General features: G+C 48.1%; 4 protein-coding genes across 4 annotated transcripts in view; 1 reads left to right on the top strand and 3 right to left on the bottom strand.

The window, feature by feature from the left end:
- The window catches only part of PTGER2 (prostaglandin E receptor 2), a 10,438-nt gene extending 5,811 nt beyond the window's left edge, over positions 1-4,627 (bottom strand). The window contains exon 1 of the mRNA XM_067555129.1: positions 3,767-4,627. Within this exon, the coding sequence (XP_067411230.1) occupies positions 3,767-4,627 (861 nt within the window). The remainder of the gene's footprint in view (positions 1-3,766) is intronic.
- A 10,458-nt stretch (positions 4,628-15,085) lies between these two features.
- On the bottom strand, positions 15,086-26,099 carry PTGDR (prostaglandin D2 receptor). Its single transcript, XM_067555127.1, has 2 exons — positions 24,444-26,099; positions 15,086-17,085 (listed from the first exon to the last, which is right to left on the bottom strand). Exons 1-2 carry the CDS (start codon positions 25,260-25,262, stop codon positions 16,888-16,890), a joined length of 1,017 nt encoding a protein of 338 aa, XP_067411228.1. The 5' UTR covers positions 25,263-26,099; the 3' UTR covers positions 15,086-16,887.
- A 38,265-nt stretch (positions 26,100-64,364) lies between these two features.
- NID2 (nidogen 2) lies at positions 64,365-108,538 on the top strand. The gene is made up of 20 exons (XM_067555179.1): positions 64,365-64,580; positions 65,304-65,609; positions 78,317-78,549; positions 80,505-81,241; positions 83,689-83,838; positions 83,946-84,191; positions 85,530-85,730; positions 86,476-86,706; positions 90,717-90,860; positions 92,763-92,891; positions 94,664-94,807; positions 97,760-97,879; positions 98,659-98,901; positions 100,598-100,819; positions 101,393-101,562; positions 103,297-103,426; positions 103,795-103,966; positions 104,925-105,082; positions 106,223-106,346; positions 107,562-108,538. Exons 1-20 carry the CDS (start codon positions 64,365-64,367, stop codon positions 107,734-107,736), a joined length of 4,251 nt encoding a protein of 1,416 aa, XP_067411280.1. The 3' UTR covers positions 107,737-108,538.
- Positions 108,539-108,733: 195 nt separating this feature from the next.
- On the bottom strand, positions 108,734-129,439 carry RTRAF (RNA transcription, translation and transport factor). The gene is made up of 8 exons (XM_067554768.1): positions 129,260-129,439; positions 125,832-125,956; positions 124,345-124,444; positions 123,193-123,279; positions 120,338-120,426; positions 117,639-117,707; positions 109,914-109,962; positions 108,734-109,058 (listed from the first exon to the last, which is right to left on the bottom strand). The coding sequence occupies exons 1-8, from the start codon at positions 129,318-129,320 to the stop codon at positions 108,904-108,906; spliced, it is 735 nt and encodes a 244-aa protein (XP_067410869.1). The 5' UTR covers positions 129,321-129,439; the 3' UTR covers positions 108,734-108,903.
- Between the last annotated feature and the right edge of the window lie 13,194 nt (positions 129,440-142,633).

The raw sequence follows: 142,633 nt of genomic DNA, 5'->3' as shown, positions 1-142,633 counted from the left end.
TTTTCACCATTACTCTTTCCTTTTTTTAATAAATGTCAGTTTAGTTAATAAGAATTGGCTTTAAGCGTGTATTTGGGTAAGATCTGAACTGTTCATTGACTTGTTTGGTAACGTGTCCAATCCTTTGGGATTGGTAGAACTTTTTTACATATGCTGGATAAAGATTTTCAGTAATCCCCATCATATTTGACTTGGTGGTCCGGGTGCTAGCCAAAGGGCTGGATAGTTTTAAGGCAGGGGTGGGGAACCTTTTTGTTGCCAAGGGCCTGATGGTGGCCCTGGCGGCGTGCGGGGATTCGGCGGCAGGAGGGGGATTCGGCGGCGGCACAGTTCCGTGTGGGGCGGTGCCCGCCACCGAAATGCCGCCGCCGTTTCCGCCTTTTCGGCGGCGCACTTTTACAGTGGCCGCGGGGTTCTGTGGGGCAGTAACTGCCTCCAGACTCCCCCTGCCGCCGAAAATGGGCAGACGGCAGCAGGGTTTCGGCGGCGCGCACTTCCCGCCCACACGGAACGCCGCCGCCAATGCCAGAGCGAATGTTTTCGCGGGCCGGATCAAATTCTTTCGCGGGCCGGATCCGGCCCAGAGGCCGGAGGTTCCCCACCCCTGTTTTAAGGGAACGGTGTTTTTGTCTACTGAATGACCAGTGAGGTCATCAGAAGCTGTTTGTTGCTGGCTTGGTAGAATTTATGGAAGAAAAAACACCAGTACTTAGGATTTTGCCTGCCTTGCTCTTTGCAATTTGCCCCATTTAAGGTATCTCAGCATGGCTCCCCTGGAAGCCAAGTCACAGAGATGATGATGAGTCTGTGAAAGAAAATTCATGCCTTAGCCATTCATTTCTAGTGACCTGGGTTCAGGTATGTGCTGCAGCTGAAAGTGAGTTTAGTCATCTCATATTAGTCACCAAAAGCACCAGATGTTCTGACAACTCTTGTGGGGAAAAAAAGGCTATTTCATGACTCAGGACTTAATTGGCCTTTGGGAAAGTTTGTCCTACAACTGCTTATGCAGGGTGGGCATTATAGTTGGTGGTCTTAGTATCTCACCTTCATGGGCATTACATTCAAACATCACACGTGTGTATAAGTGGAAAAAAAAGATGAGGCATGGCAAGGAATATGAGTAGTGTCTACAATTATGTTACCTGGATAAATTTACCACTTTCCATTCTCATGCTTCAAGGCAGAAAGTGGTAGGGTCAGGAAGAAATCCCCATGTGGTATGGTATTGTACAACTGGGTGCATTTATAAGGGTCTATATGCTTTTCTCTGAAGGATTCACCATTGGCCACTGACCTGTTCTACTAACCTGTGACTACAGCTAGTCGGTCTGTTCTATGGCTATTTCTATGTTCTTCTATGGAAAATGTAGACCAGAAAGAGACTCCCCTATAGCTAAAGGAGGGTAACTGATTGTGAGTCAGTTCTCAAAGCAGTAGGAACTAGGCACTTACACTTGGACACAGTGTCCTACAGTGAAAGTTTCAGTGTCCTCTTTCTCCATGCTCATGATACTTGTTCACCTGATAATATCAAATGTTTTAATTTCTCCTTTGCGGCACGCAGTGGGATTTCTAGATATCCAATTGAATGAAATGATCCTACCTGCTAATGCTTGACTGCCAAAATACGTGTCTACGATCAAAGACTTTTAACTAACTGATCACTTTATGCTGCTCCCCAGACAGCAAAAACCTTCCTCTCCAAAACACTCATTGCTAATGTATACTTCCAATAATTCCGGTCATGAGCACACCAGCAGGCATCTCATGTCTGCACATGACTCAACCAGATGGGGAAAAGTGCATTTAGGAGCGGAGCTAATGACCCTTAAACAAATTTAAGACCCATCAATTGGTGGTGGAGCAGCTCTGATGAATACAAGTTCAAGACCACAGGATGCACACGAGACTGTTAGAAGTTATTACATTTCCTTTTTTACTCTCTTGCAATCCAAACGTAATGGTGAAGCATGTCTAATGGTTAATTTGTCCCTCGGGACTTTCAGCTCTCTAAGTGCTAATGAAAGATAATGTCAATCTAACTCTGGGAATATAAAATTAGCTTTGGCTGTATTCCCAACCTTGGCTGGTTTTTCTTTTTACAGGAAAAAAACCCTGAAAAGCAGAACAAAAAATCCCCTAAACCCTCTGTTCCCTAAAAAGTAGTTTGATTCTTCCTATCTGAATGTTGTAAACAGGTAAACTGGGTTGAATAATGTGGGAGCTCCAATGGGGTCCTATTTAATTTGAACGACAAAAGAAAGGTAAACTGAGTTAGTGTTCTTTATGTGTGTCACATGGGTTATATTTATGAGGGGCAGCATTCTAGGAGTTAGAACACAGGAGTCAGAAGACTTGGCTTATATTTGCAAACCTGCTACTGATTCACTAATGTTGTCCAAAACACTTAATCTCAGTGTGCCTCAGTTTTCTCCCTCGCCAATAGGGAAAATATACACCTTTATCGAACGTTTTCATGTCCTCACTTCAAAAGTATTGTATATTTTCAAAGTTATTACGAATTGTTGGCATAGTCTCTCGTTTTGAAACATATCTTTGTTTACAAGTCAGGGGCCCAGTCTTCAGCACCAGGCCCAGGGACACTCATGGCTGAACATACAAGCTCACACTGTCACATAGCTATTATCATTTGTGTACAAGGGGGAGGTGGTGTGCACATTGGCAGTTGGAAGTCTGCATTGGCTCCGTGGGCAAAACTGCATCCTCCTTTACACTGGTACACGTGCATGGGTGCATGTGTGCACTCACTGATACCACAGTAACCTCTCTCCATCCGCCCCCAATGATTTTGTGCAGCCATCTAACCGCATTTATCTACCCAACTTCAGTTCCATGGTGGCAATGTAACTGCCCCGTGTTACAGCGCGGGAGCCCTACTCCTTTATGTGCCCCCACGATGACACACGCAAATCAACTGATCTATGTCGCCTCATCTCCTTCCCTGCAATGACACCTTCCACCTTGCTGCCATCCTTAGTCACAGCCATCTAATCTCAGCCTACTCTTGATCCATGCCACCTCCATTAAGCACCTGCAACCCTGGTGACCTGTGGAAACCACCTGGATCCCTGTGAAGTATCTCAGCTCCCAAAGCCAGGATTTATCCTCACCAGTCCCCTGAGCGCTCGGAAAGTGTTCTCCTCCTTTAACAGAGGAGGAAACAGAAGCCCAGAGACATTCAGGCTACTTCTACACTGCCATAAGAAGCCCAGGGCTCTGAGGCTCAGAGCCGGGGTCAGCTGCCCCCTCTGAGGCACGGGTGGGGTTGCAGAGTGTGCGGAATGTCTACACGCTGGGATAGTCCCGCAGCCTGAGTCAGCTGGCCCAGGCCAACCCTGGGTCTTTTATACAGTGTGTGTTTCAGTCTCTGCTAGTGACTTCCCCCAGAACTCAGTGGGGCTGCCTGGGGCACTCAGCTGCAGGGATCTCTCTCGCTCGCTCTGTCTGTCTCTCTTTGAAATTTGGACACTAACAACAAGGTTGTTGGAGAGTCAGCATTTAAACCCACAAAGGAACCGCCACCCCCTCTCTCTCCCCCCCCCCCCCCCCCCCCATTTAGTCCGCCCTCCTGTGTCCCACCGACCCCTTGGCACCCGCACACCGAACCCGGCCCCCCCCCCCAAATCAGCCCAAAGTAGCCCAGCCCCCGGGGGGGGGGACTGGGCTATTCTGTGCCCCAGGCAGAGAACCGGAGGGGCAGGTGCATGCGCCCCCAGAGGGGGGCCGCGCCCGAGGGGCTCACCGTGAAGGGCAGGAAGCAGACCATGAAGGTGATGGTCATGACGGAGAGGAGGATGAGGTAGTCCATCTCCTCCGACAGGGAGAGCCGGCGGCGCCCGGCGGCGGCGGTCCCGGGCTGCTGCTGCTGCACCAGCGAGGAGGCCAGGCGGCGGGAGGTCTGGGCGCGGCGGTGCATGGCCAGCAGGCTGCCGATGACGCTCAGGTTGCAGAGCAGCACGGCCAGGACCAGCAGCAGCAGGAGCGAGGCGTAGAGCAGCGAGTAGGTGGCGTCCCCGTCCCCGTCCCCGTCTCCAGCCGCCGTGCGCCCTAGGCGCATCTGGATGAAGCACCAGGTGCCCGGGCAGTACTGCGCGTAGCGGCCGAAGCCCAGCAGCGGCAGGGCGCAGAAGGCGGCGGCGAAGGCGTAGAGGGCGGCCAGCGCCAGCAGCGCCGAGCGCCGGCGGACCAGGCGCTCGTAGAGGTAGGGGCGGGCCAGGGCCAGGCAGCGCTCCAGCGCCATGGCGAAGAGCACCAGCAGCGTGGCCAGGCCGAAGAAGCTCATGGCGAAGGCGAAGTAGAGGCAGAGGCGGCGGCCCTCGGCCAGCGCCACCAGCGTGCGGCGGCGCCCGTAGGCGGCCAGCACCACCGGGCTGACCAGGCAGGTGCCCAGCAGGTCGGTGAGCACCAGGGCGGTGACCAGCAGGTAGAAGAGGGAGAGCGGCCGCCCGCCCCGCCGCCGCCGCCGCCGCCGGGCCAGGAGCAGCGCCAGCGCCGTCAGGTTGCCCAGCAGGCCGGCCGAGAACATGACGGCGCTGATGGCCGGGTTCTCCGCCGGCTCCAGCTCCAGCTGCACCTCGCAGCCCTCGCCGCCGGCCCGGCTCATGCTGGCGGGATGTGGCGGGGCCAGGCGCGGCGGCGGCGGCAGGGAGCGCAGGGACCCGCCCGGCGCGCTCAGCCCCGCCTCGGTCTCCACGCACCCGGGGCAGCCAGCTCGGGTCCCGCCCGGCGCAGGGGGAGGCTCGCTCCGCCCTCCCCGGCAGCCGCAGCGCCGGGTCCCAGCCGGGGAGTCTCGGCGCTGCACCCCGGCTGGGGCTCTGCTGCGCGCCGGGCTCCGTTCTCCAGCCCCAGGGGACGCCCCCGACGCCGCTAAGCCGGCCCCGCTCGGGACCGGACAGGCAGCCGCCCCCCCATCCCGTCCCATCCCCTCCCCTCCGCTGGTTGTCACCGTCGGGCCCGAGCCCTGGAGAAAGGGCAGAGAGAGAAATGGAGAGTGGGAGCAAACACCCCCCCCCCCGCGCCCCAATACACCCCCCCCCCCAAGGCAACACAGACAGACAGAAGCACGGACACACAAAGACACGTGGAGGGGCGCACAGCAGAGCACACAGCAGCCTGACAAGAGGACTGGCTCGTTCCGGGGCTCCTAGCCGGGGACCAGCCTGTCTTTGGAAGATCCCCTTCATTATCCTCCCGTCTACACCAGCACGTGAACCGTTTTCAATACGGTTCTCCCGCTTTGCTGAGCACCAGCAGCTGATTGGCTGCCCAGGGAGTGCCGGCCTACAGAGAGCGCCCTCATCCCCGGCATCTTACAGCCTGAACACCCTGCAAGTGCTACCCCAGTGTGTGGGTGAGGCTGGCCAGACCTGAGGGGGCCTCTGGATCTGCACAGATGTGGATCCACAGCCCCGCCCCTAGACCACATCTGGCCCATCCCAAAATGACCTTCTGCACCTGCCCCGTGTCCTCTTCATCAGTAACCAAACTGTGGGCAAGACACAAGGGCTAGAGAAGGTATTTAGTGGGTTCAAAAAGCAATTCAAATGTAGTCAGATGCTGATCTTTTCCCATTGTGAGTTCATACTCAAAGGGAAGCAGATCAACATTCTCACAGGAAACAGATCAACTGTCTTAATTTACTGTGGAAGTACAAAGACACTAAACAGGCAGAATGGATTCTTAGCAATAATCATCTATAAAAAAACAACAACCCCGTTCTATTCCCTAGGAAGAAAACAAGAAGTAAAAGAACTACTGCCAGTGCATCTGTCAGACATAGGGCCTGGGTCTGCTCTCATATGGGAGTAGGTCAGGAGCTCATTGAGATCAGTGGCATTACACCAGTATAAGTAATATCAGAATTGGACCCCGGGGTTTTTATTGGTGACCCACACTTTCATCTATCTGTATAATTGGTATTTCACACCGTTAAGCCTCTGTGTAGCCTGATTCTGATCCCCCCCCTCCCCCCCCAACTCATTCCTTTGACTTCCCTTGGCGTGGTTTCTGAATTACAGTGGAAGACATGATCAGTGGCTCAGGTCCTGTGACTGTGACAATAGTCATGTTGTTGCCTTCCTGGGGGGGAAAAAGTAGGATCCGGCACGGCTGTGTTTTGCAGCCTAAATTCTGGAATGCTAAAGAAAGGATGGCATCCACTGCATTTCAAGACACCCCCCCCCCACCCCCCACGGGCTAAAGTTTTTGGTAAAGTGGCTGTTTGGTACGTAGAGGTCACTGACACCACTTTCCGCCAGCAGCAGGAAGCATGTCTACTTGATCACTTAAAACACTGCTAACTCATAGCAATTCCACCGGGCCTTTCTTTAAAAAAAAACTGACCCCCCCTCCCGACTCACTGGGAACTCTTCCGTTCACAGAGTGATGTTTGTTTGAAATGCCCCCAAAGATTCACTTAGCTGAGCTCCACATATAAACTGTTATCAGGCTATTTACATTCCCAAGTCCGAATTTTGACTCTCTTCCACACGGGCTCTCAAGAGACAAAAACGTATGTTATGTGGTTCCTGCTTTGGGCTGATGGTGCTTCAAAAAACAGTCCACAAACAGCATATAAAAAGTGCCAAGAGCGCGTCTCCACGTCAAACCCTGCAGCTGTAGCGCTCCAGTGAAGATGCTACCTCTGCCGTCGGGGAGGGGTTCTCCTGTTGGCATAGGTTATCCACTTTCCCGAGAGGCGGTATAGGTTGACAGAAGAATTCTTAGCATTGTTTAAACTGGGGATTAGGTTGGTTTAACTGTGTCACTCAGGCGTGTGGATTTTTCACACCCCTGAGGAACTAAACCCACCTAATTTCCTAGTGTAGACTAGATCTGGGTGCTTCTATTGCTTGGCACAGCGTATCAATGGGACGTTCAAAGGGAGAGAGAGCTTGATTCTGATCTCATTTTACACTGGTGTAAATCAAGAATAACTCAGGTGAAGAGAGGGATACACTGTGCAAGGGCTGGTCGAGGCTAGGAATTTACATGGACATGGCTATGTCTGACAGGGCAGTGAAAAACCCACAACCATGAGAGATGTAACTCTACCAACCCCCCAGTGTAGACAGTGCTAGTTCAATTGAAAAATTCTTCTGTTGAGTTTGCTATCACCTCTTAGAGCAAAAAGGTGTAAACCCTTATGTCCGGGGGATCTCCCCAAATCATACACTTCTGGTCCTCCTCACTTGAACAGAACTCCTACTTCTGGGCACCTCCACAGGTGATGCTTCCCACAGGTCAGAGAGAGCCACGGGCACCCAAGCAGCGGTGGGGGCAGAGCATGGACGTGCCCAAAACTTAGCAGTGGTGGCTGGGTCTGAGGTTGGGCACGGGAGGCGGTTATGCATTGGCTATCTGGGAGGTAGGCCGGGAGTGTCTAAGAGCTGGAGGCTGGGTAGGAGGTAGATTGACACCAGTAGTGTAGTCACGGATAAACACGGGTAAACCGAGATTACCCACTTCTCATGCAGGGAATATGGAGCTTCGTTTCGGTTAGTTTACACTGTTCTTTTTTTTAGCACTACCCCATGGATTGAGGCCACTATGGTTGCCCCACTCCCTGGCCTGGCTGATGGCTGCTGTCTTCTGCTCCCAGATGTTCCTTCCCCAGCTTGGTTCCAGCGGTGGGAGCAGTGAGAGGAGAAGCAGAGAGACTTGTGTGCAGAGCAGGTGCCACTGGCTCCTGATGGACAGGAGGAGCAATTGCAAGCCCTTTCTGTAGCGCAGGCTAGCGGGCGAGGATCCCCCCAGGGGCTGTGGGAATACCTGTACGGGGCTGCCAGCTGCATAAGTGTCACGTGAGATGACAGACAATCGGTGACCTGACAGGTAACCCTGATATTGTTGCTTTGTTCTGCTGAACAAATAGCATCGTTACCTTTTTGACCTGAGCAGTTAGCCAAAAATTCAGAGTTTTTTTTCCATTCAGAGGAGAAATTGGTGATCGTCGGGTGTTTCTTGGATGTAATCCTGTTTATTTACAATATGTGTATAATAAAGTTCTGTTTCCTTGAACACAGCAGTTTTCCAGCCAGCACTTAGTCCAAAGGCTCTCTCTCTTGGCTTTTCTCAGGGCCACACTCTCCCAGGCGTCGTTCAGATGGTGCCCTGGTGCTTCCGTGCTGCCCGGTTTCTTGTGTTCCTGCTTGCTTTCCCAGAAACACAAACCTTCACAAAACAACCCCTCTGCCCACATATGCCTTGCATGTGCTGATATTTTGGGTGGTGACATTTGCCTGTGTGTGGGCTGAAGGCTGCTATGGCTTCAGCTTTCTGGTTCCGTAAAGGAGCTTCACTGTTTCTTACAACTATCTTAACTGAATGGGGATTACACCCAACCCGTAATATTATTGCATGATTCTCATTTATTTGCTATGTGCGGTCCCATGGGCCTGATCCTGAAATTCTTTCTTAGGCAAGTTGAGATCAACTGGAATTTTTCCAGAATAAGAACTGTGGGGTTGGCCCTTAAGTCACCGTCTTTTACTTTACTTATATTTCCAGCTAGTGCAGTAATGAACACACAGCCATTTCACACTCTATGCATAGTGCAGGCTAAGTAGATCTATATGGCTGGTGCTGAGATGCGATTTTTAGCATACCGAGTTACCTCCATTACTTGCACTACATAGAAAAGATGAGTCTGTGCAAAGAGTTTTAATTGTTTACTGCCACAAAACCTGATTAAAACACGTAACATTTATTTACTGTCCAAGCGAGAGATCAACTAGCTGCACTGGGACAAATGCAACAAAACATTACAACAAACTATTAAAATGCTGTGGTGCGCTATGACTTGTCTTTAAACATTTACTTTTACAGAAGCTTTACACAGGAAACAAGATAGAGGGTGAACTACAGCAGTGGTTCTCAACCAGGGGTACATGTAGCCGTGGGGGTACACAGAGGTCTTCTAGGGGGTACATCAGCACATCTAGATATTTGCCTAGCTTTGCGACAGGCTAACCTAGTGAAGTTAATACAAATGACAATTTCATACAGACAAAATGAGAATGTAAACAATTTTTCTGGAACAGTGTGCTGTAACACTTCTGTATCCTTGGATTTAGTTTTGTAAGCAAATAGTTTTTAAGTGAGTCGAAACTTGGGGTACCCAAGACAAATTAGACTCCTGAAAGGGGTACAGTAGTTGGGAACGGTTGAGAAGCACTGAACTACAGGACTGGATCAAGCTGAGATTTAAGGGAGCAGCACCTATGTGTGGTGTAATGTTCATGTGTCTCACCATGGTTTCATTATATTTTAATTTTTTTTTAACATTTTAAATGGCTTTGTGGATTAACCCACTCCTGTGCAGAAATGGGGGGACCAGCCAACTCCGCACTGCCGTTCTTTCCCCTTCCCCTAGTTCAGACCCCATAGAACTCTGTCTGCTGGTTCAGGCTTCCACACATGGGAAGGAGGGGGCTGGAGGCAAACACAGCTCCACAACTCCAGGCAAAACATGGCGATTTGCAAATGGTATAAATTCATGTAAATTGGCATGAAATTAACCTGGTCTGGCCCAGAGTGGGGATTTGCACCTGTCACAGCTGTCCATGTCCTACCAGTGCAAACCTTCGTGTGGACAGACAAACTGCGATTTCCAGGCAGGGGCAAACAGGGCCTCTCTGTGCGTGGCTGGCCCTGGTTTCTCACTCACCCTGTGGCCAGCCCTCGCAGGAGTTTTTCAAGTAAGTGTCCAGTCCTGATGGCAGCAGAGAAGAGCTTGAAAACCGTGAGCTGAGTGCATGACACAGAAACCAAGAGCCCACCATTGCTCACTTTCCAAATCTCATGGTTTTTCCGGGCCCGACTCGTGATTTCTGGGTGCTTTGCCTTGTCCGCCCCTGTTCTGACACCAGGGAGCTGCAGGGCTCGAAGGCAGCTCCTGGTGCTGGGGGGAGGCTGCTGGCAGGGCCGTGTCCAAACCGTTCTCTCCCCTCCATGGAATGATTGAGGAGAAACTCCACAATGGGGGGTGGGAGCTTTTGCTCCCTCCTGGGGGCTTCCCTGTGAGAGGGCAGCCAAATGTCCAGCCCCGTGGGGGACACCTGTGCCTTGCCACGCCTGCCCACGTCCAGGGTGGACTCTCATGCTGCAGACTAACAGTGGGCATTTCCTTCCGGCTACCAGGTGCCGCCGTGGCACCTGCTTTGCCGGCAGCTAGCTGGCCTCTCTGCCGGATCCCAAGGGAGACGGAGGCTGCAGCAAGCAGAGGCTGGCGGACAGACTCCAGGCCACCCCTTCCACTGCACCCACCTACCCCCAACCTCTCACCCCCCCGTTAAACCGTACCCAGCCACAGCCGGCAAGCCCCAACCCCGCCCACTGCTCTCACCTGTGGGACTCACCAAACTTGGCTGTTCTATAGCTAACGTGTGTGGCTTGTGACCATTAAAAGTGACGGAGCTCGATATTCTGGCTCTGCTCCTGCTGGCACTTACCGTGGGTTTACCCCGGCGCCCTTCCACTGAGCTCAGTGTGGTCCCTCCTCATTTACACCCGCGTAGGAACAGAATCGGGCGCTTTGTGTGGACGTTACTGATTTAGGACTAGATGGACCCGTTGCTCAAAGCTCTGGTGGTGCCCCGAAGCAGCCTTGTTCACGGTTTCTTCCCTGACTGCAGCGACTGGATGGATTCAGCCTGTTTCCCACCTTGTGAATTGGGGAGGTGACGCTCAGGCTGTGTGTGCTTCCCCACTCCTCTCTGATCCCCCCCCCCCTTGTTTGCTTGCAAGGAAGAATAGCAGCTGGTAGAGGCTGGTGTTTTCTTTGCACCCAGACTCCTGTCTGAGCAGCCCACGCAAGGAGCAGAGTTTACACCCCTCTTGTGCTTGCACAGAGATGAGTCACAAAAAAGACTGCTGGATTGCATTTTGCAGAGTGGTTATTCTGTGATTTTTTTTCCCCCGCTGCTGCTTCTTAATATTTACATCTTGGATCCGTCTCACAGCAAGCTGTGGGGATCTTTTGTTTGGTTTTGTTGTTGTTTTGGCATGTAGTGAAGATTATTTTCCTGGAAGCTAATGGACCTCTTAAATACCCACATGAGGCTTCAGAATTTTCAGTTGATCATTGCCACAGAGTAGCTGTTTCTACCGTAATGGCAAAGTTGTTGATTTCTGCCTGCACTTGAAGACAGGAAAATACCAGATGGCATGATTTGTTCATTTCTTATTTAGTGTTTCTCTTCCCCCTGCAAATTCCTTGTTTACCTCTGGTTGTCTTGTCTCTCTAACAAATACCATGTGTTCTTTTCAAAGAAGAGATGATTCCAAACAATTGTACCACTTCCAGTGATAATCTGAGGTTTTGTCTACACAGGAAAATTGCATCCGTTTAACACAAGATGTGAATGGAAACCATTTTCGTTGCACGGGCACAAACCCTTGTGTGGACTCTGATTTCCATTTATGAGAGTGGCTTGTTTTGGTTTTGCTTTTGAAATCAAAAGAAGCCAGCCTTAAGGTGGAAATAACCCCTGTGTAAGCACTCTTTGCACGGGTTTAACTAAACTGGTGCAAGTCTGGGTGTAGACAAGGTCTGAATCTCAAACTTACATCCCTTAAGAAAATCAGGAGAAACACTGGGTTAAACTCAGTGGTGCAAACGTCTGGCCCTCTGTGTTTGTCATGATCCTGCAGATCCTGAACCTGGGGCCGCGGGGTTCCCAGGACGCCGGCGCCACCCTGCTCTCACCCAGTGACTCGCTACCGACTGACTGAGCGGAAATGCCATGAAACCTCAAGTTATATCCGCGAGGCCTCCCTTGGGCTCTGATTGGAGGAACACCGGGACCTCTGATTGGTCAGGGCCTCCCATTTAAACCCAAAGAGAGGCGCAGGGAGTTGTCTGCACAAACTGGGCTCTAGCTAACTGCAACTTGGCTCCCTCACCCAGCCCTACAGACTCCTACCTGCCTGCTTACTGGTGACCCTAGCAGCATCTGGCCCGGTCTGGATTAGTTTGACTGGCTCCTCTCTGATTCCCAGTGACTTAACGTGATACTTCTCAACCAGCTTGCTAACCACTAGCCCCGGTCACCTACGTCCCAGCCCTGATGGTAAGTTATACCTACCAAGTCATTTACCAGCGATATTTCTAGCCCTCCTGAAACTGGCCCATTCATCTTTTCTATAAAATGAAAAAGCCAGTGTAATTGGTCAATATTTTCTCTCTCATGGCCACTACAATCCCGACACTGAAACAACGCGATGCATGTTGGCACTGTTACTTTACAGCTGGATGCTGAGTATGGAAACAGATGCAGTGATTGCTCTTGACTGGTCACTATTTCTGTTCAAAAGGAGGGCCTGATCCAAAGCCCACTGAAATCAACGCGTTTCTTCCCATTGACTTCAGCAAGCTTTCGTTCAGACCCTTCATGTGCTGATAGCCTCTGTTCAGCCCTTGAATCATCTTGCACTGGTACTAAATACAACCTAGGCTGTGCACGGTTTAATAGACCAGTGCAGAAACCCAGCTGGGCCTTATACTATGATTTGGGATTTGCTGCCCTCAAGTGTAATCTTGGTGGCTGTTCCACCAGCCAGCATCCAGGACAGCTTTTGCCCTAGGCACGGGTGCCTAGTTCATTGTTTACCGTCTGTGTCATTTAAAAATTGCCCAACTGATTTTTTTCAAGTTTTGGGTAATAAAAAAGTGCTCTGACCTGAAGCTGTATATCCCAAGATTGGGGGAAAGCCATAGACTGGATTTCTGTGGCTGATAACCTCTGATAGTAGGCATTTATAAATAAAAGGCTGACAGCTGTTCCGGAACTTCATTCACACAAATACAATCTGCATATTGATAGCATCTTTGTAGCAGGAAGGACTGCATACCCAGGTGTTCTACAGACAATGAGGCCCAGCTTTGAAAACTCTTCCTACTGAGCTGCGTGTTTATTACTGTGTATAGCCCACAGATTTCAATGGATCTGTACACACTACACACTGGAGTGGTTTGCGGGATAGAGCCCTGTTTCACCCACAGGTGAAATGCTGCCACCTCTAGGATGGAATGAGATACGACATTCAGAAAGAGGATGAGTGATTTTAGGAGATACAACATTCAGAAAGTCAACACACCAGAGTAACTTGTCCAATTAAAACGCTCCTCTCACTTGAATGCACTAAGAAACTCTTGCTGACTTCCGTAGGAGTTTTGTCTGTGGTAGGACTGCAGCTTCTGGCCCACCAAAACTAAGTATCCTGGGTGCTTTTACAATAAAACAAACTCATTGTGAATAACCCCACACATATATCTGAACAAATCAGTAACAATTTACATATAGGGATAAAACGACACGTTAAGCATGCAATTCCAAAGCTATTCGGAAATCAAGAGGGGTTTGAAACCTGCCTGAAAAACTAAACATTTTAAGGCAGAAGAATACAGTTGCCAAAATTGGAAATTGTTCAGACATGGTTCCTGAAGAGCTGCCTTGGAGCATGTCTGTTGTATCAGATACTCCAGGCAAGATAGGCAAGGGAATGCCTCGTTTGTGAATCCCAACAGGCGTGGGGATCAGCACGTAGGGAGCGGTGTGTGTGCCCACCAGCAGATTTTTAGGGGACTTTATCGGGGGAAATGTAGGCGCTCAGGGAGGTGGGGGGTTTTGATGATCAAAATTTTGGACTTAGGTGGCTACAGTGGCAGTTAGGTGCCTAAATCCCTTTGTAAATTTAGCCCTGCCTCTTTTTGTGTCTCAGTTCCCTCTCTGTAAAAAGGGGATCAGAGCATGGCCTTACCTCACAAGGGTGTTGTAAGGGTGAATCCATTAAAGATTGCGAAGCGCAAAGATACTATAGTAAAGGGGGGCATCTAAATACCTGAGACAGAGGTCCATAAATCCATACTTATGCACTTAAATAAACAGCTAGATTTTTTTTCAAATGGGCTGAGCGTTCCCAGGTCCCAGTGAAGTCAGCGACATCGGTGGGTGCCCAGCACCTCTGAAAACCAGCCAATTTATTTCAGCTGATGTAGGGACCTAGCCTCACTTTAGGTCCTACGTTTGAAAACGCTAGTCTAAGTTTGCACTCCTGCTTTTAAAGAAGTCCCATAGGTCTTTGAGTTACCTTTGCTTAGTTTCTGGTGTGAACGTGGGTACGTCTAACACCACGCAAGCACAGGAAGGAAAATGCCAGCTCGCCCGAGTGACCCATCTACTCCAGTATCCTGATTCTTCATCAGATACGTCAGAGGAAAATAAGAAACGCAGTCTACAATTAACAGATGATTGACCCGGTGGAGAAGCTTGTTCTTAATCCCAGGCAGTTTAGTAGTTGGCAGATCCCCTGAAACAAAATGGATTCTATCCCTTATCTAATGTCACTGTGGATGTATTTCCTTTAATCATTTCTAGAGCTCACCATCCCTGTACCTGGGTATTGGTTCAGCATGTCCTCAGAGGGAAAAGTGCCACCTACAGACAGCTTGTCTACAACTGTGTTTGCCAAACAGTGAGTCCTGACCCACCAGTGGGGTGCAGGCAGGGCCCCCACATGGGGAGGAAAAAGGGTACCCTTTACCAGGGCCCTGAGACCCTGAGGGGCCCGGCCCAGGCTGCAACCCCCATTACCATGAGGGAAAAAATTTCATGGCTCATGAGATTGTATGGAGAGGAAGAGGAACTGTGGTATGTGTGTGGGTGGGAGTCCGTGTTACGAGTTTGTACAGGGCCTGAAAAAATAATGCTTGGGCCCTGGGTGAAGAGAGGTTCTAGATGGGTCACCACCAAGGCTGGATTATCCCATCGACAAACATGCACTTTTTTGGGGGCCCGGTGTGGAGGTGAGGCTCTGGAAGTCTTCTATTGAAATGCGTGCCAAGAACAACCTTTCATTGACTATGGGAATCTGACCAGTCCCCAGCCTGAGGTGAAATGGCCACATCGTGTCTTCCCTTAAGGTACAAAGGTTCACAATAGATATTTGCATAGGTTTCTTCCTTGGCAAAACTCTCACTACAGCCAAGTTATAGCAGAATAAATATCTCGTGACATGACAGCAAAGATGACTGCACCTGTGCATAGACTAGCCAAGTAAACACGGAAAGAAACACTCCTTTTATCAGAGAGACACTACAGTAATACTCCTGTAAGGTTATTTCTTTCTTTGATACATGTATCAAACTCACATCAACATTAATGGTAGTTATACAAGTGATGCAGGAAATTAATTCTCAGTTAAAATGATCTTTGGCCATTTCCTGTACTGTGCTTTTTCTCATAAAACCTTATATTTCCATGCAGCTAGTATTAAAATAATTGCAGTGAGCCAACTAGCTGTTTGATTGACATAAGCCTAACTTGTCAACATTGTATTATACCTTGGAGATGGCCATCTCAAAAGCATCAGGTAAGCACAGTAATTCCCAGCCAGCTCGCATAAACTCCCATCTTTAAAGCAAAAGATCCGTGATGTTTGTTTACCAGACAAAGGAAATCATGAACTTGGTATAAAACTCAATGCTAGCTAAATAATAATGTATTTAACAAACCATACAGTGTAAAATGATGTTGCTTTCTAATGGAGATTTTTCAGCCCTTGTTTTTTCCAAATGAATAAAGCACTCGAACTTTTATTGTATATAAATGTAAATACATTACTACACTGCATGATTGTTTACTGTCTTAAGACCCAACCCAGCAAAGATTTACCCACCTGCGTAACTTTATTCACGTAAATAGTTCCACAGGGGTGCTACTCAGAAGGGGAAATTTCCACACATGGGTAGATCTCTGCAGGTTCCCGCCGGGCCATGTACGGCAGTAGTTCTGCTGTCTCTCTAACACCAAAAAGAGTTCTCTGTGCAAATCCATGGCAGGATAGAGGGCTTTGTCTTCACTGCAGAGCATTATCTACTCTCAAGTTAGTTAGCCTAGCTCATAAAACAACCCTCCAACAGCACAGAGTATGTGTATTAGCAGCATAGACTAGCTTAATCCCCACTGTATTACTGCCTTGAATGTCAGTAGCACTGGAGGTTCAACCCACTCCCTGCCTCCTGGAGTCTGGTCAGCTAGCTCGCATGTAAGCACTCAGGCTAGAGGTTTTTGTGTGTGTGTGAATCGAGTTTGGAGCCACCCTCGAGTTATACCTAGAGCTGACACTACAGTGAAGACAAGCCCGTAGACTCATTGCTGCCGGATCTGATGCTGTATGTACCATGAATTTAGTATTATTTGGCTAATGGATGACAAGCTATTTATCCGGGAGAGTACAACATGAAAAGGACTGTACATCGCTTTTATTTATTTTAAAAATGAAGAGCTTTATTTTTCCCCATCAGACTTTAGTTGTTCCTGATGTAGGCGTTGATCCTCTCAGCTGATCCATGTGGGCAAACATGTCAGCCTGCCGGCAGCCTACGTAAATCTATGGGAAACCCTAAAGACATGCAGGATCAGGCCCTTACTCTGACGGGAGTGGCGAATCAGGCCTGAAGATCAGACAGCAGCGCTTTATACCACAAATGCATTATTCTTACTGTAATCAGCGTTTCCCAACGCTCTGGCAAGCAGAGTCACTTCACAAGATTCCCTGTTACTCACATGACCACAAACTTTCAGCTCCAGTCTGTGACAGGAAAGGCAAAAAGCCAACCATGCAGGAATGCTTCATCTCTGTAGCGCATGCACACAGCGGAACGGCAATGACACTTAACCTTCCTCGGAATTCATTTCTCTGTTTTTTACAGTGTTTAGAGAAGATCCATGAATCCCGACATCTAGCACAATTACTGAGATCAGTTTGGTCATGTAAACAATTACTGGCACGATGTTCCTCCAATTCAAGTTATCGAGGAAAGCAAAATGCTGTTTGCTGCTGTAGTTTTAGGTGCCCGGTTCAGAGACGCTGGGGCGTGGTGGCTTTTGTAGAATTCAGTCTTCTGCAAACCCTATGAAGGAACATGCGAAAAACCGATGTCCTGAAAATGATGAAAACCCAGGGGTCCACAATGGAGTTCACAGATAGAAACCGCAGGGCTCTGAGGTCTTCCTTTTCATCAAAGCCAGCAGCAAATGCTCCCATATAAGCACGGATCTGTTTTAAACACAAAGATCGTATTATAAAACCTAAAAGCTGAGCTCCAGCAATAATACAGCGCTTCGTAACTGATTTGAGTAAACAACACTTCCTAAATGACCTCATTAACATCAAGCTTAACTAAAACCCACTGAGCATGCAGATGAATCAATCAGCAAGCAAACTCAGATCAGGCAACAAAATAATAGTTTCTATGCATATAATTACACTTCCTGGGTCAGACCTTCAGCTGTTTGAGAATCCGGCCCAGTACATTTTAATTCTTTAACAACTTACAAACTCAGTAACTGGTACGCGACTGAACACAGCACTTCGTCACATGATGTACAACGGAATAGTAACGCACGCTGGGCTAGCCTGCCGCCTGCTTTTGATCCATTAAACCCATCGCGAGGAAAACGGAGCCTGATTTTGAAATCCGTTGCGCAGGCGAAGACCCTGACCGGCGCCACTGACACTGATGGCATTGCACTGGCGTCAGATCAGAAAGGGGCCCGGTATTTTTGGCGGGGCGTTGGCTGTTAATCAATGCCCTCATTCATGCTCCGTTACAGGGCCTTGTGTCACAGAGCTTGGATGTTGTTAGCAGACACGCAGATCTGCGAGGACAGTTTTGCCCTTACTATGCGAACGCACTTTTGGATGCATAGAGGTAGGGGGACCAGACAGCCAGTGTGAAAAATTGGGACGGGGTGCGGGTCATAGGCGCCTATATAAGAAAACCCCCCCCGAACATCAGGACTGTCCCTATAAAATCGGGACATCTGGTCACCCTATGGAAAGACTACTTCGTAAGATGTAAATCAACTGGTTTCTCCAAACGATCTGTGCCTCAGTGTTCCCGGTCTAGATCCTCAGCTGTGCTGTGCTGGGGAGGAAAAGGTAACTTCTCTATTCCCTCGATGCCTGGTTTTCCTGGTGCCACCAGCATAACTAAAGGCAGCTTTAAGGATGGATCCCAGTAAGACCCGCTGGAATAGTCCCCTAAGAATAGCTCCTCTGCCCAAGGATCCAGCCGGAGTGCTCTGCACTCTGGCGGGCGCCCCACATAGGGTGAGGGGAACAGGGGGCAGGCAGGCAGCTACACTCATTTGTTACCACCCTGGAATTTCTTGTGTCAGGGATCCCCAGTGCAAAGCGGCTGGGGACAGGGTGTCTGGCAACAGGGATGCTCAGAGCCAGCCTCTGGGCAACCTAACAAGCGCAGATGGCCGGCAGTCTGGAGCCTGACTGGCTATACTGCCTGACTGGTGCGAAGAGGCAGCCGGCTCTTCGCCCAGCAGAGGCAGCGACTCACCGGCTGCTCAAAGCATTCGATTTGCTCGTGGTTGTGACCGCACCTCTCCGGCCTCGATTCACTCCAGGTAAGCTGGGTCTGACTCCTGCTCTGACCACTAGGAGCAACTCCTGCCCCAACACCTGGGTCTGACTGCCACCGCCCAGTCCAGTGAAACAGGCTGAGGATGTGAACTAGGCTTCACCTGTCCCTCCCGTGGGGGATAACAAGACTTGCCCAAATGTGTGAAGATTTAAATGCTTGCATGAAAAGGCAGCATGGCCTGATTCTCCTTTCACTTTACACTCACGGTCTTTTAACTTCAACTGAGTTCATCTTGATTTTCTCCCTCCTCCCCACCCAGTGGGAGAGGAAGATCAGGCCCTATCTCCGTGAAACATGCTTACTGGAGAAGGGGATATATAAGGAACAAGTGAGTGTTAGCAAACATGGCAAAGACGTTGCAGCTGGGAAGTGAATACCCTTTCTGATGCAGCACAAAGAAAAGTCTGTGCAGTGGCAAAACCTGAGCTCAGGAATAAGACCTCCTGGTGCATCCTTGGACAAATGGGATTTCTAAGGGATCAGGAAATCCCATTTCTGGTTGCATTAAACAGCAAGGCCAGGTCCCAATCCTGCAAACACGTAGGCAATGGAAATATCATCACGTGTCTAGACAGGTCTCTGCAGACCACTACTGGCCCGTAGGTGAACCATTTGAGAACATTTTTTGAGGGAAGAGAGTGAAACATTGGAGAGGGGCCTTAAACTTCGCATTTGGGCCTTACTCCGCATTCATCCTTTCTAGACTACACGACAGTGCTCTTAGAACCATTTTGTGCAAAAGTTCAGTGAATTCTTTCAGCATATCCATCGTTAAGGTACATTTATCATATGCTGTGGGGTTTTTTTAACAATCCAGTGATGTATATGTTGTAAGAATTCACATTCTTGGGTCACAGTTAAGGCTGGATTCATTTCTTCCCCTTGGATGTATAAAATGTTATGTCATCTTCGATCTGCTTCTGTGGCGTACCACAGCTTTTTGGGCAGGTAACAGCTAAAATAGCTTTTTGAATTTTGATCATTACAAAACACCTTTGTGGGAGATTGTTGCAGAATTGATGCTGTGCAAAAAGTCCAAATGTTGTAATTCCTCCAAGCTATGAATTGAAAAAAAAAAGTTAGGGAAACATTCTCAGAAAGCTGATGAGTGGGGGTTAGATTATATTTAATTCCTCCATAAATGAACATATTGGATCTGATTCTCCTCTCACTGACATGGGTGTAAATCAGGAGTAACTACTGAAGTCAGTGGAACAACATGGGTGGAAAATTGGTGTGAAAGAAAAACAAAGCCTATTATTTTGAGACTTTCTTTTAATACACCGATGCCGTTACTGTAAATGTTCTTGTTTTTATATGTAGTGTTCTGTAGCTGTGTCTGTCCCAGGATATTAGAGAGACAAGGTGGGTGAGGTAACATCTTTTATTGAACCATCTTCTGTTGGTGAGAAAGACGAAAGACAAACTTTCGAGCTACACAGACGTCTTTCTCGCCAACAGAAGATGGTTCAATAAAAGATGTTACCTCACCATCCTTGTCTCTGTTGTTTTTATAGTAACTAAAGATGTAAATCTTTAAATGGCTTGAAACTTAAATATTGCTGTAAAAAAATACACACAATTTTAACTAGGAAGGCATCTCCATAAAATACTTTTGTTTTCTCACAATGTTTCAGTATGGCAATCATTACTGTATGGTAAGAGTGCCCCCTTGTGGACACAATGAATCACCTTTGAGTTCCATTAGGTTCTTAGGTCTTGTCTACACATGGAGTGATGCTGGAATAGCCATTCCTAAATTACTCCCTGTGTAGACAAACCCTCAGAGTAAATCCTGGATAACTCTATTGACCTTGTTGGAGTTAGGCAGGGTTTTCTGTGGCATAAATGAGATCAGAATCGGGTAGAACTGAACTGGAGGCTGGCATCATAGTTGCCTGGGCCCAGATTTTTAAAGATCTGTAGATGCAGAGAGACATCTGGTCAGATTTTTTTTTTCAAAGGTGCCTAATTCCCATTGAGAGTTAAGTGCCTAACGGTGCAGAGAGGTGCCTAAATATCTTTAAAGCCCGATGTCATTTTGTTTTACTTTTCAGAGCATGTGGTATCATGGTGATACACAGATGCGTAGCATAGAAGTGATACACAGCAGGGGGATTAGACAGATCCTTGCGGTCCCTTCTAACCCTGTGGTTCTATGATTCTAAGCACTTAGACTGTACGTTCTTTGGGGCAGGGACTGCCTTTTTGTTCTGTGTTTGAGCAGCATCCAGCACAGACCTGACCCGTGACTAGGGGCCTCTGTGTGCAACCACCATACAAACCAGTAATAACAATGGAAACTGGGTGGGGGAAAAAACTGAAACGTGTGTAAACATATGAGCATACGTACTCCCAAAAGTGCCTCTTTGACTTAGCTTTGGTTTGTGGTGTTGGCTTTGCCTTGTAAGTTTAATAATCACTATTCATGTGAAACATACAATGCCCACTTTTTACTTCAACTGGATCCAGACATGCTCTGTTTCTTTATTTACTGTTCCTGTTGAAGGCGAAATTGTGGTACTTTTGTGCAGCTAATGGGCTTTTTCTTCTTTACCCAAAGACTGCTAAATCTTCTTTGCCAACCTTGGGTCATCATAATACTTTGGAAAAGAACATTTTCCCCCCCTTTGGAATGCACCAAGTGCAGGTATTTTAAAAACAAAACTCTCTTACAAGACCATTATCCCACCTGTCAGTATTCTTCAGCTGGCACACTAATGTGTGCAACATCACATTTTATATTTGTCTCCTTTTCTAAAAAAGGATAGGAAAGTCCATATACAAATACAGCACTTAACCGATTTTTATTGTCTCGGAGAACCACTATAAATTTACCTATTAAAAACTCCACTAAAAGGGTTTCTCATTAACGGGCTAACACAAGACCACAAAAAATATGACATTTATAATTAAGGGTCTAACTACACACAGGCACACTGATAAGGAGATAGGACGTTATGCATAGGCTTTGGAAGATCCTCAACTGTGAGTTTTCTTCCTTTTGTGGTTTTATCAGACCTTGAACATTCTTTTGTGTTGAGTCCATTTCAATTTTTATAGATTAAAAACATTCTGGTACAATACTCTCCATGAACTTGCACAGAAGTATATGGGATGGGGCAAGTTTCCAAATTAGAGTTTGGGTGCTAAAGCATGTCTCCGCACATTCGAAACTTTAGACCGACTTATGTAGCAAAATCTAATTGACTAACTAAATTGGACCATAGCTCCGACCAAAAAAAAAAAATCCATGAACTTTTTGGCTGATCAAAAAAATTGTTATGCCTGATCTGTCATAACCTAGTCTCCAACGCACAATGCTCCTTTTGTTTTTAAAAGAATGATTTTCTTCTGAGTCAGCAGTGTGAAACAAAAATGATTACCTGGAAAATTGCTTTTTTTAAAAAAAGTAAACATTTCTGAGCTAAAGAGGGGTGACTGGGGTGGTGTGAGTGAAGCATATTAAAGGTATCATATCTACTAGATTTTATTTCCAGCCACACACAACCTTCTAAAATTGTATATGGGTTTTTGGTTTCTTTCTCCCAAATTCTGCCCCTAAGTCCCTTCTTGTGGTAAGATCTCACATTTAATTCATTTTTATTTTGTAGCTGTAAATCACTGACAAAGGAATTTTGACTAGTGAGTTGTCCTTAACTGCAGTAATGGGCACCAGTAAAGTAATTGCATTTTGATTTAATGAGTTTTTCCCTCCAAGCCATACTTCTGTGTATAAAGCAGTGGGCGGATACATGCCTGATCTGGATGAGATAGGTAACTGAATTAAGACAGTTTTCATGGTACTTTCACATTGACACAAGTGACGCTACGGATAGAAAATAAGTGCTTGATCATTTAAACCCACGGGGCCCTGAGCACTAACCCTACTCATAAGTAACGCTGTAAGAACAGTCATAGTGGGTCAGAGCAATGGTCCACCTAGCCCAGGGTCCTGTCTTCCAACAGTGGCTTGTGCAGGTGTGTTAGAGGGAATGAACAGAACAGGGCAATTATCGAGTGATCCATCCTCTGTTATCTAGTCCCAGCTTCTGGTAGTCAGAGGTTTAGGGACATCCTAGACCCCATTGCAGTATATGGGAGCGCTCACAGGGGAACCTTATTTAAATGCATAAGTGTTTGCAGGAGTAGTTCCTAAATTAGCAGAGCCAACTTTCTTCTGTGAAATGCTATCTGTTAACATGAAGTTCAGAGTGTTATCCAGTACTGGAGACAGGTGTCAATAAAATGGTGGATAATTGTAGAGGAAAAATGACATGAAAAACCTCCCTCAGCATAAGAAATGAGGTGTATCTGAGGAGAAGGTGGGTAAAATTAGAGTGAGTTGTGTAAGGCAAATGACGCTTCATTTAAGGTTTAGGATTTTTCACAATGGTGGTATATCAGACACGTGCCAGAACAGACTCAAGTCTCCTTTAAACTGTGGCTCTGAGTGGAAAAGCGACTCTGAAATACAGAATCATTGGTGTTCCCTGTTGGCCAGTAACTCTGTACTAAACGTCTCACTTTACGTGTCAAAACAGACTCTCTCGGGAGCTTCGCACAAGATCTTCCTGATTCCCGTAGGTCGCCCTTGTTTGTATTTCACATCTTCATTTCATTCTGGAATCAAGGCTTTTGCTGTCAGCTTTGTTGACAGTGCCTGGATACAAATGCAGCTTGCGAGAGCTACTGCCTGAGTGCGGTAACGCTGACCACAATAAACAGGCGGTTGTTTTTAATAACTTTCTCTGCAGCGTAAGCAAACTGTTATATTACAGTCTGCATCCTAAGAACCATGATACAGCTGTAATCTGTCAGCGGCTTGCTTCCTCCTTACTCGTCACCTTTTCTTTTTTTTTTTGAGTAACCGTAGGGTTTCTTTGTTGGTTCAAGGAGGCGAGACGGGGCTCGCAGAGTAAATGCGGCAAGGCAGTGTCCTTTTTAATGTCACTGTGAGGCCATCCCCAGAGTTTAAGAGGAGACGCCTTACCCAGGCACCTCGTGGTGCCCAGATCACTTGCCTCCCTTCTTCGTCTGCTCTTCAAAAGATTTTAGTGCTGGTGGAAAGGGGCCAGGTTGCTATCCTCCAACCCCAGGACAGGCTCCGTGTCGACGGCAGCCGTGCACACTTACACTCCCTGTCCTTCTAACAAGACTAAGCCTTAATCAGAGCTCAGCGTTAGGGAAGTCAGTCTCTGGGCCCATTCCGTCCTGGCTGTCTCTGCTGCGGGTGCTAACAGACGAAGTCTTGGTCCACCCTCACACTTCAGGTTGCAGGGCACTAAACAACTAACCCTCCTCGTTACCGCTGAGCTAGTCAGCTCTCAAAGCCGCGAAAGGCCCCGTGTGCCATCATCAGCCCCTGTGCCTCTGTCCTTCCTCCTCACCCGAGAACCATGGCCCCAAAGTTACCAGTTCCATAAAACTGGTGGTGTCCACACGTTGCCCACATCCTCCTCACCTGTTACCCGCACGCGCTACAGGGGGTTAGCCACGCTCAGCCCGACCACCACTCGCCCCAGGGCAGTGCTTTAGAGCTGACGTGCCAGGGCAGAGGAGATTGTTGTTATTATGATGATTTTTTTTTTAAACCAATGGATGCGCCAGTGGAGTTCTCTGGCAAACCCTGGGCAGTGGGCACAGCCTCCCTCCCCTAGCCCCTGGAGCCGCCAGCCTCCCCGCCAGCGGAGGGAGCCGTGGGACGGCCCCCAGCTCCAGGTGTCCAGGCATTCCAGGCTAGGGCAAGGGTAAGGCCGCCCAGGGGCCAAGCCAGCTGCTTCCAAGGAGGGTTGAGGTCTGTACTGAGGCCAGAGGGGTGTGTTACTCCTCGCCCCCAAGCCGGTGGGGAGATGACTCTTTTAGATCAGAACCAACCCATTGTCCCGGTTGGCGACCGTCCCCTCCAGGATGGGGGCCTTACACACTTAATTACTCCCCCCCCCGGCTTCCCCTGCCGCCGCACGGTACTTACGATGAGGGGCAGGGAGCAGACGGTGAAGAGGACGGTCATGAGGGCCAGCAGGACGAGGTGATCCAGCTCCTCCATGCGGGCCGCGGCCGGCCCTTGGCGGCCGGCCCGGCGGTGAGGCCGGCAGGCCATGCGGTAGAGGCTCCGCATGCTGGCCAGGTTGCAGAGCCCGATGGCCAGCACCAGGGCCCCCAGCAGGCTGGCGTAGAGGACGGCGTAGCAGTCCTGGCCGCCGGCCATGCGGATGAAGCACCAGCTGCCCGGGCAGTACTGCAGGGCGGCCCCGAAGAGGCCCAGCAAGGGCAGGGCGCAGAAGAAGGCGCACAGGGCGGCCGCCAACCCCAGCAGCAGGGTGGCCGCCCCCCGCCGGCGGCGCACATGGCGCTGGTAGAAATAGGGGTGCCCCAGGGAGAGCCAGCACTCCAGCGCCATGGCCAGCAGCAAGAGGCTGGGGGCCAGGCCGAAGAAGGCCATGAGGAAGGCGAAGAGTTGGCAGAGGCGGCCCGGCTGCTCCTGGCCACCCGGCTCCTCCAGGCCATTGGGCCACAGCCCGCTCAGGCTCTGGTTGCGGGCGTAGGCCATCAGCACGGTGGGGCTGAGCAGGCACTTGCCCAGCAGGTCGGTGACCGCCAGGCCGCTGACCAGCAGGTAGAAGGCGGAGGCCCGGGCCCCTCGGCGCCGCTGCAGCCGCTGGCGGGCCAGCAGAAACAGGGCCAGCAGGTTGCCCAGCAGCCCGGCGGCGAAGAGCAGCGAGCCGGGCAGCGCCGACGAGCCTTCCTCCAGCCTGCGGTAGTTCAGGCAGCGGTAGCCGGCCGCGGCCATGCGGGGCGGGCTGCGGGACGGGACGGGGGGCGGCTAGGGACGGGGACGGGCCCCCCCGGGAGGGGTGGGGAGAAGGGGGGGGCTGGAGAACTGGCAGCCCCTGGAGGAGGGGGGACGGACGGACGGACAGCGAGGGGAGGTGCGGGGAACGGACGGTCTCCGCTGGGTCCCCCCGGCCAGGGGGAGGTTTAGAGGCGCCCCGGCCCCCCCCGAGAGACGGCGTCTCCTCTGCTCGGCTCCGCCGGGTTCTTGGCTCCTCTCTCGGCTCCGCTCCTGGCTACACCCGCAGCTCCGAGCCGAGCCACGCCTGGCCCAGCTCCGCGCCCCGAGCCCGGCCGGCTCTAGCCCGACGCCGCCATGTGGACGCAGGCGGGGCTCGCTCCTGCCCCGGCCGGGGTTGAAACCCGCCTAGCCCCGGTTCCCAGCCGCTGCTCCTCTGCCGCTCGCTCTGCACGGTCTCCAGCGGCGCCCGGCCGCGGCGGGTAATAAGGAGGCTGGGCCGGGAGCCATCCATCCAATCCGCCTGGTCCTGGCCCCCCACCCGGAGCGGGGGGGTTGATCTCTCGACAAGACACCAGACACTTCCCCCGCAGCTGCTCCCGGCGCTGGCCCGGGCGGGTTTGCTCCTGGGGCGGGGGGAGGCACCCTGCAGAGCTTCGCTGCCCGCCCCCCCGGGGAGAAAACGGTCCCGAGCAAGAGAAGAGCGGGGCGGGGTTGACTCCGGAGTGGGACGCGATGCACCCGGGTCTCCCCAGGCTGTGCACAGACAGCCGCGCCCCTTGGCGGGGTACAGTTGAGCAGGCGGGGCGGTTCGCTGTGGGAAGCCTTGGAGAACATCCCCAAATGTTTTCATTTTTTTTTCTTCCATGCCGGTTTCTGGACCGATCTCTCCAAAACCAGGCTCTCTCTGCGTCTGCCTGGGCGATCTGTCAGTCTGTCGCAGAAAACCACTTCTTGTACATGTCACTGCACGCTCCGGTCAAGGCTCAAAATGGGAAATAAGTTGTCCGGCAAATCTGTCTCAAACTGTGTGCGGGGCTCGAGAAAATACATTTTCCTTTTCAAGGTAAAAAAACCAACCACCCAGTTTCACAGCGCAAGCCTGCGAGAGCCCGGTAGGCGGCCGAACCAAGGGGTAAGATTTGTGTGTCGACCGCTGCGGCAGGCAAGGGGGAGAGAGGCAGGCCTGGGAAGCGACCCACGAGGGAGGACTCAAAAGCATCAGGAGGCTGGAAGAGCCCCCTCCCCACCTTTGCTGCAAACAGAGCTGTGGAAGGACCAGAGCAGATGTCCCCTCTTCCAGCAGCCAAGGGGGGGTCGGGTTTGGGCTGGGGAGGAGAGGAGACAGCTCCTTCTTCCAGCTAATGGTAAACAATCAAACTTACCACACAGCTACAAGGCAGAGGCTGATAAAATAGTGGGTGCTTTCCAACAGGATTCAGGGATAGCAGCCAGAGACCAGTCCCAGCAGCTGGGGGCTCTTTTCACTGTTCCTTTGCCCTCAACCCCCCTCTTGCTGATGACTCCCATATCTCAATCTTTTCTACTGGCATCTGGTTAATACGTTTCTGGTATATTGGTTTTTTCATGTGCTCTCTTTGGGATCCCCAAAATGTATTAGTACTCTTATTAGAAAGACTCTTCTCAAAAAAACAAAACAAAAACCCAACCACTCCCCTTGTCCTCCAAAAGTCACAGAGCTTTGTACAAGAGAAATCCTAGCAGCCATGTGTTAGTTGATTTTGCTTTTTTAGTCTATTCACGTCAGTCCCAGACACACCAAGGTGCGGTTACTATAGTTTATGGATTGCTCACTCACGGTTTTGAATTGAACAAGTATGAAGAAATGATTTCTGCTTTCACTCACTTTTTTTGCACAGCTAAATAAATGCACCACCCAAAAAAGAAAAGGTATAAAGGGGACAGATGCCTTAGGCCAGGTCTACACTTACCTGAAAATTCGGCGGCAGTTGACGGGAGTTACGCAAGCTACCCCTCATAGCTTGCGTAACTCCCATCGATTTAACTTCCGTTATGTGCAGCATCTTCACTGCGCTGCGGAGACGGGAAATGTGTTCCCATCGAGGCAGCACTACGCCACTTGAGGGGGTGGTTTTAGTGCATCGGCTTCCAGATTGATTGAGTGGATCTTCACTGACCGCTGAATTGATCCAGAAAGATCAATCTGACGGCGGCAAATTTGCCGCCATCAGTGTGTACGTAGCCTCAGAAATATATAAGCTAGAGCAGCTGTTCCCAGCCTGTGGTCCACGGACCATCCGTGAGGCTACCACAGAGGGTCTGCGGAAAAGAAAAATAACAACATCCTCACCAAGGAAATGTACAATTTCAAATAAAAAATAATTTCACATAGTTTCTAAAAACCTACTACTGTAATTTATTTTACAACTAGTAGCACGTGGTGGTCCGCAAAATGTTTGGAGGGGTCTGCACACTCCAAAAGTTGGGAACTGCTGAGCTAAACTGAAAAGTCGGGTGTTCGTTTTAGTAAATTTTAGACTGTGTGAGTATAATGGGTTCGCCTTACATTTCAAATGTTGCAGGAAAATAACTACTAATTTTCAAATCTTCTATAAAATACACCAGTAGATTTCATAGTAGGCACTATATCGGCACTGGTGAGGCTTCAGCTGCAGTACTGTGTGCGGTGTTGGGACACTGCACTTTAAGAAAGATGTGAACAAATTGGAGAAAGTCCAGAGGAGAGCAACAAAAATAAAAGCAAGCGAAATGCTGAAAGAATTGGGCATGTGTAATCTAGAAAAGAGAAGACAGGTGAGGGAGGGAGAACGTAATTGTCTTCACATACGTAAAAAGTTGTTATAAAGAGGACCCTGATCAGTTGTTTTCCAGGTCTGCTGGAGGTAGGACAAGTAATTGGCTTAGTCTGTAGCAAGGGAGATTCAGGTTAGATATTAGGAAAACTTTTAACTCTAAGGATAGTTAACATTGGAACAGGTTAGGAAGGGAGGTTGTGGAATCCCTGTCGGTGGAGGGTTTTAATAACAGGTTAGACAAACATGTCAGAGATGGTCTGGATATACTTGGTCCTGCCTCACTGTGAGAGATGTCCAGGTCCCTTCCTGCCCTGTATTTCTATGATGGATACAAGATAAGGCCCCAGTTAAGGAAAGTCTCTTTCTTAATGCTTATCTTTAAGTTTAAGTGCTGTCCTGAATAGTGATGGATGCATGCGTGTACTTGCATGCTTTCCTGAATTTGGGACTAACGGAGGAAAAAACCTCTTTCTCAGTGTGAAAATAATGCAAATGACTCTTCCAAACAAGAACACAGTATCTAACTCTTAAAAAGGAAACATATTATGTTCTTTAGTGCAGCCAAGGGACCTGAATAGTGATACATTATGTCAGCATCTTTTAGATGAAGAACAGAAAATGCTTTTCATAAGAACACATTTTTCACTTCCTCTCTGTTTGCTAATGTCCTGACTAGATGATATATTTTAGGATTATGCGAAGATTGGCTATAATAAATATTTTGCATATTTGGGACCTGATCCTGTGTTCCTGGCACTCTGAGAACTCAGCAACTTCCAGCTGTATAAAGAATGCAGAATTGAGCTCCTCGTAAAATCACTTAGCTGGTTGTTTGGGTATTGAGTTTAGGAAAAAGAAAGTGGTTTGGAAAACAAAGAATGCCTTTATTACTCATCTTTGCAGTTCTGCAGAATAGCTGTAATGACTGGTGACAGTGTAGGCACATCTGCTACAGTTTATTTACTCCGGTTTAGGATTTACATGAACAATTTACTCCAGCTGAGAATCTGTTGCAGAATCTGCAGGGCCTGATCAGCTATTCAAGCCGTGTGGATCAGAGAGACAAAAATGTTATGTTGTTTCTCTTTTTGGTTGGAGCAAGCTCAAATTGTTATGAAGATCTGAATAACCTTAGCCCTTGGGAAACAGAGGGGGAAACTGAGAACCAGAGGCATAGCTATGGGTGGGCTTTGAAAGCTGGCCCACCCAATCAGATTTTAAACAATTCATCCTGCGTTTTCATCAGCCTCTGTTTCGCTGGTGACACAAGGGCTTCTGCCCACCCATGTCAACCACAGGCCCTGCCAAAAAAATCAGTTCTGGCTACTCCTCTGCTGAGAACCTGGTTTGTTCCAGATCCCGGGTGCCTTCCAGGGTTGCCGCATCTGTACAAACCCCTGCCAGTATAGGCACAACCACTACAGCTGTGACTATCACCAACGTAGCCGTACCCCTCCTTGAAACCAGGCTTACGGTGACCCCTAACAGCGTTGCCTGTCTACATTATGAGTTGCACTGGTGCAGGGTAGATGAGCATCTGTGGCTCACTGAAGGTAAGGTCTGAGGGCATGTTGTAGATGCAGCCTACACCAATGGAAGGGGTTTTCCTGCTAGGTCGGAACGCCACTTCCCTGTGCTGTGGTCGCTAGATAGCCCAAAGCAGTCCTCCATTGACCTAGCTGTGTCTTCTCTGGGAATAGGCTGACCTAGCTATGGCGCTCAGAGGTATGGATTTTTCATACCTGTGAGCAACGTAGCCATGTCAACTTAAATGTTAAGTGTAGACCAGGCTTATGACTGGATGCCTTTCTGGAAAATATCCATTAGTCAGAGCAGGTTATTAAGCTCAATACTTGGGAAATCAGGAAGGCCAAAGCACAATTGGAGTTGCAGCTAGCAAGGGACATGAAAGGGAACACGAAGGGTTTCTACAGGTATGTTACCAACAGGAGGAAGATTAGGGAAAGTGTGGGCCCCTTACAGAATGGGGGAGGCAACCTAGTGACAGAGGATGTGGAGAAAGCTGAGGTACTCAATGCCTTTTTTGCCTCTGTCTTCACAGACGAGGTCAGCTCCCAGACTACTGCACTGGGCGGCACAGAATGGGGAGGAGGTGAACATCCCGCAGTGCTGAAGGAACAGGTTCAGGTCTATTTAGAAGGATTGGACATACACAAGTCCATGGGGCCGGATGCAATGCATCTGAGGGTGCTGAGGGAGTTGGCTGATGTGACTTCAGAGCCATTGGCTATTATCTTTGAAAGCTCGTGGCAATTGGGGGAGATCCCTGATGATTGGAAAAAGGCAAATATAGTGCCCATCTTCAAGAAAGGGAGGAAAGAGGATCCAGGGAACTACAGACTGGTCAGCCTCACCTCAATCCCTGGAAAAATCATGGAGCAAGGAATCCATTTTAAGGCACTTGGAAGAGAGGAAGGTGATCAGGAACAGTCAACACGGATTCACCAAGGGCAAGTCATGCCTGACCAACCTGATTGCCTTCTACGAAGAGGTGACTGGCTCTGTGGATGTGGGGAAAGCGGTGGATGTGATATACCTTGACTTTAGCAAAGCTTTTGATACTGTCTCTCACAGTATTCTTATCAGCAAGTTAAAGAAGTATGGGTTGGATGAATGGACTACAAAATGGATAGAGAACTGGTTAGAGCATAGGGCTCAACAAGTAGTGATCAATGGCTCCATGTCTAGCTGGCAGCCGGTCACAAGCGGAGTGCCGCAGGGATCAGTCCTGGGGCCAGTTTTGTTCAACATCTTCATTAATGATCTAGAGGATGGGGTAGATTGCACCCTCAGCAAGTCTGCAGATGACACTAAGCTAGGGGGAGTGGTAGATACCCTGAAAGATAGGGATAGGATACAGTGACCTAGACAAATTGGAGGATTGGGTCAAAAGAAATCTGATGATGTTCAACAAGGACAAGTGCAGAGTCCTGCACTTAGGACGGAAGAATCCCATACACAGCTACAGACTGGGGACCGATGAGCTAGGCAGCAGTTCTGCAGAAAAGGACCTGGGGGTTACAATGAATAAGAAGCTGGATATGAGTTAGCAGTGTGTCCTGGTTGCCAAGGAGGCTAACAGTATATTGGGCTGCATTAGTAGGAACTTTGCCAGCAGATCGCGGGAAGTGATTATTCCCCTCGATTCGGCATTGGTGAGGCCGCATTTGGAGTATTGTGTCCAGTTTTGGGCCCCCCACTACAAAAAGGATGTGGACAAATTGGAGAGAGTCCAGCGGAGGGCAACAAAAATGAGGAGGGGGCTGGAGCACAAGGCTTACGAGGAGAGGCTGAAGGAACTAGGTTTGTTTAGTCTGCAGAAGAGAAGAATGAGGGGGAATTTGACAGCAGCCTTTAACTACCTGAAAGGGGGTTCCAGGGAGGATGGAGCTAGGCTGTTCTCAGTGGTGGCAGATGACAGAACTAGGAGCAATGGTCTCAAGTTGCAGTGGGGGAGGTCTAGGTTGGATATTAGGAAAAAGCTTTTCACTGGGAGGCTGGTGAAGCACTGGAATGGGTTATCTAGGCAGGTGGTGGAATCTCCATCTTTAGAGGTTTTTAAGCTGCAGCTTGACAAAGCCCTGGCTGGGTTGATTTAGCTGAGGTTGGTCCTGCTTTGAGCAGGGGGTTGGACTAAATGACCTCCTGAGGTCCCTTCCAACTCTAATCTTCTATGATTCTATGATTGGGTGAAATCTCCTGGCCCCTCCTGGCCTTAAAAGCTATGAATCTGTGTTCAGAGTGGCCTGATACGACAATGAGAAGTGCAGTATAAATAACTGGGTGAATAAATTGTTGAGGGACCATTATCTGCCTTCTAATGGACCCTTTAATTTCTCCTTTTTCCTCTGCTCCTCCCCGCTGTATAAATGTATTAAAGCCAACACCCGTGGACCCTGATCCTGCACCATTAAAGACCAGTAGGAGTTTTGCCATTTACTTCCATGAGCATAGCCTCTGCAGAACATAGCAGGCAGAACCAATGTTCTTGGAAGCACTGAGTTCTGTGCTAAAGGCTATGAAAAGCACAAGAGGTCAAAGTGGTTGCTTTTTTTATTACCCTCTTTTTAAATGTATGTGTATTTTGTGCTGTCTTTAAAAAGAACCTTAGCAATTTAAGGTGACCTAGCATTTAAACCAAAATAAAATGGATTGATTTAATTACCCGCTTTACTTTTCATTATGCTGCTCCAAACAAGCAGATGGTATGTTTTGAGGTATCATGTTATCCATTAATCAAGAACCACGGGTCCTCAGAAGAACACTTTCTGGCTGTGTTATGATACTGCATGTTCCAAATTACTCTGGAGACGCAAGCAGCCTCACATTAAATGTTTACGGTAATGGAAAACTAGTTCAAAAATATATTTCAACTGTAGATGGTGGGAGACAGAAGGAGATGTTCCTTCTCTCCAGGAGCTGCTCCTGCATTCCTTCTGCGTCTAATGTTCCCTTTCTCCTCAGTGGAATTTTACGCACAGGAGGAGTGGAAGGTTGCGGCGATAAATGCGTCGCTGTTACCAGTCAGTAACACCAGGAATTTTTTAAAAAAATCCATACATTTCTGTTAGAGTAAAATGTTAGCCCCCAGTCCTGCAAGCTGCTTTACTCCTATTGATTTCGAGGAGGCTCTGCATGGTTCTGAGGGGTCCGTCCACATGGAACAGCTTGCAGGATTGGGACCTTATTGACGGATGGCAAATAGCAATGACAAAATTCAATAGGAATCAATAGTTCTGAGGGGAAAAAACTCACAATCTGTCACATGTGAGTCCCCAAGCTCCTTGGGATCCTGTATTAGAAAAATCCACAGTTAGCAGGCATTCCTAAATGTAGTGAAATATACAGTACTGTAGGCGGTGGGTATATGGGGCGCTCATGTTACTATACAATGGCATGCCACTATATGTCAAAATATAGTCAGAAAGTCAGAAATGATAGACTCTACCACCAGCTTGTCCTCTGAGCTCCTGTTCTCACTGCCTTTCACTCATTCACTTCATTCATTCACATTATTTGGACGTGACCTAAGAAAAACTGTTCCTTAGTTAAAATTAAGAGAGGCTGCATGGCCTAGTGGTTAGGCACGGGCCTGGACTCCTGGGTTCTATTCCTGTCTCTACTAGAGACCAGCTGTGCTATCTTGGATGTTCCCCTTCCTGTTCTTCAACTGTCATGTCTATTTAGACGAAGATCTTTGGGCAGGGATCTTCTCTGACTACGTGTATGTACAGCACCCAGCACAATGGACCCTGATCTTGACTGAGGCACTACATTAACAAATAATAACCCTAACAAAGATAAGCTTCTTCTCATCTACTGCCAATCTAAACTTTGCAGGAAGAAAAGACAGAGTTGTTTCCTTCTACTGTCCTGTCTGTATCCATCTCTCATCTTATACTTGGACTGTCATCTCTTCGGGGCAAGGACTGTCTTTTTGTTTTGTTTTGTGCTGGTACAGTACCTAGCCCACTGGGGTACTGATCTGTGGCTGGGGCTACAAGGCACTATAATATATTTTTACAGACTGATTTAGAACTCAGGGTTAGGATCAACAATTCTTTCTGTGTATCTGTGAAGTTGTAGCTGGCTGGATCAGGAAAAATATAGTTTTTTGTTACTGAACTATGGTCAATTTCCCATATTTCTCCTTACTTCAGACATGATCCTGTATTTGTCAGTTATGGAAGGAAAAGGATTTATTGCTGTTTAGCGCAAAGAGGCAGAAATGGAAATGGAATAGGGAAAGCTTTCATCATCCTCAAAGAGACTCAAATACTCTTCTAAAAATGATTTCAAACAATCACAGAGTTATCACAGAGATCTGGGCCATTGTAATGCGTACAGCACCCATATTCTGACGTTACATGATTTAATATCGTTGTCACTGACCTCATATTTTCTGTGAAGGATTGCCTCCTTCTTCATCACAATGTTTGCCATGGTGTTACAGTTGCCGTCTGTCTGCGCATTGTCAATTGCAGGGTGAGAGCCCCTATTTTGTAATTCATCACACAGCTCCAGATTTTTACCATTTGCTTTTAAAGAGGTCAGATCAGTCAAACGGAAGGAAAGGTGACTGAGATCAAATGATTGTATTGGAAGAGGAGGGAATAGATTGGACAAGGAACAACTTCTTGGCAGCTCACATTTTCTCCTATATTTACACTGTTGGCTTCTTTAGGGCAAGATAATCTTTCATACAGCCCCTAGCACCATGGCACCTCGATCCCTGATTAGACCCTGTTGTATATTAAGTTAGAACAGCATCTAACATTGCTGTGGCCAAAAAGGCGGTGGTGGTGGTGATGATGATAGAAACAAGGGAACCCCTTTATCTTTCTTTTTCATTAATTTGTAGCATAAAATCTGCAGGCCTCCAATTTCTCTCCCCCCTTCCTGCCCCGCCGCCCCCACCTGCATCTTTTGTTAATTAGGTCTTCTTGGAGGGAATTGTGCTAGAATCTAAAGAGAAACGGAGGTGTGGGGAATCTCTTTTAGGGCCCTCCTTTAAACAATATGGGGCTACGCAAGAAATACATCAGATAAAATACCGCCTTTGAGTTCACTTGGCATCTAGATCCTCTACAATAGATTTATTAGATAATAGAACCACTGTAACTCAGGAAAGCAAACAACATGAGCCTTAAACAAACTCAAGGTCCCTGGACTGTATCTTGGCTCACACAGCACAAAGCAGTTGGAAAACTGCCCTAGAATGGTAGTGGGGATTTCCCCCCAGTGCGAATACAGTAAAGCAAGTGCTGGGTGATGTAAAACCAGCAGAGTCAGCTCTACTCAGCAGATGGCATGTCGGGGCGGGCTGTGCTGGGAAGGAGCTGGGTGGGATCAGAACAGACTGCACTCCAGTAAATCCTCTCTGGCATAGTTTTAAATAATATAAGTTGCAGCCCAGTTAGAAATCTTGAGGTAGAAGGTGGTCTCCTAATGGGCAGAGCGAGCATCTTCTGTCCCTGACATTGGTGGGGGCAGAGGGCACAGGACACTGGGTGGTCCAACAGCAAACAGCAGCCAATGCATGGTGGCAGTGCCTTGTTTATGGTAAAGGACTTTCATGCAACCTGTGCTACAGTGAAAGCTTTCTAGATTAGAGCATGAAAGCAGCTGACTTCAATGGCCAGCAGGATTGCGCCATCCATGAGTCAACATGCTGTGCAGACGTGACTTCATTTGCTTAGGAATAGAAAAGGCATCTGAATGCAAAGATTAAGACAAGCCGGATGATTCCTGTAGCACTTTCTGCAAACTTTGCTCGGACGCCGCTTTGCAAGCGATCGCTCTCTTGAATCATTCATAGTTTTCATCCGATCCTGTTGCATTTGTTTCGAGAAACGTACAAAATAAATAAAAAAGCCTCTACTGCATGTTAAAACAAAAAGTATTCACTGCTGTAGTAGGTGTCTGGAAAAGCCAGTGTTTGGTAGCCAGAAGGTATGAAAAGGGCACCCTGTGTTGGCTCCACATTAACTGTTTGTTCCCTTCAAAGTCATTTAATGGTTCATTGTTTTGCCACTGTGCAGAACCATGTGCTGAAAAACACTCCCGGCTCAGTCACACCATTATGGTGCAGACAGTGGTGGGTGGTAAAGAGCCAAACTGCCCTTGGGGTAGCTCTGGGATGAATTGTGCTTCAGGCACAGTCCCTCTTGCAACTCTGCAGGGCACAAGCTCTAAGCCAGTTAGAGCCATGGATGGATGCCTGTACCAGTGCAATATAGAAAGGGAACAAACATAGGGCTAGAAAATTCGAGCTAGGGAGCTAAACTCCTTCTCCTGGAGCTGGAACTATATCACACCGGTGAAGTCAGTGGGACCCAATTAGGTGCTTAAAGTTAAGAACCTAGGCGTGTCAGCATAGTCATGGGTGGCCAGACCGAGTAGTCTGAGCCGGAGGCCATAGTCACAAGACAGGAGTCAGGATACCGGAAGGTCCGAGGCAGGAGATCAGAACCAGGAGTCAGATGCCAGGAAATCAAGCGGGAGTAGCAGGCAGCACAAGGCATGCCATCCAGAGCAGGGCAGAGCCCAGCCGGTCAGACAGCTTCCTCTTCCCGCTGCTGGCTTAAGTAGAGCCAACCGGCCAATCAGCCACGCTGGGACTCTGCCAATCGGACCTCAGGGGCGGAGCCTCATACTGGGGCTGGGCTTTGTGGGACCCAGGTCAACTAGTGCCTGCAGGCTGCAGGGTGAAGGCTTGGAGTGTGGCTGCTCCCATGAAGCATGCGGGCCTGGGTTTGAGAGCGGTGGGTCATGCCACTAGGTTTGAGAGGTGGGGTTGCCTTTCCCACTCTCTTGCTCCCCACCACCAGAGGGGCAGGATTTGTCCCTTCAGCCTTTGCTCCCGTGGATCGTTCAAGACCCTTTTGCCTCCACGCTGCTTCCTGAGTGAAGAGATAAGATCGTTGGACAAAGACTTTGTCTCGTCATTTAAAATCCTCACTTGTAGACGCTTTCGGGGAAACGGTTATTTAAGAAACCGTTGCGATTTTATTTTTAAATTGTGGGCCCCACCCCTGGAATTGACTCCTTACGGAAAGAACTCCCACAGTTCGGAAAGGAACGCATTAGCAATGCTTAGGGAAATATCCTGGAATATCCATTCCTGGAAACAGGCTTTTTCATACCATCATTCATCTTGAATTTCATGGGAATTGCATTCATTTCTAAACAAAAGACAAGTGACAGTGATTCCTGACCAAAAAGATTTCCTGTTATAATGCTTGTCTACGCAGTACTTCGCTGTTAGAGTTCTATCTAACCGGACGAGATTGTTAGCGATTTGCAGTCTGTATCCACTTACATTAAAGTTTCATTCCAAAGCAGTTTGGTGACATCATGATTAAATTTTCCAGCGACGTAGAACTCTCCAGAGAGCAATTTTGTCTTGTCAGTTACTAGAACACTAAATACAGATTTACACAGAATTCTGCTGTATCCCAGAAAACAGGTGGAATTAGAACAACCTGTTAAAAATATAGTCATATCCCACTTTCCCTCTATCCACCAGACATCTTGGAATGTCCGCAGGAGCCGTGCTCTCTCTTGAGATTCCAACTGAACACCGAGCAAAGGTTTAAATAAGCAGAATGTTTTTAATGGATTTTAAAATGTGTCAAGTAAATGAGATGGTCATTGATTTCGGCAAGCAACATTCATGCCAATGCCATGTAGTGAGGGAACTGGTACAGGTCTAGGATAATGGTTGTGGAGCAATCCTGTTTCGAATTATTTCCCTAGAAGAATAAAGTTTATGGCAGTGGTTTCTAACCTGTGGTCCGCAGAAGACTTACATGGAGCTGGTTGGTCACATGGTGCTGGCTTCTCCTTTCCAGGTGCTATATGGCATTGAGAGACAACTAAAACTACATTACCAATATCCATTGGCCATGTCACAAACCATAGTTGCCACAAGGATATTATTTGATCGCCTATGCGAAGGAATGGATGGATACATCCACAGACAATTTCTCTATCAAGATGTAGTCCATGCTATGAAAAAGTTTGGGAATCCCCTGGTTTATGGAATTTGGTGCACGTTTTTTTCCCTATGCAAACAAATACAGAAAAAGCTCTGTTGATGGCTTAAGTACCCTATCTGAATATTAAATAAGCGCTGTAGTGCCGGTGCAGCATCCTTGCAAGGGTTTCCCCACCCAGATCAGTGTCCTAAAGAGGAATAGGCAGCAGACACCATCTTTGCAACATTTACCATTCCCATTTGTATAGGTCTTGCAGTATATTAGAAACAATTCTGCCCCAATTCCCATTTCTCAATACGTACATTTCTAATACATTGGATGAGATCCTCAGCTGGCATAAATTGGCGTCATTCCATTGAAGTCAATGGAGGGTCTGGCCTGTTATTCCTTTGGTAACCATCTGAAGTTCCAGGATTTCACAAAGTGTAGGGGACATGCCATGTGGCTTGTGTTGGTTTATATTAGAGACTGAAATCATCCCCAATTCCTATACTGACAGCAGCACAGGAGAGCTCCGTTTACTTTCTCTGGTCATTACAATAGGATGCCCAAAATTTGCCATGGGTTCCCGGTTTTTGTGCAATGAGGGAAACGTTTCAGTGTTTCCAGCTACCCGTAGCCTAATATTTTCCAATTCATAGTCATCAAGGAACATAGGAGGGTTGGTTCACTCAGCTACTTTTCTGCTCTTGGCACATGACTTTTGGGATATGAAGAAATGGTACAGGGCCAAACCGTATTTGCTACAAGAGGTAAGTAACACAGTCTGTGCTAAAGTGTGGCAATTGAACATATCAGTGGCATGCAAATTCTGTGCCCATTAGTGTAATTTGCCAATCCGTTTGTCTGATGCCTATGCCAAGGATTTGCTTCCAGGCTTGGAGATGTTGCTTTGCCCAGATCTCACATACTGTAGCATGTCATAAACATTGTCTTTGCTGGCTCAGGGCAAGCGGTTTTGGAATTTTACAGCTCTAGATAATTACAACGGGTTTTTTTTAATGTTTATCTGATTACTCAGAAAAGGCTTACATTTAGCGCTGTAAACTTGTTCATGCACTGGGGATCCAGTAGTGCAATCTCTCCATTCACACAGCTCCCACCGGTTTACACCTGAAGGCGAGACGTGGGCTGTTGAAATCGCAGACGGTGCTAGGGTTAGAATTTAAGAGGTGGAGAGCGTTTTAAGTCCTAACTCTCTCTCCAGTTTCACTGTAATGTAACACAGTCAAATCATAACTTCTGTGGGAGCTACCGGTGCTCAGCACTTCTGAAAACCAGCCCATTTAGGTGCCGAAATTACATGATGTAGATTTACCTGCAAACTTTAGATCCCCACATTTGAAAACGTTGGCCTTGACGAGGCCGCCACGTCAGGAAACCATTCCTCTTCAGGAAAGCTTCACTTAAGCATCTGCTTCAGAATGACGACGTGAACCATCTGCGGCAGAGGGGTGGAGATCGGGAGCTCTTCCTCGACCGCCGTGAATAGTCATCCATCAGCAGTCAGGCAGCTGCTTGCGCGTGTCTTTAGTTATCGGCCTTGTCTCTGGCCCTTCAAGAGGAAGCAGGGGCAGTGCACCTGTAACTGGCTAGCGGCGCCCCGCTGAGCTTTCAAAGAAAGGGAGCGAGCGAGGGGCCTGGGGGAGCCAGGCAGGCGAGGCTCTCCCTGCCTGCTCCCTGGGAACAGGAAACCCTGGAGACGCAAGGGGAAGCAGGAGCTGCCGGACTGCCAGAAGCTGAGAACAAAAGCGGGGAGAAGCCTCTGGGAGCTGTCGCCCAGGCTGAGCTGAGGAACAGTTTGTGTTGACTGGACTTACGTTTGGGGCCTAAAACTGCATACAAGAGCCTATGGGCAAGGCAGTGAGCCCTTAGCGAGCTGGGGAGAAGCTGCCTTCCTCCAGGCCTGACCTCGCTTCTCTGGAAGCTGCCCACACTGAGTTCCGTGGCAGTCAAGTCTGGCCCCAGGGCCCCCGCGGCCTCTGAAGCAGAAGTGACTGATCGTGTCATGAGCTTTCTGGCATGACCAGGTTCAGATTCCAAAAAAAAAAAAAAAAGGAAGCGAGGCAGCTGAGCGGCAGGAAAGACAAGGCAGGGTGGAGATCGGTGGTGCACATCCAGAGACAACAGGCTGCTCCCAGAGATCTAAGCTGGCATTGTGCAAACCGGTTACCTTGGTTACCTTCCTCCACTACCACTGCCAGTGTCAATTCGCACACATCCTCAGTCTGGCCCACCTGTGCTCTGTCTTGCCGATCGGTGCGCCAAGGTACCATGTTAATTGTTTTAAAGGAGAAACGCATTTGAGCGAAATAACTCAGCACACAGCCAAAGGACTGAACAGAAAGATATCATTCCAGCCAGGAGCCCTTCTTCTCCAATCTAGCTCTCAGCTTGTATTCGTGGCCTGGAGTGAAAAAAAGCAGTTTCTGGTGTGACGCTGGCTGGATTAGGGGGACTATTTATGATATCATTTAACATCAATATGTGAAACTTACAATCATTCATATGAGATAGGCCATGTCAGGTACCGTTTGAAAGGTTATAATGTGCTAAGGAGGATGATATTGTTTATGTGCATGTGTCATATTTGGATTGGAAGTTAGGGATATGTTTGATGTATCTGTAGTTCAACTTGCGCCGTGTTTCCGGGCCACTCCCCAGACAGGATGGCAGCAGCAATAAGCTGCTTAATGACCCATTAAGGAAACTCACAGGTAAAAGGGGCCCAGGGAGAGAAGCCAGGGATACACCTGATGAGTCACCAGGACTTACTCATGTGACCCTGGACTCCATTTTATTTTTGTAAATTTCCACAAGCAGCATAGCCAAGGGCAAGGGACATAAAAGGCAGCTGCGCCACATCCATATTGTCTTTAGTCTTCACCTACCTCTGGATCAGCTCATCCAACTGAAGCTGTGAAACAAAGGACTGAGCCCCATCCAGGTACTGGATGTAGACCAGAGGGACTATACAAACCTGCAAACTCCACACTTCTACTGAAAACCTGATATATATGGACTTTCAAATCATTTGTATGTATCTGATTGCTTTAATCCTTTAACATTTCTCTTATTGTTTGTTCCTTTCTTTTTATAATAAACCTTTAGTTTTAGTTACTAAAGGATTGGCTGGCAGTGTGGTATTTTGGGTAAGATTTAAACTTATATTGATCTGGTACTGTGGCTGACCCTTTGGGGTCAGGAGAAACCTTTTTGGTAAAGAGCACAGAGTTTAAATAACTGGACTCTTTACTAGACCTAGTGGCTAATTGGGAGCCAGAGACTGAAATGCAGTAAAGGGGGCTGTGTATATTTTGTTGTAGCTTCTTGATGACCAGTGTGGGGGAATCAGGAGCACTGTTTGTGGCTGTTTGGGGAGTCTGACTTCAGTGTCACCCACCAGTGCTGGGAGATTCTGTTCTCCTTTTGCAGCCTGCCCTGACCTACTCATTTTCAGGTGGCTGCCCTGGGCACAGACGGGTCACATCTGGTTTTGAGCTGGATCCAAAACTTGTCGCAGACGGTGGGTGCCTTTCCATGGGGCTCTGGACTGAGCCCTTCAAGAAAATGCATTTCCCCCCTGCAGTGCCCTGGGAAGATGCTTTCCAGATTCCTGACCCAGTCTCTGGGGCTGCTGTGTGAATCCTTGGGCAGCACAGACGTGGTCTGTAAAGCTGGCAAGCTCAGAGCAGAGCGTCAGTGCGGTCCTTCCAGGGGATCCTGCCACCTTGACATCTGAACCCGTTTTGTTTGCTTACCAGCCTGAGCCTGGTCTCCGTGCACCCGCCGTTGTAAAATCCTAGGTCTGCCGCTGTTTGATGTAGGGACTTGGCTCCAGATCTGCCAAGACAATGGGAGTTAGGCACCTACAGCCCTTTGAGGATCTGGGCAGTAGCTCCTACTACTGCAGCCTGCATATGCTGAGCGGAGACTGGACCAGTGGGAGTTTGCCCATTCCCACTTCTTATTCCCTGCTTGAAATCCTCAGGCCTGATTCTCTGTTCTACAATAGCATCTTTGTCCGAAATGCCCACCAAACTGGCAGATCTGGCCAGCTGGGAATTCCCTCAGCTCTGGGGCTGCTCTAACTTATGCCAGGCACCAAGCCAGCCTCTGGCAGGCCCCCAAATCAGGCAGCCACAAAAGGGGGCTAAATGCCCTTTTGCTTTCCTGAGGTCCTTTGCTGAGCACAGCTTGGCTCGTCGCAAGGGTGTTGGAGGCATTGTAGAGGGTTGCCGTGGAAACTGTGGTGATGATGAAACAGCCCGTGCTGCTACGATGTAATTGGGCGAGTTAGCTGAACAAGTAGATTTACTTGAAAGACGAAAAGTTCCTCATTCCCGGGAAGTCCCCATGGACCCAATCCCACAAGCAGGGGCCTGTGAATCACTCCAGCAGAGTCCTTTAGATTTCAGTGCAGTGATTCAGTGCAGGAATTCAGGGCCCAGCTGTTTAAAGGATTGGGCTCTCTGCTAATCAGATGGGGTGTAAAATAAATGCAGAGAACATCTGCTGGAGAAGAAGCCTCGTTTCTGATTGCAGTGGTTGTCAGAAGTTCCTAGAAGATGCCAGCTGGTTTCTTACATCAGAAACCTCAGTGCTGGAGAGGCAGAGAATGTACGAACTATGGTTTCCTGATTACACTTTTGTCTCAGCGAACTGTTTCCTGATAAGCAGCAGTGACAAAGAAAGCGAGGCCAATAGCAAAGGGCTCCTATTTCTAGTAACCCTCAAGCACCGTGTGCACCAGATTTTCAAAAGAGCTCTGCTCTGACAAACACACCTAAGTAAGGAGGCAGATTTTAAAAAGCCATCAGCATCTATCATGCACCCAATGTGCTGGGCACATTTGAAAAGAAAGCCTCAGCTGCCGGGGCTGAGTGTTTCATCACTTCATAGAAGCAGATTTTCATAGAGATCTGGCCTTTCTGCCCCACTTCGGCCAGGCCCTCTCCTTTTGCACCTGTATTTTTCTGGGGTGCAAAAAAAAAAACCCCAAGCCTTCCAGGAACAGTTCAGTGTGTGGAATTATTTCCATTTGCAGCTGATGCCATGGAGGTGTCTGATTGATTGTCAACCCAAATCTAGTACCTGGATGCGTCAGTGACAGTCATTTCTCCCACAGAGAACGCTGCCGCGAAAATGGACCCGTTCCCCTTTCTGTGCTGCGTGGGCTATTTTGCTTCTTCGGATTTAACAAACCACAATGTGGAGTAAGCAAAATGAAAACCAGCCTGAGAGACAATTATCTATTAACCCAAGTCATAAATCACTAGGGACGTCTGCAGTCACACCCATCCGTGGGGAGTAGCTCATTGGAATTCTTTCCTTGCCATTCTGTTCAGCAGATTTTCTGCAGCGGCTCTTTTTCTTTTTTCTCTGTTGCATTTAAGAATCCAAATAAAAGTTTAAGGCCAAATGTACAAAAGACTCCAGCACCCGCCAGCGTCCACTGAGAACAAATAGGCTCGCTGGGTAATGTTTTCAGCCTCCGTATATGGCTACATGGCAGACTGCCCCTGCAGCAGCTTGAGTCTGCAGATGGGGGTCCCATGCCACCTATGCAGAGCTGAGGGGAAATTCTCAGCCTAGCCCAGGGTGGGCAAGGCATGGTATGGAGTCAGGACTGGGAGGTTGGGGGCAAGGGCTGATGAGGGTTTTAATGTCTTAAGAAGTGCTGTGCAATGGGAAACAGCTTGAGCGCCACGCAGTGAAAGAATCAGATTCTCAAATATTTTGCTTTGCTTTATACCAATAAGTATTCTCCCAGCAATCGAAAGGAGGCAAAATGATATTACAAGAACCCAGAGCTGTTAGATATTCATGGTGATACTCTGCCATCTACTGTGTAACAATTATGGTGCAAACCTTGTGAATCCTACAGCATAAAATACTAGGACAAAAAACGTAGCTGGAATATTACAGCTATGGTCGGAGATTGACTGTGATTTTGTTAAAACAGCAAGAGGAACAAATGCTTTCTGCTCCTTGGTCAGCAGCAACACTCTTCCTTTCATATGCAAATGCCAAATTTGTGCAGGCACCCACAATTAAATACACAAATAGGCACGCAGTTGTGCTCATATCTTTGCATGCACAATTGCACCTGTGAAACTCGGGCTCTAAATAACTGGGAAATCCAATGTCTGATGCTACTAGGAAGACAAAATGAAAAGTTCATAGAATCAGAGATGATTAGGATTGGAAGGGACCCCAGGAAGTCCTCTAATCCAACCCCCTGCTCAAAGCAGAACCAACCCTAACTAAATCAGCCCAGCCAGGGCTTTGTCAAGCTGCACCTTAAAAACCACTAAGGATGGAGATTCCACCACCTCCCTAGGTAACCCATTCCAGTGCTTCACCAGCCTCCCAGTGAAATTTTTTTCCCTAATATCCAACCTAGACCTCCCACATTGCAACTTGAGACCACTGCTCCTAGTTCTGTCATCTACCACCACTGAGAACAGCCTAGCTCATTCCTCCCTGGAACCTCCCCTTTCAGGTAGTTAAAGGCTGCTATCAAATCCCCCCTCATTCTTTTCTTCTGCAGACTAAATAAGCCCAGTTCCCTCATCCTCTCCTCACAAGTCTTGTGCTCCAGCCCCCTCATCATTTTTGTTGCCCTCCACTGGACTCTCTCCAACATGTCCACATCCTTTTTGTAGTGGGGGGCCCAAAGGACACAATACTCCAGATGCGGCCTCACCAGTGCTGAATAGAGGGGAATAATCACTTCGCGTGATCTGCTGGCAATGCTCCTACTAATGCAGCCCAATATGCTGTTAGCCTTCTTGGCAACAAATTATCTTGCGGTTTGTACACTGTATTTTTGGGAGGTCAAATTCCAGAGTCAGGGCCTGTTGTTTGCAGAACCTTGTTTCCAGCTTGCATTAGGTCTATGGAGGGATAGGGCAAAAAGCAGGGACTGGCCTCTGAGATAGCTGAAGATGATGACCTGCCCTTTGAAGTTTACCTGGAAGAGAATTAGCAGCATGGGCAGAGTGTGGAGCACATGTTCTCTCAATCTGCCCCACCTAAAAGGCGAGCAGCCCCATATTGCACCAGTGGGAGGTCCAGAGCCGCTGCCAGGTTAGGCCCAGGTATGGAGCACAGCGAGGTGACACCGGCATGGATTAGTGAACGGGAATATGCATCTTGCAATCCTGTGGCCAGCCGAGCTGAAAAAAGGGAGGGGTCTAAAGTCCCTGAGATGGCGAACTACTTGGATGACACCAGGCTCTGGGCTCCAGAAGAAGAGATGATCTTTGCCAGCTCCTAACAGCATCGTCACTAGCTGGCATTGTGTCCTGTATATCTTCTGTTGCTGGTGAGCAGCTGGATTGTCCGACTGACTAGCTTCTTGTCTGTTGATTGAATTGAATTAAAGCGCGATAGATGTCGGGACGTCCCTTTGCCATTAGCAGGGCTATAAAAAAGATTCTTGTTATCCATGTAAATAGCCAGAGTTGTCATCGTTAATGAGAACGAATTTTTGGATTGGATATTAACCCTTGTGTTTCAGGGTTTGTGCCGTTTTCAGTGTTGCAGAGGCTCCAAGAGTAATACACACATCACAGCCGGCCACGCCTGTGTTTCTTTACCATGTGGCTCCTGGAGATTCTCTTTTTTCAAAGGCGTTTACAGTGCTCTAAATATGCTGCCGTATCAGCTCATTTTTAAGTCCTTTTTTATCAGCTTCCTTGTCAACCGAAACATTCCATCAGCCGGTTCAGAGCCCTGGGTGGGCTAAATTCCCTGCGGCTCTCTTGCTGTATCCGTGCTGGTTTTGCTTGTGTGTACGTACCAGGCTGTTCGAAGTTCCCAAAGACCCTCCTCTTCTTGGGCAGAGGTGTCCACTCCACCAGGGATATGCTCCAGAGACAATATTCACCCTCTAATAATAACAAAGCCCTGGGGCTTTGTGATTCAGCTCGACCTTTTCTCCAGTCTTGCTGCGTAAAAACTGGGTCTGTGGGCCATGCTGTGGGGTACGCTGCAGGGCTAAAACAAAGGGTGGGGGCAGGACCGGAGGCAGTAGGGAGCTGGGGATGACAGCGGGGGGCTAAGGAAGCTGGAGGGAGAACCTCAGCCTGAGGAAAGAGCAAGGCCAGGGGATTTTCCCCCAAGGAGAAGCAAAACAGGGGCCCCAGAAGGGAGGGGCAGTGACTGGGGAACGGCAGGAGAGGATAACCGGGCGGACGACAAGTGGGAAAGGAAGGGTCCCTTTTTCCCAGTTAGCACAATCAAGCGCGTGGTGGTGAAAGTGCCCCCCTCCCCCGCCTGCAGCCAGAGCGAGGTGGGAAACCGGGCTGCGCCCATCCAAGCTGGGGCACAGTTGCCTTGTACTCGCATCGTCTGGATGAGGCAAGTGGCTGAGTATAAAACTCCCTCCCCTTCTCCCCCCCCGCAGCTCCCGTGGGGACACTCAGTTTGTAGGGGTGGTGCAGGAGGCAGAGCCGTCACTGAGCGGCAACAGGCTCTGGTGGGGGCGAGCTCTTATAGGAGCAATGGCTATGGTGAGGCATCTCCCATCAGGCCTGGCCCAGCTACCTCCTACACTGGCATCACTCACATTGGCCAGCTCTGTGGGGTTGCAGGTGCCTTGCACCATTGTGTCTGCAGGCCAGGTGACACGGAGCCCGTGTTCTGCTAGTGCCAGTTGCGCAGCGACATTGGGACAAACACTGCAGTTCTTCCGTGCACTGTAGTAGCCTTCACACGGATGGGTGAGTGAGGTGGGCATGATCCGGCCCCCTGTCCGCTTCAGTGGGGACAGGAGGGGTGGCCGCATGGCCAGGGCTAGACCACCACGGACACGGTCTTTCCGTTCCAGCTGGAGAGCCAGAAGGGATGAGAAGGACTCTGGGTTGAGGACCGTGCTCTGAAGATGTGCCTGGGGAAGCTGTCCCAAGCCGGTGCTTGTGTGTTTTTCTCAAGCATGTGAAGGGCCAGATGGAGCCAGGGGCTCAGCCCTGAGCATTGGGTAGCCTGTAGTTCTGCCTTCAGAGAAGCAGCACAGACATCTCCCTGAGGCACAGTCCCTCCAGAGCTCCCCTTTCATAGCGGGGCAAAAATATGCTGCCCCGGCCCTTTACAAGCCCTTTACCCTCCGCTAGCTGGTACCTCTGGGGTGAAGGTATAGCTGTATCTTCTCCCCATCACATCCCCCTTCCTACCCACTTCCTTGCATGGCAAGAGTATGAGGTACACAGCCCAGGTGACCTGGCCCAAGATCTGGGTACTTCCTAGGTAGGCCTGTGGAGGCTGGAGTGGGGTGCTTGGCTGCATAGGAGCAGGGCGCCATCTAGGACAAAGTAAATAACTGAGTCATATTGTCGCCCCTTTGCCGAGCGGTAACAGATGTTGAGGCTCTGTAGGTCGGCTTCTTGTTGGAGGTGAAAGCAGTGATGAGGCGTCTGGGTATGTTCTTAATGTAGCTTGTTTTATTTACACATTTACCAGTCCTGGAACAGAGGTGGTCACAAACAGCACAGAGGATCCCTGCCCAGACCCCAATGCCTGGTTCCCAGGGAGCATCTGCGCCCCCAAAACTGGCTCTAGATAAAGAGATGAAGGTAAACTCCCCTGCTGCTTGCAACACCTCCCCCCTAAAAGACGGAGCATCAAGAAACTAACAGAAATGCAGTGCTTCTTCCAAGATTGTACTCTGCTCTCACACAAAGAAAGAATATATGTAACTGCACCAACTGGTGACACCTACTGTAACAAGTTAGATGGCTGCAGTCCTGAAACTTAGTGTCTGGGGTGAAGTTTGTCCTTTTTAGTCTGAAATTACCTAGCTGAGGCTCACAGACAGCCACTCCTCCTGCTTCAGAGGAGAAGGAAATGAAATAAAGCATTTAGTGGAAGATAATTAGCTATTTCACCCTCTCCTGCAAGCTATATTGATTATATCCCCAGGCAGTTCTTTCTGCCTCCGTATTCATTAACAGTGCAGGAGCTGCTGCCTTCCAGTTTGTTTTTTAAGATGTTCTGAAGAGTTCATCGATTCTCCAAAGAGCCATTCATTTTCTCAGTTTTCTTCATTCCCTTCCCCTCGAGTCTATTACTTGGGACTTGCTGTTAGTGGAGATGCTTTCTGCAACAGCAGCCAACCTCCAGAACCCTTCCACAAACGGACGACTGATTTTTCTGCTGTCTTTGACCTAGAAACCTAAGAAATGCAGGATTTTCTGTTGTAGTGGCTGTATTAAAAAAAGAAAAACCAGGGAGGAGAGAACTCAGAAAGTGTCCGGCCCTGACCTCCATTGTCGTGCTGAGGTCTAGTTGGCTTAAGGAGAATAAGGACATTGTCTGATGTAGCTAGAAACAGCGGGATGGACATTTGGCTGCGGTTAATCGGGATAATCCCATGCAGTGACTTCAATAGATCCACACCAACGTACGCTATATGAGAATCTGGCCTATATATTTAATTGTCCCCCGTGTGTGTGTGTGTGTGTGTGTGTGTGTGTGTGTGTGTGTGTGTGTGTGTGTGTGTGTGTGTGTGTGTGTGTGTGTAACTATTTCCTGTTAGTTTAATGAGGCATTAAAATAAATTGCAAAGCCTCATTCTTCCTCTCGCTCACTGGTGTGAATCAGGAGTAACTCCACTGACTTAACAGGGCCGATCTGAGATTGATGGAAATCAGCGTAGCTCCATTGACTTGCTTTCAGTCCTGTTCCTCAGAGCACAAACTCCAGGGCTTGAGAAGTGGCACTGGTGTTTTGCGTGGACGCCACTGAAATGCCTGGTCACCGCAGACTTCCAGACACGTGTCACGGTCAGAACACCCCGCCGCCTGCACACAGGGAGCTGGTTGTTGAGGCTGGCAGTTCCCGAAGAGCTGAGCTGTCCTAAGAGATCATTATTGCGCAAAGAGAAGCAGCTCCCCTCCGGTAACGCGGGCCAGCCACATGGAGGGCTGGGTGAAGCTCGGGGCTGAAGCCTTGAATGTGACTGATCTTTAACAGGGACCCAGAACAGAGAAAGGAGCGCTGGTCTGCTGTGCTCCACTGCATTCTGGAGCTCTTTAAAGGTCCGTGATTTCTTTCTTGGGTTCAGAGGATTGCAGGGACTAAGTCGGGAGGGCCCAAATGCATGGATCATAGCGGCCACGTCTGACAGAAGGGTGGTGCTCTCGACTGGCCAGCTGTAGATGAGGAGGGGGTGTTTTCTGACTGTGCCTGCCTGGAGAATCAGTGGAGAGCCTAGGGCAACAAACACACTGTCTCGGCAATCGGGGGTGAGGCTGTGCGTGAACTGCTGTAAAAATAAGCCTTGTCCATAGCAGTGACGTTGCAGACACCATGTTGCAGCAACCCTAGCACAAGGAGGAATCAGTCCAGGGGCCACAAACCAGCACGCTCCAGGCCTGCTGGCATCTGCAAACAGGCTGCAGACGCGGTAAAGCCAGGCATGCTGTTTAAATGGGCTTGTTGCAAACAGGTGAGCTGTACATGAAGTCTTTGCCATTGACGTCGCTGATCGCATCCCTGGTCCACGTCCCAGCTGAGCAGCTGCCTCGCCGCTCGGACTCCAGTCACTGTAAGTGGATTTTACTGCGCCATCGGCAGGGCAATGAGATGGGAGAGAAGATAGTCGGCCGACTGCGTCCTCTCCTGGGGCTAGATGTGGAGTCAGCCCCGGAACTTGCTTATCTTATGGCCACAGTCCAGAGAAATCGGTTCATTTCTACTGTGTTATACGTAATGGGCTGTAGCCTGCAGCCTGTGGTCTGGCCACGCTCTCTGGAAGTCAAAGGAACAGGACCCACCGATTAACTCATTCAGTCTGATGGGCATCTAATCTAATCTCTTCTATCTATAGTACTCGTATGGTCCCCATCATCATGCTGTCTGAGTGATCTTTAATGGATTCCTCCTCACAGCCCCCCTGTGGGGCGTGGGGGGAGGTTCTTATCTCCATTGTACAGAGGGGGACTCAGGAACAGAGGTTAAGTGTCTTGCCCAAGTCCACATGTGATGGGGTGTTCACCCCCACGCTAGCCGGGAAAGGGTTAATGAGGCTGAGAAAGGGACAGGTACGCCACAGCTGAGGGAAATCAGGTGGTCTAAGCAACCCCTGACTGATGAGGGAGCCCAGCTGGGAAGGAACAGGTGGGTCTGGTATAAAGCCAGGAAGTCATCAGTGAGAAAGGGGCTGCCGGACAGAGCTGCCTTCACGCTCTGGGCTTAGTGAGGGGAAGGAAGGAGCCAGGAGGAGAATAGAAGCCCCAGGATCCAGGCCCTGAGGGCAGGGTGCACCCAGAGAGGTGTCGGAGAAGAAGCCCGAGAGAGGCAAAGTAGGAAGTAGTCCAGGGAAAGAGCAGCAAGGTTTGGGACAGTGGAGACCTTGGCTGCGGGTTGTAAAGTCCCTGGGTTGGAACCCAGAGTAGTGGGCGGGCCTGGGTCCCCCTACCAGCCAATGGCGAAGTGGCAGCAGGCCGGAGGGCTGGCTGAGACAGGCGTCCGATGGGACTTTGATAACCGTGGAGAGGAAGGACGAAAGTGACTTGGTGGGAGGGCCAACCCACGAAGAGCAAGTCGCGAAGTGGGAGCGTGCTGGGTCCCGGAGAGGAGTCCAGCCAGAGGAGCTATGGGGAGAACAAGCGAGAGGATGGAAGGAGGCGTTGGACCTGGATGGAACTGATCCCCAAAGCCGCCAGGAGGAGGCACTGCCCTAGCAGTGTGTGAGCCCCGTGACACCCCACAAGAAGCCTGTGGTGGAACATGAAACTTAAGAAGCTCAGCTTATTCAGCTGATCCAAGAGAAGGTGACTTGATCCTGGTGTATAGGTCCTTGCACATGGAAAAGAGATCTGAGAAGAGGGGCTCTTCAACCTTGCTGGCAAAGGCCTAATTGCCGATGGCTGGAAATTGAAGTTAGGTAAATTCAGCCTTGAAATAAGAAGAAGTTTCTGAGCAGAGAGGGTGACTGAAGATAGAACAGCTTACCGGGGAGGTGGTGGATTCACTGTCTCTTGGAATCTTTGATATGATGTGATGAGATATGCTTTAATTCAGCTTCTGGAAGAAATTCTGTGGCCTGTGTATATGGGGGACGGGTGGGTTTGGTAGTCCCTTTAAGCCTTGGAATCTGTGAATCTTTGAGACCTCCTGTCCATCCCCTACCTTCGTGGGCCATTGGGAGAAGAGGATTTCCTGCATTGCCCTCAACAGGCTCCGAACACTTGCAGGTCTGCCTGAAGATCATGACCATATTCAAACCTTATGCTCCAGGACTCCAGCCAGTCGCCTGTGGGGAGCTTGCTTCTGTTGATGAATTTCCAAGGTCCTCCAGGGAAAGTGGGAGCGAGGAGGAGGTCTTTTTCACTTTGCCCAATAGAGGGCGCAATTGTCATTACAAATTCTCACCTTCAAAGCCCTGCATGGAAAAAGCCCCAAAGCTTCATCAAGTTTTCTACCCTGTCTTTTGGGTTTTTTTTTTCCCCAATTATTATTTTTTTTTAAATCTGCCTAACACACAGAATGTGGAACACACAAGGGAGCAAAGCAGCGAGAGGCAGAGAAGATCTTCCCATTGGCAATGCATTACTGACCATGCATGGTCAAATCTCAGTAACCCCGCCTTTATTTACCGAATACCAAGGAGGCCGACCCTGACACACGCGCCCGCCTACTCGGGCCCTGCTGTGCGAGGCTCTGAGCAGAGCAAAGCTGTGATGTGCTAGGTAGGCATTACTGTAGCGAGAGCTCAGCCCTCAGCTTAATTACTCCAGCCCCCACGAGAGGCGGTAGCTGGGTGGTGGGAGAAGCTCTCCCGCTGACACAGCGCTTTCCACACCCGTGCTTAGGTTGGTGCAACTTACGTTGCTCAAGGGTGGCTTATTCACCCCCCTGAGCGACCGAACTTAGACTGACTTCAGCTGTAGTGTGTCCACAGCCTCAGAAAGGGGGCAGAATTCAGAGCGCGCCCGCCATGCAAAGCGTGCTCGTGGGGTTAGAGACAGACTGGTGAAGGGGCAGGAGCAGAGCTGGGCCAGTTACTGCCCTGCAGAGGTGGGGAACACGCAGCAGTTAGTCAGGACACAGTTGAGGGGGGAAAGTCCTTTGCTGCCCCCTTGAACACGAGTCTATCCTAGTCAGGTTCTTCTTCTGCCCTCATTACTCTGGTACGTGCACGCCTTCCAGTGGTGCATCAAGATCTGTGACTAACGTCTGTCGTGTCTGCTTTGTTTCTCCCTCTCCTCTTCTTCCCCGGGATGTATTTATTCAGTCTGTGCTCGGGGGTGATGATTTGTAACCATCATTAGTTAGATTACAGCTGTATTCACTTTAATATGGCTCCACAGTGGAGTTTAATGTTATCTGACAAATCTTCAGGCTCATCTCATCCTTATTGCAACATGATGTTCAAGCCACACCTTTCATTTTAACAGGAGTTGCCTGGGGTCCATCTAGTCCAGGATTCTTTCTCTGGCTATGGCCAGCATCAGCTGCTTCAGAGAAAGAAACGCTGCAGAAGGGAGTTATGGGAGACCCTGCCCTCAGGGAGAGTTTCTTTCCAACCCCCCATTGGGCCATATCTACATGAGGAAGGTGTGAATTTCTAGCAATTTAAATAGGTTCAAACCCCCACCTGGATGCCCTTATTTAGAGTTCAGACTGGTTTCTTTTGGTTAGTTTAAATCGAATAGGAATTGTTTAAGCTAAATTGGAATAAACTTGGCACCGTTTTAAAAACTGATTTAAATTAAACCAGTGCAATTTTCTTGTGTAAACAAGGGCTTAATTAGAAGCTGGTTTAAGCAGTCAAGCATGAGGGATTAGATCCTTTTCAAACTCTTGGGGATTTTCCCCTTTTACTATCAGGCTATTTTGACTGATGGAGTTGGTTGAAAGGTGGAGAAAGTTTTGGTGTATTGCTGCCAATATGTTTTGTGATTTCTCATTGACATTTAGAATTTTTCAAACATTTTCCAACCTGCTCTACATTTTAACAAGATCATTCCTCCCTAAAACACTCTTCCCATGAAACATCCATAAATTAGCATTGTTTATCCCACAGTGCTGGGGGAAAACATCCTAAATTTAAAGATCTAGTTCAACAAAGCCAATTTGCTGTCTGTTCAGTAGATTTGCTGGTTTCCACCTGAATTGTTGTGCCTGATCAACACACGTAAATGGATGGCAAATGGATGCTAATGTCTGTGCTGCTGAATGATAGAGAGCATATTTTGTTTGCCTTTTAGCTCAAGTGAACCTGTTTGTGCATCCCCGTCTGGGCACTCCACCGTTAAAGACCTGATCCTGTTAAGTGCATGTTGATGGTAATGGAGAGATGACGAATCTTGGTGAAAAACCAGAGCTGTGGATATGTGGGTGAATGTTTATCTTGCAATAAATAGGCAAAGACAGATGAATGCCACTCTCCTGAATGGCTGAAGAAGGCTGACTGAGTACGGATACGCTCCAGTGAAGTATTTAGGGTCTGGAAAAGTCACCCCTTGGGGTGGGATGAGCAGAGCTGGAGCCAAACTCTGGGGAGGATCTCAGAATTGCTCTCAGAGCCACTGCTATTTGGCTCAGAGATGGAGACGTGCTACCTGCAACTGGACATTTTTATCGGAATCCTTAAGACTAGATCAAACACCGCAACCTTCCAACAGTCACCTGACCTCACTCTTCAGCATGGACTCAGCCCTGGCTCGGCTCTGTCTACGGCTGAGGGTAACTCAGGGCTAGTTTACATTCTCCCTGGGGAGCAAGGGCAGCCTTGTCAATTTCACAGCTGAGCCCTGAAATTGACAAGTCTGTCCAGCTCCTGGCAGGGAGCCAGCGGGAGGGGTGGGGCAAGAAGCTGGGGCAGCTGGACCCCGCTCCCTGGGGGTGAGAAGCCCTGGGCGGCTTTCCCTGGCTCCCATTGGGGAACAGGGAGGGGAGACGCCCCAAACTCTCGGCGGGGAACAGGAAGTGGAGGGCGCAGCCCGCCAGGAGCCCGGGAGCCTGTGGGGCAGCCTGGTTCCCGTCAGAGAGCTGCCAGTGGAGTGCAGAGCCCGGGTGGAAAGCTCTCATCTCCCCACGCTGCCCCTCGTAAGTCAGGGGACTCGCTCCTGGTGAGAACACGCACCACCAACCCAAGGAGAGCCACGTACACATCAGTCACTGCAGCAATGTATGCAGTGACTGTGGGTTGATCTAACATAGGCCTTAATGTTACTGTCTCTCTGGGTGATTGATTTAAACGCTCTGCAGTCTGCAGATAAACTAGAGAAGTTTCTCACAGGAGCATGAACTGAGCCGGCTCCACAGCCTGTGTAGACAGAGAGGGCCGGGTTACGCTGAGTAGCGCCTTACTCTTTGCTTTCAATCAGACGACTCCTGGAGCCAGGCACTAGTCAGCAGGAGTAAGAGAATCAGGCTCCAGCCCCGAGATACTAAAGCACAGTGGGGAGAGGAAACCAGGAATAGAGATGGTCACAGGAGCCAGATTGTCAGTTGGTGCAGATCATTGGCTTCAACGACCTCACAGCACCAGGGCCTGATGCAAAGCCCACGGGAATCACTGTGGAAAGGACGCAGAAGAGATAAAAATAGAAATCGATTCCCTGTTGGAAAAGTCCGGCCCTTTCCAGCCAAAGAGTTCCTGCTGGAGCGTATTCATAGGTCCCCACACCTGTCTGCACTGCCTAACAAGGATGGAGCCAGCAAACGTCTGGCTTGTGTTACTATAGTAACGGGAGGTGGGCTTCCGGCAGTCCAAAGCATCCAAGAATCTCCCGCTGGTGTCTGCTTCCCGCAGCATTGGTTGAAGACATTTCCGTCGGAGCAGTCGTGAGGGGTTTCCTCAGACGCTTCTGCTGCAGCACCCACCGTGTGCAACATCATCTGCGTACGAATTCAAAGAATGCCGCTGCTCGTTTGCTGCCCGGCCAAAGCGGCCTTGTCAAGTATGAGACCACGGGGCACACTCCACAACCAGATTTCAAGCTGCACATGCTCCAAACGCTCAGGCCTGGTCTACACTAGCATTTATGCCAGCAAATGTTTTGTCACTCAGGGGTGTGTAAAAAACCCCCTCCTGAGCAACGTAAGTTTTGCCGGCATAAGCGTTTGTGAGGACGGTCTCCCGCCGCTCGTTTAGGTGGTTTTCTTATGTCGGCTACACAAGTGCTCTTACAGAGGTGCAGCTGTGCTGCTATTGCCGTGCGGCTGTAAGTTTTCAGTGCAGACTAGCCCGAAGTGTCGCCTGCATTGGAGAAGAGGGGACCTACGCACAGCACCATCTGCAGTGTCACTTGTGGCTGCTTTGCAAACACTCCCTTTTGTTTAAATTACCCTCTTTTCGGATGACCACGGGTGGGTCTCTCTGAGCCCTGTCATGTGTTTGGGCAGGTTTGGGAATTTCTGATTGTCCTGACAAAAGACACAAAATGCCACTCGCCCCATTCACAGGTTGTTACCTTGCCAGGAGATACATTTGTGTCTCACAATAAACACTGTGATATTTATCACTACCACTATAACAAGGATTGTCCCCCACTTGCGACTGGCTTTCACAGCAGCTCTCCACTTAATCACCTTTTGCTGGTACTCAATTACCTAAGGCATTTCATTTTTGCCTTTGAGTAAATAAACTGTAGCAGAAGGAACTCCTACACAGTGAAAAACCAGGGAGCACCGGCTATGCAAGTCTGAAACAGCACTGCAGAAAACTGAGAGTTGTTTGGGGAAATACACAACAAAAGGTTCCTTCTGTAAAGGTCAGCACTTTAAAAAGTGTGACAATATTTCTATATGGCAGGAAGAAGAAAGCACTGTTCCAGCGCAGGGGGAAATGACGGCACTATATTGGGAATGTAAAATGCTCATGCAGTATGAGCTAATAGCAAACAAGAATGTCTTGTCCTAACATCTATTGATTTCAGTGGAAATTAGGAGCCTAACTATCATTGAGGATCTGGGCCAAAGTGAACCAATCTCTTTGCCTGTAGCGATTTGTGTGAGAGGATGTTGTTTTGTGATGAATCTTTTAATATTCATGGTTCAGCAGCTTGGATCAATTAAGTAAAGAACTGTGAGCTTCCAGCAAATGTCCCTATTTTACTATAATTAGATACATCTGTTGCAGACACAGAAAACGGCTAATAGCTACAGATTGCATCTATCATTTCTCCAAATCGGTTCCCACACTTCCACTCGCTCTGACCTGTGGGAGTTACAGCAGCGAGAATCACTAATTTTTGGAGGCACATCAGCCGTGCTCACTGCAGCTGCCACAATCACATGGAAAATGAGGGGGATGGAGAAAAAACTCATTTTCCTTTCCAAAGACTATGGGCCGTGTTTATTTGCTACTCGATAATTGCACTTTGGTTGAGAGGCCGGCATTGGCCTTCCGCACGACTCAGGGATATGTGGGGAGAAGGTGCCGGTGCATCACCCTCCGTTTGGTTAGCAAAGAACCACGATCAAGGAATTTCCTGGGACCTTTCTTGGAGTTTTCAACGTCAGGCAAATCCCGTTACGGAACTCGGCAGCACACGATTCTGCAACAGAATGACTCCAGTTGACTGAAGGCTGCAGAAGCAGACCATAATTGCAATGGGTGATGAGGAGCAGAGAGTAGAGTGTACAGGTTTAAGAGAAACATTTCCCATTGCTGCACTTCATTTGCCCTGGTGAAAGGCCTGAACTGGCAGTGGGCTTTTGAACACGTACTGTATCTTTCTTTTGGGGATATCTCTGGTCCCCTCACAGAAGCCATTCAACCAAACAAAGCTAAGGGCCACATTATCATTCATTTCGGGCACCCCTGTTTTTGACACCTTGGAGCTGGTTTTTCAGAAATGTTTAGCACCTTCCAGAGATGGAAGGATGGTCTAGTGGTTAAAGCGCCAGCCTTGGCTGTAGGAGACCCAGGTTCAATGCTACCCCCGAATTCCTGTGTGACCTTGAACAACTCACTTGTTTTTTCTCTGTGCCTCAGTTCCGCAAGCGATCGCCCTTCCCTACCTCCCAGGAGGGGTCGTGAGAATAAATCCATGAAAGACAGGGTGGTGCTCAGATACTACAGCGATGGGCACCAGCTAAGTCCCCAAGATGGACAGAATTGCAGTCAGTGGGGTACTGAAGCTGCAGGTGCTCGGCAACTCCTACAGTCAAAGCTCAGGAGTCAGAAGTTGGGCACGAAGGCATCCAGAAAATAGAGACCATTTGTGAAGGCCTCAGTCAATTATCTCCTTGTGCAGAAACACTGAACCAAATCCTGATTGTAGTTATCACTGTGTAACCCGCACCCACTGCCATGGGGCTGTCTGGGTGTCACTGAGACTTCTTCTCCATTACCCCAGTGTTTGGGGTGTGTTACTGTGTAAATCAGTGAGAATCTGTCTCTCTGTGTCCACCTGTTGTCTCTTTTCTAATACTTAGATTGTAAGCTTTTTGGGGCAGGGACTTCTCTTTTTGGTCTGTGTTTGTACAGCACCTAGCACAATGGGGTCTTGCTCCATGACTGAGGCTCGTAGGCGCTATGATATAATAAATAACAATGGTTGCAGAATCCAGGGGGCACTGCCAGCTTTTGGAAATGCTGAGGAAGGACTAGCTGAGCAGTTAACATTTCTCCGAGCGAAGAAAATATATTTCTCTCGGGAACGTTGCATCGCACAGGCTATAAATCCTGCAGATCTGTGTCCTTGTTTAGTATCTTTGTAGCATAGGATCGGCTACTTCTCACTGAAAAGAACAACAACAAAAAGAAGGCAAGAACATTCACTGAAAAAGAAGCAATCAGCTGCCATCATTATGAAAGCTAAATCAGCCACCGCTGCCCTGGTTTGTAGAGGATATTGTGTTCTGGATTTTCTCGACAAGAAAAATTCGGTGCTGTGAAGTGGGCCAAATAAACTCACTATAGGATCTCTAATAGCAAAGTTGTTGCCATCTGACAGCTATTTAGTGGGCTACCCAGCATGAAAGGAGTTACTGGTCCTGTTAAGTTATTGTTCTTTTATTATTGCCAGCTTTGCACGGTCCGACATAGAGCCAATCCTTGCCCTGCCCCAAAGCATTTCTCCAAGAAATGGGTCTGTGATGTGCATCACAAAAGCTCCATCACGCTACAAATCCACCAACACCCTCCTCCCCCCTCCCCAGGCATGAACCTGGTTAACAAAGAGCAGACGTCTTCCCTAGAAATGAGGGACATTGAAACCTCTCTGCTTTTGATCCCAGTTGCTTCCCACAGCTCCAAACATGATCTCCACCTTCTTAAGAGTGAGCCTGACTCGGCTAGCTGCCACCCCTCTTGGCTGTACATTATGGGCGATTTATAGTGTGGTATCCCCCCACTGGTCCTGACTCCGGGATCAGGGCCCCTTGTGCCGGGTGCTGTACATGCTAACAACAAAAAACAGACCATGCCCCACGTATCTTACAAACTAATGCCCTCCTTCAGGCCAGCACTCCAGAATGTGCTAAATGTGTTATTGTAGCCAGAGGAATGTAAGCGTGTGCGTAAATGCTTTCCTGGGTTGGCATGCTTTTCTGAATCAGAGCCTACGTGTATGATGCTAGAGCGAGGCATTGGGGAAGTCACTTAGCTGCATCGTTCGTCTCTGTGTGCTGTGACACAGCTGCCATTTTTACATACCCGGGCGACTGGCGCCGTTTTGGAAACCTAGGATGAGAGCTTGGCTTCGGTGACAAAAGTCCCACTGAGTTCGAGAGAGCCAGGATTTCACCCCCCAGCCGTCCACGTGTCGGAAACAGACCCCTCTGTGTTTCACTTGCCGCAAAGGAATCCTGCGGCGATGCAGAAGAATCAGCAGCTCTGGGCTGCTCAAGCGTGGTAGCGAGAGTGTACATTGCTCACAGAGCTGCTGAGCAGACTGAGTGTGTGTACGAAAGACTTACGTGGGTGACGACAGGAGGAACAAAAGGGCCCTTGGCCAAGAGCGAGCAACTGTAAGAGATTCACTCGAAAGCCAAAAGATTAGTCATCTGAAGAGGGGAAAGGGAGGAAATACCCCCCATACGTCTCGTACATTTCCTCTCTTCCCTCCTGATTGCCTCTGTGTGGTGTGGTTTCCTGCTGTTTAAGCATCTCAATGCTTTTTTAAAATGCTCCCGGCCTCTCTCCTTATCCCAATGAAGCCAGAGCTGTGCGTGAGAGCAAAGGTCTCACGTGATGTCACCGCGGGCACATCTGCTACATCTTGGAATTTGCATGCTCCAGACAAGCATTCTTTCTCCTTCCCTCCTTCACGGATGACATCAGCGCAGATTGCGAACCGACACTGTGCTGAATGTTGTCTACAGTGTTTGCCGTGTTAACAGAAGTAACCGTTGCCTGCATTCTGTCAAACCACGGATAAGAACCACGGCAGGTATCTTCTTCATGCCAGGCTTAACTCCTGTGCATATTAGAGGTGATATCCTCTGGTCCCACTGAAGTCAATGGCAAAACTCCCACTGATTTCGTTGGGGGCAATGTCACCCTCTGTGTTTAATATGGCGTCAGGCTCAGTTTTACTGTAGCGTAGAAGTATTGAATTAATTTCTGCTTTCCCATCCATAAATTCAATCCAGCTGTTTCAGGAGCAGTGTGTTCCCCCGTGGGTAGTGCGCTGGATAGGGATTCATAAAATTAGGCCCTGTTCTTGTCTCTGCCACTGGCCTGCTGGGTGCCCTTGGGCAAGTTATTTTACCACCCTGTGCCTCAGTTTCCCCAACTCTTCTTTGTAGAGTGCTTTGTGATCTGCTGTTTCTTCCTACCTCCATCGCTTGATTTGTGACTTGAAGCCAAAGAAGGTTTATATGCCTGTAAACTTTTGCAAAGAACCCCCTGCTAATGTGAAGCTGGATGGCCTTGTTCACTGTCTCTGTCTTGTGCTCAAAAATGAGCATCGTGTGGTGGTGTTTAAATCCACACCCTTTAAAAACCTATACTGACCGCAGGCACAGATAAAAGCGGTGAAACTAACCCCGCTCCAGAGTCCAGCCACTTAACGGCATGCAGAAAGCCCTTCCTCTTGGAGAAAGCTTTACTGCCAGGACCAAAAGAATGCATAAAGCAGCAACCACAGCCCTCCCCTTTGAGGAAATCAACCCCAAGCAGGGCTTCCTGTAGCCAGGGAAAGAGACAAGGGGAAATACACTAGCAACCTCATTCTGCTGAACTCCAGCACCCACTTGAATCATTCTCAAACAAGCACCTTTCTGCTTTCTCCTATGCTGATCTTCCTGCTTGGGAATGTCCACAAAGCTCCCTCGAGATTTGCCTTCAAATCCCTGCTCCAAACTCTCCTTTGCCATGATGCCTGCAAAAAAATTGAGAACGGTCAGATTGCTGGTCTGCTGAGATCGCAGCTGATCCGGCTGACCTATATCATCTTCTTGTTTCCTTGTGCTCTCCCTTTGGTCTGTATTCATCTGTGTCTCTTGTCTCACACCTAGTTTGGAAGCTCTGAGAGGCAGGGACTGTCTTTTGTTCTGTGTTTGCACAGCACCTAGCACAATGGGGCCCTGGTCCATAAGTGGTAAATTAATAATAATAATAATTAATGTGCACCAGTACATACCCTAAGGCAGACAGATGAAGAAGATTAGGCTTTGATGTTAGGTTTAAGAACTCAACATTGTTTCTGTTCTGATTCTTGTACCATCAAAATGTAACCCAAACCAGCCTGTTCTCAGCACAGTCCTTACTCTGTAACATGCAGAACCTCAAAGAGAAGCACAATTACACAGTCATTCAGAATCTGTTTTTGTCTTCAAAACGTCCCAGGAGAAATTAACAGTTCCTGTTTCTTTGCTTACCTTCCCATGGTGCAATTTCTAGTCAACTCTCAAAGGGCTGCAGGGATTTCCTGTCCATGCTGCAGCCCCCATAATATTCCTTGCTTCCAGTATGCCTGGTTAACCTTTGTGGTCTATCAGGCCTCATAGGTGCAGATGGCACTTTGTGAACAGATACAAAGAGAGGCCCCCACCCAGAGTAGCTTACAATATAAAGACTTGATTGTGTCTGCTCTTGTATGGGTGCAAAAGGTTTGGGGGAGGAACATAAGAATGGCCATACTGGATCAGACCAATGGTCCGTCAAACCCAATATCCTGTCTTCCGACAGTGGCCAATGTCAGGTGCTTCAGAGGGAATGAACAGAACAGGTCATCACCCAGTGATACATCCCCCATCACCCATTCCAAGCTTCTGGCAAACAGAGGCTGGGGACAGTTCAGAGCATGGTTTTGGATCCCTGCCCATCCTGGCTAATAGCCGTTGATGGACCTATCCTCCATGAACTTATCTAGTTTTTTTTTAACCCTGTTATAGTCTTGGTCTTCACAACATCCTCTGGCAAGGAGTTCCACAGGTTGACTGTCCATTGTGTAAAGAAATACTTCCTTTTGTTCATTTTAAATCTGCTGCCTATTAATTTCATGTGGTGACCCCTAGTTCTTGTGTTATGAAAAGGAGTAAATAACACTTCCTTATTTACTTTCTCCACATCAATCATGATTTCATAGACCTCTATCATATCTCCCTTGGTCGTCTCTATTCCAGGCTGAAAAGTCCCAGTCTTATTAATTTCTCTTTTTATGGAAGCTGTTCCATATCCCTAATCATTTTAGTTGGCCTGTTCTGTATCTTTTCTAATTCCCATATATCATTTTTGAGATGGGATGACCAGATTTGCACACAGTGTTCAAGATGTGGGCATACTATGGATTTATAAAGAGGCTATATATTTTCTGTCTTATTTTCTATCCCTTTTCTAGTGATTCCCAACATTGTTAGCTTTTTTGACTGCCGCTGCACATTGAGTGAATGCTTTCAGAGAACTATCCACAATGACACCAAATCTCTTTCTTGAGTGGTAACAGCTAATCTAGACCCCATCATTTTGCAGGTGAACTTGGGATTGTTTTCCAATGTACATTACTTTGCATTTATCGACATTGAAGTTTATCTGCCATTTTGTCACCCAGTCACCCAGTTTTGTGAGATCCCTTTGTAACTCTTCGCAGTCTGCTTTGGACTTACCTATCTTGAGTAGTTTAGTATCATCTGCAAATTTTGCCACCTCACTATTTACCCCTTTTTCAGATCATTTATGAATACGTCGAACAGCACTGGTCCCAGTACAGACCCCTGGGGGACACCACTATTTACCTCTCCCCATCCTGAAAACTGACCATTTGTTCCTACCCTTTGTTTCTTATCTTTTAACTGGTTACTGATCCAGGAGAGTATCTTCCCTTTTATCCCATGGTACCCCTGCTTACTTTGCTTCAGAGTCTTTGGTGAGGGACCTTCTCAAAGGCTTTCTGAAAATCTAAGTATGCTATATCCACTGGATCACCCTTGTCCGCACGCTTGTTGACCCTTTCAAAGAATTCTAGTAGATTAGTGAGGCATGATTTCCCTTTACAAAAACCATGTTGACTCTTCCCCAACAAATCGTATTCATCTATGTGTCTGATCATTCTGTTCTTTACTATAGTTTCAACCAGTTTGCCTGGTACTGAAGTTGGGCTTGCCAACCCACTGATGAGATAAACCAGCCCCTCCCTCTCAAACTGTATGTAGTGATGCTTGTAGAATGGCATGACATTGGGGCCAATCATTTGTGGGAAAGTGTCGCTCGCAGCTCAAGGTGTCAGAGAGACACAAAGCAGCAAATGACGAGGTGAATGGAGACAGTCCACATGAAGGCTTGACGCAGCAGTGATGAATTAGCACAGTGCTCTATTAACACTGTCGGCGTTTGTCATGTTTTTTCACAGTGTACAAGCTTGGGAAGGCGGAGGAAGTTAGACTTGAGAACTGCCCTGAATGCTTTCATGGCTGGCAAAAGTAGTTGGAAATCCTTGTGTTAAAAATTGTATTTGTACACAAATGGAGTCCACAATATTCCCTTGGGGGAAAAAAAAAAGGTAGCCAGATCTGTTTCTGCCATTCGGGACCAAACAAAAGGAATACACATGGTTGATAATAAGCATGTCTCTTTTCTAAGACAGAACTTTTATTAAAGCAATTAAAGCTCATCAGACAAAACTGCTGTGTTTTTTTTACAAAAAAACCCCCACAAAATCCACACCGCAGAGTACATTGGGTAGTGTCTTTGCCTCGGGTTCTTAAAGTCCAACAACTAAAAGTTGCTTTAACGTGCCCCTCTCTTCTCCCTCCATTGCACCCCCCTCACAGCTGGTCAGAGAAGACCCAGAGTTCAGAGGTGCATTTGTGGGAGTTCACCTCCCACTAGAGGGGATGGGGGAGAGAAGGCACCTTGCTTACTCCTCCGGCTGCTCTGCCAGCCTCTGGTCGTTCGACCCGCTGTGCTCAATCCTAAGTGATGTTTAGATAAATTCATGCAGGATAGGTCCATCAATGGCTATTAGCCACAATCAGCGGGAATTCAAAACCATGCCCTAGCTTTTGTTTCACTTGATGAGTACCTGTTCTGTTCATTTTCCTCTGAAGCACCGGGCATTGGCCGCTGTCGGAAGACAGGATACTGGGCTCGATGGACCATGGACTTATGTCTGTATGTGCTTGTCAAGCATAGATCATGCAAATGTTCCAGACCAAAGAGCCGTGTGTAGGGAATGAGAAATCTCCCTATAGTGAGATTATCAGGCAGAGACGATCAAGCAGGTTTGCAACATGCCTGGTAAAGAATCAGGCCAAGATCTTCAGAAGTGGCGAGTGATAAAGGCTGCCTCCATGTGTGGGTGCCCAAGTTGCGATACCCTGAAAGGGGCTTGTGTCTCAGAGAGTGGGGAGCACCCCTCCTTTGACAAATGAGGCTCCTTTTTGGAGGGGCTCAACTTGGGCACCCAAAAATGGAGGTCCCTCCCTGGTGACGCTCTTGGCCGTCCAACGTTTGAGCGTGTGACTGATGTGTGGCTTCCCGGGCTTTCTGCATCTCGGTTGGAATGGGCCGGAAGGGGAGGGAGGTCTAAGCTGCAAACTGGGAGTTTGCCAAGCCCCAGCCTAAAAATCTCCTCACGCTCCTAAACCCCCATCGTGTGGGCGTTTCCTTGTGGACAGCCGGCCAAGAGGCAGTCGTGCCTTCCTCCCAGACTTGCCCCTGGCTCCGTCCACATCACCGCCGGATGGCCAAACAGGAGCAGAGGGTGGGCGCCTGGTCCTTAACCCCCCCTTATCGCCTGAGGGCGGGCTCTGCTCCACCGGGGCCACCTCTGCATCCTAGCTGACCTCTTCGCACGGCTGGCCAGGCGGGGGTGTGACCAGGACTGGCAGCTGCGTGGCAGGGGGCTGAGTCAACACCCCCTCCAGCCAGATCGCAGAAAGTTTCCATACAAAGACAGGCTTTATAACCCCGACCTTTCCCCCATATAACCCCCGGCCCAGGAGTTGGGTGACCCGATGGCCTGATTTTATAGGGACGGTCCCGCTATGTGGGGCTTTTGATGACATAGGCGCCTCTTGCCCCTTCCCCCGGTCCTGGCTTTGCCACTCGGGACAGGCGGGGGTGGCCAGGCCCTTGGCCCCCTCTGCGGGCGGGGAGCACGGGAGGGGGGGCCGAGCAGCGGGACCCCCCCAGCCCCAGCCCGGGGCTAACCAGGTCCAGCTGCGGCGCCTCTCCAGCGGCTGGGAGCGAAGCGATTGGCCGCGGGCCGGGCTGCGGGCACCAATCGCCGGGCCGGGCCCAGACCCCGCCCCGGGCCAGGAGCAGCGGGCGGCGGCAGCAGCAGCAGCGCTCGGGCCGGCCGCGGTTCGCACCCACCCCCCGGCTGGAAGGATTTGCCGCTGCCGCTGCCGCCTCGCCCAGCCCCGGGCCCAGCATGCCGGGCCGGGCCCCCCCCGCGCCGCTGCTGCCGGGCGCGCTCTGCCTGCTGCTGCTGCTCGGCTGGGCGGCGGCGCTGGCCCGCCCGGAGCTGGCCCCTTACGGGGAGCCCCGCGGGGACCGGCTGCTGCCGGCCGGCGACGACGAGAGCTCGGCCGCCCTGCGGCTCCGCCGGCCGCTGCTCTTCTACGAGGCGCGCTTCGGGCAGCTCTATGTAAGTGGCCGGGCGCCTGGTCCTTATCCCCCCCCGCCCCTTAGCGCCCCCGGGCGGGCTCGAACCCGCGGACTGGGCGGCGGGGATCCCACCGTCGGGGGGGAGCAGGTTCCCCGCCGCCCCCGTGCGGTGCCCAGATGTGTGGGTCGTTCGGGGCTCTGCCTTCGGTAGGACCGGCTCCCCCCCCTCTCCCGGATTGGCCCCCTTTAGCCCCCCTTCATGCCTGGTCACCCCCCCTGCCCGCCGACGGCTGGAGGCTCAAACTAGTCCTGAGACGGGCCCAGAGCGGCGCCACAGAACTTGGGGTGCCCGTGGGCACCCCTGCATGCTCCCCTCCCTGTCCCTTTCCCGGCTCTGGTCTAGCTAAGGGCACTGGGAAGCGTTGTCCTCCACCCGCGGTGATGATGGAGCTCCCACGGGCGGAGGGGCACAGGGGAGGCAGCTGAGGTCTTTGTTCCCCTCCCTGGCATGTTGGGCGAGGGAGGTGAGGTCCCTTCTGGCCGTTGTGCCCGTTGCTGGACTGGAAAAAGCCCTGTGGATGGGGTGGGTGGAAGGACTTGGCCGGGGCCATGGCCTGGGGCGGGAGGGAGGAACTGGCGGAAGTAGGGTTGCAGTGAATGGGATCTTTCTGCAGCTGTTGCTGCCTGTTGACAGGAGTCCTGTATGGATGGACGGGCTGTGGAGGGGGCTTTGAGCCGTGTGTTCCTTGCTGTCTCCCTGTAGGTAGGGACCAATGGAATCATTTCCACCCAGGACTTCCCCAGAGAGACCCAGTACGTGGATGACGACTTCCCCACCGACTTCCCAGCCATCGCCCCCTTCCTGTCGGATATCGACACCAGCGGCGGGAAGGGGAAGATCTATTACCGGGAGGATGAGTCCTCTGAGGTGCTGGGCCAGGCGGCTCGCCTTATCCATGCTGCATTTCCTAGTGCAGCCGCCTTCACCCCCACCCATGCCTTCGTTGCCACCTGGGAGAACGTGGCGGCCTACGAGGAAGTGTCTCGAAACTCGGAGCCCTCCAAGAAAGTAAGGACACCTTTAAGGTTAGCTGCCATGATCCCCTTGGGATCTGAAGAAGCAGTATAATTCCAGAGAGAGATGTGGCTGGGAGAAGGTTTCTAGCCAGAAATGCATCCTGTACATATTACCCGGGTCAATGGCCCTGGTTTTTTTGAGCATCTGTACCAGTTTTTCAGGCTAAGGTTTTGTCTACACTGCAAGTCATCCCAGATGACTGGCGCTTAGGTCTGAGCACCCCTCGTGCAAAGTCCTACCTGCATTTCAGCATCCTCACTGTTTCTCTGCACTCATCCATGTGTGTCTGGGGACAGATCCCCGGGTTCTCTGTGTTGAGACACGCTAGGATTCCCGTTAATTGTGTCACAGAAGAACTTCTCTGTGCTTGGAGGGGGGAGTTGTGGGAAGGGCATTGGAAGACGATCAGCATTGGAGTGATTTAGTCTACGTCTACACTGCAGTGCGGGTGACATTCAGGCCGAGTGAAAGCGGAGTTCAGGCTCTAACCTGCAACCCTAGCTGGGTCGGCTAGCCTGGGCGTAAAGTGCCTCTCGGTTAAATGTGCAGTGTAGACGTACTCTGAGACCTGTTCACTCATATGCGCTCTACCACCTCATGCTGATCCAGAGCTCAGACTTACGGTCACCACCCAAACTAGGTTAGAGCGTCTATAACTGAACAGTTGATGGCAGCACAACTCGGACCTCACAAGCCCATCGTTAGAGCAGAGGGGCTGAGGCTAAAATACCCGTCACAAAACCCTTAGGGACCAATTGTGAACCTCTTGCTCCTAGGCGAGTAGTCACTCGCCCGAGGAGTCCTGCTGAAGTTAGCTGGGCAACTCTTGTCAATCACTGCACACCACGGGGAGCAAGGGATTCACACTCTCTTGCAATTATAATTTATTGACTACCAACAGCGTTCACTCCACGTGTGCAAAGACTTGGTCCCGGCCGCAAAGACCTTGTCTATACTGCATTGCAAAGAGAAAACCAATCAGGAGTACTTGGAGTACTCTGGGTGGTGATCTAAGCTGGAGGTGGTGCAGAAATCTCCCACTGGTCTTTGCTGCAAATGTAACTTCAGTGCCGTTGCTCTGCATTTACACGGGTGTAACTGAGATCAGAATCTGCCTCCGAGGCACTGATACTTCTGAGTGTAGGATTCGGCCCAGAATTGGGGATTTTTAGGACTCCAACCATCGTGTTAATGATTTGGGATCCTCGGCTCCTTTTCTGGGTTTTGTTTTCCCAGTTACTTGTTAACAAACGTCAGTGGGGAATAGCTTTCAGAATTTCCACTGTGGGTTGATAGGGTGTATAGAAAGCAGGCACCAATGAGATCTGGTCTCAAGAACTTCCTGCGGTGATTCATGTTTTTCAGTGACACAAACTGATAACGCGCATGAATAGACTGAAACACTTTCAGATTCACAGCACTTGGATCCCAGTGTTATTTCATGGATCTGGCCCATGAAGGTGGAAATTGCTGTCACGATGAACACTGTTTCACTGGTATGATTCCTTATTGAGGGCTAGGGAGCTCCTAGTGTGGTCTGTGCCACGCTCCTTGGTTTTTATAGTGCTGTCCCAATAGCTGCACGTCTCCTCATCTGCCCTGAAAACCTGTCTGCAGTGGTTTTTAAAAAAATAATCTGGAATTAAGAACAGCCATACTGGGTCAGACCAATGGTCCTTGTAGCCCAGTGTCGTGTCTTCTGACAGTGGCCAATGCCAGGTGCTTCGGAGGGAATGAACAGAACAGGGAATCATCAAGAGGTCTTTTGGGTTGCAGAGAAAAGCTTTCTGAAAAATACCATTGATTTTCTGTTCTGAGCTGCCTGCATGCAGCTTGCTGATGGCATGCTAACATCATGTTGTAACATGATAGGAACATAGGAGTTGCCATCCCAGGTCAGACAAGTGGTCCATCTAATCCAGCATCCCTGTCTCTGACAGTGACTGGTACCTGATGCTTCAGAGATGGGCAATGATGGAATAAAGTCCAGTAGTGCATTTCTTCCTGACCCCATCAGTTAGGAGCTGTTTTTTACCCTGAAGCATGAATCTTTATATTAATTATTTATAATATTTATATATACATATAATATTTATATCGGGCTGCAACTCCACTGCCTATATCCCCTCCAGACTTTAAAAAAAACCCATGTTAATGTAACTCTGAATGTTCTCATTATTCAGTTGTCTGTATAAATGCCCTATCCTTCTTTGAATCTTGCTAAACCCTGGACTTCAATGGTGCCTTGTTGCAATGAGTTCCACGGGCTAACCAACCACTCATTTTATACAAAAACGTTTCCTTTAATCGACTTTTAAATGTGCAGCCTTTCAGTTTCATTGGCCAGGCCCTGGCTTTTGTATGATGAGAGGACAAATAGAAGAGCCCTATCCTGCAGTGGGGATAATGTGGTGAGGTGCATTGTTCTGCGCTTGTCCTGCTGTGTTAAGAGGTTGCAACTGTCAAGGGCGCCTCCAGAAAACAACGCCTTCTCTCCTCAACGTTACTCTCCTCATCTAGGCCGCGTGTGGGCCCGTGCTGCTTCTCTATAAATGTCTTTCTGCGGCTGCTCCTTCTGCTCAAGCATTTGATGCGTGACAGCCTGTCCTGGGATTGAGAAAACCGCTAAAGCACTGTCCCCTGGCCTCTTTGCTCCAGGACCCCCAGAATCTTAGAAATAGATTCTTTCTCTCTTCCCACGGGCTCTTATGAGGCCATATACCAACTGAGCCTTCTGCCTGTCCATGCTTGTGATGAACAGAGGCAGAGTCCGGCTGAACGTCCAGTTGCTTTTCAATCTGTAGCAGTGCCTCTTTCCCACTAGCAATGCGCCTCTGATTCCCAGGTGAAGCAGTGACATCCACTGCCTCCCTCTATGGTCTGCTCCTGCTGGTTGACTGATTGACTGGAAAAACAATCCCACGCCGTGCTAAGCAGGGACCAGGAGTGCAGCTCTCCACTCAACTCATCTTCTTAAAACGTCTGCTGCTTAACACAGTCGCTGGAGCCACCTGGCCCACTTGTGGGGGTTGGTGCCATGCCAGTGCATCTCCGCTGCAGGATGTTGGTCTGACATAGGAAGTGCAGGTCACCGATGGGCTTTGTGCTGAGGGTTTTTATGGCAGTTTTGGGAAAGAGGGAGATCCTAACCTGGTACCAAATGGGAATGAAGCAAAATGCGTTTTGTTTGAAGGAGGAAGTTGCTGTGTGCATCAGGGAAAACAATCATGCAATCACTAATTAAAATATCCGCTTCCTATGACATGCCCAGCACAGGGCATGCAAGGAGGAACAATTTTATTGATCTCAAGTGTTCAAAAAATCTGCCCCCACCCTACAAAAAAAAAAAAAAAAATCATGAGACTGGCTTAAAAATCACGAGACTTTTTTAAAAATGGGGTTCTTTTTATTTGCCTCCTGGGTTTTGAGCCTTTGGGGGTCACACTTTCAAGGTTTTCTCTGCATCTATGAGAGCTAGAACCTCATGGTTTTTAAAATGCAAATTACGAGTCTCACATAATCACGTGACTCCAGGAGCAGGGGCTTTAAACTAAACACCAGATGAGATTGTTATAAAACGATGCCATTTGGCAATGCTGAATATGCTGTTGCTGACAATGCTGCTGCTTTAGTTAGGGACATCGACTTCCAGCATGTCACAGACATTTCTCCCCAGTGGTTTTTATTCAATGGCACGCTTGGGATCAAGTAATTGAAAACAGCAACACTACTTGAGAGCCGTGTGGGCTCTGGCAGCCTGCACAGCGAAGCGCATTTAAATCTGACTTACCCTTCGTTGGGAAGCTGGAATTTGCCCTCTCTGGCTCTTTGAACAAGTGTTAAACAGGCTGACTCCACTGAGATCAACCTAGTAACAAGCCCTGAGCTGACCTTTCTCGCTCTCTGACCTCTGTCCTTTACACACCATACATCACTCTTCTGTGTCCGATTTCCCCCACGCCTTCTGGCAAACGTTAGCAGCGGTCCTGGCTGATTATTCTCAGTTTGTTTAGGGAGGATTTAGTGGGTAGAATCAAGCCCCAGAGTAAACTCTCTTGACTTCAATGAAGTTGCACCAGGGATGGAATGGGTGCAGTCTCTGATTGCCCAGCTTTGTAGAGTGACCCCCCCCTCCGCCCCCTTTGAGATCTTTTCCCAGTGCAGCTTTGTTTGTGTTGCTGAACTGCCGTCACTGGGGCATAGTCCTAAATGCCTGAGTGTGCGTGTGTCCTTCTCAACAAGCTCCCTTTATGTGGCAGGGTTGACGACTGTCTTGTGGAAATGCTAGAGACTGAAAACGGAGCTGGGACCCTTTATTGGCTGGTGAAATGTTTTGTGGTACAGTCAGGCCAGATGGCTACAAAAGGATATACTGTTTGTGAGCCGGGAAGTGCCAAGAGCACTCCTGCTCGCCTTTGAGAGGACAGCCCTGCGGGAGGCCTGGCCCCAAGATTAATGGCCCCATTCCTGTGTGGGGAGGCCCAGGAGGCTTACTATGACCTGACAGCGGAGGCTGCCTCGGATTACCCTCAGCTGAAGACGGAAATCCTCGCAAGGGCTGGAGTGACGACAGCCACCCGGGCCCAGAGGTTCCACGAGTGGAGGTACCAGGAGGGCCGGGCGCCGAAGTTGCAGCTCTTCGACCTGATTCACCTGCGCCCAGAAGTCCCCAGCACGGTCAGGATTACCGAGATCCTCATCCTGGACAGGTTCACGAGGGGGCTGCCGCCAGACCTGAGGGGGTGGGTTAGCCACAATGATTCCTCCTCCTATGATGACTTGGTTGCCCTCCTCGAGAGACAGTTAGCGGCCAAGGAGCTTTCGCAGGCTGCCAGGGAAGAAGGGTGCCGGAATAGGAGGCTTGTCCCCGCCCCAAAGGGTCAGATGCCCGAGGCATCGGGCAAACCCATGCTGGGGAGAAGGGAGACTGGGGGGCGGCCTGAGTCTCCAAAGGGATTTGGGGAGGTCTGTGGCCTGAAGTCAGGCAGCCCAACGAATAAGGGGGAGTCCCGACTAGGGTACCGGTGCTATACCTGTGGGGAGCTAGGGCACCTAGCCGCCCAATGCCCAAATGCAGGGGAACCCATGCAATGTAGGCTGGGTGAGTCTGCCAGTCCCTGCAGCCTGGTCTACCTGGTGGGGGTAGCGGAGACAGCCCATAACACCCGGCCAGTCAAAGTGAATGGCATAGCCGCCACTGCTCTAGTGGACTCTGGGAGCGCTGTCTGTCTGGTCTCAGGAAAACTGGTGGGCCAGGACCAGCTGTCCCGGCCAAATGCACCAGGATAACCTGTGTGCACGGCACGGTCAATTTTTATTCGACCATTCCGGTCCATATCGGGATTGAGGGGCGTACTACGAGGGTAACAGCGGGCGTCGTCCCGAAACTTCCCTACCCAGTTCTCATAGGCCGGGACTTCCCAGGGTTTGGGTGTCTACTCCCCACGGGAGAAAGCGAGGTGGGTAGTGACCCCGAAATCAGCAGGGAGGCCTCCATAGGTTGTCCTCCCCCAGTGTTCGCTGAATTTGCCCTAGACCTGTTCCCCATCATGGAGAAACGGCAGAAGACGCGACGGGAGAGGAGAGCTGACAAATGGCTGGGGACCAGGATCTTGACCCAGAACCAAAAGGCTCCCCTAGTTGGGAGGCGATCCCATCCAACGTCAGGGGGGCCACCCCAGCTATTGACGAGCCGGAGGCTGGATCTAGTCCCGATGGGGCCTCGCCAAGCAAAGAGCCGGAAGTTGGCCCCCTTGAAATTGAGGACATTGGGCCCGCCCTCGGGAACTTTGCCCAAGACCAAGCCAATAATCCGCCGTACACCAGTATTAGGAAAGAAGTGGTGGAAGTAAATGGTGTCCCTGTGGAAGGAAAGACCAAGGGCCCTGGGCCATACTTTGTGATCCGAAGAGACTTATTGTACTGGGTGGCCCAAGTGCGAGAGGAAGAAGTGGAGCAACTCCTGGTACCACGAGGGCACCAGAGGGCGGCGCTAGACCTAGCGCATCTGGGGATAGACGAGACGCTGGATCGGATCCTGCGGAGATTCTTCTGGCCGGGGGGTCTATGCGGAAGCCCACTGGTATTGTACCTCCTGCCCGGAGTGCCAACTCCACAGCCCTCGACCACACTTACAGCCCCACTTGTGCCCCTGCCGATTACTGAGGTCCCGTTTGAGAGGATCGCCATGGACTTAATAGGCCCCCTGGAGAAGTCAGTCCAGGGCCACCAATATGTGCTCATGGTCCTAAACGATGCTACCCAATACCCTGAAGCCATACCCCTCTGTAATACAACATCCAAAACAATTGCAAAGGAGTTGCTGCAAATCTTCTCTAGGGTAGGAATACCCCAAGAGAACCTGACGGACCCAGGGACCCCCTTTGTGTGCAAATTGATGAAAGAGATATGCACGCTGCTCCGCGTCCAGACCTTACGAACATCAGTTTATCACCCCCAGACGGATGGCCTCGTCGAACGATTCAACAGAACTCTGACGAGTACGGTGAGGAAGGTGGTGAGCCGGGACGGGAAGGATTGGGACACCTTGCTACCCTATCTGATGTTTGCAGTCAGGGAGGTGCCCCAGACGTCCACGGGGTTCTCCCCCTTCGAACTGTTATGGTCGCCACCCCCACGGCAGATTGGACATTGCCAAAGAGGGTTGGGAAGAACAGCCCCTCCAGGGGCAGAACGTCCTTGAGCACGTGATCCAGATGCGGGACCGAATTGACTGAGTCACTTCCATCGTGCGGGAGCACCTCGAGAAGGCCCAGGAGGCCCAGCGGGCCTACTCCAATAGTCAGGCAAGAGTCCGGAGGTTCCAGACTGGCGATTGGGTAATGGTGTTGGTGCCCACACCGGAAAGCAAGCTCTTTGTCAGGTGGCAGGGGCTGTATGAAATAGCAGAGGCCGTTGGGGAGGTTGACTATAAGGTGTGACATCCTGACCGCCAAAAACCCGAACAAATCTATCCCGTCCACCCGATGAAAGCCCGCGGCCTTGACATAGTGAAGTGGTCCAACTTGGCGGAAGAAGCCTTCACGGACTTAAAAACTGCCCTGTGTCATAGTCCAGTACCGATAGCCCCAGATTTCAAGAAAGAGTTCATCTTACCTCAGAGGTCGGGTTGGGTGCCAAATCGCAGATGCTGGGGGACAAAGAACACCCAGTCTTACTCCTCAGCAGAAAACTCCTGCCCCAGGAACACCAGTACGCAGTAGTAGAGAGGGAATGCCTAGCAGTGAAATGGGCTCTGGAAACCCTCCAGTATTACCTGAGTGGGCGGAAGTTTACCCCGGTTACAGACCATGCCCCCCTGAAGTGGATGCACCACAACGAGGAGCAGAATGCACGGGCGACGTGATGGTTCCTGGCATTACAGCCGTTCCACTTCAGTGGGCAGCATAGGGCGGGGGCCAAACGTGGCAATGCGGAAGTACCCAAGTAGCCCAACCCCATAGTGTTGAGGTGGGGGTGGGGGGGGATATGTAGTAAAGTCAGGCCAGATGGCTACCAAAGGGTATACCAAGGCTGGTATGTGAGCCCTAGAATGCTAAAGGCCCTTTTCCCTGCAGGCAGAGGAGAGGTTACTGCAGGTCAATTCGAGACAGCTGGACCCAATGAAAGGCTATTCCAGGTGTACTTCAACCCTGCCTTCCCTAAAGGGCAGGGGGGAACAAAGGAGAAGGAGAGAAAGGAGCTGCAGAAGGTTTGTGGTGGCCGCAGGAGAAACTCCCCCAGACCAGGAGAAAGTGCTTCTCTTCAGCCAGAGAAGCAGAGAGAGGAAAAACCCCGGCCACAGCCTGCGGCAAGGACCGGTATCTCCGACCCGCCAGGGCTTTACCACCACGTCCACAGCCCTGAGAAGGAGCCACAGCAAGATACCTCCCGGGGCATATACACGGACTGGGCCTACCCGCCCCTCCCCCGCGGGGTTGAAGGACTCCCTCCCCAGACCTTGAAATAAGGCCTGCCCCAAACGCTCCGCCAGAGAGGGGCCGAGGGGAAGAGCCAAAGGCCTGGTCCAGGTTGGGGCAGAGTTATCACAGGCTCCGCTGCCGAAGGAGACGGCTGCCAATAGGCGAGACCAAGGGGGGTTGCTATGCCACAGTTTGTAATGAGAAAAGTCCACGCGGCCGAGCATCAGCCAAGCCAAAAGCTAACGGACTTGGGAGGGCAACTTTTCCTGGCTTTGTACTCATCATCCCGCTCAGACCTGGATTATTAATAGGATTGTGTTTCTCTGAAAAGGCTTTAAAACATCATTTTAATTCCTTTCTCTCCCCATCGCCCCCCAATAAACACCAGGGGCTCACTATAATTCTGTACTTATGTTGCAGTAGCCCTTAATGGACCCAACTGAGATCAGGGCCCCTTTGTGCGATACATACACACAGAGACAGTCCCTGCTCGAACAGCCTACGGTCTGAAGAGACAAGACAGAGTGTGAGAAAGGAAGTATTATTATGGCCCTTTACAGCTGGGGAACGGATAGACACCGAGAAGCCGTAGTCAGTGGGGTCACAGCCAAGAAAGGCTGGGGCGAGTGACAGGAGAATCAGCTGCAGAACAAACGCTCCTTTAAACCTAGAGATGATTGTGGCGTGACAGAATAAAGTTAGCAATGCAAGGTCCTGTAGTCCAAATGAGCTCAGCATATAACGGATGTGGGTTTATCTTGCAAGATAGTTCATTGACGGACGAGATAGGCAGACTAGGTACTCTGAGACGGTAGCTGCAAACTCCCGCTGAAAACTAACGCTCTGCAGAACGTTCAGAGGAAACGCGGCCCAGATCAAGGCTGACATCCTGGCAGTCTGGCTAAGTCAATGACAATTTCCATTGATTTCACCGGGGCCAGGATTTCACCCCAAATATTCTGGACCACAAATACTCTGGACCACAGCTTGTAGCTGTGCATTTTGGTAACAGAGGCAGCTGTGTTTGCTCAATGTTCTTCTAACCAAGGGTGTTTACGTGAAGCCAGGACTCGGTGCTCAGCTGAGAGAGTGAGTTTGGGAGCTTACGTGAAGGCAGAGGGATAAGGAAGGATAAAAGCCTCTTGGTTGGGAAGGAAAAATCAGATGATGTGAAGGAGTTTCCTGTGTGCTCTGAAAAAGAAGAGCTGGGGTTAAGAGCCAGGAAGATGAAGTAGAGAACAATGATGGAGGAGCCCCACTGCAGAGGAATGCATGCTGGGGACTAGAACGTCCTGGTAATAACTCTCTGGGAGGCTTGGGCGGTCCGTCCGTGGGGAGAGAGGGAAGGAAGTGGGAATCTATTTAGGATCGTGTTGAAGCGGACGGATGTCTCATAGTGGAGCCATACAAGTGATGCAATGCTTGTTATGTGGCTGATCGCCTCTCAAGTGGTGAATTCATCTCTGTGCAGAGGTTCCAGCGTGAAACCTATACTGTGCTTGTGCGCCATTTGGGGAGGAGGGACGGGGGTAGGGCACTGGATTCTGGACTTAGTTCCTGGCTGAGCCCCGGAATTCCAGTATGACCTCGGGCACGTCATTTAAGCTACCCCCTGCCTCAGTTTCCCAATTGTAAAATGGGGCTAATAGCTCTGCCTTATCTCACATGGGGACTGTGGGAATGAAATCCGATACCATGGTGATGAGGGTCATAGAAGCAGATCTAGAGATGGATGTCCTGGGTCGCTGCCTTGGCTGAATTTCACCCACAGAGAATGGGCAGGGGACCTATTTTAATTTTGGGACGCCCTAGGAGCTTCGCTAACCAGAGCCCCTCCATGGTCAGTCTAAAAATTCTTGCTTAGAACCACTTTTAGACAGCGCTGGTGTAAATCAGCATGGATCGACTTGCTTCGCTGGAGCAACACCATTTACACTGGCCTGGCTGGACTACAAGATACAGCTGTTCCAAGGAGACCCGGGGTTATACTTACTCATGTTCCAAGGAATTAGCAGCTTCCTTTCCGGTGCACTGGGCCTTGTCTACACACACACAAATTGCACCAACCCCCAAATGTTGAGGCAGTTATGGCAGTATAAATGTGCTTACGTTGAGATATCCTCTAGTGAGGGGGATGAGGAATAAGATACATTGGTGTAAGGCACCTTTTCACTAGTATAACTCTGCCCACGTGTGCAGTTGTACTGGTAGAACTGTAGTGGAAGAAAATTCACATCCTTAGCGGTACAAAACCTGTGTGTAGACCAGGGCGGTGGCCATGTCTACACGACAGCCTTCTGCGGGCAGAGCCGTGTTGTGGGTGAGAAGAGGTGTGATCGCTGAGGTCTATAATGGTGCCAGCAGACGCCCCTAGCGTAGATTGCCGCAAAACGGCACTTTTCCCAGTAGAGTGGTTTTACTACAGTGTCCAAAATGAGTCTTTGCTAGCTGGCAAGGGATGATGGTAAAGCGCAGCTAATTTAGCCACAGCCTACGTAATCGCAAGCAGACCACCTCAGTGGTTGGGATGTTTTGGAACGGATTCTGATCGCCCCTTATGCTGTTGGAGTATTTGGAGTATCTCCACTGAAGTCCATAGCATTCTATGGAGGACCCGGGAGTTCATCGTTGCACCCTGCACAGCATTGGTGAGGTCTCAGCTGGGCTCCTGTGTCCAGTTTTGGACAAGACACTTTAAGAAAGACGCAGACAAATTGGTGAGAGTCCAGCGGAGAGCGACAAAAATGATAAGAGGTTTACAGAGCCTGACCTATAAGGCGAGGTTGAAAGAATGGGGCATGTTTAGACTGGAGAAGAGAAGGCTGCGGAGGGGAAATATCAGTCCTCACATATGTCAAAGGTGGTTAGAAAGAGACTGGTATCAGTTCATCTCCATGGCCATCGAGAGCAGGACAAGGAATGGGTTAATCTGCAGCAAGAAAGACTGAGGTTAGTTACTGGGAAACCCTTTCTAACGCTAAGGGTAGGTAAGCACAGCAGCAGGCGGGCCAGGGAGGTTGAGGAATCCCCTTCATGGAGGTTTTTAAGATCAGGTTGGACAGCTACCTGTCAGGGATGGTTCGGGGAGCTCTGCCTCAGCATTGGGGGATGGCCCCTGTCTCGAGGTCCCTTCCTGCCCTGCGTTTTTAGGATTCTCTGACTAGAGATACTCCGGGTATAAATGAGAGAAGAATCCAGCCTTACAATAATAAGCGTGTGCCTTCCTGTAGCCAGAGGATGCTGAATAAGACCTCACAGGGACATTTCCTGGCTCAGAGGGGCACATTCAGGTGTGTCTCTTGTTCCCATCTCAGTTGGACAGGAGCTCGAGGCATCACAGCTCGCTGGGGATCAGCTAGGATGTCCTGTGTCTCATCACTGATACATAAACAGGGGATTATGCATGGAACGAGATTCCCCAAACCCCTGCCCCAGTGAGTCACGTAGGATGCTGAAAGTCTTGGGAGGGTTGTTTATGTCTGAGCATCAGACCAGAATGAAAGGCAGGTGGGTAATGTGAGAGAGAGCTGTGGAAGTCCCATCCCGCCTCCCCCACCCCAGTTTGGTGAATGATCTCCATTCCCGACTGCAACCCTGTTATCCTGCCCTTGTTCAATCGCTGATCTCCTCCCCAGAGACTGCCAGCTGTTCCCTATTGTTCCCTAGAGACTATGATTGAGGCCAACAAAATTGTTTCACATGTAACATCTGGAACCTGAGGACTAATCTACCAACAGACTGTGAGTCTCCTAGTCTGACTGGCTAGTGGGTGATAGATGTTTGTGCCTGGAGTTTCCACTCTCTTTGGAAACTCCTCGTAGTGGGATCATGCCGGTTTGAACTGATTCTCTCCGTGTTTGAAGTAGATCGTTTGCACCAGTTCCACAAAATGCTCATCAAACCACATTCCAATGAGCCATCTCTCTCCCTTACAAAAGGAGTGACTAATAATAAATACAGACTGTGTTATGGTTGTGGTTCATCTCGATTCCCTCGTAGATCTCTGGCTGCTTTCCAGTGAGCGTTGAGGCAAGAATTCCGTGTTAGAATCAGTCAAACACAAGTCACACAAAAAATGGAAAGCACACAACGAATTCGTTCCTCTGTACAGCACTGGGATGAGTAACAGCAGTTCTATCAGCACATTGTAATCCCAATTTTTTCACAGGGTGTTTCCTATGATACGGTAGGAGGTCTCTCTCCATTGTGTGTGGGGAGGCAGGGGGACGATTTCCCTTTCTTGTTTTAAACACACAGAACGTATCGTACTTACGGATCGTTTTGCAACACATGTAAGATTGTGACACACTATTATTTTCCTAGATTCCAAAGGCACTGATTGTAATAATTCTCTCCTCAATGAAAGAGATTTGGGGGTTTGTAATAATTCTAAGGCCAGACATAAAGGGGGAAGAGGATAAGAGACAGTTGCTATTGACACATTTTCTGGCTAAGCATGTTGGGTGGGATTTTCCAAGGATCCCAAGGGAATTTCAGAGAGGCACAATTCTCCTAGCCCGCTGTGAAAATCCTAGCCATTTCCCCTACCTCTCACGTTTTCATCACAAGAGATGTCACCCAGTCTGGTCCCACACACCTTTGATACCTCCTTTATTTTAATTGCGGTAAAATAATTGCGTCAAACCAGTCTCACGTAGCTGAGGTCAGTTTTGTGTCCCTCATTCCAGGGCTGGCTGTCTCACATCCAAGCCTTCGCAGGGTCAGGTACAGAGTTGCCTGTCTCTCATACATTTGTGGTGTTGCTTTCTTCTGCAGCTGAACACCTTCCAGGCAATCTTAGCCTACGACGACTCCGACACCTACGCCCTTTTCCTTTATCCCGTTGATGGACTTCAGTTCTTTGGAACTCGGCCCAAAGAGTCTTACAACGTCCAGCTTGAACTGCCAGCCAGAGTGGGCTTCAGCAGAGGCGAAACGGATGACCTAAAGAGAGAAGGGCCATATTACACTCTCACCAGCAGCGAGCAGTCCGTTAAAAATCTCTACCAGTAAGTAGCATGGACAGGATCACGTTGAATGACGCCTTTGTGTAACGTGGCTCTGTCATTAGATAAAACCCCAGGCGGCTGAAATGTGTGCGCGTGAAGCTGTCCGAGTTAAAAGCAGCTGATGCCTCAGGGAAAACACCCCATCTTATTCATTTGGGAGCCTGGTATGCAGAAACACCTACGGAGTCCATTGCCTGGATGGATGATTTCCGACATTTTACTTACTCCTCTTATTGCAACAAGGTATTGACTAGCTGAATCGGCGGGCTGGCGTGGAGGACATCATAGGTGCCACTAAGAAATGGAAAATCTGAAAACAAGCGGGCTGGGGGGGTTGTGTATTGACGCTGGGTGAAGCCCTGGGTCCGCTGAAGTCAATGGGACTTTTGCCACTAACTTCAGCGGGGCCAGGATTTCACCTGTTCTTCCCAGGGCTCCTCAGTGCTTTTGGTGAAGTCCAGGCTTTGTGAAACAGGTTATCGTTCTAGTGACATGACCGCTGTCTTCAGGTGTGTCCAAGGTGGCTCTAAAGAGGACCGGGCTCAGTTATTCTCCACCTGCACCAAGGATAGGACGAGAAGTGCCTCCGTTTATGTTGCAGTAAGGGAGATTTAGGATAAACATTAAGAAAAGCTTTCCAACTATAACGATGGTTCAGCACTGGAACAGGTTACCAAGACAGATGGTGGAATTCCTGTTGTTGGAGGTTTTAAAGAACAGGTTAGACAAATACCTGCCAGGGCTTGTTTAGGTGCGGACTGGATGACCTCTCGAGCTCCCTTTTAGCTCTCCGTATCTATGAGAGAGTTGAAGAATCGTTTGCTGGGGAAGTGATCGTGATGTCACCAGCCCCGTAAGGGCTTCGGCAGGGCTGAAATTCACTCGTGTTCAGAGAGGCAGCCCACCGCTTAAGCCTTCAAAACTGGGGCTTATCTGACACTGAAATGTCACATAGGCCTTGTATCGACCCCCTGCACTGTGGGGGAATTTCAGCCCCACAGCGGGAGCTGCTGAGTTTGGGAGAGGGCAGCTGTTCTGTACATGATCGCTGTTCTCAAGTACCAACTGTTTTCAGGCACACAGCTGACCTAAGCAATAAAGAACAAGGGAAGGAAAAAAATGCAGACTATGTGGACATAAAAGCCCAACTGTTTCTAAAGAAACTCCCCAACACCCCCGTCCTCCCCCGCCCCACACACAAGGCATTAGTGCCTTTTAAGGCCTGGATCAGCTCACAGAGCAGGCTGCGTATAACCGGTCAAATTGAATTAAAAACCAGCTGTGAAAACGTATTGAGTGAGATTTTTGTAATAAATAAACTGATTTTCCTCCTTACATAATAAAACGTTGACCCTTTCCTGTGCTGGAAAGATCATTGCCTACATTTTCAAAGGGGACAAGGGGTTCGTTCCAGTTTAAGGGAGCCCAATTTGAGGCCCCTAAAGGGAGGCAGTGTTGCCTGGTGGATAGAATACTGCACTCAAGAGACCTGGCTTCTATTACTGGCTTGGCCACTGACTTGCTGAATGACCTTGGGCAAGTCACTGCCTCTCTCAGTGCCTCAGTTTCACCATCTGAAAAATGGGGATAATGATACTTCCCTCCTTTGTAAAGCACTTAAAGATCTACTGAGGAAAAGAGCTAGATAAGGCGTAGGTGGTATTATTAAAGGAGCCTGTTTTTTCCCAGAGGGTGAGCAGTTAGCACTACTGATTTTCTGAAAATCAGGCCCCTTTAAGGTGTTTCAGATTGGGCCCCCCGAAAAATCAAGGCACCCCAAATCAGTAGCCGCTTTGGACCATTTAGGCCTGTAGCCCCAGTTCTACAGTCTTTTCTCAGGCAAATCTCCCACTGAGAGATTTTTGTCTGGGCAGGAGCTGCTGGATGGGACGCTCTGTGATTTGTAAGCAGTTGTGAATGGTAGTTGCATGTCATTGTTTGTAATTGGTCTCTAGAACCAGCAACTCAGGGATTCCTGGCGTGTGGGCCTTCCACATTGGCAGCACCTCCCAGTTGGACAATGTCATGCCAGCTAGAGTTGGCGAAAAGCCTTCAGAGGGGCCTTCCCTAGAAACTCCGGAGAGCACGCTCCACCGTGCCACCACGGAACCGAACGTCCTGGATGCTGACTACCCTGATGAGACCATAGACTATGCCGAGCCCTTTTATGATGAGAACGAAGAAGACGACGTTGAGTACCTGCCCGCGGGGCCGACAGAGCTGGTGCCTGAGGCTTATACGAGACTTGATGTTTTGTACAACGAGCCAAGGCGCTCCGGTACTCGGCTGGATTCAGAACTAGAATCCACGCTGCCGTATCCAGCGTCCAGCCCTCGCCCGTCCTATCCTGATGTGAAATCTGTGCCGCCGTATCAGGTGACGCAGGAAAGGCCATCCCAGTCACCCCGTGCATCCGAAGATGAAGTGGAGTTCTCCCAAGAGGCAGGAGTCGGGAACCCGTCCTCACTAGAGACCGACGACAGCCTGCTGGAGCTAACGACCGAGGGGCTGCCAGAAAACCCTGATCAGGACGGTGTCCAGCCTTACCCAGACAGTGGTGCTGTGCCCTCTGAGATGGACAACTACCCCGAGCAGGCGGTCGTCCTTCAGGGCTACCCAGAGAACTCTCCTCCCTTTAATCGCGGCAGGCAGGTGGTGGGTGTGGACGAAGACATTGGCTTTAACCCGGATGGTAAGTGACTGAACCCAAAGAGTTCGTAATTTAGTTCAAACTGTTGGGTTTCTTTGTGGCTTGCAATATTTAAAGGGCTCTTCACTAAAAGGACCTGTTTGTTGATTAGCAAACGAGTGACATTAAGAGCCGATGGGCCAGAGCCTTCACTGATGTAAACTGGCGTCTCTGCATTGAAGTCAGCTGCTCTTCGGAGTTGACTTCCACTGAAGTCCATTGGGCAATGCTGATTCGCATCAGATGAGGATCTGGCCCATAGGGAGTGATTTAACTTGATGAGGTCCCACGGCACCTTGAATCTCTCGTATCCACCGAGCAATGAATTCCCTTCTGGGAGCCGTGCCTCCCAACAGTGTGAACTGAAAGCAAAGTGACATAAGGCCAGATTCTGATAGCCACTCCTGCTCTAGTTAAGGGTATGCCAAAGGGAAGGGAGATTTCGCTTCACGTCACGAGTGGGGAGAAAATGTAATAGAGTGGCAGGGTTAGTGTGTAACCCTACAATGGCTTTGGAGAGAGATTTTTTTTTTTCCAAGCAGGGAACTAACTGCCAAGAGGCCAAATTCTACCAATGCTTCTAATATTCAGAAATCTTATTGGTTAACTTCCTGCAGCAAGAGTCTGTGGGGCCACCAGGGCCCCCAAAAGGCCGGGGAGCTGTGTGGACTCATCGGGGAATTAGCTGATCCAGAGCAGAGTGAACAGCAAGCTACCTTCTGCTTTAATTGATACGCCACCAAGGCCAGGTAGTGCTGGCGAGGTTATCAGAGGGTTTTGGAGGTGTGGGGTTTTGTTTTGGTTTTTTTTAAGGGCGTGGGAAACAGGGCCAGCTCCCTTGGCCCAACATCGTGGGAGGAGAAGGGGGGAAGGTTGGGGGAGCAGGTAATAAGTCACCAGCAGCGGAGCCATGTCAGAGGGAGGTAGCATCTTTGTCTGAGAGGCTTGCATTGGCTGGCTCATTGCGCTTGTCTGTCCGTAAGACAGCTGGCAGAAGCAGCAAGCCACGGGGAGCGCTGCCAGACCTCCTGCTGAGTCGTGAGGAGCTGGGATCACAAGAATGACAGGAAAGGTGATTAAGGAGTTGTTAATGTACAGAGAGAGAGAGAGAGAGACGGGGCCGGGGACTCCAGCCCTTCCGAAGCATGAGCCGTGACATTTACCAGCTGCCGGATAAAGTACGTAGGCTGGCCGTTGGGTGAGCTGCGTGCGAAAAAAGCTGCTCAGGAAGGTGAAAAGCCCACCACCTCCAAAAAGTGATGCTCGCAGTCATTGCAGCAGTGTGCCACTGAGACCTGGCCCTTCCCAAAGCAAATGCCCGGCTCTGTTAGCACGTTTACTCCTGCCCAAATCTTGGAGAGCACCGAGGCGGGCAGCAGCTGTGCATGCACCCGAAGTTTGCCCTGTGCTGGGCCAAACTCACCCGAGGGGCGGCTGCACGGACCTCAGTGACTCTGGCTCTTTTACGGCGATTCCCACGAAGGCTGCGGCTTTGTGAGCCACTTGGCCCCGGTGATTGATGAAAGGGGCTCCCAATCGGCCCTGGGCCCATGCCATGGGGATTTCAGTTGGGGCTAAGGAGTTGGGCGCTAAAATCCCATTGATCTTCCATTGGAGTTGGGTGCCTGAGGCCCTATGCCCCTTTGAACCCCCCGGCACTGTCCGTGCGCACACTTGAGAACGGGCTGTGATGGTGCCGTGTTTAACCGTTCACACTGTCACCCACCTGTGGCCCTGGGGAATTCACCCATGGGGATGGTGGACACTGGCTGTCCACAGCCCCTCCGATGGAGCAGAGTTTGCAGGTTTCCTGTACCGCTGCAATTCCTCCTGGGCTGGATTTTTCCACGACTGCATGCCTTGCGCCTGGGTCTCTGCCAGTGGAACGCACTGGCGCCCTCTCTTAGGTGTTCCACTGGAGAGCAAAGCGATAGATGCCTTATAAATACCCATCGTGTTTTCGTCCATGGAAAACTTGCTTAACACACAGGCTCCCATCCTGCTGCAGGCTAACCTCTCTTTGAAAGCGGTGCAAGTTTTATCTGTGCTAGTGCAGCCCACCCCTGCTTGGTACGGTGCTTTGTCACCCTCTAGCGGCACCGAGCCCAGCTAGAGATCGATGTGTCTGCTACAGCGTGTGCTAAGAGGCACGTGGCTTTTACCTCATGCAGTAGAGGCTCATACACTAAGCTTCAGAGGTCCCAGGTTCGATCCTGCCCGCCGACGACCGGGGTCTGTCAGTGTTACACGAGGGCTGCAGGATCCCCCCTGGTTTAAGGGACAGCTGCCTTTTTTCCCCCACCCCAAACAAAGATGACAAGAGGGTGTCAAGTTCCCTTTGCGATGTGAAGGTTTCTGTGAGTGTTTTGTACACCTTCACTAGCAGAGTTCTGTGCTGATGGGTGAAAGCACGATTCCTTTCTCCGTACTAACCTGTGCTTTGGATGCAGTGTTCACGTACAATCCCGCCGGCAAGGAAACCTGTGAATGGAACCACGGCCAGTGCTCCCAGCACGCCTTCTGCACCGACTACGCCACGGGCTTCTGTTGCCACTGCCAGCCCAAGTTCTATGGGAACGGCAGACATTGCTTGCCAGAAGGTAAATTGCAACAGGTGGTTTTTTTGTTTTGTTTTTTCCGGGCTTCAGAGCTTCTGGTGTCGCCTGGTTCTTTTGAGACTTATCTGAGCTGTTTGTCATCTTCTCAGGGGCCGTGCACCGTCTCAACGGTAAAGTGAGTGGGAATCTCCTGGTGGGACAAACGCCCGTGCGGTTCAGTGCCGTTGATTTGCATGCCTATATAGTTGGAAATGACGGGAGAGCCTACGCCGCCATCAGCCATGTGCCTCAGCCAGCCGCTCGCGCTCTGATGCCATTGACGCCCATCGGAGGGCTCTTCGGTTGGCTTTTTGCTCTAGAAAAACCAGGCTACGAGAATGGCTTTAGTATCACTGGTAAGTGGGACCTGTCGCATTTGAGCATGTCTTGCAAACCGGGTGTGGTCCAGGGCCCGTTGACTAAGGGGGGTTCTTAAAGGTGACAGGCTTGGCGTGGAACAGCTGATCATTAGGAGTACCGAGTGCCTTCTGAGGTGCTGCTTGTTTTCGTCTTCTGAATCTCCAGAATTGTGGGGCCGGTTCTATCAATAGAGGAAATGAGTTACTTGTGAGGACTGTGGTAGGGCCAGCTGCCTCCCATGCGCCCCCTCATGGCCACGGGTGCTTCTGCGGTGCTCTGCTAACAGTTTCTTCCCTCTGCAGGGCTCTCCCGTTACATTCCTGCCAAACAGCCGGTCGCACAGGCCCTCCTGGCCCGGCTTTTCTTTCTTTTTTCCAACCAGAACTGAAAACAGCAACGTACCCATTACCCTGCTGGGTTTAGGCTCCATCCCCAGCCCGCTGCCAATCCGCCTGCCTCTGGTAGTCTCAGCAACTCTCACAACCCCCGGCACTGTGGCTTCCTGCTGCCCTTTGGGTGGAACCCCCTGATCTAACCCAGATGTGGCTTCTTGTTAATTGGCTTGGCCAGGCCTCCGCCACCCTGTTACAGGGGTGTGACCAGGTTGTTTTGTGTAATGGCTGTGTATTCCTTAAATATTTCCCTCCTCTCCTCACACCCAGTGCCTTTCAACCTTGCCCTAACCCTAACCCTGTTCCTCCTTTTTATTCCCCTTATGTGACATCCACCGTCCTCTGGCTTGTCTTCTCTGGAGCGCTCCTGTAATAGCCTCCGGGTTTGTTACAGTAGCAAGAGGCATTTTCCCCTTTGGGGACTAAGGCTCATATCCAATGGGAGATAGGCACCTCGGTGCCTCTGAGGATCCGGGCTTAAGTGCACTGCGTCGGGTTACTCCCCAACCCCACATCCTTGGAAGCTAAAGCACGAGGCAGACTCTCCATTCCCCTGTGATACCATTGCACCATTGTCGGCCCAGGCTTTAAACCCAAAACGTTATTGCCAAAGAATTTGGTCAATGCTTCTGAATAGTGCAAATTTGGGTTTGGAAACCCAAGCGACTAGCAGCGTCTGTGCGGGTTAATAACTCTGATGTGTAGCTGATTAGTTTTCCCTTTGAGGATGTGTGTGATGTTAGCACATACTGATCTTTAAAACAGCCTCTTGAATCAAAATTCTTCAGTAGAGGTCAGAATTATTGACTGGTGTTTTTTGGTGCTAACTCTCTGCTTGTGTTCTCGGTCTCAGATATGATCTTTTTACCCAGTTCATATATTATTGGTTTATCCTTTAAAACAGCACTAACGGGGCGTAGTTTTCTTCCTTTTTCTTTGTAGGTGCTAAATTCACCCACAATTTGGAAGTCACCTTCTATCCAGGAGAGGAGAAGGTCCATATCACTCAAACAGCTGACGGCCTAGGTCCAGACAACTACCTAAGCATTCAAACAAATATTCAGGGCCAGGTGCCTTTTATTCCAGAGAATTTTACCGTCCACATTGCCCCCTACAAGGAACTTTACCACTACTCTCATTCAGGTATGATTTCAGTTGCCCAGAGTCTCATTTATTGTGTTCTTTGTTTTATAGAACAAATGTTGTTAGCCTGCTAGAAGCCATGCTGGTGGTGTTTGTCTACAATATGTTGTCAGACACATGGGAATTCTACAATGCTCTGCAGAGTTTGTTTTTTCCCCCCAAGTAATCAGTGGCCATTTAAAAAAATTTTCCACTATTATCTGCAGAGAAATTGCTTCCTTGAATGGCTCACGCTTCCCCTTTGTTTGGGGACGCCTTCCTTCTCCAGGCAGAAGGACTTGGTGCACTTCCGAGACTCCAAGCCTCATGTGACATCCTTCTAGCTGAAAAGGGCTGGCACACAGGTGGAATCCAAATCCCAGAGCAAAATCCTCCCCTGAATTTTTCCAGTGGTCTCTGCCTCTCCGAAGTGATCGGCCAAAAGCCGGGAACTGAGCAGCCCAGAATTATGGGTGTGTTTTGATGTCCAGATCTGAGCCCTGACTTGGCTTTTGTAGCCTGAGAATGGAGGGCTGCCATTGTAGTGCGGCTGCAGAGGTCAGTTTTGAGCCTTTCCCACCCCTGGTGCTGTGCATGCTTGCTCCATAGTGAAATCACTAGGTTTCCAGCATGGCAGTGCCCAGGGCTACCTCTCCGAAGAGCGACAGTATTTAGGAGCCTTTAGGTGTTGCTGCAGTGCAAATAACAACAGCTCCTTACGCTAATGCACGCTTGTGTGAGCGGCCTCCTTCGTGCTGTCTTGCAGCTGTGACTTCCACGGCGTACCGGCAGTATTTCCTCACCTCTGGGAGGATCAACCAGACCTTTGCCTACCAGCTTCGCCAGAACATTACCTACCAGGACTGCCCGCCCACCCGCCACCGCAGGGCCCTTCCAGCCGTTCAGCAGCTGAGCGTGGATCGTGTCTTCGCCTTGTACAGCGACGGGGAACGCGTCCTGCGCTATGCCATCACCAACCAGATTGGCTCCAGTGAAGGTGAGCTGGTTAAAAGGGTCAGATTCCCGGCTGGCCCAAAATAGCATGCGGCCAGGAGAGCAAAGATCAGCAGCCGTGGGATGCCTCGTTGCTGTGGGCTACGTTGTGACCCGAGGCCTGGCTGTGAACAGGGCAGTTAGCTGCACCCCCAGGACTAGCCCTGGGAGGACATGTGCCTCTGAGTCCGAGATTGCCTGCTTCCCTGTGCTCCCTGGGGGTTGTGATTTCCTAGCAGTAAATTGCAACGCCCCCTGCAGTGGCTCAGCTGGGCTGGGTAGCCCATACAAGAGGGCAAGGGGGATTTTTACTCCTTTGCACAGGCGCGTGGTCCCAGGTGCAGGCTCACCCTGTGTGTAATTACCGGTGCATGCAGTGGAATGATGCAATTCCTGTGAGGAACACAGATGTGTATCTCTCTCTCTCTCTCTCTCTCTCTCTCTCTCTCTCTCTCTCTCACACACTCACACACACACACACACACACACACACACACACACACACACACACACAGAAAATGTCTGTGGAGCTTATTCAGGCTGTGGGTTCGTGGGCAAAACACCCCTGAACTCCCTGTGTTTGCAGCGTTGTTTCTCTGCTGTTCGATTACTACGAAAGGATTATGTTTTTTGGCCTGCCAAGCAGATGGCCATTCTGATAGATTCCTGCAGGATCCACTGCACAGCAAATGCTATGAAATGTGAGTGCATGGGGTACTAGCCTGGCTTTCTCTGGCAGGCACATGCTGTGCTCTGAGATGCTTTTGTTTTTATGCAGCTCTTTCCCACTGTAAACTCAGCCTTTTGCCCAGAGGGGTACAAAGCTGTGGACAGGGCTGGTCCAAATTAACCACCGAGTATTGCTTCGTGCAGAGTTTTATTCTCAGCACTGAAATGCAGAACTCTGCAGGTTGGTTGGTTGGTTGGACATGCAATCCCTCTCCCCAGCTATGAAAAAACTTTTTGTGACAGGCCAGGTGGAAAGCAAAGACCCCTTTCTGCCCTCCTCCCCCACCCCACACACATCCTCCTGCCTTCCTGTGGCAAAGGACTCTGCCTCCATGCTGGCATAGCCAATGCTGTCATGGTGGCCCGTAGTGTGAAATGCAACAAATCCCATTCCTCAGCAGCCTATTGCTGCTTCTTACGACTTCAAATCTTGATGCAAGAAAGTGGTAACATCCCACCGGCTTCGTTAAGTCTCACAAGATTCAGCTTTGGCTGTTAAACAAAAGTAAAGAAGCAAAAATGGGAATTTTTCCGCCCAACTCTAGTTTGGTGGGGTCCTCAGACTGCGTCAGAAGAGAGTGGAATTGCTAGGTGGATAATACATCTGCAAACAGACTTGGGGTCTCATTCAAAAATGCACCAGGACAGCCGTGTGTTACCAGTCCAGCCATTTCATTCCTTTCTTGCACCGCATAAGGAGAACACTGTAGTAGAGCGGGATGGAAATTCCACGGTTTTGCCTCTTTATTTTTGTTCTATAGCGAAAGCAGATTCGACATTAAACTTTACTGGGAGTTCTGTGCACAGGGGGGAGAAGGAGAGTGTGTGTGTGTGTGTGTGTGTGTGTGATCTTTCTAATCTACTGCCGTAGCTGCCCAAGAAAAAACAGACGAAAAGACGCTCTTCTTGGAGTCTGTCCAGGATCAGATTTGGAGCCAGATCTCTGCGTTCCTTGTGCAACCTTTTATTGCCTGGGGCAGAAGCGGGGTGGGGGGTGGTAGGTGGTGCTGATGGTATTGCGTAATACCGCACGCACAGTGGGCATTGTTTGGTGTGCATCCAGGGCCTGTCAGCATCAGACCCGCTGCGTAGGCACCATTACCTGTTGGGTTGCATATCGCCTTCAGCGGCAAAAGGACAGAGTAGCCAAAATCAGAAGGGCCGAGAGTGTGGCTGGAATGTAAATGTGGGGGAGGGTGAGCGCACCCCGAGAGCTGTCTGCTTCAGGCAGAGCTGTGGGTGGTTGGTCAGGTGGGGGAGCGTTTCCTCTTCTGCCTCCTGTTTGCCAGAAGAGCAGAAAGCTGGTAATCCCATATTCACACTAGGAGAGCCAAGTGCCTGAAACCCAATCTCCTTGTCCTTCCCAGGGGGGTTGTTATCTCCTTGGAAGGCATGCAGAACAACACAGCTGCCTGCACCTCCTGGGATCCCCATTGTTTCCAGGAGGATGGAATAAAGGGCTGTGTCCTTCCTTAATCAGTAATTCTTGGACCCCCTTCTTCCCCTCCTGACGGCGTGGAATTCACAGAGCATGTTTCCTCTAGCACCGGGCAGCAGCAGCAGGGATTGTAGAGATCTCCCTCCTTTCCCAGGGGGCGTGGAGCAGATCGGGCAGCAGGGGGGGGGTGTTCTGCTTAATGACTGCTCCTTGAGCAAAAGCTTGCCCCGGCTCCCTGCTCCAAGCAAGTAAATTAGTTCCAGATCTTGGGGTCAGGAAATCAAACTGTTTAAGAGAGGCCGTAAAGTCTGCAGAGAAGGATGCTCCTGTTTGTTAGCCAAGTGCAATTATGGACTGGACGCAGAGCCTTTGAGAGCAAAACCTCCACCAAACATGAGTGATTGAGAGAGTCTGTGGTGTGAATGTAATCGCAGGAGTTTCTCTACGTCCGGGGCCTGCAGCAAGCTAATTATGCCAATATTACATCCAAGTCTACCAAGCGTCCCTCCCCAAGCCTTCAGCTGATGGCAGAGACGGGCTTGAAAACCCAGATCCCAGCACCCCTGGACTTCAGGGAGATTCAGATCCATGGGCAGCTCCAAACTCAGGAGCCAGCCCTTATCCGTGTAAAGGGTCAAAAGCGGATCCACCCCGCCGCACGCTCGCGGAAGGCTGGCGTTGGACCTTGACTTAGCAGCTGGGATTTGTCGGTGAGGCTGTGCTTGGCCCACAGCCAGCGGACGCCCCAGCAGTCTCCCCTAAAGCCAGATGATGTGTGTCCGGAGGATTGTCTCCACAGTTTGGAATGATCCCCGCGTTGGTCTGATGCATTTTCAGCCATAGGATGCTGGGTTGGAGCTGCCGGAGTCACGTTAACGCTAGCAGGCATTCTGCTGCTAGAACCGCTCGGGCTGAACATACGCTAGGTGTCTCTGGCCCAAAGCATTCCCGCAGGGGAGTAAGGAGCTGTAAAATGCCCAGGTGCTCCCACGTGTGGGCTACCTGTATCCCACATCCCAGCATGGCGGGAGAGCAGCCCCTGCTCCCTGCACAGATAGATGGGGAGGGGGTGAAGTCCTGGCTCTTTCCCAGCCCCCATGCCTTGGCCAGCACAGCTACACCCAGCCCCTTACTCAGGGCTTCTGGTGAAACCACGATCCAGCCCTCCAGATTATGCTTCATGGAGTCCAAGGCCTGAAAGGATCATGGTGATCAGGCAGGACAACCACCTCCTGTAGGGCTAAGGAATCAAGATGTCATTGGTGCAAATACAACAGCATTTTGTGCCCAAGTCTTTCTGCTGTATTGTGTACCCGGGTCTTTCTGCACCTCTAGGACAAAATTCTTCAGATCTGCACTGCACAGGGACATTCTCCCCCTGTCCGACAAGTCGGGCGAGCAGAATGTCGGAGGCGCGGTTGGCCTGGTGGGCTAGAAAATGTTGCCTTTCTGCTCTGTGTGCCAGCGATCTAATGAGCTGCATTTGCACCCACAGCCTCTTGATGCCTTAGCATGTGCCACAGGTCTGTGGGCCCTTGGGAGGCAGTGTGGTCTAGTGGGTAAAGCCCTGGACTGGGAGTCAGGAGAGCCCTGCCACTGACCTGCTGGGTACATGCGGGCAAGTCACCTCGCTTCTGTTTCCCCTCCTGCCCTTTGTCTGTTTAGATGCTAACCCCTTTGGGGCAGGGGCCCTCGAGCCATGCGTCTGTGGGGACTCTGATCCCCGTTGGGGCCTCTGACTTCTACACGAATACAAAGAATAACACTAATAAACACCCGTCCCCGGCTCCTCTGCATCTCTCCCGGCTCCTCATCCAAGTGTGCATTTCCCCTTCTTGCCCATCTAGGCGGCTCCGGCCCGAGCCATGTGAATCCCTGTTACGATGGCACCCATGCATGTGACACGTCGGCGCGCTGCCAGCCGGGCCTCGGGCTGGGTTACACCTGCGAGTGCACGGCTGGCTATCGGGGAGACGGCAGAGACTGCGTGGGTAAGTGGAAGGCACCGCTGGGGGTCTTCTAGCCCGATCGCCGGCTGAATGCTGTGGGGCAGGCTGGATGATCTGCAATGAGACACCTGAATGCTGCGGGGCAGGCTGGATGATCTGCAATGAGCCACCTGAATGCTGCGGGGCAGGCTGGATGGTCTGCAATGAGCCACCTGGCTTTTCTCAGCACGTCCTTCCTGAATGGCCGAAGGGAGATTTGTAATGTCACTCAGCTAGGGAGAACGTTCCCAGCGTTCTGCATCTGACGAGCTCAAAGCAAGGGAATTATCGTGATTATGGGGAAACTGAGGCACACAGCGGCTACAGCCCTGAGCCGCACAGGTCTTTAGGTGCCCAGCTCCACCATTTAGGCACTGCCGGCATTTCCAAAGCTCAGGAGGTGCCTAACCCCCCTAAGCGCCTACGTTTCCACCAGTTGGCATTTGCCAGGCTGCCTACACGCCCAGTGCCCCCTCCCAGCTAATGGGCTGCGCGGAGCCCTTGCTCGCGGTGAAGGCTTGGAGTGCTGAAGGGTCCTCAAACGAGGCAGGGGACACCTGTCCCGCCAGCAGGGCCCGATCCTGTAGAGGTATTCGGAGCACGGCTTGGGCTTGTTGCCTGCCGGGCCCCGCGGCGGGGGGCGGAGAAACATAGGGCGGGGCGGGCCCGTGCGAGCAGCCGACTGAGATGGTTTCAGCCGCTTGGGCCTGGGCCTCCTCGGTGACTGACCCGGCTCAGGGGCCTGTCTCCAGGAGCAGGGTCGCTGCTGCCGAGCCGAGCAGAGGGAGGTGCCCGTCTCTGGCCCTTCGGCCTGGAACGCCAGGTCAGCTGTTTAGGCACCTGAGCGCCCCCCCTTCCCCCAGCCCCTCTCCTTGGCATTTCCAGCTTTCGCAGCAGCCCTCCCCCCCCCAGCTTGCTGGCTTCTGAAGAGCCTAATTTGCCCCGTGAGTTGTACTGGAGGTCTGGCCTGGGGGGAGACGGGGGTGTGATGCTGAGCAGAGCAACTCCTAGGTACCTTGGATGATCTGGGCCTATGACTTGACAAAAGCCACCTCGTGATACAACAACACTTCCCTAGCAGGTCGCCTCCTTCGCCCAGAGAGCCCCAAGAAGATCAGCAGCATTACCCCCATTTTACAGAAGGGGAAACCGAGGCAGGGAGGCAAAATGATTTGCCTGCAGTCGCTCTTCGGGCCACTAGACTGTAGGTCTCCTGTGCTCGGTCTCTTGGACCATGCTGCCTCCTTCGTGAGTCCAAGGCAGAGCTGGGAATAGATCCCAGAAGTCTAGCAGCGCTGGGCCTACGCTGCGGAATTGGAATCCAAAATTTCTGGGGGCTGTGGCTGGGGGGTTTGGCCCGGCTCCAGCTTAGTCATTCTGCTCTAAAAATGTTCAGTATAATGGGGGGGGGGGGGGAGAAGGTCTTCCAAGAATTTTGCTGGAAGGAAGGAAATTATAGCCACATGTTTTTGGTGGCAAGCGGGATATTCTGGGCCTGATTCTGCCCTCCGTGGCTTTCGTGCAGTTCGGGAACAGCATTCCTAATGTCAGTGGAGTGACGCTGGTGTAGATGAGATCGGGCGCCGTGCATTTAAGGGGAGCTTGTGTGTTTTGCTCAGACTGAGCTGCTGTTTATCAGTACGTGGAAGAGCTCCGCAACTGTTAGCAGTGTAGCTGCTTCCCCTTAAAAACCTCTGCAAATGTTTCTCTCGCTCTTCGTAGTTGACAGTGGAAAGGGGGTGAAAGAGTTCGGCTGGGGTTAGTAAAGAGACGTTTACACTCCTGCCCAGGCGATTTTTAAATGGAGACCACTGCACTAAGGCGCCTGGGAAGCGGCCGAGCGAACGTTAGACCCGTCCGTTTCTGCAGGCGTTTGTGTAACTGGATTCTCCTCCTCCTCCTCAGACATAGACGAGTGTGCGGAGAGCATCAGCAGATGTGGCCACCGCTCCCTCTGCATAAACTCTCCAGGCAGCTACCGGTGTGAGTGCCCGAGCGGACACCAGCTTGCAGCTGACAGACAGACGTGTGTGCGTAAGTGTCAAGCCTGGCTGTGAGTCTTCTTCCGCTCCTTTTCCTGCTGTACGTTTCCTGGACGCTAGTGCCAGCGGCTTCTTTCCCAGGATCCTGCTCTCCTTGGAGTCAGCGGGAGCTTTGCTCCTTTCAGTTAAATCAAGATGCGGCCCAGGCACCGGCTGTGCATTTTCAATTCCTTTCTTCCCAAAGCGAAGCGGGAAAACGTTGAGGGGCTGATTGGCTGCCTGCACTCACCTGGGCCAGCAAGCGCACTCGTGTGAGCTGCCCCACGGGTTCCCAGGGGGGCCGCGTCTAAGTGTCAATTAACGTGTGTAAGGGTGACGGAGTTAGGACCCCTAGCCCAGGGGTGAGCAGCCCACCTGCAATGCCCCGCGGGTGTTACTGGCTCCCCTCCGGCCTTCACTGCGGCGTTAGTCCAAGCTCTCCCCCAGGGGGTGGCCCTAACCACCACCTGTCCAGTGGTGCTTTCAACCCAGGCTAGCTGGCCCGTCCGGGAGGGTAGGGCAGCGCTCGGGGGCTGTTTTCACTCGGGTGAGGATGCAGGCTGCATCACTCAAGTGCTGATAGTCCTCCAGTCCCTTCCCACAATGCCCCTGTGGGTCCACAGACATTCTTCCACCGTTCACAGTGGCTTGGCTCACTGCACGCCTCGGATTTCTGGGGGCGCAGCCCGTGGTCCTAGCGACGCGCCCATGGGAGCGCAGCGCCAGCGAGGACCCAGTAACACCCGCGGGGCATTGCAGGTGGGCTGCTCACCCCTGGGCTAGGCTTACTTGATACGCGGACCTGGGCACCAATCGCCCGGGCTGACTCTGTGGTGTAGACGTGCCCTGGAAGGTGGGATGCGGGCAAAGGCGGCCTTCCACCTCCATCCTGCCCGCCTGATCCTGGCGAAGGGCCGTCAGCACAAGTTACACAGCCTGAGGGCTGGAATGGCTTGTAACGCCCCCTCTCCCCCCTCCCCGAGGGCTGCATAGCCAGGGCATCACCAGAGCACAGCATACTCTGGCCCGGCCATGCCCTTCCGTGCAGTGGGTGTGGAAGCAGAGATGGCGATGCTCTGCAGTGGCTGGGGAATCCCCTAGACCGGGGGCTTCCCCGTTTGCCCTGTGAAGGTGCAGTGGGATGGACGGGTCTGGCTAGCAGCTGGTTATTTGTGACGGCGTAAAACCAGCTCCCGCAGGGGAAGACGCTTTTACTGCAGGAAACTGATGTGCCTCTTCCTTTGACGGGCCGGGGCTGGGCCTCTCTCCTGCCATACCAAACTCTGAGACCGTCTGCGGCGGCACACAACCGATCCGCGGCGGCTAGCAGCCAATATCCTCAACGGCCAGTGCCGGGCCGCTAGCCGGGGAGGCTCTGAGTCACTACAGCGAATTCTTTCCCAGCTGTCTGGCTGGTGGGTCTCGCCCACGGGCGCAGGGTCTAACTGATGGCCATCCTCAGGGTCAGGAAGGAATTTCCCCCTGGGTCAGAGACTCTGGGAGGTTTTTCGCCTTCCTCTGCAGTGTAGGACACGGGTGACTTGCAGGTTTACACTAGTGTAAATGGTGGATTCTCTGGTGATTCGAGGCCGTCAGACCCCTAACCTCCGGCTGAGTGACTATCACGGTGGGCGGGTGAAGTTCTGTGGGTGTGATCTGCAGCAGGTCAGACGAGCCGATCACGATGGTCCCTTCTGACCTTCAAGTCTAGGAGACAAGTTCTCCAAGGGCAGCTGGGAGCTCCGGGACATTCACAGGCCTTGTGTTGTGTCGTTCCCTTTCCAGCAATCCCCCCGCCTTCCAACCCCTGTGAAGACGGCCGGCACACCTGCGCTTCAGCAGACCGCGCCCGCTGCATTCACCACGGAGGCGGCTCGTTCGGCTGCGTTTGCCTTGCTGGTTATACAGGCAACGGCCACAATTGCTCTGGTATGTACGCTCAGATCGGCCTGGCAGGAGGAGGGCAGGTTCCCTTCCCACCTTTCTCCCTCTGGAGCGCTTCCCCGCTAGTCTCTGCCCGGACAGTCAGGGGGAGACACCGGTTTGTGTTAGTGACGACACAGTAAATTCGAGACGGACTCCGACTGCGCAATCTGGATCTGGACTCAAAGTTCAGGGGATTTTGGCGTGGCCTGATCTAAAGAGAGAGGCCATTTGCGAAACTCAGCCGCCTCTCTGGGTTCAGATTGTGAACGCCCCCCTAGAGGCCCTTTGGAGCCGAGGGTCTGTTCTGGGCCCACCTCTACGCTGAATCATGGAAGATGAGGGTTGGAAGGGACCCCAGGAGGTCATTTAGTCCAACCCCCTGCTCAAAGCAGGACCAACCCCAACTAAATCATCCCAGCCAGGGCTGTGTCAAGCCCGGCCTTAAAAACCTCTAAGGATGGAGATTCCACCACCTCCCTAGGTAACCCATTCCAGTGCTTCACCACCCTCCTAGGGAAAAAGTATTTCCTAATGTCCAACCTAGACCTCCCCCCCTGCAACTTGAGACCATTGCTCCTTGTTCTATCATCTGCCACCACTGAGAACAGCCTAGCTCCATCCTCCCTGGAACCCCCTTTCAGGTAGTTGAAGGCTGCTATCAAATCCCCCCTCATTCTTCTCTTCTGCAGACTAAACAAGCCCAGTTCCCTCAGCCTCTCCTCATAAGTCTTGTGCTCCAGCCCCCTAATCATTTTCATGGCCCTCCGCTAGACTCTCTCCAATTTGTTGACATCCTTCCAGTAGTGGGGGGCCCAAAACTGGACAATACTCCAAATGTGGCCTCCCCAGTGTTGTCTGGCCCCCCAGTAAGCCCCCCCCAAAGAGCTGAGTTTCACACTTCAGAACACGTTAGCCGAGGGTCAGTGTAAGGATTAGTTTTGTTGTGGAGCAGAATTTCAGGTCCCGCTGGAGTAACTGACCAGGCCGGCACTCTGTCATTGAACAAAACGGCCGGGGAATTTCCTGCTGAAAGCCAGGAACGTCTGTGGTAACCCGAGACTTTGTGAAACACAGAACTGGGGGGAAGCGCCTTGGCGTGGAGAACGGGGCTGCTTTTTAGTTTGACTCAAGGACTTGCAGGTGGCCGGGGGATATTTTTCTTGCTTACCCGCTCCCCCAGGGTGCTCACCCCTGTCATCTTGGCCCCGTAGCTGCTGCGCTCCTGTGCGTAGGGTCACGTGACGCTCTCTCTTTTTAGCACTCCCAATTTGTTCCAAAACAACTGGCCGCTGTATTCCCTGCCCGCCAGATGTGCTGCCTTTCCTACCCACCCCCACCCGGCATCTTTCCTTGCATTAGCCCGTAGCACTTACACGTTCCCTCCCGTGGGGCTGAGCCGGGGGGCGGGGGTTGTGCTGGAGACTAGAAAGCTGGACTACGGGGTGTGTGGGAAGTAGCGATCTCTGTCCCTTTTGTTGCCTTCAATCACCCAAACAGCAGCAGATCATGCTGCCAACCAGCTCTGTATCTCCAGCCGTCCCCCTCCAGCCCCCGCCAAGCAAACTGGCCTCAACCCGGGTCGCGTACGTCTTCAGCGCAGCTGACTGGCTTGGAAGCACCCGTCTGCCCTGATCTTTGCGCACTGGGGAAGCCTGGACAGCAGCACGGTTTCATCGCTGCATGCAACGTGTCGCTGCCTTGGGGCGCGGAAGGGAGCGCCGGCAGGCTGGGCAGCCCAGATGGCCCTGAGCGTGGGAGACCTGCTGTAGCGTCTCCGGAGCCCTGCCAGTCCCCGAGGACTAGTCAGAGCAGGGCAGGGTGCAGAACCGGCTGGGTGTTTTCGCTTGCTCAGAGGGTTCCAGGAGCTTCAGCAGGGGGCCGCTGCAGAGCGGTGGATGAGGAGTGGGGCAGAGAGGCAGGGGGGGGGGGGGGGGTCCTGGGAGGAGTGTGATCTTAGTGGGACCCACCAATAGGCCCTAGGGCCTGGAGCTCTTTCCCCACCTTTGTCTGAGTCTGGGGCTCACAGCGCATGCTAGCATCCCCCTCGAGCAGCCTGGGGCGTCGGAGAGCTCCAGCAATTCCAGGCGGGGTGACGGCTACACCGACCCCGTGGCGTTCCTGGAGGGAGGCTGGCGGGAAGCAGCTGTGGGACCCGCTCGGGACGCGTATCCTGAAGCCCCGTTCCCTGGGCCGGTTGGGGGAGGGGAAGTGGGCACCCTGCGTGCAGGAGCTGGTGCTGTGCTGGAGTGGCCAGCCCTGAGTCAGCTGGCCCGGCAGTGCCGGGATGGTCCTTGGGCTGGAGGCATGGCTGGGGCTAGGCTGGTTCTGTCAGAAGTGGAGGGGACCCCCTCCCCCCCCCCCAACTGATGGCCCCGCTTGGGGCTCTGACGGGGGAATCCATGGAGGAGAGCGTCAGGGTACCACTGGCATCAGCCACGCAGCCTCGCGTGACTTTGCATTGTGCCGCTTCCATCCTGGCTGAGCTCTCTGACACCGCAGACCCAGCAGTGGGGGCTTTTGCTGGGAGGTGCCCCGCTGCCACGGTGATGGGCACCCCCCCTCCCCTCCCGAGGCCGAGAGATGGCAGCCGAAAAGCAGTGACGCCCGAGGCCCATCGCGTCTAACGTGCCCAGCAATCCCGTGGAGCGGGACTCAAGGCCGTGTACGCGATTGCTTTAAGGCGTGGAGCCGGCTGGGGGGGAGGCACTGGCCGTCCCAGGCTCCAGCCTGCTGCTTTCTCCTCGTGGAAGCTCAGTGCGGCCAGCCGGTGTGCTGCGGGGGGGGGGGGGTTCTCGATACGAGGGCGAATCCCTCCTTTGCTTTCATCCTCCTGCAATGGCTGAGCATGGAGCCAACCCTGTCCCCGCCCGGCGAGCGGCCACCCGTGCGCAGACAGGCCAGCTAGCGCTCCGGTGGCTGTGCCGGGTCACGGACGTGTTCCTCTCCTGCCCGCAGATGTGGATGAATGCGCCGAAGGCAGATGCCACCAGGCCGCCGCCTGCGCCAACACGCCCGGCTCCTTTTCCTGCCGTTGTAAACCAGGCTACCGAGGGGATGGCCTCCAGTGCGCACCTGGTAAGGGCTCAAGGGCTTGGACGTTTGCTGCGGAAGGCGTGATGCGGTGTGGACGTCAGGACCGGCCCATGTTGCTACTGTTCACCCAGCACCAATCAGGCTGGGCAAAAAACACTGAACACATGAGCCTGGTGAGCTTTAGTTGAGCACACTGGCAACGTGTACCAGGCTCCCCTTTCTATTGGCTGCTCCACTAGAGGACAACTGCCTACTACTGCTACCAGACGTGCTCCATCAGCTCAAATGGAGAGGCCCCCCCGGTGAAGAACAATTCATGAGTACTTTAGCGGGCTGATTATAGTATTTGTAGCACCGTTCACTGGAGTATGTACGTGGCCAAAGCTTAGCTGCCTGGTTTGGCCAGTGTTCACCATGGCGGGGGGAGATCTGGAAAAAGACCCCAAACCAAATTTGCCCTTTCAAAAGGTGGGCAAGTAAAAGAAGCTGGATTGTCAGGTGGGGTGGGGGCGGGGGCGGTGTCTAGTGTCTAGAGCGAGGGAGCGGCACTTGCGACTCATTGGGTCTAGTCCTGATTCTGCCCCTGACTTGCCCTGTGGCCTCGGCACAACACCTCACCTCTCTGTGACTCAGTTTCCCAGCCTACGGATGAGGGAACCCTACTCTCTGCATCCCTCCCAAAGATGCCAGGGGCCAGGGGCTGTGCAGAATGAACTTGGAGGGGCTGTGGGATGGAAGGCAGTCCACGGGCATTTGATTTTCTGTTGTCTTACCCGTTGGTTGTTCTGTCTGCCTGCTCATTGTTGCGCACCTGTTGGCAGAAACCGTCCAGCGACTGACGCTGTGCGAACAGGAGCGCCGCTACCCAAAGCCAGCACCTGGGCTTCAAGGGGTTTCTGCCCACCTGGGGCTCCACATACCCCAGTGCGACGACCAGGGGAACTACAGGCCACTGCAGTGTCATAGCAGCACTGGCTTTTGCTGGTGTGTGGATGGAGCTGGGCAGGAGATCGCTGGCAGCAGAAGCCCACCCGGCACCACCCCTCCGCGATGCAGGACACCAGGTGAGTGATCCCTGCCCTCCTGGGGCTACCATGTGAGCGGCAGTGGTCTGTAATGGGCTACCAGCAGCACAAAGCTGGCCCTTCAGCAGAGGCCATGGGCCCTGTGCTGATCCTTAACGCAGGTAAAAATTAAACCTGCTTTTCAGTGTGTACATCCAGATCTAGTGTAAAATGCATCTGATTTCCAGAGCAATACATAGCTCCTGCCCCGGGGGTGGTGGAAAGGGAGGTGAAGGAGCTGTAGATATGAGTCCTTGGTTAGGGGCTGATGTTGAGGCTTTGAGACCTGTTCCCTGCCCCTCCCCTCGTCCACCCACATTTGATGGCAGTGGGCCAGGGCACTGGATTGGGAGCCAGGTGACATGAGGTCTGTTTCCAGCTCTGCCACTGACCTTGCGTAAGTCACTTTACATCTTTATAGAGTGTAAGCTCTTTGGGGCAGGGACTATCTCTCCCTATGTGTTTGTACACCACCTAGCGCTCCTAACGGCTATTGAAATAAAATTCTACAGGTATGGGTGCACAGCACCTCTCAGGATTGGGCCCATAGTGGCAGGGGTATTAACGCCCCTCAGATGATAGTTAAAATAGATGATTGCTACTAATCTGTCAGCTGAATAAGGCAAAATATGTGGGGCAGGGCTTGATCCTGTGATGTAACACCCTTTGCTCCTGTTGAAGTCAAAGGAGGCTGAAGGCCCGGATGCGTAAGGATATTGAGGCGCCTGACTTCCTTTGAAATCACTGAAAGTTAAGCACCCAAATCCTTTTCAGGAGCTGAGCCTCTGCTCCCCAGTGCTTTTGGGGAGGAAAAAGGGGTCACTGAGTTGGGAAGCTCCTTGGTCTGACCTTTTCTCTTCCCTCTTTTCAAGATCCCAGCACCACAAATCCGAGCCTTTTTTCTTACCTGAAGGCAAAGGCACTTTCTAGGGAGGTTGTGAGATGCTTTTCTGTCAGCACCTGGGTCAGAGCTGCATCGTTCCAAAAGGGATTTCTCCATCCACGCCCATCCTGCACTGTGCTCTCGGGTTGGCTAGGTTTGGTCTTTCTGGGCACACGAGTAGGGATGGTTCAGTTTAAGATCAGCATTCACAGTTTCCAAATTGCACTCAGATCAGTGGATTGTGCGAACTGGTGCCAAAAGCTGTTCAGAAAATAATTCAAATAGAAACCATCCCTCTTGTTTCGGAGTAGGGGTTTATAGCCTTATGAAAGCATTTAAAAGATTAAGCAAGAGTTTCCACTCTTCTGTACAAAACTGAAGTTCTGCAGGGTTTCGCTTTGGCTCAGATAGTTTCCAGGGACCAACCCAGAGTCAAATTCCTGTATTTGACACACCTTCTGTCCCCTCATTTACCTTCCCAAACATCTCTTCATTGACACTGATCTCCAAGGCTGGCATTGGACTGGTTAGAATTACCCAGGCTGGGAACAATGGCTGGGTACAGCCATAAAGGGACACTGCCCTAGTGAAAGCTGTTCTAAATCAGTCTGAGCAGGATTTCTATCCCTGCATGTTCTCCATTAAGAGCTAGAGTTTAATGTTTTAGGTGCTAAACCTTTTTTTGCTTCATTGATGGGCATGGTGCAGAAAACCGGGTAAACCTTGCAATGGTGAAAAGTGTGTGTGTGTGTGTGTGTGTTGTAAGCAAATTCTGGCCCTTCTCCTGTCATAACCGCTTACTCTTCACTTTAGAACCCACGCGGAGACCACAGACCATGTGTGAACGCTGGCGGCAAAGCCTTCTCGAGCACTACGGTGGCAGCCCGCGCGAAGACCAGTACGTGCCCCAGTGTGATGCTCTGGGCAACTTTAACCCGCTGCAGTGCCATGGAAACAGTGGCTACTGTTGGTGCGTGGATGAAAGTGGGAGAGAGGTTCAAGGAACAAGATCGGAACCGGGCAGTCCCCCTCCATGTAAGAGCCCAATGATTTACTGGGGGAGGAGGGTGTTCTGTCGCACTAACCCGCCTTTTGTTTCATGCAGTCACACTGCCGCTAGTCTAGTGCTAGCAGGTTCACTCGGGTACAGCTCAGTGACTGTACGAAAGCGGCCTGGTTAGATCAGAGGATATAATGCATCAAGGCCCTGATGCTGCCGTGGGATCCGTGCAGGATCGGGACCTACATCGATCATTAGGAAGCTGAATTGTAATCCATCTAGCTGAGATGCCGGGGTGGTAGATTTCAGAACTGTGTGACCTGAGGAAGAACTCTGTGCAGCTCCAAAGCACATTTCTCTCCCCAGTAAAAGATATCACCCCCCCTACCCCTACCCAGAGTCTAAAGCTGGTGGGGAAATTTTCCATCACAACAAAGTTTTGAGAAAATGTGGTGGGGGGGCAAGGGGAAAAAGATTATTTCCCTCCCCCCCCCCACCCCACACACACGTTTTCCAACCAGCTCTGGTCACGCTGAACTCTGGTTAGAACAGCTGATCTCCCCCTTCCAGAGATCAATGCACCTGTAACGTTTGTGTTTGACTGACAGGTCTCCCCAGCCTGGCTCCTCCGACTGTCCAGCCTTCTCCGCGTCCTGATGTGACTCCGCCGGCCGCAGGCACCTTCCTGCTATATGCTCAGGGACAGCAGATAGGCTATTTACCTCTGAACGGCACGAGGCTCCAAAAAGAGACGGCAAAGACCCTGCTCTCGCTGCATGTAAAGTATCTTCTGCAGAATGCGTTGAATCCAGCAGCTCAGGCTTGACAGGATGCGTGTTGCATTCTGCCAGGTCTATGCAGAATCTTTGCCTTGGGAGATGAGCTCTGTGTGTACAACTGCACTGTCCCCGGGTGGGGGTGTCGTTTGGAAATTGACGGACTCAGCTGAAAGACCCAGTTCTGTTGTCAAAACTGTAGCAGGCTAATCAATCGCGATGTGGCCTAGCCCCTACCAGAGGGAGACAGAGCACACCACCAAGCGGACATGGCTTACACGCTCCAGCTGGCCGGGGAAGCGCATCTTGAGCCTGCAGTTTCCTAGTTCAGGTCCCTGTACAGGCCAGCGGTTGTAACACCATGTCCCTGGGGGTGTGGTCATCGCAGAGACTGACCTTAGGACCTCTGGCTTTGATTGTATGTGCCTCTGCTGTCTGAGTTGAAAGACCCCGGTCTTATAGACAAGGCTTTAGTAGACTCATCAACCTCGATGTGGGCCGGCCACCACTAGAGGGGGACAAAGCCCCACATAGAGTGGGTATAGCTTACTGATAAGGATGATGATTTCATTTTTGCCGTCATCTCTCTCCATCTGATAAACTAAAATCTTTCTTGGAGGTGTGGTGGTTCCACCTACCAGAAAACAGGAGACAAAAACTGTCCTGTCATGCCTATTGTATAAAACACAGCCCCCTCCTCTTTCCCAGTCACTTGGCCCCGCTCCCCAAGAAACATGGCTGGCAAGCATTCTGTTCCCTCCTCTCAATGTTCCTGGGCTGCACTTTTGGCCTCCTTTCCCCAGTTTGTTTTTAAGACATAATCCACATCATTGCTCTGTCAATGTATCTTTTAAAGCTAAGTAGGCGATTCACTCACTTACGTAGTTGAGAGCAGACAGTAATGTCCGTTCAAACTTTTGCTTCAGATACTCAGCTGAGAAAGTATTTGAAGCTTTCCACAGTTCATTCTCCTTTTATATCTTTTCTTACCCCCAGTAGAGACAAGCCACTTATTCATCTCATCTCAAAAGATGCCAAACACGTAGAGAGAAATGAAGAGTTGGGGAATGACCCGCAAATATACTTCTTGGGGAAAATATACTTAAATTGTGAAATATTCCCTCCTGCAATTTTGAAGGTCATTACATGTGTTGGCTACAATCTTGTAGAAGTTTCAGCTTGATCCCTGAGGGTTTTGGGGGTTTATTTATTTATTTTTTTAAAGCACAGCTGGAGATGGACATGTGCCTTGGATATTTGTCTTAAAAAAGAAATCCCAAATGTTTCAGAACAAATCCTTACACAGTGCAACTAGCAAAATGGGGACAGTAACAAGCAAATGAAGTGATTCTAAATTCTTCCAGCTTGGGTATCTCAGACGGAACAAAAGTCAGACACATATATTGGTTCAAATTCTCCGCTGGGGTAAATGGCTACAACTCAAGGTACGTTGATAAGAGCTGCAGCCATTTACAGCAGCAGAGAATTTGGCCCATCCGGTTTAATTGAAATACAGCCACACATTTTGAACTTTGATGTTTCACCACCTTAGTCCCGCACACAGAAAGGCTGATCATTTTAACCTAATTGTACCCAAAGTGACAAACTGCAGCTCGAACACGGAGCGCCAGCCATGCAGGATTGCCTGACTCGGCTCTGCCTCCCATCAGCCGCAGCCATGTAAATACCTTTGCGGGGAGGAGAATAAGTAAAATATCTATTTTAAATCCCTACAGGGTTCCATAGTGGTTGGACTAGATTATGACTGTAGAGAAAAAATGGTGTATTGGACAGATGTTGCTGGTCGGACAGTTAACCGAGCAAGTTTAGAACCAGGGGCTGAACCTGAAACCATTATTAACTCAGGTAAACTCCCATTTCCTTCGGATTTCATAGGGCTGGTTTGAATATAGGCATTGAAGCTGCTCTGCACCTAGCAGAATCACAGTGGGCTGGGGATGAGGAATTTCTCTGTTCTGATCCCAATTTTGACTTGATTACTCTCTGTAACCCAATTAGGCATCACAAATTGTGGTAGCTTGCGGGACAGAGGGGCTGTAATTACCGAGCAAGATGGCACAACAGGGATCATAGTAAACCCGCAGACAGGTGTACTGGGAGGAGTAATTACATGACGTTACAGAATTTTAAGTACTGTATAAATGCCAAGTAGCATCATGAAATACTCCCTTGGGGCACATACTCACAGCGCTCCTCTTTGCACATCCTTCCAGGCGTACTGAGTCCCGAAGGACTCACCATCGACCACTTCCGCAGAACCATGTTCTGGACAGACAGCGGCCTGGACAAAATTGAACGTGCGAGATTGGATGGTTCAGAGCGCAGAGTGCTGTTTGACGCAGACCTCGTGAATCCACGGGCGATCACGGTGGATGCAATTAGAGGGTAAACAGCAGCACAGCACCCAGGTTTTGTAGAAGGCTGTGTTCTTACAGACCTTTGTGTCATTCTGTACCTATGGTGGGTTGGAATGAAACGAGATTCACAACTGATTACAGTGCTTGGCAGTGTGCATAATTCACCACTAGCATCATTCCACTAGTGGAAGCTATAGTGTAGACAGGTCTCGGAGCAGGGTTAGACAAACCTGCTAGTAAGTACATTGGCATCCTGGCTACATTAGGGTTTCCACCATTGGAAAAGCACTGAGGAATTAGTGATCTGATTTTTCCTAGTGTAAATGCTGCCCTCTACAGTAATTTATTAATCAGTGGATGGCCTGTGACAAAACTCCTTTTGCTCAAAATAATGAGTAAATGCTACATAATTGCAAAGCAAGCAAGAGTGGTAATGTCTGGAATCATAGACATCTCTCTCTCTCTCTCGTGTGCACACACTCCAGCTAGCTGTTCCCTTAAGTGTGTGTAGGAAAGAAGCTCTCAGGATCACAACTATCAGAGACTGACACACTTTTGCCCTGTGCATTTCCCCCTTTTATTTACTAATTTAGTATTTGGCTAAATTTGCAAATGATATTCAGTGTTCAGATTTAAAAGGGTTGAATCTTGTGCCAATTTGGAACATGTTTTGTATGAAGATGGTTTATAATAGCCCATGTATGAACAGACACTATCTAGAAAGTTAATGGGACTAGCCCTAACTAGAGAAGAATATTTTTAGTCTAATAATTGCAAATGATCAGTTGTAAAAACATTTTTGGAGCTTGTTCAGCTTTCCTTTTAGAGAATTTCAGATCAGCTAACGATCTGTTCCGTAAAGCAGAGTGGGAGGTTTGGAACTTTTCTGATTAGTTACTGCAATCCTGTTTGGTTTGTTTGTTTGTTTGAAATTGGTTCACCCACTGTCAATCCTTAATATGGTTTGTTTATTGGTTCCGCCACAGCAACCTTTACTGGACAGACTGGAATCGTGAAGCACCAAAAATTGAAACCTCAACCGTGGATGGAGCTAACAGAAGGATTCTGGTGAATAAAGACATTGGCTTACCAAATGGCTTGACTTTTGACCCTTTCTCCAAACTGATTTGCTGGGCAGATGCAGGTAATTTAAGATAATACAGATTGAAACAAGCACCCTGGAAACAAATCTCATCTTTAAAAATTCTCCATACACCTTCTTACTTCCCATCATCCCCCTTTTGATTAAAAAAACTGGGCCGGGGGGTCTTTTTCAAACGTTGCCTGTCTAAATATGAAAGTATAGTATTTTTGCCTTTTAAATCTGACTTCTGAAAAATATCCTACTGAATAAAGTGGTCAGGCTGGGGCTGTGTAATGTTGTTTCCGGTTAACTGTGGGAGCATCAGCTAAAACATTCTGGATGGATTTTCCTCTACCACCCAGGCAGGGGAGTGTGACGTCTTCTCGGAGTGTATGCTGGGCAGACCAGCACTAGAGAGCCAGTGAGAGAGGGCAGTATGCAGAACAAAGGCTTCCAGTTTAGAGCACTAGAATGTGGAAGTGATATGGACTCTGGACAGGGGTAGTAGGAGATTTTTGTTTTTAAAGGAAAGATGAAACAATTTAACTTCTAAAATTGGGATAACATATGTCTGTCTGTTTATAGTTTCTGCAACAGTGTGCCTCCTTTGGATTTCTCCACAATTCTTCTGCATGCTTTTTTGATTAGCATAAATATTACAATTCCAGGGTCATATTCAACACACAACAGCGAATACTCCCCTCACAAGAACATACTGGCTACTCTACACCCTCTTACTATACACAATGGGCATTTTCTGTCTACATAGTGGCATTTAAGGAGAATGCATATGTAGGTGCATTTTGTACTGAGTTTAGAGTCCAAATGGACCTCTCAATGAATACTGTATATATGACACAGATTGCAGAATGGAGCCTCTGTACAGAAGCACATATACAAAAATAAAATAAGTGCTTTCCTTTACATCCCTATAGTTGATAGCTGAGAGGTGCATGCATACCTTTCCACTCAAACTCAGTCACTAGTCTCAGTATACAATCAATTCCCCTAAGGTCTAGAAAACCAAAATTCTGCATTCAAAATGCATTTTCACATTCTTTAGAAGGGAAACAAGTTTACTGATAAGGGTGGTTCTGAATAGTATAATCAGTCCACAGTATGCTGTGGCCTTCTAGTCTGAGTGAAATTCCATGGCAAATACAATATTTCTCACCTGACTGAATGTTTTATTTGTAAAAGGTACCAAGAAGCTGGAGTGCACCTTACCAGATGGAACAGGGAGGCGTGTCGTTCAGAATAACCTCAACTACCCCTTCAGCATTGTTAGCTATGCCAATCACTTTTATCACACTGATTGGAGAAGGTAGGCTCGTTTATTACCCCCTAGATGGCCACCTAACTACTGAGGGCAGACCCCTGCAAGTCATATTTGAGCAGCAATCCAGCCTATTCTGAAAGTTGCATGAGTGACCGTCATGGAGTAGTTTGGGAGTTTTCTGAGCCAGAGGTTTTCTGTGCCGTAGCAGTGGTTCAACTGACACTGAATAGGGTTAACTCACTGGAATAGCTACTTCTTATTGTTTTCTAAGTTTCCTTGATATGACAGAGAAGGATTTTCAACTGACTTTTAAGCACAGGTGACTCTCCTATACAAGTTAGTCACTTTTTACAGAAACCATTTACATCAAATGGACTGCAACAATCAACGCCACATTCCTTAAGCCAGTGCTTTTAGTAGTCATGTCAATGTAGGCCACATATATGTACTTTGTATTAAAAGCAGTGTACAAAAGGTGTGGCATTATTTAAAAGACTCAACCCCAGCTTTCACATTATCCATGGGGACATCTGACTGGTGCGACAGCTACATATTTTTTTTAAAACTAATGCAGTTACTTTTGGTGTAAAAAAGTAAAATTTGACACTCCTGTTTCCAGAGATGAAACATGCCCCATAACTACTGCTCCCTGCTTCTCCTGCCCACTCTGAAAAACCCCTTATAGTGATAGCTACAAGGAACCACTCCCAACCTCACTGCAGGCATTAATGTAAGACTAAGTGGATTGTATTATTTCAATTTAAACCTGCACATCCTTTCCACGTTGGCAGTGACCCAGACGGGGGAGGTCACACCACCTTCTTGGAGAGTTCCCTGAGTGATTCTGCCCTGTGCTGATTAAAATAAAACTAGCACAAAGAATAGGCTTGATGCAGCGGTAGTGGAGGATGGTCTCTGGCTTGTGCTATGCAGGTCAGAATAAGTTAAAAGGGGAACAACTTTTTCACTAGGAGGGTGGTGAAGCACTGGAATGGGTTACCTAGGGAGGTGGTGGACTCTCCATTCTTAGGTTTTAAGATGTGGCTTGACCAAGCCCTGGCTGGGATGATTTAGTTGGGGTTGGTCCTACTTTGAGCAAGGGGTGGGACTAGATGACATCCTAGGGTCCCTTCCCAACCTCATCTTCTATGATTCTATGAAAATGGTTCCTTGTGTCTTAAATTTTATCATCATGGAACTACTCCCAAAGGAGGAGTTATTGCTGTGGGAGACTAAAGCATTTCTCACTCATCTTAACAGGGATGGTGTTATAGCTGTGAATAAAGACAGTGGCTTTCTTACCGATGAGTATCTTCCAGAACAGCGATCACATCTCTATGGAATAACTGCAGTTTACCCATACTGCCCAGGAGGTAAAGTCCAGCTTGCTTACTGTAGGTCAACTATTGGCAATATGTACATTTCACTGTATTAACATTGCATCTATTTCTTCTCTATCTGCAGCAAGAAAATAATCTGCTACTTCCAGTCAGAAAAAAGTTCAGGCTTTACAGCTGGAGAAAGAATTCCAGATTCAGAAGATAATCACTGCAGCCACTTGAGGGGAAGAAACCCTCAAAGGGGGGGGAGGAGGGAAGCCTTTGATATTTACTGAAGGCAATGACATGATTGACTTTAGTGCCAAAGATTATCAAGTATTTTTTTAAGTTATACCTCAATCTTTACTACTGTATTTTTATAAAAGAAGACATTTTGATATATTGCAAGAAAATATAATGGTGCTGGGAATACTATGCCATTACTCAATTTTTGCTTATGTAAGCAATTTAAAAAAACCTTAGTGTAACACTTCTAATCCAGTGTTTGTTTTATTAGAAGAACTAAAAACTGTTAAAACGCAAATCAACAATCTGACCAACACATTCTTTTCAGCCAAAAAAAAAAAAGGTGTATGGAAAGCTTTTACTGTAATGTGTTCTGTGCTCCAGCCCTGATTTTGTGTGTATTTTAGAAACTGTGCCAAACTGTCATGGGAAATGGCAAATACATTGAAGATTTCCCCACATACAATGCTAGACATCTTTCCCAGTGCCTCTATGCATGTCTTTTAGTATTTATATTAGAAGAATATGCTAATGTGACTGTCCTTTTTAAGTGCCTTCAGCGAACTATCCCTTATTGACCAATACATGTTCGTAAACACCTGTTAAATTGTAACGTCTCACTTTTTCTAAGTTACTTTAGTAATTAAAGTGTTTTGTTTTGAATTTGCCATATGATCTAGTTTTTAAATGTTTTTGTTGCATGACAAAGTTCAGAGTAGTAGTAATTGTGCCAAAATTAGGATTTCGTAATGCAGGAATATAGCAATATAGCAGGAATATAACACTCCCTTTTAAACACAACAAAAAGATAAGGAAGAAGGAGGACTATTATACTTGGCAACTTATAGCTAAACTGAACACTTTGCATCTATTTCCCCAACTTTATTTAAAGAAAAATGATGGTAATTCATTAGACAGCCAGAATTCCATTTCCTCTTTGCTTTCTTTCAACATAGTGGAATAATTTCCATTTCAAAATGCATGCCAGAGTTGTACAAAGTGTACTAAATACACAGGAGACTCAAGTCTTAACTGGCTCATCTTCCAACTTTCCCCAGTCTGTGGTCTGTCTTTGGATCCGCAATAATTGCCTGAACTGCTACAATGGCTTCATTAATTTTTGTTTGGAGCTCTCTGAGTTCCTCTATATGCAGCAATCGAAGAATTTGGGCAGCTTCATTAAGAACAGCATCTAGTTCATTTAGAAGAGGAGAAATGGTATTAACATTTAATAAGCACTTTCTCTTTTAAAAACATTTGACACCTGTAGAGGAGACCAAAATAATTTCTAAAAACAGTGCCCGGTTGTATAAAGCTCAGAGCACTTATTCCATATTTGCTATACACGCTTTAGTAATAGGGGGCCTGATTCTTAGGCCTGGTCAAAATGTGTTCTGTGTTAGACCTAAGGTGGCTTTATACAACCTTTGTGGCACTCCCACTCTGAAGTGGCCAAGACTGACTGAACAAAGGAGCTGCAGAAGACCTGAGGATGAGTTAAAAGTTTTTGAGTAGTAGTTTAATGGTAAAAGCGATATTATCTGTGCCTTCAGTCAGATTGGACTAGACTCTAGATAGTTGACCATTCGCTCAAAGGGGGAAAAAAAAAAGAGCACATAAGGTCACATCAGTTTGTACTATTTTATCTGGCTAATGCATGATACCTGCAAACCAATAATCAAAACACAGCTGCTCAACACTGGTCCCCTTGGCAACCATTAAATCAACAGAAGTCCTCTGCCAGTAGAAACAAGGTTTTACAACAAGACACAGTCAAAGGATAAATTCCTGCTGCAATAAAATGTCAGCCTTTATATGGCAGCAACATGTAAACATTATCCTGAGACATTACTCCATCTTCTACTTCTATGCTCCAGCAGAAGATAGACAAGAACTTTTATAAACAAGTTCTTGTAAGGAAGGAAAATATCCCTTCTGGAAAAATAACGCCTTATTACTGTACAAGTCACATACATCTAGAGATTATGTATGTACTTAGTCCACGGCAGCTTCGCTGTTTAAAAAAAGTATATACAAAAAATCTTACCTCCTGTGTCAAAACCAAGAATGTGCTTTTCTAAAGCAACAGGCAAACCCTTTAAAAAGAAAAAAAAAGCCATTAGAAATGGTTGGGTTAAAAATTAGACACTGATTAAATTATTTTGAAGTAAAGTGGACCATAATTTTGCCCAACTAAAGCATAGGTGTTCAACCAGAATGATCACAGCTGAGTACTATGTTCCTCCCAAGGACAGCATTCGACCCTTTGTAGTGCAATGTGTAATCTACCTGTTCATAAACAGTTAACACCATGCCCTACATTAGTTCATTATTTCACCTACTCATAGAGCAGAGTGCACACTTCAGAGCACCTGTTTGCAGGCAGCCCTGTCTCCCGCCAACCTTTGTAGCCTGCTCTATGTTGAGGCTGAGGCCAATGAGACTGGAAGCTATGACATCCCTCCAGCATATGAGGCTGCGAGGTCTTCTCTATCCAGTTTTTGTTGGATTAAATGCATACAGCAGGCAGGCTGGTATGAACTCCAGCATACAGAGCAGATGGCCAAACCACTTCACCCAGCATTGAGTCACCCAGCATTAGGAAGACATTGGAGACTGGCTGGTCTGGTGCTTAACATCCTCATCATAATATGATGAAATCACCCTATGTCTTCAATATATTGCAGCTGTTTTATGTCCAAAGCATTCAGCTGGGGCATTTGTGTCTGTGGCGGCCCATGTTTCAGAGCCATACAAAAAGGACAGAAGCCCCTGCTGCTTGACAGATTTGCATCTTAGAGCTGATATGTGGCCAGAGGCTTGCAAAGAGCATGAATACTACCCATAACCTTGCTGATTTGATGTTTTTTTTCAGCAAGGCAACCTCTCTTCATGGTGACGACAGTGGCTAGATACTCAAATGAGTTGACGAATTCAACTTCTTGTCCATCAATTACAATGGGATGGGGAAGAGGTCCATTATCCGGTTTGGTCTTCAAGTCAGTTGGAAGGAGACCCAAGTATACTTGTTTCTTCTATAAATACATTCAGGGCATTGATATGGTTAGCTCATGAGGATGTGAATATAACCATGTCATCTAAACATTCCAGGTCTGTTATGCAGAAGTCCAGCAGAAGTCCTCAATATGCAACTACTGACTGCTTCCATCATTTGGTCAACAATGGTGTTGAACAGATATGGGGCACCCCTGATGGATGCCATAGTTGTTCTCAAACCAGTTGGACATCCTAGCATGCAACTGAACATAGCTCTCACTTTGGCAATGCATTTCTCTGAGAAGATTGAGAAGCTCGCCAGGCACACCAGCGGCTTGTAGGTTGAGCAAAAGAGAGCAATGATCAAGTCAAAGGCAGTTTTTAAACCCATAAAGGCTACGTGTGTCATCCTTCCTGTGCTGACACTCTTGGGCCTTTTCAGTAATTTGTCTAATGGTAAAAATCTGCTCAGGGGTTGTTCGGCCAAGTATAAACCTGACTAACTGTAAATGGCATAGGTTCCTTATGGCAGGCGTAACACACTCAAGAACCACCAGCATGAACAGTTTGCTTGGAATGGAAAGCAAAAAGCATTGCCACGGTGTTTGGAACACACCTTTCCCTTTCCAAAATAGGAGAATAATCTCACCAGCGCCAGTGGTCAGGTAAGTTTCTCATGACTCCATACTTGGTTAATAATATGGATCAGCCACTCCAAGATCCACTAAGCTGGGGGGAGTGGTAGATACCCTGGAGGGTAGGGATAGGATACAGAGTGACCTAAACAAACTGGAGGATTGAGCCAAAAGAAATCTAATGAGGTTCAACAAGGACAATTGCAGAGTCCTCCACTTAGGAAGGAAGAATCCCATGCACAGCTATAGACTGGGGACCGACGAGCTGGGCAGCAGCTCTGCAGAAAAGGACCTGGGGGTAACGGTGGATAAAAAGCTGGATATGAGTCAGCAGTGTGCCCTGGTTGTCAAGAAGGCTAATGGCATATTGGGCTGCATTAGGAGGGGCATTGCCAGCAGGTCACGGGAAGTGATTATTCCCCTCTATTCGGCATTGGTGAGGCCGCATTTAGAATATTGTGTCCAGTTTTGGGCCCCCCACTACAAAAAGGATGTGGACAAGTTAGAGAGAGTGCAGCGGAGGGCAACCAAAATGATTAGGGGCTGGAGCACAGGACTTATGAGGAGAGGCTGAGGGAACTGGGCTTGTTTAGTCTGCAAAAGAGAAGAGTGAGGGGGGATTTGATAGTGGCCTTTAACTACCTGAAAGGGGGTTCCAGGGAGGATGGGGCTAGGCTGTTCTCGGTGGTGGCAGATGACAGAACAAGGAGCAACGGTCTCAAGTTGCAGGGCGGGAGGTCTAAGTTGGACATTAGGAAAAAGTTTTTTACTAGGAGGGTGGTGAAGCACTGGAATGGGTTACCTAGGGAGGTGGTGGAATCTCCATCCTTAGAGGTTTTTAAGCTGAGGCTTGACAAAGCCCTGGTTGGGATGATATAGCTGAGGTTAGTCCTGCTTTGAGCAGGGGGTTGGACTAGATGACCTCCTGAGGTCCCTTCCAACTCTAATATTCTATGATTCTATGAGATGGAATTCCCACTGTGCTTGATCAGCTCGGTAGCTATTCCACAAATACGAGCAGCACAGCCATTCTTGATCTTATATGCTAAGTTTCAAACTTCCTTGACCGTGATATACTGTCATTACACACAGGAGTGGGTCAGTGGACTCTTCGCATCCTCCTGGAGCTGCAGCTGTTTGGGGCAGTTCAGAAGCTCCTGAAAGCATTCTTTCCATTTACTCAGACATTCTACCTCAGTGCTCAGTATGTTGCTGCATCCATCTGTGATGAGCAAGGATTTGTTCTATGGACCAGCTTTTAAGGTGTGCAATTCTTTATGGACAGAACCATAATCATTGGTAGACGCAGCTTCCATCAGTTGAATTGTATTTACCCAAAACATCTCATGGTCCTGCTTTAAAAACCTGTGTTACACAAGGCATTGAAGCATTGGTATTCCTAACCAAGAATTCCCTACCCTGTCCAGTTAATCTGATTTTAATGCAAATTTCCTCAAAGCTGACCATGTCAGAGTGCAGGAACTGTGGAGATCCAAAATTTGTTTTAGATCAACAGCTCCAGCCATTCAAATGCACACTTAGCATGCACCATCCAGGCCTTCTCAAATAATCATTGCCAATGAGCAATTGCCACATTTTAGAGTTTTAATTTCAAAACACCAAAAGCAAATCAATCATGTTGTAAACTCATCTTACGCAGGCAACAATGATCCACTTAAAAATATCCATCAGTTTGTTCAAAGATTTCTTAAATGCTATTCTAGTTTTTCAGCTTGAAGTAGATTTCTGTAGCCAAGTTTCTAAGTCCTATTGCTAGTGTTGCTAAAAGAAATGCCATGACAATCTTTCAGTGGCACCACTGTAAGATTATGTCTACATTACAGCAGCACAACTACCATGCTGCAGCTATGCCACTATAGAGCCACAGTTAGACGCTTCCTACATCAACAAGAAGGGGTTTTTCCCTCAATGTAGGTAATCTACATTCCTGAGAAGTGGTAGTAATGTCAATGGAAGAATCTTTCTGTAGGCCTACCCGCACCTACACCAGGAATTAGGTCACCCGAACTATGATGCTCAGGACTGTGAAAAATTTTCATGCTCTAAGCGACATAGCTATGTCAAACTTTGTTTTAGGTGCAGATCAGGCTTAATAGTTTCAACTGAGATTTTACTGCCTAGGAGACAGAAATCCATGGGCAATTATATAATACAAGACTATTTAAACACAAGAGGGAGCAATCCAATTACTAAAGCAGTTCAACTTTTATAAAAGACTGAAAGGTCATAGCCGATCCAAGGGAATTAAGTTCAAACTAGCACAATGCCCTCAGTCCAGCTATACCAAGGCTCCTAGAGCATGGGGAGAGTATGTTAAGTAAGTGGTCCTTTATACCTAATGTTCTCTCCATCACCTCTCTCCTTCCATCTGTAAAGGGGAACTCTCAGATTCAAATTTGTATATTACATTTCCTATTTGTTAAATTAGATTTTTAAATCTTTACTTTTAATCATGGAAGATGTTCCCCCCCGCCCCCCCCCAATTTATGACTGTTTACTTTTTTTACTACATTCACCTGACATAAGAAAACCATGGTCTCTCATCAGTATCATACATATCCACAGAATGCTACATGTTTGGACTGCAAACGCTCCAGGAGAACGCTAATTTTCAATGGGAACTATTTTTAAAGTTCGTGGAACGTTATGTGTTTTCTATAAACCGGCATTTAAAAAAAAACCAAATTTGGGACCTAAGTTGACCCTTCTTGCCTGTGGACATAAGTGGGGTCTGAGTCAGTCATTTTGTTGTGAACAGGTTTCCCATGTAACAAGAAACCTCACAAAGCCATAACTAGTATCTTCAGTGTTGAATGAGCATGGACACACTTTCAAAGCCCAATGTTTCAAAGCAAGTGCTTTGTATAGGAACTAGAAATTATTCACACAAGAACTATAGCAGGCTTTGAGCTTCAATTCAGAAAGCTGTTACCCAGATATGAAAGCCCCTAGCTTTCAAGAGACCAGATAATCCATGTGAAATGAACACAAAATGAAACAAATATTGCTGCAACATAAACGCGACAAGCAGCAGTAAATTGGTGACTTGTTAGTTTTAAGGTGTTTTTGATGACTGAGGCCACTAATGTTACCAGTCTGTTAAGAAATGATATTTGTCAACATGTCCACATGGGAAGGAGACATCAGCTCTCTGTCAGTGGAACAGGGGTCCTTTTGGTGATGCACAGTGGTCTCTGGTTCTCAGAGCAGCTGTTCATCCTGGCAAAATGGCAAGGAAGTCCTTCTCATCCTCAACCATGTGGTATCTAGCGACATTATTAGGGCAGGAAAGGAGCTGTAGAAGCAGCAGATGCTTGTGCAGCAGTAGGGCATGTGCTCTTATTCCCATGGTTACTGCATGCTCTTTACCCAAAGAAATGTTTAGTTCTCTAATGGCGAGCTAGCAACCTGAAATTAAACCCTGATTACAGTACGTATAGGAAAGGAAACAAGTGCTCATTCAAAATCCCCTCCATCTAATACACTAATTCACTTTATGGACTCGTGTCCAGGAAGAATCAAATTTAATAAGCAGCCCATTTTAATTTTATGTGACCAAAAATAACTGCAGTCACCTACTCAATTTTGCAATCCAGTGCCAATAAAATGAAAGCCTGCCTCATTTCAGGCTGTGCAAAACATTTGCTTCAAGGCTAGTCACTGCACGCAAGTTTTACCCAGCGTGGAAGTGTCAGTAAAATTTTAAATACTAGTCCCTTAAAATAGAGGGTTATCTTTTCTCTAGAAGAGACTCAGAGATGCCATTATACAATTCGTGACATAAGACATTTGTTTTCCTGTGACTCTAGTACACATTTATACCAGATGAAGTAAACAGTGCTGCACTGTACCACAGGCACTGCACAGCAAGGTCTAGACAATATGGTGATAAAAATGCACAAACCCATTTTACACTTGTGCTCCTGAACCAGCCCTTGGTGCTAATTAACTTGTGCTGACAGTTAATGGGCCTCTCAAAGAGCCACTCTGCTGGCCAGGTTCACTGGAGCATCCTGGGCTTGGCCTATGCCTTCCTACCTAAGAAACACTACCTATGCCAGAAAAAAACCAGGAATCAAATGCTGTCTTAAGTTTTATACCCCTTTTGTGCCATAAAGAGGACTTATGAGGGGATGAGAGCTGGTAAAAACAGGTGGGGTGGTGCAAGTCTCCCCACACAGTCCTGCCAGCATGCCTCATCCTTCATTTGGAGAGATCATATCTAGGAGTTCCATTTCTACAGCCATTTAATCCTTAACCATTGTCTGAAGCTCCCAAGGTGGTCAGTTATGACCTTTTTTATGCAGAGTCTTGTCCATGGGGCACAGGACAACGGACCTGAAGTCACTGAAAGCAGTTATTCAACAGCTATCAGACTGCCCAACTTTGGACACTACCAACCGGAGGTAAGCTGGAAAAGTTCGTTATTCTCTCTAGCCCATTATTAAATTTTTAATGATTTAATCTTTATAAAACATTTTGATCATGTATTTGGTACAACCTTTGGTCTTTCTTCTAAAACGGGTGTTATGGAAGATCCAGCAATTCATTATATAAATCTATTTATTCTGCTAACCTGATTTCCCAACTGTATGCAGAGCCACCAAATTATGTGTATGCATTAACAGATTATGCTACCAAAATGCTCATCCTCTCACAACCGATTCCCTCCTTACTGTCTGTCTCTGTCACTTGGTGCATCACTCTAAAATGTAGTCTGTAAGCAGTCTGTGCTAGATACTCTCGTTCTATGCCTTCTGTGAAGAGCCAAACACACCTTTTGCAACTATAAAATATTAACAGATAATCCTGATTGTCAAAATTAAAAAAAAAAAAATGGAGTTCTGCCCTCTCCCAAACAAAGAAGAGAGTTATGTTCTCTTATAGCAGTTACTAGCAGGGAGGAAAAAATCAAACTTCTGTTTTCCCACTCCAGCACTGTAGTGTGTAAGTAACAGCAGCAGAGGGTTCTCTTTCAAATTTACAAGCTTAATGTTCTATAGCTGACATTGAAATAGTAGTCTCAGCTGTTGACATACTCTCCTGTTCTTGTAATAGTTTTAAAATCTAATGCAACCACTTTAACATAGAATCTAAGCACTTTGGTTTATTGCACCACTGCTTAGTAAGTCAGTGTGGGTTACAACTCAAGACTCGTTTGTCATCACCATTTGACAAATACAAGAAATGCCATCTATTTATTATCATACAGTATGTGTTTCTGTGATGTAGATGTCATGAGGGATGAAGGGACCAGCACCTCGAGCAAATACAGCTGCTCTATAAGGACAGTTCTAGACAATGCTTTGCCCTAAAGGTGTACAGGTTGCCTTCACTAACTGAACTCAGTACACCACACAAGCAGCTCCTACTACAAGTGATGGAATGAAAGGTCAGAAGAGCCGGGATGTTTAAGAAACGACTTTCTGATAAACCAGGATTGTTCCCACTGAACATTTCTTTTATGATGTTTGTCCAAAAGCATTCTGAATGTCTTACAAGCCTATCAATATTCAAAATTGCTCTGTAGCCATATTTTCACTGATATATTATTCATGCAATTCTTAGATTTAATTATGTCAATCATTTCTCTTTTGGATGGGTAGGGAAAAAAGCCTAGATTCCCTCCCCAACTCCCACAAAAGCCATGTGAGAAGCCAAAAAAAGCATATTCTACATATAGGGAAGAAAATAAAATATGGCCACTTGTTTATTTAGCCATCACTACTACTTGGAAACAAGAGGCAGTCTAAGACCTCTTTTCATGTTCCACTGAAATAATGATACTGAAAACTGTTGTAGTGTACATTACTGTAATGTTAGAGGACTGTGATTGCACTCCATTAAGCAGTCAACTTTTGATTAAATAATCATCATTTACAAATATAGCTATATTTGTAATTTGAAAAGTCACATGCACTTGATTATTCCGTGTGACTTTTCCCTTGGTCTTTCAGATTCAGGATTGCAGTATGAAGATATATCCACTTCTTCTACCTTTCCTACCTGAACACTACCGCACACAGATTCCAGCCACAAACCACCACCATTGCTATATTTAAAATGTATTTGACTGAATACTGTAAAGACTCTGGTGGACTTGTGATATATGCACATACCTCCTTCGACTGATTTGCCTTTCCTATGGCGTCCTGAGTCAAGCGCTCTTGAACCAAAATGCGAATTGCCTAGGGAAACAAAGTTTGAAGACCAAAGTAACTATTCCATGTTGATGCATGCCTCTCTAGTACTGCTCCCAAGGAAGTCAAAAAGCTTTAACCTGTACCAGACACTCCAAAGGAGACCTGCTGGCACAGGATAAAATAGAGATTCATTGTGTTAGCTCACCTCCAGGATGAACTAGCCATGGTCACCTCCTAAGTCAGCAGTACCCACTTTTGAGGCTATGTAGCCATCTGCAAAGCCCCCCAAAATCTGTACTACTGGAACCTTTCCAATGGAGGTGCTTTCTGCTGCTGGGAGCCCTTCACCAGGCTCTGGGCCCTTGCCCACCAGCACAGAATCTGAAGTAAATCTGCCCACTGAGTTATTTATAAAACGTGAAATCAAAAGTACTTGTAATATATAAAAATGTAAAAACATAAGTCTCGCTTTGATCTTGGATATCTTACAATCCTTCTGCCCATCTGGTTAGTTTACTGGCTCCTGCACTTGGCAAGTTGCACCACTCCATGACTATTCATACTGATAGAGACATATATATGAAAGGGCTCTAAAAATAACTCAAGGGATAGGAGAGAGCCAGAATTAGACCATAACAAAGCAAATAGCCTGCTCATTACAGCTGTTACTCCACCCATTTCCTTGCTGAGTTATTCAAGTCTAACAAAAGCACTCAAACTACTTTATGCATCACTTCACTGTTTACTTTTCCTGTTGCTTGGCTGTGACGTTACAACACTGCTTTAAGGCAATACAGAATTTTCTTTCAAACTAATTTTTTTAGTGTGTCATCATGAAATCAGATTTGTGATGAGTATCAATTACTAATAATGAGACTTAGAATAAAGAAAATTATTTTCAGCACTGCTGATACCTATGACGGATGATGGTATCCCTGGCCAACTTCTCAAAATGTTAGCTGGGCAAAAAGAACATCAAGGAATTTTCACTTTACTAGCTACTACAGCAGAGGTTCTCAAACTGGGGGGTCATGACCCTTCTCGGCGGTCTTGAGATTATAATGGGGGGGGGGGGGTCATGAGCTGTCAGCCCCCACGCATGCTGGTAAGGGTGGCATGGCATGGGTGAGGGGTCATCACTTTTTGGGAGGGGATTGGGGGAGAGAGGGCGTCATCACAGCCTGGAATATTTTCAAAGGAAGTCCCAGCAAAAAAAGGTTTGAGAGCCCCTGTTCTAAGGTTTAGTAAATTTTACCTGGAATTCTTGTGCTCTCTTCAGTTTTTCTAAAGCAGCCATTACACGATGTCCAAGTATAAATACAGACTATTGCATTGTTCACATACAGAAATTATGTACCACAAAACAGCAATTCCACTGGCACATTCTAACAACATCAAGCCACGAGAACAAAGTCAGAGTGCTTTATGTAAGCCAGAACTGCCAATATGGAGTTTTAGTCTTAACACAGTTAAAAGCAAAAGAGCTCTCCCCCAGGATGTTCTTTGCCCCACTCCTACAGGTGTTTGGTCATCCTCTCCACATTATTGGTCCTATTCATTCCTTTTCTCTAACATTTTAAATGTCAATACATTTACAAAGAAAAACGTAATACAAATATAGTGACCATTGCTGACGAGCACACTGGAGATAGTGAAGATGTAAAACCTACTTTTTAACATAGCTATTCCATGTACTTCATAAGAAGGTATTACAAACTTCGATAGCCACACAGTCTCCATAAAAAATTTACACTAGATTGTCTATTCTGCAGGACAGGGACCATATCCCTTTATTTTGTGTGAAATACCTAGCATATTTTTAGTTTCTGAACAAAACAAAGTTTATTTCTACATTTTGTTGTGATCAAGACGGAGGGGTTAGTTGGCTCCAGTCTAGTACAATGATGTAAGAATACCGCTTTGATTTGAGATTTACAAAAGACTAGAGAGTTCCATCACTGAACCACAGATCTTCTGTGCCTTCCAATTAAGTACTTGGAATAGAAGCACAAATTAGAAAATGAATCAGCCTATTTGCTGTATCCGGACACTAGAAAGTATGATTAATTTACTGGATAAAATAAAATTTGCTTTAGTTAAGGCAAAGTGGAAGGACAGTTATATGGGGAAAAAAAGGGATTGGAAGTCAGGGAATGTAGGTTCTAACTCTGGCTCTGCCACAGGTTTTTTGAGACTCTGGACACATCACTTAGCCTTTCTGTCCCTAAGTTTCTCCCACCTCTAGAATTGGAATAATACTTATCTACCTCACAATTGTGTTGTGAGGCTTAAATTCATTAACATTTTAAAGCTTTCAGAAATGCTGGAATAAAAGGCATGAAATAAGTGCAAAGAAGCAGCTTTAGATGGCACAGAAGCATTCCAAGTACTGAACACAAATTCTCAGTTACAAGATTCCAGGAATTTTGCTACCATTGGTTGAAAAATTTGAAATATAAATGCCCATATCTTCAATTTTGAAGACTACCATTTTTCTTTTAAACCAACCAGAAATTAAGTACAAAATGTATTAACAGGCTTAAACTTTTACTTGCATCTAAAAAGCAAAAGCTACTGACTTCATATACACGTTATGGTTTTGGGTTTTTTCTGATAGATACTAGTTGCTCAGACCAGATTCCCAAAATATGAAGAACTAAAGATGTGAACCTCACCTTAAGCATTACCAAATAGTCATCATGTCGCTGGATTTGAAGAAGGTTAGCCAAAGCCATCACTCCAGCCTTAAAATCAGGATTATTCACTGCAAGACAAATTCTACCATTATACTTGGTTCCAAAAGATGGGTTAGATTTCTTGCCTTGCATGTATCAGACTGCTCACAAATTTGAGTAAGGGGTTCACGCAGTTACTTGAATGAGTAATCCCACGAGACTACATGTGTGAGTAAGGGATTCACAATCTGGCAATATGTTTAATCTACATTAATTTTATAAAATGAGCAAACTCTGAGAATTGCCAAGCAATTAAAAGCGCAGCTGTAGTCTGAAAACCGATTATATACAAATGCCAATAAAGTATAATTAGCTTTATTTTCAACCCAGTATGCATGTTAAAATACATGGAAATATAGTAATAAGCAGGAGGCCAGTTTCAGTCTACATTTTAAAGAGCTCCACACCACTTATTGGCTGCACAGCAGTATTGCACTTGTTTTCTGAAGTGTGAGCCAGACCCCCCGACTTTTCTGGGAGTTGATGGCTAGAGAATTTGATTGGTGGTTACTTTGGCGGGACTTTGTCCAATTCTGGTGTCCACAATTCAAGGATGTTGATAAATTGGAAAGGGTTCAGAGAAGAATCATCAGAATGATTAAAGGATTAAAAAACATCCCTTATAATGATAGACTCAAAGAGCTCAATCTATTAAGCTTAATAAAGAGAAGGTTAAGAGTTGACTTTATTAAGTATCTACATGGAGAACTAATATTTAATAATGGGCTCTTCAATCTACCAGAGAAAGGTATATCATAATCCAATGGCCAGAAGTTGAAGATAGACAAATTCAGACTGGAAATAAAGCATACATTAATGGTGAGAGTAATTAACCATGAGAACAATTTACCAAGGGTTAGAGTGGAATCTCTAGCACTGAATTTTAAAATCAAGAGTGAATGTTTTTCCTAAAAGATCTGCTCTAGGAATTATTTGTTGGAATTTCTATGGCTTGTGTTATACAGGAGGTCACACTACATGATCACAATGTAGGATCACAATCCTTTTGGCTTTGGAATATATGCATCTATTAAACTAAGTGACCCCTGGCACCGTCAGTAGTTTTACCTGATCCATTACAGGAACCCACTCATAGATTCGCAGAAATGTAGAGTTGGAAAGGACCTCAAGAGATGATCTAGTCCAATCCCATGCTGATACAGGAATAAGTATACCTAGACCTATGACAGGTTACTGTCTAACCTGTTCTTAAAAACCTCCAATGATAGGGATTCCATAATCTCCCTTGGTAACTATTCCAGTGCTTAATATCCTTGTAGTTAGGATGCTTTTCCTAGCATCTAACCTAAATCTCCCTTGCTGCAGATTAACTCACTAACTTTTATCCTACCTTCAATGGACACAAAGAATAAATGATCACCATCCTCTTTATAGCAGCCATTGAAGACTCCCCTCAATCTACTTTTCTCAAATCTAAACATGCTCAGTTTTTTTTAACCTTTCCTCATAAATCAGGTTTTCTAAACCTTTTATCATTTTTGTTGCTCTCCTCTGGTCCCTTTTAAGTTTGTCTGTACCTCAACATTGCTGAGTACAACAGAACATCTACCTCTCATGTCTTGCACATGATATTCCTGTTAATACACCCCAGAATGGTATTAGCTTTTTTCACAATTGCAGCACATTGTTAACTCATTTGATTTGTGATCCCCTATGACCCCCAATCCCTTTCTACAGTACTACCATCTAGCCATTTATTCATTTTGTAGTTGTACATTTGATTTTTATTTCCTAAATGCACTACTTTACACTTATCTTTATTGAAATTAATCTTGTTGATTTCAGACCACGTCTCCAATTTGTCAGGGTCATCTGAATTCTACTCCTGACCTCCAAAGTGCTTGCAATCCCTCCCAGTTTGGTATCATCTGCAAATTTTACAAGTGTACTCTCCACCCCTTATCCAAGTCATTAATGTAAATATTGGATAGTACCAGACCCAGGACAGACCTCTGTATGACCCCACTAGATACGCCCTCCCAGTTTGATGGCACATCATTCATGACTACTCCGAGTACAATATTTCAGCCAGTTATGCACCAACCTTATAGTAATTTCATCTAAACCATATTTCCGTATTAGGCATGATTTGCTGTTGATGTCCATGTTGGCTATTACTTATCACCCTATTATCCACTAGGTGCTTACAAACTGGTTACTTAATAATTTGTTCAAGTATCTTTCAAGGTATCAAAATTACACAGAGTGGTCTATAATTCCCCAGGTCCTCTTTGCTCCCCCCCCCCCCTTTTTTTTTTTTCTGTTAAACAGATAAGTACTTGTTCGCCCTTCTCCAGTCCTCTGGGACCTAACCCATCCTCTTTTAGTTCTCAAAGATAATCACTAATCATTCTGAGATTGTTTCAGCTAGTTCCTTCAGTATCCTTTGGAGAAAAACACTAGCATCCGTCTCTACTTCAGTATAAATGCAGAGTCTTTGGAGATAAAAGCTTTCAAAACAAACATCAAAAGACATAACATGCCCTGAGATCAGTATTTTCAGTATAGCATCAGAATATCATAACATATGCATTTCAAAGAAACCCTGAAGAAGACTTTCTGGTATCCAAAATGCATATTTTAGCAGTCTGGATACCAGATAGATTCAGAAAGTCATCTTCAGAATTTCAGGTTCTCTCTTTTATTTTTTTATAGATTATATCTATATATATCTATATTAGATAGATAAGATAGAGAGAGAACAGATTTAAGTAAGATTTATCAACAAAAATATATTTCTAGAGATCAAGAAGATAAGGTCATTGCATACTTACCATCCAAGTTTATCAGTGGCTCTGCATTTTTTGCTGCATTATCAGTATTTTTAGCACCATCAGGTGTGGAGTCCTTATACTTATCAGCTGTCAAAATAAAAGAGTTTTGTTTCATGAATGTAAAATTCAGGTGAGAGCTAATAAATAATTAAAAATTAACAGAGCTCAAAGCACAGAAAAAAGAATCACTAATGCACACTGTTAGCTGCATTTGAGCCAACTATATTTTCAGCACACGGTGGAAGACTGGCAGCCAAATCAGTTTGTAGATGTTTCAGTTATTTCCCACTACTGAAACCCCACAAGAGTGACATTCTAATAAATCCTGCTCAGATAGGAGCTGTTACTATTGCCTATGTACTAACTCAAAGCCGAGGCAGAACTGCAGAGATGTGCTACATCATAGGGAGGGCATTAAAGCTTGGCAGAGACTTAACTGGCAATCATCATCCTACCTAAGCAAGAAGGAACAATCCAACTGATTCTTGTAGAGTGAAGAACTACTATAAAAAAAAGGCTGTCAACTAGATTTCTAAGCTAGAACCCGTTCAATATTAATGAAGATGACCTTCAGTGATCACTCTAGATGGGACCATTAGTCACATATTTCAGCTGACCCTAATCCTTGGACATCAGATGGACAGAGTATGATATTTCTATTATGTTTTACTCTACAACTGACACCATTCCTATTAGATAACATGATAAGGAATATTTACCATTTGCTTTCACATTGGGGAAAAAATGTATGTATATCTTGCTAAGAACATTTGACTTGTTATTTCTCTGAAGATCAAAGATGTGCTGAAGACAGACAAAAATGTCTTTTCTACATCTATGCCTCACAAGCGTGATCCCACAGCGAAGTCAACGCTGTGTATTATTTCATTCCTTCCTCTGCCAACAAACTAGGATACAAATTATGAGTTTACTGCTAAATCAACCAGGAGAAGTTGGTCTGGAAAGGAGAAAACTCTTATTTGAATGTTACAAAATAAAAATAGGAATTCATAAAAATATTGAAATTACACATTAATAAACATACTTTCTATGTGATCTCATTGCCTCAGTTTGAAAAATCCTTTCTAATATTAACAAATTCATTCAAAAGAGTATCACCTTTAAAGTGAAAGTATTAAAAATCAGCCATACCATTATCTCCATACTCAAGCCTAACAGCTAACCCAAGAAGCCAATCAATTGTTTCTTGTCGTTCTTGTATCTTGAAGGGACAGTTAACATCTTTCAGATACTGTAGAGAGGAAAAACAGGAAAATGCATCCACTATCATCATTGGTTGGGAGGAAACATATCCACAAATTAGTCAACAAATTAGTCAACATTGTAGAACTGCTTTGATAAATAAGCATTATAGGCAATCATCTCCCCATCAAGCCCAGTTTTGTTAGAAGGCCAGTATTAATGAGTGATGCCATCCTGAAGTATGTTATATTCCTACTGTGATTCATCTGAGGCATTTCACTGCTTCTCATGCCACAATTCTTCCATGTCTCTCATCTGTTAATAATCAGATCTGCTTCTCAGCTGGTGAACAATTGAGGTTTTCCTTGTAATATGATACACGAGATTTAAGACACTCCAAAACATTCCAATTAAATTTATATTTATGCCACCTCAGTGTCCCCCACTCTCACCCTCTAACAGCACAAGCAGGGGAAAGTAGAGGACAGGTGAGAAAAACTAAAGAACTCCATCTCCAGTGCTTTAGGGCTCTATCCTACATGGTACTGAGCACCTTAGCCTCATCCCTCAAGACACTGAAGCACACAACTAGTCCCACTGAAACAAATGTGCTGAAAGACTAAGCGCTTTGCAACATTAGATCCAGAGAGTGTTCATGCACCGTGCAGGACTGAGCCCTCAGAGAGAAAGAGATATGGACGTCACACACAGTTAGTGAGGAGAATGTCAAAATGCTCACACAACAGATCTGCCACAAACTGATGGCTATCTGCCATGCTTTGTGCAGGCAGTAGACAATAATCCATCAGAAGTAGCAACAGACAGATGGCTATAGTCCTTTATACACTACTAAGACTATATATTATATATAGGATTATATGATCCTAGTTCGTTTCCACCTTGGGGTATAGTTTTATGCAGAAAAACACTGACTATTTTTAGCCAATTTCCTTCTGCATCAAAGGCAGAAATACCTTAATCAGTGAGGAAAGAGGCAAGGATACAATTATTGCAAAAACTGATCATGTTTAGATTAAAGCAAAAATTATGCACAACAAATGGCATTCAATTACCCCTATATTTTGGCTTCTGTAAATTATTTAGACTTTTAGCAAATAAAAAATTAATTATTTTCCCCCTTTCAAGTATATTTGTTGTATGCAGGGTTGTGGTAGCCACCTTGGTCCCAGGATATTAGAGACACAAGGTGGATGAGGGAATATCTTTGTTGTCTCTTCTTCAGCTCTGTGTAAATGCAAAAGCTTGTCTCCCACCAACAGAAGTTGGTCCAATAAAAGATACTTCCTCACCCACCTTGTCTCTCAATTATATTTGTCGTAACATATATATTGAGTAAAAATAGAAATGGTTTATCATCATCTACAGCTACCACACACAGGTTATAATGTGTTCTACTGTTTCAAGTATGAAGTTACCTTTTCAAAGGCTTTAGGCCATTCATCATTGTGTATGTTCCTTAAATTTCCTCGGTCTTCAATCTTGTAGTGTCTGATTTTCTGGTCTTCGAGCCAGACAATAAAGTTTCTAAATTCTGTTTCATCTATATCCAGAAATAAAAACAATAAGCTGAATAATAAACAAGAATAAAGTAATGTTTTCTTAGAAACAGAAGTCAATGAGGGCACCTTAAATTCTGATCCTTGATTCTTTTTATTTTTCAATTCTACTATCCAGTGATTCCAGTAATACACCTTAATTTATAATCTTTCACTATGTGGACTCTTGGTGTGAATTTATTTGAGTGCTTTAATCATGTTAGAAAATAGGCTTGAAAATTTCTAGTCAGTCAACAAGAAGAACAGATTTGTGTTAGAAAATATAATTATAATTAAATTAAAGTGAAGAATGGAGAGAAAGGAGAACAAAGCAATGACAATGCAATTCAGTGGTCTATCAAGTTACAGGTTACAAGACGGATTCAGTGACCTGCTGGCCAAACAAGGATGCCACATTTTGCAATGTGCATCTATACTGTCTTGTAAAGACAATATTCATATTTATTATATACACACGCATGCCTCTACCACCCCCTTATGAGGCAGTGTAGAGATAATTTTTTTCCTGATCAGTGATCCAGAATTGACATGAACAGACTTAAAACAAGATAATTAAAATACTGTGCTAATTACATTGAAACAGAAACACATAATGGCCCTAGCAGTATCTGTATCAATCTGCCAAAGCACTCTTGGTACTATCAGAATGCAAAATTTCAGTGCTCAGAGTGTGGGTGTTACCTCACTTTTCAAAATATCCTATCAGTCTGGGTTCTGGGGGGGCTCTGCCCCATGCTAGTGATTTTATAAGTAGCTCTTCCTTCTACGTTCAAGATCTACAACTGTCTAAGTTAAGTAGAGAAAATACAAGGCTTTAAAAAAGGGCAACAGTCTGATACTTTCTCCACTTAATTAGGCAGCAGCAGGTTGTGAAAACTGTAACTGCTTATAGCATTAGGACCACTGGTCTCAAAAGTTTCTCAAACTCTGGTAGGAAAGAGAAGCACAACAGATATCTATATCTATCTATCTATATAGATAGATATGAACTATTAATATTTATACAGTATTAAAGTTAGCAAAAACACAAAAGTATTTTAGCAAATTAGGTGACAGTGATATATGAAATAAACATTTCTTATTACCATCTTGTTCCCCAATTCAATTCCACTATATTTTAGCAACAAATATTTTCAGGATCACTTGAAGTTAGAGATTACTGCTTTATAACATTAGAAGGCTGGGAGCTAGATTCACAAAGGAACTTGGGTGCGGTAGTGCTCAGTTTTGCCAAACTTAACTTTTAGGTGCCTAAAGAACCACTCTGGGATGCATAAAGCCTGAGTTAGGTATTCAGGCTCCCTATACAATGAATGGAGGGAGATAGGTGCCTCAGCATAAAATTCACAAAAGCCAGAAAACACTAAGCAGCTCCCTACCTAAGCTAGTCAATGGGAGATGCCTAGGAAAGGGTGGTGTCCCTAAGCTGCTTCCCCTCAGAGTTTGGCACTCACTGAAGGAGCTACCATGGAAAAGACAACAAACCACCTCAAGCTTGAAACTGAACACACAGGCCAGACTACAGATATGTGCCTATCACCCAAAAGACTACATTAAAAGAAAATTAAGACTGCAAAAATCGAGGGTTGAACAGTTAGGAAATGCCAGAATTAGGGTTGCCTGTGCATATGCATTATGATATAGTCTATAATTACATACTAATTTTTCCATAAGACCCTTGCCTCATTCAGTGCAGGTTGGACCTGCTCAGGTGATGAATCAGGGCTGTGTGTGAATGAGACTTGTCTGTAGGACAACTACGCCTTCCTGGTTGCAGATGTTGGAAGGTATCTAGTGAACAAAGCAGGGATTGCAGGAGGAGAAAGGATGGTCTCATGGTTAAGGCAGCTGAATGTTGCCCTGGAGAACTGTATTCTATCCCTGCCTCTGCCACAGCACACTTACATTATGCTAGGCAGGTTACTTAAAACCATACTTTTCACAGGTGGCTACTAAATTGTGTGTTCCTCTTTTTTTTTTTTAAGGTGGCCGACTTGAGACCCTGGGATCTGAACTGCAGAAGCACTGAGCACTCACAGCTGCAACCAAAGTCAATCCAAGCTGTGTTTGAACACAAAGTGATATATAATGGTAAGTACTCTGAAAAATCAGGCACTAGGTATCTCAAAGTGGATATCATAGAATCATAGAATATTAGAGTTGGAAGGGACCTCAGGAGGTCATCTAGTCCAACCTCCTGCTCAAAACAGGACTAACCTCAGCTGTGCCTCAGGTTGATAGCTGCAAAATGGGGATATATTAATATCACCTTACCCCACAGGGGTCTTGTGAAAATAAATTCATTACTGCTTGGGAAGCACTCAGGTACTGTTTGTGACAAGCACCATAGAAAAGCTCAGGAGGAAATTATTGTGTGATCAAGGAAGGGTTTGAATAGTGTGCAGTAAGCACATACTGCATACTGAACAACTAGGATAGGAGTGAATAGCTGCTCATTAACTGAGCACACCCCGTGCACTGAACAAGACAGCAGTCTGTGGAAAAGCCAGAATATGACCGTGTAATTACCCACTATACAACAATGCGTGCGCACACACACACACACACACACACACACACACACAGAGTGGAACGAAGGTTGCGCAGGCAACCTGAATTCTGACATCTGCTAACTTTTGACTGCGAAACTTTGCAACCCTCATAAATTCATTAAAAAAAAACCAAACAAACCAAGAGATTTACCCCAGAAACAGTCTTATCTGAGGTTGCCCAGGAACATTTCTCGGATTACCGCCTGACTGCCAGGGGGAGGACAAAGCACGGACTGGTCGTTAACAGCTTTCCTGACACGGCCTGTCCCCAGCTCGGTGCAGGGACGCCAGTCCACGCACCCACCCACCACGCGCGCTTTTCTGCTCCCCTGGGCGCGGCGGGGGGGGGGAGGGGAACGCCACGCAAGCGGGTGCGTGGGCGCTGGAGCCAACCCCCGTGGCAAAGGCCAGAGCAGCTCCGCGAAGAGGCGGGGCACCCAGCTGGGCACACGAGGCCGGAGGCGGGCTGGGCTTTTATGGGGGGGATGGAGGGTCCGTTAGAGGAGCACTTGGTGGGAGCCCGAGGGGCGAGGCGCCCCAAGGCCAGCGCTGGCGGGGGAGGCGGCAGGGAGAGCAGAGGGGGAGGGGCGCCGCGGAGCCGGCGGCGGGAGGCCTGAGGGGAGGCGGTCACGGCTCAGGGTAGGCCGGGAGGGAGGCAGACGGGGCCCAGAGCGGCTTGAGGGGCGCGTCGGAGCCGGGCCTGCGGCCTAGCCCCCCGCGCGCCCGGCCCCGCACCTCTGCAGTTGAAGCCGGCCGGGTTGTGGTAATCCAGCGCCGTCAGCTTTCGGCGGAACATGCTCCCTCCGCGGCGCGGGCCGCAGCGCCTCCCTCCGTCCGTCAAATCCCCCCGCGCGCGCGCGCCGCGCACCAGCCGCCGCTCGCAGCAGGCAGCGCCGGGCAGCGGGAGGGGCGAGAGGGGTGGGGGGGCGTCTCGGGCCTCCCACTGGCCCACAACCGAGAGCGGCAGCGGCCGCGGCCAATCGGCTGCCGGGAGAGCGAGCGCGAAGGGGCGGAGTCAGAGGGGAGAGAGGGCCTCGCCTTCAACCAACTTTATTGACAGCGCCACAGGCGGACAACGGCCCGGCGGGCCACGGGAAGGAGGGGCGGAGGGACAGATAGATGGCGGGGAGGGGGAAGGGCATGGGGAGGGGCTTAGTGGGGGGGGGGAGGGACTGTGGGAGAGGCACAGGTGGGGGAGGGGCACACAGGGGAGGCGGTTTGGGGTATGGAGGGGCTGAGGGGGGTAGAGGGAGGGGAAGGGGCTGTGTGAGATACAGATGGGGTGGGGGAAGGGGCTGTGGGAGAGGCACAGATGGGGCAGGGGTTGGGAGCATGGAGGGGCTGTGGAAGGGATATAGGGAGGGGAAGGGGCTGTGTGAGAGGCACAGATGGGGTGGGGGAAGGGCTGAGGGAGAGGCACAGATGGGGCAGGGGTTGGGAGCATGGAGGGGCTGAGGGGGGTAGAGGGAGGGGAAGGGGCTGTGTGAGAGATACAGATGGGGAGGGGGAAGGGCTGAGGGAGGGGGAAGGGGCTGTGGGAGAGGCACAGATGGGACAGGCGTTGGGGGTATGGAGGGGCTGTGGAAGGGATATAGGGAGGGGAAGGGGCTGTGAGAGGCACAGATGGGGGAGGGGCACAGCTGGAGGGGACAGAGAAGGGGCTGGGGAAGAGGTGGGGCAGGGAAGGAGGAGAGAGAGGTCTGTGTGAGGGGTACAGGAGGAGCCCCAGATAGCCCTCAGCACCAACAGCTTGAACAATCCCCAGACATCTCCTGGCTGGTCTCCCCTCATGTTTTTGAATGGGGGGTGTCGGGAAATCTTAGCAATGTGGACGCACAAGATCATGAAATCTCAGCATTCAGTCATGGGAGAGTCTGACCAAGCTGGAGTGGGACCATTTCAATTGAAAGAGAAGACAGCTGAAAAATATTTCTTGGACGCATATTCGTGCTAGGGCTGGTTATCAAATGTGGCCTCCAAAGAGAAGATGGAAAGTCTTGTCAAGGTGACAGCCCCTTGTGGCCCATCAAGGCACCCCTGCCCCATTGCAGATCCACAACAGTTGGGTGTTGGCCCTCACCGTTCTGGTGCTGTGGTGCCTTAGCCCTCAGAATAGGGATATAAAAGGTTAACCATTTAAACAGTAATTGGCTGTTTAAACAGCGGATTACCGTTTAAACTGGGGGGGGAGGGGAGCAGCAGCTGGGCTGGCTCCCCACCAGCGAGGGCAGCTGGGCAGCTCTTGCTGGTGGAGAAGCGTGGAGCCCACCGTGGTGGGTAGCAGCAGCTGGGCTGGTTCCCCGGGAGTGGGGGGAGAGGCACGGAGCCCAGTGCGGGGGGGAGGTAACTGCAGCTGGGCTCGGCAGGAGGCTGGGAGCCCAGCGATGGGCAATCCAGCTGCGACTGCCCCCCATTTCCCTCCCATGCTGGGCTTTGCACTTCCCCCCAGCAAGAGCTGCCCAGCTGCAGCTCCCCTCCCCACTGTGTAACCATTTAAATGTTCTATTTTTAGAATGTTTACATGGATTTTTTATTAAACTAATTTTTACATCCCTACCTCAGAACAATCATTTCCAATAATTGGACCCATCCTTGTCTCAGGCCTGAGCCACCACCAATGCAAGTTCTCTGCTTAAGGCACATAGGATTCCTACCTCTTCTGAAAACAGTGAACTAGCACTCAGGATCATCCCAGCATTTGTTAGCAGTACTCCCCCCCCCGTGCCAGCCTTGTCTACACGGCATTAGTCCTTGCTTGCCTATCTGCCTGGCCTAGTCATCCCAGCCACCAAATGGCTTATACGGGAAGCAACCTTGGCTCTTGACTAGAACCTTCCCTCACTGAAGAAGTAGCAGAGCCCTGTTCTTCTTGCTGGTCTGCCCTCAGCTGGTCTCTGTCACCGTCTTTTAAATCCCCCATCCACACCTGACATTGGCTGTAGGTGTAGTGTAGTGTAGGTGTAGGTGTAGTGAAGCAGGATCAACTGGGACTAGGACCACTCCAGCCAGGTTCCCATTCACCAGAGCCGCCCCTTGGGCCCCAGGGGTCCCTCTTGGGATGCCCTTCTGCTCTGAGTTTGTCTCCATGTGGGTAGTCACTTCTCCATCTGCCTGGGCCTAGTCATCCCAGCCACCAAATGACTTATTTTAGGCTCTTGGAACCAGGCTTCCTTCATCGAAGTAACAGAATTCTGCGCTCCTTGCTGGTCAGCCCTCAAAAGGAGGTGACCTAACCCAGTTAACTCCCCTCTCCACACCTGACATTGGCTGCAGGTGTAGCAGGATGGGTCAACTGGGTCTAAAAGATGTCCTTAACCCTCTGATTGCCAATGTGAAGTCTATCTTCCTTATTAACTCCCATGTTGCCTGTCTGGGACCTATCTGCCCCATCACAGGAGAGGAAAAGGTTTGTGCTTTTTTGTTTGTTTGTTTGTTTATTACATCTGAAGAATATCTGAAAGATTGTTTATAAAGTTGGATTTTTTTTACATTAGAAATTCAAGTTCTCTCTACTATGGAACTCCATGTAAAAGTGGAGAACAAGTGGGATTATTTGGTTACAAGAGCCTGAACGATGAGCAGGTGAGAGCGAGAAGAGTTTTTTAGTCACACTGTTTTAAATTATTGGCACAATTTTGGCCTTGTTGAAATCAATGAGAGTTTTACTATTAACTTCAATGGGGTCATTATTTCACCCTTTGGTTACTCTGTGTCTTTTTCTTAACACTGAATTAATGCCTAATAAATATTTGAAGATTCAAACCTTTCAATCAAATGGCGAGAACTCACAGCACTCATTGGAGAACTCCAACAAGAAACCCAGGGTTTTTTTTCCCTTTTAAATAAGTTTCTCTCTCTGATTTCACATTATATCTTCCCAGACTGAACCTGGAATTTGGCACCAGAAAAATGCAGTAGATTGGTTGGGTTTCTTTGTAGAAAGTAGCTAATTTGTTATGAAAAGCAACAGACTTTGCATGTCTATGGAAAGATAGCTGTGTCAGAGGCACAGAGCGAGGTATTTTCTGGCGTTTTCTTCCGTAAACTCAGTGGAAACATTCAAAATTAAATGTAAACACAGCTTCTCTTTGGATGATTTTTTTTTCTTTTTAAAGTGATCATCATTTATTGTTGAGTTTTTGCTTCAGCATAACATGCCACGTATTCTGTTTCCTAGGCTGCCTCGACTCTTGTGATGTTAGTGGTTATCTCCAGGTCAATCTCTTTGCTTTACCCCCACTTTTATCTTCAGATCCCCCAGGGGCACCTTGTGGGTAGAGACTGCAGCCTTATTCTTAACTTGCAACCTCACTGCCACTTGCAACAATTTTACCTGCCTCCAGCACCCAGCTGGAAGAAACATTCTCTTTAAAAGTTTAACATAGGCAGTACCTTTTCCCACAATAAATTAATTATAGCAGCCGCTTTGAATTTTCTTAAGCTTTGGGTATCAAGTTAGTTAACATAATGTAAACATACTTCTTACGAAAAGCACGTTAAACTTAGTTTCAGCAGCACATGTACCAGTATTCCCTCGTAGTGTTTGGCTGAAAACTGATTTTTCATAGACCCAGGGCCCCCACCTCGTGGGGGTGGGGGGAGAAGAGTACACTTTACCAGGGCCCGGAAGCCCTGAGGATCCTGGTCCAGGCTGCAACGCCCATTACCATGAGGAAAGGTTTTTTCATGGCTCATGAGATTGTACAGATGGGATGAGGGGTTGTGGTATGTGTGTGGGAGGGGGCCTGTGTTACAAGCATATACTGGGCCCAAAAAAATTATGCTTGGGCCCTGCATAGACCACAGGCATGAGGTGTTCTCTTTCTAGGAGGAATTCCCTCCCTGGGTTAGTTAAGGCAGAGTTATTTGAACATTTTGAGAAAAACCACAAAATGACAATCTGCTGTAACATTCCCAATGACATTTCCTGAAAATCCATTCCTTCCTGCTAAAGCCAGTTCCTTAGAAATATTCAGAAAGTCCTTAATGGAAGTTTTAACTGGGCTGTGTTTGGACTCTGCGCTGGGGTAAATTTCAGGAGTCTGGGACCACGTTGATCTCATTAGTGTATACCAGGAATGAATTTGGCTCCTTTCCCCTCCACTGTCCTTGTACCCAGTTCTTACACTTCATTAAAACCAGAGGGAGAAGTGGGCTTTGCCCCCTTCTTTTATGTAGGAATATTGTTTCCCCCCTTCCTTCACTGGAGTCATTCCTTGCAGCCGTCATTTCATCAGATAGGCTGACAGCATCTTTTGAGATCTTTCCCCCTTTTACCTCTTTCCTTTAGTTTGCATCTTGCACCACTACTACTGCTGAGTAGATGGTCTTAGCTCTGTAGGCACAGCTGCTACTGTTAAAGGCTCTAAAGATCTAGTGTACACTCTATAACTCTCTTCCTTCACTTCATCTGCCAGCAACTTCTTTACACCTTGTCAGTGAAGATACAGGCTTCAAGCCAGCCCAGCCACTTTTTCTCCTGCCATAACTGGACCAAGTCCATTTGCTTCTAATGTGGTGGAAGGCAGGAAGAATGCTAGGCATGCATATGCAATTGATGAAATATGAATTAAGAGTAAAAGAGGCAAAATTAAAAGACTCCTTTTAAAACAAAAAAAGACAATCAAGCCTCTGTTTCTACATGGATGTAGAAAAATCCATTTCATGAACTAGAAGGAAATGCTAGAGCTTTCCTATCGATGGCAACTGAATAATCAAGCTCCATGTCACCTAAAGATACTTTATAATTGTTATAAAGTCAGATTCCACCTCCTGTTTTACGCTTCTCAGGATCTCCTCTGTGCTACAGAAGTTAATGGAATCTGGCACAGCGCAGGGTTTGTAGCAGTATATCCGACTACAATAGTGAAGCCTTATTTTGCAAATTCCTTTTAAGATGAGACTTGGCCTCACTCTAAATATTCATTTTAGGAGGACTGCTTCCATCAGAGACGGAAGGACTTTCTACTCAAATATGAAATCTAAATGATAGTAATTTAACATTCAAGACAGTAACTGCGTATGAGTCAAATATCACTCATTTAATGTTAAGACAGATATCTAGTCTGATATCTACACTCACACCTTAGATTTAAGCTAAAACTATTGTTATGATTGTAGGATAACTAAAATGTCCAGGGTGCACTGGGGGAACTCACTTCTGTAAGCACACAGTATATGTGGCTGGCATTATTAAAATATTCATGCTCCGATAATGACAAGATCTTCAGTCTTAAGCCATTTAATACTTAGGAAAGGTTTGCATTTCTCCCACTGCCTTTAGAGAGCAGAAGCCAAGTAACGGGATGAGTTTTGGTCTCATTTTTTTCCTTGGGCTCCCCCTCCATCTCTTTTATTCACCTGTTGTCTATCATCTTGTACTTAGATTGTAAACTATTTGGGATAGGATATGGGATGCGAGTGAGGGGTTGTGTCACCACTTGCCCTGCAACCTTAGGTGCTCACAGCCCAGACACTAACAGCTGGCATACTTGTGTGCTGGTCATGCCCTGGCTTCCACCACCCAGTAACTGTTTGAAGAGTGACTCCAAACATCGCCCAGTCCTGAATTTCCCCAAAACTGTCTCCCTGCAGTGTCCAGCCCTTGGACGTTCACAGCAGTAATGACGTTTCCTGCTCCTTTACAGAGACAGAAACAGCAGATTTGTTATCTTGATTGGAGTTAACAATCACTTCAATTCAATCAAAGCACTGGTTTGGTTCAGATAAAAAGTAAAATAAGGTTTATTCAATCAGAAAGAGAGAGGTTTTAAGTGAGTTCAAGTATTAGGGATAAAGATAGAAAGGGTTACAAACTAACAAAAGTAAAACTGCTCTTTCTAATGGCTACGAACTAACATAACAAGATACTGTCTTTGTTCAACGTGGTTTCCTCACCAATCTTCCTTTTCCAGCAATGGCTGACTAGCTCATAGTCAAGATCTGCACAGTGTTCAAGGTGCTGGTTTTCCTTGCCTCCTCAGCTGAGGGATAATGTAGGGGTTCACTCCCACTCTCTTTGTAGTCCAGGAAACCTTTGAAATGTATTCTTCTGAAATGTATCCCCAGTTAGTTCCTTTTCCCTGCTGGTTGTGTACACCATGCTGTCTTTTCCCCACTGGCAATTTTCACAGTGCAAATGATCTCTTACTGCAACCTCCAATACAAATTAATTGAATTTGGCCACACCTGGTTTGAGGTGATGATCTCTTTCCTTTGTCTGGAGAAATACTGTTTATCAACTCCCTCTGACATGCCTGGTTTAAACACAATTTAGTCATATTTCCAGCATGTATCTATAAAGCCCATTGTGGGTTTGCCATGCATACATCATTCAGGAATATTAATGATCAATGAGTTATCAGTTTTCCAGTGATATCTTACATGCCACCTTTTGTTTACAGATTATGACAACACTGTGTTAGGTGTAGTGAGTATGTCAGGCTGGATAAACGTTGCTGACACAGCATAGCGAACCACCAGGGGGCTGTGTCACGGGACCGTCTCTTTGTTATGCGATTCTGCAGTGTCCAGCATGATGGGATTGGAGTATGTAGGCATTACCACAATACAAATAATAGAGCAATTTAGCAATATTTAACGTGGTGCCTACAATAAATCAATATGAATTTAATTTGAATGTTTCTGAACTGTTAAGAGTAAACCAAAAAAGAACTTTGGTGCATGATCAGCAACAAAAAAACTCTCTCCTTGTAAAAAAATAAACAACATAAAGAGAAATAACATGAATGGATCAACCCGAAAGCCTGCTGACAGCATTACATGCTACTATACATGGCCCCAAATTTAGCAAGGGAGGAAATGACCAGAAGAGAAGGGAAAGCTGCAGAGACAAATGCACTCAGCCTTGTAAACACCTTGTATCATCCTTCCTGGGTCACGTTCAGAGTGGCCTCCAAGTACTCACAGTTAGCAGCTGGATGGCTGAGCCTAGGTCCGTCAAGTGTGAGAAGAGGGGGAACTACAGTGTTGCTTAGGACTCAGAGGAACTGTGGGGTGTGGAAGGCAAAATTCTAATGATAACTGACAAAGTAGCAAATTAAAGAACTTCTAAGACTCATCAAAAAGATGAGTTCTGTCACTTCCTCGCCATTCCCAACTATGACACCCTGATTCAAGCCTTACTACTCATAAGACCAGCCATTTTGGACCGACCAATGGTCCACCTAGCCCAGTATCCTGTCTTCTGACAGTGGCCAATGCCAGGTGCTTCAGAGGGATTGAATAGAACAGATAATCATAAAGTGATCCAGCCCGTCGGTCATTTCCAGCCTCTTGCAAACAGCAATCCCTGCTGATGCTGGCTAACAGTCATTGATGGATCTATCCTCCATGAATTTATCTAGTTCTTTTTTGAACCCTGTTATAGTCTTGGCCTTCACAACACCCTCTGGCAAGGAGTTCCACAGGTTGACTGTGTGTTGTGTGAAAAAATACTTGCTTTTTTTCTTTTTAAACCTTCTGCCTATTAATTTCATTTGATGACCCCTAGTTTTTGTGTTATGAGAAGGAGTAAATAACACTTCCTTGATATTATGAGTCATGATTTTATATACTTCTATCACATCTCCCCCTTAGTTGTCTCTTTTTCCAAGAAGAAAATTAATCTCTTAATTTTATTACTCTCTCCTCATATGGAAACTTTTCCATACCTCTCATCATATTTGTTGCCCTTTTCTGTACCTATTCCAAGTCCAATACATCTTTTTTGAAATGGGGTGAACAGATGTGCACACAGTATGCAAGATGTGGGCATACCATGAATTTATAGAGGCAATACGATATTTTCTGTCTTATTATTAATCCCTTTTCTAATGATTCCCAGCATTCTTTAGCTTTTTTGTCTGCCGCTGCACATTGAGTGGATGTTTTCAGAGAACTATCCACAATGACTCCAAGATCTCTTTCCCGAGTAGTAAAAGCTACCTTAGACCCCATCATTTTATATGTATAGTTGGGATTATGTTTGTTAATGTACATTATTTTGCATTTATTAACATTGAATTTCATCTGCCATTTTGTTGCTCAGGCACCCAGTTTTGTGAGATCCCTTCATAAGTCTGCTTTGGACTAGGGATGTCAAAATTTGTTTACTAATCTGTTTAAACTTCTAAAAATAGAATGTTAAAAACCTTTAAATGGTGGGGAGGGGAAGCTGTGCTGGGCTTGGCTCCTCCCTGCCGAGTGAGAGCTGCCCAGCTGTGGCTTCCATTCTCTGCAGTGAAGATCGATGCAAAGAATTCATTTAGTTTCTCAGCAATGCCTTATCTTTCTTGAGAGCTCCGTTAGCATCTCACCCATCCAGTGGCCAGACTGGTTGTTTAGCAGGCTTCCTGCTTCTGATGTACTTTAAAAAATGTGGTTGTTACTTTTTGAGTCTTTGGCTAGCTGTTCTTCAAACTTTTTTGGCCTTCCTAATTATATTTTTACACTTCACTTGCCAGAGTTTATGCTCCTGTCTATTTTCCTCAATAGGATTTAACTTCCACTTTTTAATGGATGCCTTTTTGCCTCTAACTGCTTCTTTTACTTTGTTGTTTAGCCCCAGTGGCACTTTTTTGGTCCTGTTGCTATGTTTTTAAATTTGAGGTATACATTTAAATTGAACCTCTATTATGGTATCTTTAAGAAGTTTCCATGCAGCTTGCAGAGATTTCACTTTTTTGGCACCGTACCTTTAACTAAGGTCCTCATTTTTGTGGCGTTCCCCTTTCTGAAATTAAATGCTACCGTTGGGGACTGCTTTGGGGTCTTCCCCCCGCCCCCCTCTGGGCTGTTAAATTGTATTATGTTGTGGTCACTATTACCAAGCAGTTCAGCTCTATTCACCTCTTGGACCGGATCCTGTGCTCCACTTTGGACTAAATCAAGAATTGCCTTTCCTCTTGTGGGTTCCAGGACTAGCTGCTCCAAGAAGCAGTTATTTAAGGTGTCAAGAAATTTATCTCTGCATCCTGTCCTGAGGTAACATGTACCCAGCCAATATGGGGATAGTTGAAATCCCCCATTATTATTGAGTTTTTTATTTTTATAGCCTCTCATCTCCCTGCACATTTCACAGTCACTATCACCATCCTGGTCAGGTGGTCGGAAATACATCCCTACTGCTATATTCCTATTATTCAAGCATGGAATTACTAGCCATAGAGATTTCTATGGCACAATTTGGTTCATTTGAGATTTTTATTTCATTTGACTCTGTGCTTTTCTCACACATAGTGCCACTCCCTGACCAGTACCACCTATTCTGTTCTTCTGATATATTTTGTACCCTGGTATTACTGTGTGCCACTGATTATCCCCATTCCAAGTTTCTGTGATACCTGTTATATCAATACCTTCATTTAATACGAGGCACTCAAGTTCACCCATCTTAGTATTTAGACTTCTAGCATTTGTATATAAGCACTTCAAAAAACTGTCACTTTTTAGCTGTCTGCCATTATGTGCTGTAATTGAATGGGACTCTTTTTCATTTGATTGTCATCAGATCCTAGCCATATTTTATCCTCTTCCATCCTCCCCTCCTTACTAAGATATAGAGAATCTCCATTAATAGAGCCTCCCCTAAGGGATGTCTCTGTCTGAACCATGTGCTCCGCCGCACCTGTCGGCTTTCCCCCAGCTCTTAGTTTAAAAGCTATTCTGCGACCTAGTTCCACTTTGATTTAGCTGGAGCCCATCCTTCCTGCATAAGCTCCCCCTTTCCCAAAAGGTTCCCAATAAATCTAAAGCCCTCCTCCCTAAACCATTGCGTTGAGACCCTGCAGTTCTGCCTGTCTAACTGGAAGCATTTCAGAGAATGCTACAATGGAGGTCCTGGACTCAAATCTTTTACCTAGAAGCCTAAATTTGGCCTCCAGGACCTCTCTCCTATCCTTCCCTATGTCACTGGTACCAAGTCACTCATCTTGAACTTTAGAACCAACTCCTTTCTGGCCACCCTCATTCTCAGCCTTGACCTCTCTGTAATCCATCCAAACGCTGCTGAAAACACAGCTTGCCCACCGTCCTGATTCATATCCAGCTTCTCTTCATCTTCCATTCCTGATGTGCCCAAATCCATTGCCATTGCATTCAAGGTCTTTCTCCTTGCCTAGGTCCCGCTTTACTTAGCTCCTCTCTGCAGCTCTTCTTTCATCGTTTTGCTTGTGTCCATATTGCTCAGCCCAAACTGCATGGCTGACTGCTCCTTTTGTGTCCTTTCTTATTCTCTCTTCCCTGCTCTCTTCCATGTGGACCTGCGGATTTAGAATCCTTTCTCAAGCTGATCTGCCTGCACACTCTCCTTCTTGCAAACACTTTCTTCTGAGAGGTCTACATGCCCTAATTCTCCTCTCAAAGTATTTATAAATAATAAATATTTTAATAAACCCTGGAAGAAAAAGATACATGCTTAACATCACCATTCATCCACTTTTGGTACATCCTATTTGCTGCCTCTTGTCTAGTCACTAGCTACTTAGACTGTGATCTAGGGCAAGGGCCATATGAACTTAGTTATATGTACAGCGCCAAGCACAGTTTGGGTTTTTTTAAATAAATAAATAAAAGACGTTTACTTTCATGGATCTCTGGCTTTCATCACCTTTTGAACTTCAAATAAGAATAGAAGCCGTGTTATCTTTCATATTTCAAAGGCTATAGCATTCTCCAGAAAAGGTAAGTACTGCAAAAGTTAGGCTGTATACTGTAGCAATAGCAGAGAGAGACTGTTGTGCCAAGGAACAAGAGGAAGAATCGAGTTTCCCTTACCTGCTGATGTAGTGTGCTTTAGTTGGATAGTTAGAATTCGCCTGCAGAAGTCCAAACTCGCCAGCAGAGGGCTTAAGAGAAATGTAATAATTCCTGATTCTTTACAGTAGATGTGTAAGAGCATATCTAAAAAGTACAATACATTTATAGTAATATTTTTCATAGCATTTTAATTAGATACTATATGGATCCTTTAGGAGCAAATGCAAACATCCATTCATAAAAAGCTGAACTTAAACACTGCTTTCTAGCTGAATCATGAATTGTATGACCAGAATTAAAGAAGAGAGGAGGAGAATGAAAGTTAGATTTCTATCAGGCATTTAAAAAAACTAACATTAAAAGAGCTACACGTGGTATGATTTTGCGCAGCTTTTTCTTCTCTTCATTCTTCCCCTGTCATTGCTACAACCCGTTTCCTCCTCTCACTGTCCCTATCTTTAGGAGGAATATGGCCGTTGATCAGTTCTGTTAAGATTCTCACCAATTGCAGTCTTCTTCCTATAATAAACTCTCAAGGCTCACGGATATGGAATAAGAATTTTCCTTTTCTTGGCTTTAGCCTTGATCATCGTTTCTTTTACATTTAATTTTCCTAAGATAGTTGAACTCCAGTTCAGCATCCATTTTTCAGGGAGGTCCTATTTTTCCAGGTGGGCGGATTAATGGAAGCTAGATGTCAAGTATTAAGCTACAAGATAAGGAAAAAGCCATGATAACGTGTGGCTTCTAACCAAGTTTTCACTGTGAGCAAAAATTGCCTTTTTATTTGGCCATTGTTACGGCCGTGTAAATTTGGAGTAACTCCAGCTGAGTTGCAATTTGGCACAAAGAGACTTCATTACAAAAATTGTTTAGCTCATATTGCGCCTGACTCATAACAGTCTCCAGAGCTTAGAGTTCAGAAATGGCCCATACAGCTTTGGAAACACCCGATGACTACTGAAGATAACAGATTCTACTATGTATTTTACATTGTTCCGTAAATAATCACGTCTATGACTGGCACTCCGTGCCACTCTGTTAGCAGAAGTACCAAAGGACAGTGATGCAGTTCTCAATATGTTGCCAATTCAATTTGTAAACAAGAGAATTGGAAAAACTGAAACCCCATTCCTAGAGTTCACCCAATGAGGAACTGAACCATCTTGCACATCCAATCAAAATTATCCAAACACAACTTGAAGGTCAAATGCTGACTACAAACTGCAGCCTAAGACCCTCCTGGGTCACTCCTAAGAGTTCTCCATAAAAATCATTCACCGAATAATTTCTAATAAATGCATTCAGCAAAATCATAAGCTACTTAGTGAAACTTCGTGACCCTTATAGACTGCAACAGGAATTCTAGGGTCTTTTTGATCCTTATAGCCTTTCTAGCGGCTTTTGGAACTAGCTTATTAAATTTAAAAGAGAATTCGATCCCTGCTATAGAATTCTATCGGAAGGCTCAAAGCACCCAATGAAATGGTAATCGTCTCTATTGAATTCTATAGCTTTTTAGAGTAACTTATGTAAAATCCTGTTACATAGAACGCTGCATAGTTCTCTGAACATTCTCTCAATGTGCAGCAGCAGTCAAAAAAGCAAACAGGGTGTTAGAAATGAGTTAGATAATAAGACAGTGAATATCATAATGCCACTATATAAATCCATAGTACGCCCATACCTTGAATAGTGTGTGCAGGTCTGGTCACCCCCAGCTCAAAAAAAGATATATTAGACTAGATCTTTGGAAAAGGTACAGAGAATAGCAAGAAAAATGATTAGAGGTATGGAACAGCTTCCACATGAGGAGAGATTAAAAAGATCAGGACTGTTCAGCTTGGAAAAGGGATGACTGAGGCAGAGTATTGACAGAGAATAGTGAATAGGGAATGGTTATTTACCCCTTCACATAACACAAGAACCTGGGGTCAACCCAATGAAATTAATAGGCCAACTTCACACCACGCACAGTCAACCGGTGGAACTCGTTGCTAGGGGATGTTGTAAAGGCCAAAAGCATAACTGGGTTCAAAAAAGAATTCGATATCTTCATGGAGAATAGGTTCATCAATGGCTATTAGCCAATACTGTCAGGGATTCAACCCTATGCCCTGGGTGTCCCTAAACCTTTGACTGCTAGAAGCTGGGACTGATGACAGAGGATGGATCACTTGATATTTGCTCTGTTCTGTTCATTCCCTCTGAAGCACCTGGTACTGGCCTCTGTCAGAAGACAGGATAGTGGGCTAGATGGACCATTGGGTTGACCTAGTGTGGCCTTTCTTATGTTCATTTCTGGGGAAATCTGTTGGTTTCTTCCCTATGAAATTCTACGGGGTACTTCCA

Source organism: Emydura macquarii, unplaced genomic scaffold (genome assembly GCF_026122565.2).
Source record: "Emydura macquarii macquarii isolate MOO-44397 ecotype Brisbane River unplaced genomic scaffold, CSIRO-AGI_Emac_v2 contig_1551, whole genome shotgun sequence".
NCBI lineage: Eukaryota > Metazoa > Chordata > Testudines > Chelidae > Emydura > Emydura macquarii.
This window is presented reverse-complemented; position numbering and strand designations above follow the sequence as displayed.

What these genes read in the sequence shown, in the direction of transcription:
- PTGDR (XM_067555127.1), bottom strand. Translation starts at nt 25,262, where the DNA reads ATGGCCGCGGCCGGCTACCGCTGCCTGAACTACCGCAGGCTGGAGGAA. An exon ending in TCTGCTCCCTGCCCCTCATC is followed by an intron (nt 17,086 to 24,443) that starts GTAAGTACCGTG and finishes TGTTTAAAACAG; the next exon opens with ATCCGTGCTTATATGGGAGC.
- NID2 (XM_067555179.1), top strand. Translation starts at nt 64,365, where the DNA reads ATGCCGGGCCGGGCCCCCCCCGCGCCGCTGCTGCCGGGCGCGCTCTGC. An exon ending in TCCGTTAAAAATCTCTACCA is followed by an intron (nt 78,550 to 80,504) that starts GTAAGTAGCATG and finishes ATTGGTCTCTAG; the next exon opens with AACCAGCAACTCAGGGATTC. An exon ending in ACGGTGGATGCAATTAGAGG is followed by an intron (nt 103,967 to 104,924) that starts GTAAACAGCAGC and finishes GTTCCGCCACAG; the next exon opens with CAACCTTTACTGGACAGACT.
- RTRAF (XM_067554768.1), bottom strand. Translation starts at nt 129,320, where the DNA reads ATGTTCCGCCGAAAGCTGACGGCGCTGGATTACCACAACCCGGCCGGC. An exon ending in GCCACTGATAAACTTGGATG is followed by an intron (nt 120,427 to 123,192) that starts GTAAGTATGCAA and finishes TTTGTCTTGCAG; the next exon opens with TGAATAATCCTGATTTTAAG. An exon ending in AGGCAAATCAGTCGAAGGAG is followed by an intron (nt 109,963 to 117,638) that starts GTATGTGCATAT and finishes TTCTTTTTAAAG; the next exon opens with GGTTTGCCTGTTGCTTTAGA.